This window comes from Acartia tonsa, chromosome 6 (genome assembly GCF_053477335.1).
Source record: "Acartia tonsa isolate MP-2025a chromosome 6, ASM5347733v1, whole genome shotgun sequence".
NCBI lineage: Eukaryota > Metazoa > Arthropoda > Copepoda > Calanoida > Acartiidae > Acartia > Acartia tonsa.
In genome coordinates this window covers 16,923,588-17,045,483 of record NC_137265.1, presented here as the reverse complement: position 1 = coordinate 17,045,483, position 121,896 = coordinate 16,923,588, and the positions used below count along the sequence as shown (strand labels likewise).

General features: G+C 32.1%; 3 protein-coding genes and 1 pseudogene across 3 annotated transcripts; 2 read left to right on the top strand and 2 right to left on the bottom strand.

The window, feature by feature from the left end:
• Nucleotides 1-7,088: 7,088 nt before the first annotated feature.
• Nucleotides 7,089-59,491, bottom strand: LOC145322994 (uncharacterized). Its single transcript, XM_080165381.1, has 28 exons — nucleotides 59,485-59,491; nucleotides 59,192-59,323; nucleotides 48,644-48,746; nucleotides 45,201-45,317; nucleotides 44,146-44,357; nucleotides 42,979-43,659; nucleotides 42,365-42,576; nucleotides 38,988-39,051; nucleotides 38,447-38,546; nucleotides 37,744-37,865; nucleotides 37,261-37,366; nucleotides 36,362-36,443; nucleotides 35,671-35,731; nucleotides 19,638-19,711; nucleotides 18,687-18,824; nucleotides 18,063-18,177; nucleotides 17,581-17,686; nucleotides 17,015-17,103; nucleotides 16,512-16,633; nucleotides 16,196-16,312; nucleotides 15,199-15,300; nucleotides 14,427-14,554; nucleotides 14,059-14,141; nucleotides 12,362-12,420; nucleotides 11,217-11,296; nucleotides 8,351-8,410; nucleotides 7,916-8,003; nucleotides 7,089-7,299 (listed from the first exon to the last, which is right to left on the bottom strand). Exons 1-28 carry the CDS (start codon nucleotides 59,489-59,491, stop codon nucleotides 7,222-7,224), a joined length of 3,438 nt encoding a protein of 1,145 aa, XP_080021507.1. The 3' UTR covers nucleotides 7,089-7,221.
• Nucleotides 28,276-30,301, top strand: LOC145323289 (uncharacterized). Its single transcript, XM_080165717.1, has 3 exons — nucleotides 28,276-28,540; nucleotides 28,611-28,765; nucleotides 29,926-30,301. Exons 1-3 carry the CDS (start codon nucleotides 28,482-28,484, stop codon nucleotides 30,231-30,233), a joined length of 522 nt encoding a protein of 173 aa, XP_080021843.1. The 5' UTR covers nucleotides 28,276-28,481; the 3' UTR covers nucleotides 30,234-30,301.
• Nucleotides 46,398-46,471, top strand: LOC145323514 (small nucleolar RNA U3; annotated as a pseudogene).
• A 233-nt stretch (nucleotides 59,492-59,724) lies between the features above and the next one.
• LOC145322993 (uncharacterized) lies at nucleotides 59,725-75,534 on the bottom strand. Its single transcript, XM_080165380.1, has 5 exons — nucleotides 75,446-75,534; nucleotides 61,352-61,529; nucleotides 60,782-60,887; nucleotides 60,367-60,429; nucleotides 59,725-60,130 (listed from the first exon to the last, which is right to left on the bottom strand). Exons 1-5 carry the CDS (start codon nucleotides 75,458-75,460, stop codon nucleotides 59,725-59,727), a joined length of 768 nt encoding a protein of 255 aa, XP_080021506.1. The 5' UTR covers nucleotides 75,461-75,534.
• Nucleotides 75,535-121,896: the final 46,362 nt, after the last annotated feature.

Here is a 121,896-nt window from a genome sequence, read left to right as displayed (position 1 = left end):
AAAATAGTTATAAACTTTTCCGGGAGCTATGAGTAGCTACCCTGTTAAGCAGAACTCCATCGGTTAAGCGGTTAGCGAGATCCTTCGGTACAAACATACACACAGACATACAAACATACAGAATACACTTTACTAAAATTTCTATTTCATTAATTTAAACCTTTGAATTGCATAAACTTTTTTGCCTAAAAGACAACAATTTCTATTACTTTTTCCTACTAAAACTATCTAGCGTCTGACAAAGCAGCAGAGTATTTTTTTGTAATAAAACAATTTTCTAAAAAGTAAGCTTTGTTTTAATTATGCTAGGTCTATAACTGACAACTCTATTCATTCATACAGGCCTGTTAGAATTGCTCTATAAATGTCAAACTTTGCCAGATTATATCTGCTATGATTAGGCAAAATTGAAAACCGTAGCAATTCTATAAGCATTACCAGAAAGTAGGTATGTCCAAATTTAACAGGTTTACTTTTTAAATATTTAGACTTCAATGTTTTATGTATTTTGTCATTTTTGTTTCTCTGCAATGTTCTACTTCAAACTAATTATCCCTTTATTCCAGAAAATAACTCATCAGGTCTTTTTATCAGTGAAGCTTTTTTACAATTAGGGTCGGTCCGTCCGTCCGTCTGTCACGGTTAGCTAATTTCGTTAACTTAGGCATGTTGGAATTGTCCTGCCATCTTAAACTTTGTATGCTGATTCTTATAACAATTAGGTACAATTTAGAAAGCATTCATTTAAAACATGTTGCTTTATAACCTTACTAACGATTTTTTTATGTGATTTGATTATCCTATTAATCTGATGATACTGATTCCTATTACAACAAGGAACAATTTTATAAGCGAAGCATCTCTATAAAGAAGAATCAAGTCCTATAAATGTAAGTATGTACTTAAACAGTATCCTCTATTTAAGCAGTTTTAATGTTCGTTTGTCCTGATGTTTTAAAGCTTCGCTTTTATGGTTGTTGTCATCCTTGTTAACATAGCACCTTGAATATAGCTATTCTCATTTATGGTAATAAATACGCAAGTTAATCGCCATAAGCTTTTTATTTTTATTCTTTATAATAATTGTTTTAATACTATATCTATAATACAAAGTAGAATGATGTCTGCCCGTCTGAAGCTTAAGATCTCGGTAACCACTGCACTGAATCAATTGGATTCTACTCTTCGGGGAATATTCCTACTGGTCATGTGGTGGTTTTAGGCTATTTTTTGAAGGGGTGGGACACCCCAAACCCCCCAAAAACAAAAAATCCCCCCCTTCATTTTTTCAGATAGATTCTAGAAGATGTAATGATTCCCATACTATTACTCATTAAGAGATATAAGTTTTCCGGAATTGTAATGTAGGGAGTAGATTTAAAATCTGCATCAAATTTTAAGGATTTTTTATAAAATTCGTTTTTTGTATTTTATCCTATTGGTCAAAATTAATTAACTTAAAATGTATTTTCGCTTTTAGATAAAGAATTTTACAAAAAACGAATTTTATAAAAAATCCTTAAAATTTGATGCAGATTTCAAATCTACTCCCTACATTAAAATTCCGGAAAACTTATATCTCTTATTACTTATATCTTAGGCAATTTATATGGAGACATTTGCTAGCTTTAATTACCTCTTGGGGCAAAGCCCTTAGAGGCTAAGGGCGAAGCTGCTAGTTATTTATATGTTATGTATCGCATCAAATATTATCGAAATCTTTCCGTGAAAAATAAAATGAAAAATAATGAAATGATACATTATTTTACACTATGACTCAAAACCGGTTTTATTTCAGAAGATAGTAATAGTTTTATAAGTCATACGGGAAAATACAGTTATTTTACATCCAACTCTTAGAGGCAAGGGGCGAAGCCATTTTTTATCGCATGTATTATAGACAGCTTTCCGCGGATATTAAAATAAAATTATTAGATTAAAACGAGTTTTATTGAACCGGGCTAATAAAATTGATATTAAATTTATTATTCTTATTTTAATATTCGTGGAAAAATTGTCTGTATTTCGTGCTTACAAAATACATGATTTTTCAGTATGGCTGAGCAGTGAGAACCTAATCTACCGATTCTAATCTTTAAATAAGTCATAGTACATAAAGTTGTGTTATATGGATAAAAATGGGGGATATGGGGTTGGGGGGGGGGGGGGGGGTGGGGGGTTAAAGTAGGATTAAATCTCCGAGACTTTAATACTTTTAACTCCGCCCATTTAGATGCTAAAATTATGACAAGTATTAAATAACTTTAAGCCTCTTATTAAAATCTCCGCCTTCCTATAAAGTTTAGAGGTAATATTAATCCTATACGCTTCATTTGTAAAACATGTATAAAAAGATACTTTTCTTGTTTTTCGAATCAGTCTTTCTTGGTCCTTTAATTGGATTACCAGACTCTCCAACAAATTTAAATTTAGGTATGTTTTATTTGTTAAAATTTTGTTGTATATAAAAAATTGCCTTATTTCTACCCCTATAGCTATATCTATCTATAGGATTATCTTTTTACTTCTATAAGAATGCCTTTAAAACTTAATTTTAACTATCAAATGTAGCTAAACTGCTTTTATATCCCATTTAATTTTGTATATTTTTCAAGCAATATATTTCTTTTTTTGTATTTTATCTTGGGCTCATATATTTTTTCTCTTTTTCCAAAGTCTCTGTCACAGGGATTTGCAGCCAGGATTCGAACCAAGAGTTTACTTAGCAATGACAATGATAGAGTCTCCATTTCACAGATTTTAAATCCAATATGTTAAGGAAAAGCTATATTATTTATTTATATTATTTAACTTAATTATTTTAGGATGAGATCTATAACGTGTATATCTTTGTGCCTGATGGTATCAAGCGTCCTTCCCGCTCCACTTGGTATAGGTGGCGGCGCTGGAGGCGGTTTTGGCGGTGGTGCGGGAGGAGGAATAGGTGGCGATGCAGAAGGCGGCTTCGGTGGCGGTGCAGGAGGCGGATTTGGTGGCGGTGCTGGAGGCGGCTTCGGTGGCGGTGCAGGAGGCGGCTTCGGTGGCGGTGCAGGAGGTGGTGCAGGAGGCGGTTTTGGTGGCGGTGCAGGAGGCGGCTTTGGTGGCGGTGCTGGAGGCGGCTTCGGTGGCGGTGCAGGAGGCGGTTTTGGTGGCGGTGCAGGAGGCGGTTTTGGTGGTGGAGCTGGTGGAGGTTTCGGTGGAGGAGCTGGTGGTGGTATTGGAGGCGGTGCAGGAGGCGGCTTTGGCGGTGGAGCTGGAGGAGGAATTGGAAGTGGAGCTGGCGGTGAATTTGGTGGAGGAGCTGGTGGTGGATTTGGTGGCGGTGCTGGAGGCGGCTTTGGCGGTGGCGCTGGAGGCGGAATTGGAGGCGGAGCTGGAGGTGGATTCGGCGGAGGAGCAGGAGGCGGATTCGGTGGAGGAGCAGGAGGCGGATTTGGCGGTGGAGCTGGCGGTGGATTTGGCGGTGGAGCTGGCGGTGGATTTGGAGCCGGTGGTGGTCTAGGAGGCGGCCTTGGGGGCGGTCTGTTAGGTGGTGGAGGACTTTTAGGTGGCCTTGTTGAGGGAGTTGTTGGAAATATTGTGGAAGATGTTGTCAGAGTTGAACAATTAATTGGATAAAATTTATATTATAAACTGTTACATAATAATTATATTTCCTTATTTTGTATTATAAGAATAATAAATTTGCAAAATTATTAATTTGATGATTATTTCATTATCTATAATACAAAGTAGAACGATGTCTGTCTGTCCGTCTGTCTGTCTGTCCCTTAAGATCTCGGTAACCACTGAACCGATCGGATTCTACTCTTCAGGGTATCTAACTATTGGTCCTGTGGTGGTTTTAAGATATTTTATTGGGGGGTGGGACACCCCCAACCCCCCCAAAAACCAAAAAATCCACCCCCAATTTTTTTTGTCCTTTACGAATTTTGCCTTAATTTTTTTTATCACCTCTTGGGGCAAAGCCCCTAGAGGCTAGGGGCGAAGCCGCTAGTAATTGATAACTTAACTAGAAGATACGTTAATGGTCATTGTAAAATTTATCAACTATTAAATAAATCTAAACAAATTCAAATATGACGAACATTAACACTTGTAATATTGGTTACAGGACATATTACATATTAGGGACTTGATTACTGAAATGCCTCGCTTATGATATGTCTAAGTCTGCAAGTGTTAATATTCGTTTGTTATGCCGATTGATTACAGAGCTTCGCTTATATAGATGTTATCATCCTTGTTACACCGAATTAAATGCAACAGCTTATACATAAAACATAGATTTATACATAGCATACTTTATAATTTTGACCTATCCTTCGTATAAAGATAAATTTATGCTGAATTAAAGCCACGACCAAATGAATGGTAACACAAGATATTCAGATGATTATTTTTTAATCAAACAATAAGAGCCAGACCTTTCTGTTTTATCCTCGGCTATATGTAACTCAATTCTTTCTATACTAATGGCCTAGTCTAAAAAAGGGGTGGGGAATCCACACTCACATTACTTTTTGTTTAACATTAACAAGGGTCGACAACATCCATAAAAGCATAGCTCTGAAATAAAACGACAGAACAATAAACAGAACATAAACAATTGTAGAGTTTAAAAAAAACTTTTAAGCAAATATTAATTCATAGTTTTAATCAAAAAATATATGTAAACTTGCTGATAAGTTGAGTAAAAATAGGATTCTGTTACATGCTTATAGCTGGTGCTTCGTTTAAAAAATACCTTTTTCTGCTAAGTGCAATATCTAGAAAGTAAAATATTAAAACTTATGTTTGTTTGTAATTCTCACAAAAACATAGAATCAGCTTTATATTGAGGTAAATTGTTGAGAAAAAGAATGAAATTTCATCTGTTTACAACTCTATTTTCAACTTTAAAAGCTTACACTAGTAAACAACACAAGGATTAAACACAGGGTGTTTTATTTTTAATGGATCAAAAGTGTTGCTTTATATAAACCCACTTACTCTTAACAGAAATCAATCAGTAATATCTCATTGTCTTTATTGGATCATGCAGTTTTATATATTAAACAAGGATGACAACATCCATAAAAGCGAAGCTCTGAAACGGTAAGTCAGACGAACATTATCTCTTATAGAGTGTCAGAACTGAATTTACAAAATAAAAATATAAAAGTTTTGACAAAATTATACGTATATTTGTTGCAAAACTTCTAGAATTTGGTTTATGGACAAACTGACATTTTTAGAACTTGATTATAGATATGCTTCGCGTGTAATCTTGTACTTTATTGTAAAAAGAATCAGTACTCCAAAAATCAGATCAATCGGATGATCATATCACATAAAAAATAGTTGTTAAAAAGTTAAAAATAAATATGTTTAAAATGGACGAACAGACATTCTGGTAACGCTTATAGAGTTGCTACGCTTTCTAAATCGTACCTAACTACTGCAGAAATCATAATAATAATAATAATTAAGTTTGAAATCGATATTACAATTGTAACTTGCTTAAATCAACGAAAAAAGCTATACGTTATTTACGGAAGGACGTTCAGACGGACCGACCATGATAATAGAAAAGCTTCACTTTTAAACAGTTTGAATAAAAGAAGGATAATTTTGTGAAGGGTAAGAAACGTTCTTGTAATATTTAAAAAAAAACACCATGTATTAAGTATTTATAGGCGCGTAAGGGGAATGTAAAACCAATATGCCAAATAAAGAGTGGTTTATACATCCTATTCAATAACAAGTTACTTCTATTGAAATTAAGGTATTATCCTTTTTTGTTCTTCTGGATCCCCCCCCCCCCCATACCATGTTTTTTTTTTATTTTAGTGGGGTTTAAAACTGATGTAAAAACTTTGCCCAATTGGCGAAATATGCGAAATTTGGTACAAATACTGACTTAATAATGAGATGTAATGATATTACCAATTAGAAATGGATGGACACATAAAAAATATGCAAATACGTTCTTTAATCTAAAACAAAAACAAAATTTATTCGTACCATTTTATATTTAACTCTTCTCTATGGCACTACATAAACATTTAAACTTCAACAATTATATAAAAAAAATATTTACATTTTAAAATATGATTACTTAACAATTACATAATAACATATTTGTATTAGAGAACAATATTTACAGCAATGAAGAAAAGTTTTTTTTTTATAATGACTGTATGAAATATGAATAATTGGCTTATTTTTTTCATTAATTTTAATTATAGGACTCAAAAGTTCAAGAAAAAACATAACATAAAAATATATAATATTAATCTAACTTATTTTTATGTAAAAAAATCATCTATATTGATATCTTACCAGTATGATTATAATCTAATAAAAGAATATCAAGAAAATCTTTGTTATTGATAGTGGAACAACCATCCCTTCTCTCCCTCAATTAATTTTAAGGTATGAACTTTTTTTACATAGGTTATATCAAAATGTTATAAGCAATGTTCAGCTAATTTTAGATGAAATGGGAAGGCATTAATATTAAAAAAAAAGGTGAATGTACTAAATATTTCTTAAATTCTTGATACGGAGTCAAAGAATAATCATTATTTTAAGATTTTAAAAAAAATAGGGGATTGGCCGCTTTAAAACAACAATAATGAAGCCTCTATTAATTCTAGTTTATTGCTTAAGATAATTACACAGTTGCTTGGCAGCTGCCGAGCCCTTTTTATATAAATATCTGTAATGGTATTTATCCCAAAAATTACAAAAATGCAATGGAATGTCTTTTTTGATTAGATGAAATAAACAATTGATAATAATAAACAAAAACAAATATCTTTTTATGAAGAAAGATAATCTAAATATATTGCAACGCTCATATCAGGGAAGTCCAAGCTTTTCATTTTTTTTGGGTGGGGGGGAAGGTAATCTAATATGTTTTTTTTAATCTTCATGGGTTTAAAATAAGGAGGTTTCAAAGTTTCGTATTTTAACCCGCCCTTTAGAGTCTATGGCTTATTTTATGATTTTTATAGAAAATGGGCACTTAGAAAAATAGATTTGTAATAATCAATCAAAAGAAAAAAGTACTTTTCGGTATTATATAAAATTTTAAAAATTTTAAGAAAATTTTTTTAAATTTTAAACTTCTGTGTAGGTTTTTATATTCATCACAAAAAAATTACTCTTTCCATTTTCTAGCAACTAATAAATAAATTACATTTTAAATGAATAAATGAAGTAAATGAATGATATTTATTTATAATAAATATTCATGATATCAGTCATCTGTCCTTGAAAGGTTGTCACATTTCTCACCAAACTTTCCGCCAACTAAAATAAAACAAACATACATGAAAACCAAAGTCATATTTAATGCTTTCTGTAACGAAGCTTCTCTATAATTCACTTTGTTTGTCAGTTCGTCTGTCAGTAACTCAGTCAATAAGAGACACTATGGACAATTTTCTAGGCTGCTATTCAAGACAGGTGTTGTTTTAAAGCCAATAAGCCATCAGGGTATAATTTACTTGGTCCGTCAGTCTGTCGGTCATGCTACCAAAAAACTTTCAAGGTTTCGTGATTTTTTAAAGTTGATTTTCTTTATCTACTCATTTTACTTGTTTGACAATTTCACTTTAACCGAAAGTAAACCGCCTATTAATTAATCGAATTAAACAAGTTTATGTAGGGGGAGAAAGTCAATCAAAAATAAGCCACGTGACGTCATGAAATGAGGGATCATCCATATATTTTTTTTCCCACTTCTCCTCTCATCTTCCTGATTTTTATGACGTCAAATGGCTAATTATTGAGTGACTTTCTCCTACTGCATATTTATTAGAGAGTCGAACAGAACAGTCATTCGTAAGATTGATATTTTGAGACAGAGGGACAGACAGACATTCTACCTTTTCTATATTGAAATACAAATCTGTACATTTGTTACCTGTATAATATTATGTGTTGTTTTAAAGAATTTTTCTAAAGGTTTATCCTCTAACACAAACAGAGGAATTGATATTTCATCTCCAAATCTGGAACAAAAAAACATGCATATAAAATTTTATCATCTTTAACAGCAAATCTACCCTTCAATTGGCGCCATAAATAATATTAAGTTATACATTAAGCCAACTTGATGGAAAGAATAGTTATATCCCGCATCGAATTATATGCAGTGTTCCACGGATTGTAAAATAAAGAAATATTGGCACCTAAGAGGCAGAAGGCCACGGTCAGCTTTTATTCTAAAAGTATCTTTCAGTATGGCTTAGAACCGGTTCTATTTCAGCATAAACTAACATGATTCGTGGCTACTCTAAAAAAAACCTTTTTCCTGTTTTTTTTTACAGAAAAATATTATTATGTTTTTTAAGGTTACCTTTTTATGATGGCTCGCTCAACCTGTCTTAATACTCTAGGCGATGAAAAGGGTAAGCTTCTAAAATTAAAAAAGTAATATTAATCATTAAGTATTTGTGATTCTCAGCTTTATTTGGTTGTCTTGGAAAAGATAATTAGTTAAGTGTTCCATCCTGTATAAAAAAAAGGGTTATTTCTGACCAGAAATATCCAGGTTTGTATTATAACAGGGGTAGGGGGGTAGGGATGGCACGGTTTCAAATACAAGGTTCCACATTTATTTTTCACGAATAAAATAAAACAATTTCATTATTAATTCTAGTTTACACTTATGTAATAGCTGTCTACGGGCACTTTACATGTTTATGTATAGTTGATATTCTATAATCTATTGCCCTGTTATCAAAATTGTGTCGACATAATATCAACAGAGGTATGTTGTATGTAGTAAGTCGATATTAAGATTGCTATGACCATAGAATACCAACAGGGAGGATAATCCACCCCAAGTACATTGGTTATAACCTAACCAAGACAAAATAACAATAACTTTTGGGTTATTGCCATTAAAAACAAGGATGACAACATCCATAAAAGCAAAGCTCTAAAATGGATGGAAAAACGAAGATAAACGCTTGTTGAGTGTCGACAGAACTGAATAAACTGAATATTATTGCATATGTCTATACAAAATTGTAAGTAAATTTGTTTAAAACTGATTAAATACATGTTTCTGTTTAAGGACATATTGACGTTTTTAGGACTTGATTATAGAGATGCTTCGCGTATATAACTATACCCTGTTGTAATAGGAATCAGCATTCAAAAATCAGATGAATAGGATATTTTTAACATTCAAAAATTTGTTGTTAAAAAGTAAAATAATCAGGTTGTTTTAAAAGGACGTACGGACTTTCTGGTAACGATTGTAGAGTTGCTGCGCTTTCTAAGTCGTACCTAACTGTTATAGGAATCAGCATGCAAAGTTTGAAATCGATAGAACAATTCTAACCTGTTTAAATTAATGAAAAGAGCTAACTGTATCGGAAGGACCAACCCTAATTATAGAAAAGCTACGCTTTTAAGAATTAAAGTCTTTTATTCCAAATAAAGAAAAATTTGCGATTTATTACAAAACTTGAAAAAAAAATTTTTCGTCCAAAATAACTTTTTTTTCGCTTTTTTTTGTTCATAAATGTTCTTGCTTTTTAGTGTTTTTATGTTATTGTGCATTAAAATTGATTAATTTTGATACAATGCAATGTTTTGTAAAGGCTAAATTAATTTGTTGTCAACAATTTTACAGAATTAGTTGCTGAAAGAAATTGCTTTAATTAAACTGACAAGCTTTCATAAAAGTGTAATAGAAATCAAAAAGTAATTTGTAAATATTTTTTAGAGTGGAAGCTACTGTATAACAGTTGTCTGGTTCTCCATGATGCTAGGGTTGTCCGATTTTTGGTACTATTCAATTAACATAAACATAAACATATTTATTTGGGCATTAAAATTAAGACATAAAATCAAAAAATTAAAGATACAAATACAAATACAAAAAAACCACTATAACAATAAACAACATAAATCCTAATCAGTTCTGCCCGGGTAACCTTGAATAGATCACTATGGATCTGTCTACTTTGCCCAAAGTACATTTCAATGTTTTAAAAACTACGCGGAATGCCCTATCTACAATGTAAGACTACGTTGATAGAATGTATTTAAACCCTTCACATTTGTTTAAGCCAAAAATATTGTTTATCTTTACCAGGTTGACCACCCAAAGTTTGCTGGCATCTTTTGCCCGCCAGGATGGAGATATTTTTTTTAGATTACAACTCTTAGTTATGTATAATTACCATAATCAATTCTATCTTTCATAGACAAAAAAAATAGATGTAAACAGGACAGGAGTGTTCAACGCCCCTCCTCCCTCCCCTAACGTTTGAGGGTAAAGTGAGACAAATCTAAAGTTTTACGTCTCTATTTCGAAAGGCTATTTCAAGGAGAGTAATATTTTTTTTTTTGCTATTATTATTATTATGTATTTTATTGATAATTAACAACAAAGAAAAATTAAATAATAATATAAAAATTTACAAGGTTTCATACAGTGAAATTATGATTTTTTTTGGAGTTTAAAAGAGGAGTTCGTGGATAGTCCCCTTTGAATAACTTTTAAAATTACAGTTTTAAAATTACAGTTTTAATTTTTAGTCAAAAGACATGTCGAGTGATGCCAATGCTGCAGCTAGGTCTTCTTTGCTTAGCTCCATATCGGAGGTTTCATCGTCCGAAAGCAGCGAAGGATCGGGGAAAGTTGACGGGTGGTGTATATGTGACGCTTGAGATGTTGAATGTGATGAGTCATCTATATTGACGGTACTGGTTGAGGTACCTGTTGTCATGGTGCGTGTTTGATTACTGGGTGATGATGTGCTGCCTGGTGTTGGGATCATAGTTGAGCAGAATGAGGGGGTGTGATACAGGGTTGGTTTTTTTAAGGCTGTAACCCAGCTGTAGAAAGATTCTGATTCCTTCCTGTTGATGACAGGTAGAGAGGTGACCCGCTTGATGCTGATGGTCTTGAGATAGGAGGATAGGGTGTTCGTGGCTGCTACTGTGGGGTGGACCAGGTCATGGGTGAATGGAACAGGAAGGGTGCGGCCAAAAATTGCAGTTGGGGGGATAAATTCAACTTTCTCTATCTTTAACAGGGGATGAAAAGCCATAAATTTAATATTGCATCTGCGGAAAAACTACTAAACTTTGCCACCCACCAAACAAAATTTGTATAGAAATTAGTAGCACAAAAGTTGTGGTGCCCTAAACCTGAAATTATCTACATACCTTTTATCTACCTATCCCTGAGATAATCTACATACCTTTTAGCCGCCTGTCTGGCCTCGTTGTGCAGCAGGCGTTCAATCAGACCACAGTAGGAGAATAATGTTATACCCATTATCTAAACATTACAAACATTTATAATTCATACACAAACTGGTACAGTATGGGATGGATTATTATAAATGGCTATATCATACGTGGATATTTTGACATGGAAATTTTTTCTTTGTTAATATAGTCCTCAGATATTGGTCAATACGTTCCTCCATGGTCAGGGGAGGCGATGGGGAAAAAGTCATAAGAGAGCGGGGGATGGGAGTTTCGTTATAGTAGACTGCTGGGAGAAACATTTTATCAGGTATCCACGTATTCTATATCACTTGAAAGGTTAATACATTGAAATGTGTGACAGGCATTGTAGCCCAGGAATGTACAGAACAAAAGTTAAAAAAAAACATTATCAACTACTCAAAAAATTATGGACGATAATATTCAAAAGATCGGCTTTAATAGAGGCGTTACTACAAAAAAATGAGATTCTTAAAGAAAACTGACATTACTTGGATACAAGTTAGGAACGCTAAGTTTTAAAGAACATGAATTGGGTGTTACTAATAACCAGTAAAATATAAAAAAAATGTTAGCAAAAATTCATCCATTTCCATATTACACAAATATTAATTCAGACCTCCAACTTTTATAAACAGAAATATCATTTTTTACATATTGTGTAGATAAAGGAGAGAAAAAAGTATTATTATGTGTTTATTACATTATATAAAATATTATATAAGCATTTCTACAAAACAATCGATTTTAAATATAAAAAAACATCCACATGCTCACTTTAAGTAGAATCATTCTCCCCCCCCCCATCCCCCTCTTATTTTGAATCTTTTTAAAAATAATGGAGGTTTTCTTTTTTGCTTAATGCCTAATCTCTGCGGGGGCCCTAACCATACCTGCAGTGCCCTAAACCTGCAGGGCTGCCCTTTGAACCAAATAAAACCTTACTTCACCAAAAGTAAAAACACGAAAAATATCCACATCCCGCATTTTATTTTTAATTGATTTTAAAAATGGGGGGGGGGAGAAGTTGAAGTGGTTTCTGGGCTCGACTAGGCCCTTTGATGGAAACAGCCAATTGTCCTCATTTCAATCTATAACACAGAATACAAATTACCTTTAGGTTACAATTTGATATTTTGAGATGGTCCACAGTAACTTTGTAAATTTCTCCAGCTAAATAACAAAATAAAAACATAATTTGATGCTGTGAGTATTGGTGCAAAAAATATGACGTAAGAAAAAAAATTAGCCAATGAGAGTCCACTACCATTGCCGCCATTGGTCAATAACGGCCTCTCATTCGCTAATTTTTTTTGTTACGTCATATTTTTTGCACCAATACTCACAGCATCACAAAATAAAAACATAATTTACAAAATTATCTCATAAATTTTTAATATTTTCATTTTCTAAGAAAACTATAATATAAATTTTTAAAATCTTAAGACATTAAAATAGAGTGCTTTTTGTTTGTCTGTTGAAATTTTTCTAATACTTGGACTAATTGTAAGTTTTAGAGAAGATTTTTATGAAGGGGCGAGTAATCTATATACACATTACCTGGACATATTTGATATTCTAAATTTGATGATAATATGTGGCACTATAAAACTATACATTACCTACATGTATTCTAAAGAAGGTGTATCAACTTTTTTTATATAGCTAGCCGGTTCTTGTAGTAAGTAGTAGATGTAAACTTTTTCATAGAATTCAGATATGCAATCGGTTTTTTTGTAGACCTCTTATTTTTTAAGTAATTTAAGCTTTAAAAAAAAAAAGATTAAGTCGATTTTAAGGTACTAAAACGCAACAAAAAAAAGGAAGAAAATGTCCATTATGTACAAAAATAGTAAGATCTTTAATTTGACACCTTACTTCTTGAATTTTGTCAGGTAATTATTGAAAAAATTGATTTTTTTAAACCCACGAGAATAAAAACTTTGAACTTAATTTTATCATTTCATAGGTAAAAAAATATGGGTTAATATATACCTTTAGAATCAGAAAAATATTAAGAATCCATTGTAAGCAAAATTGAAAAAAAGTAAAAAAATAAAAAATAAACAAATGGCCAAATATATTTTTTGTTCAGGCAACACTATCGTCTTTCCTTTTTTACCCCATCTTTACCCCCTCTTTACCCCCTTCCCATTTTTATACTCAATTCAAGAATTAAGACGTTGCCTGTATAATATAATATGATATTTTCATATAATTCCTTTTATTGTAGTTTATATACTATATTGTAAACTTTTTATTTCAATTTTGCTTACAATGGATTCGTAATATTTTTCTGATTCTAAAGGTATATATTAACCCATATTTTTTAACCTGTGAAATGAAAAAATTAAGTTCAAAGTTTTTATTCTCGTGGGTTTAAAAAAATCGATTTTTTCAATAATTACCTGACATAATTGAAAAAGTAAGGTGTCAAATTAAAGATCTTACTATTTTTGTTCATAATGGCCATTTTCTTTCTTTTTTTTTGTTGCATTTTAGTACCTTAAAATCGATTTAATTTTTTTTTTAAACTTAAATTACATAAAAAATAAGAGGTCTACAAAAAAAACGATTGCATATCTGAATTCTATGAAAAATTTTACATCTACTACTTACTAAAAGAACCGGCTAGCTATAAAAAAAAAAGTTGATACAGCTTCTTTGATGATAATATGTGGCACTAGTAAACTATACATTACCTAGATGTATTCTAAATTTGATGACAATATGTGGCACTAGTAAACTATAGATACTTAGATGTGTTCTAAATTTGATGATTATATGTGGCACTAATAAAATATACACTACCTAGATGTATTCTGAATTTGATGACAATATGTGGCACTAGTAAACCGTACATTGAAGGGTCTGTCGATCTTCGAGTCTCAACCCTAAATAAAATGTAAAACTATTATTTTTCTAAGAAAAACATTCTGGATTTGATCTTGTAAGGCAACAAATCAAAGGATCCACTTATTGATTAAAATATGAAAAGGGTCTCGATGGTTTCCCTTAAAGAATAGAATCCCCAGATTAAAAGAAGTTGAAAATCAGGGGGAGGGGTTTAGTTTTTTTACTTTTGGTCTGGTTAGAAAAGGTTATATTAGGTATAAAGTATACCCTGCAGGGTCAATGCATCAAAAAATACTTTGAAGGAAACCGCCATTATTTCTTACTTTAGCTTTATGATAGAGAACTTGAGTGAGAAGTAGCTCTTGGCTCTGGCCGCCACGTACATGTTGACCAGCTTCGCAAACTTTGTTATACAGTTGCCAAATACGCCCTTAGACGCGGTTACAGCCACCTACAATGTACAATAGAGTAAAAATGGTAATAATTGACACATATGGGAAGAAAAGTATATGAAAATGAGTTGATCAATAAACTTTTATTTATACTAGATTATGACCGTTAAACGGTAAGTCAATGAAATATCGTCTAGAAGATGATCACAATCTACTTCTTTGAAAGATTTTTGGGATTAGTCCTTTTCGTGGCAACGCCCCTTAAGGGGCGATTCGTTGTATTTTTAAAATGGCTTTTTATAGGTTATTTTAGGTTAGGTTATATTGGGTTAGGTGATTGCCCCACAGGGTTAGGCAATTGGTCCCACAGGGTTAGAGCCCCCCGCAGGGGCTAGAAATAGGAGAAAACCAACTGTGAAAAATATGAAGAATCACACCTTAAGGTGCGTTGCCACGAAAGGGACTATACCCAGATTTTTTAATATTTATAATAGCAAAAAGGAGTATTTACTGCTATTTTTCTTCTGCATAAAGGTATAATAGCTGAGTTTAAAACTAAATGTGCGAAACTAAGGTGTCAAGAACCCCTTTAGTATTCTAATTTGATTTGACTGTCTTCTCCTTTTCTCAGCCTTCATTGATTCACCCTCCCCTAAAAAATATTCATTTGTACGCCACTAGTTAAAACTGATATTGTTTGTACCTTAGAAGTATAGCTGAGACTGGTATCCAGCCAGGCAGAAGTGACAATATCCAGGGAAGGTGGACGACCATAACCGAAAGCTGGCCCAGCGGTCAAACTCACCTAATAACAAGAACTGTCAGAAAGTTAAGAACCATTATCTCTATATAAAAGTTGTCTATTAGTCTGTCCACATGTTTGTACCAAAAGATCTCGCTAAACATTATTATAGGTCTTTATAAGGTTTATAACAATTTTTGGGGATACTTTCCCAAGGCAATCGCACTAAGAAAAATCGGGTATAGTCCCTTTCGTAACATCGCACCTTATGGGGCGATTCTTCGTATTTTTAACAGTAGCTTTTCTCCTATTTCTAGCCCCTGCGGGGGGCTCTAACCATGCGGGGCCAATTACCTAACTCTGTGGGGCAATCACCTAACCAAATATAGCCTAACCTAACCTAAAATAACCTATAAAAAGCCATTTTACAAATACGACGAATCGCCCCTTATTGGGCGATGTTACGAAAGGGACTATTCCCGAAAAATCTTAACCTTAATTTTTTTTTCTTTTACTTTTTAAAACTAAAATTTAAAGTGGGGGGGTGTCATCCTAAAAGTGCTCCAGAGTCCTCTAGGGGGGTAGCTGCTAGTATGAAACATAAAGAGATCATGCTATTTAATTTAAGATAAATATTCATAGGAATTATAATACTATTCAGGATTTATGCGTTTTACTGATGATTCTTTAAACCATATTAGTTAAACATGGAATAATCTATCTTAACTGACTGGTCCTACCAAGTTTGGTACTGGCTAACCTCCTGGAACTAGAATAAAGACTTGCCATGTATTCCTGCCATACTAGTTCTATTAAAACCTAAAGCAAGGATACCTGGCTGTTTCTACCAATCCTGGCCCTGCCCTTTCCTTCCTGAAACCTGAATCCAATCCTACCTGGCAGTTTCTACCAATCCTGGTCCTGCCCTTAGCTCCCTGGAACCTGAACTTAAGCATACCTGGCTGTTTCTGCCAATCCTGGTCCGTCCCTTAGCTCCCTGGAACCTGAAACCAAGTCCACATCTGTCTCCAAGTTGGAGGGTGGGAGAGTTGGTCTCCAATACTGCTTCTCCATTCTTAATGATTAAAAAGAGTATTTTCAATGCTAAGTAAAAACATTTCTTTTTAAAGAGAATCTTAATTGAAATTTTAAAGCAAGATGTCCTTTTACTTTAACTTTTAATATGACGTATTAAAGGGCAAAAGTTTCCTGTCAGCATAATAATGACAGTGTCTGTTGTTACACTAACACAACCAAATTTTAACTAGCATTACCTTAACCGTGATAGTATAGAAAGTTTCAGTGACCGTATCTGCCAGTCTTTTCATCAACCAGTTATCAATGTAGCTCCGTCTGTCCTTGCTGCTAAACTCATACGGGATTTCTTCATTGTTAGCTACAACATAAAAGAAAGAAGATTAAGTATAGAACTAGCCATTTAGCCGCTAGGGAAATATTAATATTTTCATAATATTTTATTTAATATATATAAATATATGTATGTATTGTCAATATATTTATTTCAGACAGAATTTACATTATTTATAGCTACTATATAACTGGGAAAGGTCTTTACGTCCGAAAAAGTCAACACAAAATTTTAGTGTAGATTCCAATACCTATATGACAATTTTTTCGGTACGGGGATTTTAGCTTATTCATAAAACACAATTATACACAAAATGAAAGAAAGATTCTGCATAATTTAATATAACCAAACCAACGGAACAATAAAGCACATAGAAGCGTAGCTATACAACAATTAAATTTAACTTACCAAACATTTCTTTGACAGGAATACCAATAACTGGCAATTTAGGCTCTCCCATTGCCAATAGGTTCTTTATAATTCGCTCTGTCTCATATCTAAAAGAAGAATAACACTGTCAAAATAATATCAACATTTGATAATTAACTTACTCTTAACTTGAACTTAAACGTTAAGATCAGTGTTCGTTTTGTTTCTAAGAAGCCTAAGAAGATCGATATTAGATCATTTACGTTAAATCTATGTGCAATAACTTTTAAATAAATCGCAACTGTACAGTATTGTGTATCCGCTAATTGACGAGAAGGTGATAGGTTCGAATCTTGACAAAACACAGAGGATAACTAAAGCAGTTACATTTTTTACTTCTGCTGCTATGTCATGTGGCTAGGAGGAGTGCCTTGGCCGAAATACAGGCACAATCTATTACCATGCACATTTAAAACTTCCATACAAAGGTTGTGCAATTAAAAGGTTTGTTGTTTCAAGGACGTTTGACCATATATTTATGCACATTATTAACTAAGATATAAACCAAAATACGAAGAAAAGCAATTATGATGAATTGACTATACCTGCTTAAGAAGTCTCCTTTAAGCCTGATAGGTCCAATATTAATTTTCCTTAGAAGTGATCCTCTTTGAACCGTATCTAGGAGCTCACCAAACGTCAAATTTGTGCCTGAATATTAGTATTGATTTTGTTCGGCTTTACATGAAAGTAACATGATGTATATCACCATGTTCGTCTGTCTTTTTGTCTTTACATAAAGATCTTGCTATCCGCTCAACCGATATGGTTCTTCTTTGCAATATAGCTACTCATAGGTCATAGGAAGGTTTATTACTATTTTTCGGAGGATACCACCACACTTCCAAGAGAAATTACCCCTAATGCTATAAAGCGGTAATGTTTTTTTGTCTGCAGGTAAAGGTCTCTGACCGAATGGGTTGGTCTTTTCAGTGAAGCTTTATAATTGTCTATGGGTGGTCATAAGCTAATCTTCCGATCTGCCCCGTCCTTCAATTCAAAATAAAAATTCAATGAAAAAATATACCTAAAATCTGTCTGACTTCCTTCATTTTATCCTGTCCATAGTTAATAATAGATTCTGCTACTCTGTATTTAGTTTCTAGCAGGCTGTTTGCATTCTTCACTATCTCTCCAAACGCCTGAAAAATGATTTATAGATGATATCTATTGCTGCTATATTATGTGTGTAAAGTATATAGTAAATTTATGGATAATTCCTTGGCTATTAAACAGGCACACTGTTCATCTGATTACATAAAATTAAACTTCACTGTATTCAAAGCGAAAATCACATTATTATAGGAAACTGCTTCTTAATCATCTTGCAAATAATTAAATTTTTAATGCTTTTCTCTAAAAATATAATTTTGTACAAATTTTCTTAATTTCTTTTTTAACAACTTCTTTTTTTAAATTTTATCAAATACAGCCAATAAATTTTGTGTATTTGAATTAAATGCTTTGCTAATGTCATGAAAAAGAAACTTGAATTAGAAAACATATTTCAGATTTTAGGGATAAATATAAAAAGAACCTTCGATTCCAAGACGTGCTTTATTTGACTATCGATTTACAATAACATTAAACAACACTATTTTTTTGGAGCAAATCTAGATAAATATTATGCAACGGAAAAAAAACTACATACCCTTGCAATCTCCTCACTATGATTGTAAGCATTCAGTATTATTTTAACTTTGTAAGGAATAAGTTCAGCCACTGTGAAGTTCTGAGCCTTCTTTAGGAACTCTTCGCTTCCATCTCCGGTCACAAATGAGTTTATAAACTAAAAAAAAATTAATTTTAAATCAATACCCTTTACAAAAGTAACAGATTGTCTCTCTCTATGCGTGCCAAAGGATCTCACAAACCGCTGAATATGTTTTTCCATCACAGTGTAGCTTCTAAAATGTTCTTAGAAGATTTGTAAATATTTTGGTGGAGGCAACTCTTACCATTAGAGGAAAAATTGCCCCTATGAATAAAATATCCTCCCATTTTTTATGTAATGTAACTAATTAAAAAGAATTTACAACAAAAAAAATGCAGTGCGTGGAAATATTTTCGACAAAACATAAAATTAAATGTCTTCCAATTAATTGGCAAATGTTTTGTAAAAGTCAAAAAGTCACAAATTACGCATCTAAATGAAGATCTATGTTGAATTATACTCAGAAAGAACCCAGAAGATTGATAAAAAATAGATCTTAAAAAATTTTAAACAATTTTCTGCCTTTGGCAGCTTAAAATTGCTGCGGAAATGTTGTAAGAGAACATTCAAATTTAAAAAAACGGTCCTACGACAAACGCAGGAGTCCCAAACGTCGGAGTGAACACTTAACCTAACCTAACCTATTTTTAGACCATCTTATAGGTTTTTTATATGCTTAACCCCTGCGGGGGGCTTATTTGTTCATTCATATATTAACCTAACCTTATCTGTATAGAAATACTTAATAAAATTAATATTTTGACACTCCTGCGTTTGTCCACTCCGACGTTTGGGACTCCTGCATTTGTCCTGGAACCAAAAAAACTAATTACACTATATAAATCATATTTGAGACATATCCCTTTGTAGTTTAAATATTTAACTTACTTGAGCTTTAACAGCTGTAATGGATTCGACAGCAGTAAAGAATTGTTCTGTCAGCTGCAGAGTTGTGGCAAATCCTAAATTAAAACAAAACAATGAAAAAAAACTCTGCATCCATATTTAAGTAGGCATACATATTACATATACACTAATCTATGTGGTTAGTAAGTGTAACTATTTAATTGATAGGTACACCTATATAAACTTCCACTCTAAAATGATTTTGTACTATAGATGTATATTTCTTAATTTTTATATTATATTGATTTCTTAATTAACAAAGAAGTGCATAAAAAACATGCAACCCTAGCATTACCGTCAAACATATGTACATAATGACTGATAAGACAGACAGATGGTGCGACAGAAAAAGGATAAGGAATACGATGCCTGGCAGACAGAATGACAAAAAGACAAAAGGACAGACAAACAGGAGGGAAAAGGGCCAAAAGGACACACAACCAGAATGACAGACAGACAGAAGGATTGACAACAGACACAAGGACAAAGAGACAGCAATAAAAAACAGACAGACAAACAGACAAAAAAACTTAATGAGTATGTTTGATACTAGAAAATAGGCACTAACGCGTAAAGGACGGCTTACTGGTAATATAAAGGATTTTTCAAAAAGATTCTCTAGATGTTAAATGTGTCCTTCCATGTGTCCAGTCCAACTAATTCTAAATCTTAGATTAGTATAGATCTATTATCAGGTACTATAATGTTGTTTATAAGAATTAAATTAAAAGTGACATGAATTATGAAGTATATATTAATGTAAATTAAAGAAAATTTTGTCCCAAGTATATTTTTAGCTAAAAATATATAAGCCTTATTTTTAAACTCTAAACCAGTCCTAACTAACCATTTTTACAACTATGTTCTGAAATTTCACGAACCTTTTTTGATTGGCGAAAAAGTTGCAGGAAAGATATTCTTTAAAGGTATTTTCCTTATATAAATGTAACAAGATAACTGTCTTTCTGTACTGAAGATCTTTCTAACCGCTGAACCAATATGGTTTCCTTTACAATGTAGCTTCTCCTAGGTCCTCTAGGATAGGGGGTAGGGAGACTTCCCCTTCCCCCTTACCCTCAAGTGCCCCTATTAGCCTTCAGGGGCGTAGCTGTTAGTTATAAGAATTAAGTTCTATAATATATTTTCTATGTATAAACTACAGTGTTAAATTAAATTGTCCCCAACAGAAGTTGAGATAAACTTTTTGCAAAAATGCAAAGAAAAAGAGATAAAAGTATAGAAAAGGAAAAAAAGATAGAGAAGAAAAAGAAATAGGGATAAAAACTTACAATCATTTTTGGCCAGAGTAAAAGTGTCTGACTATGACGTCAGAAAAAATTAACAACTAACCAATGAAATGGCGCTATATATTTTACCATTGTGAATACTGGCTTCTCATTGGTTAATTGTTAATTTTTTCTGACGTCATAGTCAGACACTTTTACTGTGGCCTCATTTTTGAACAAATATTGTATTCTTATTTTTAAAATTTATGCCCTCACTCAAGAGAAGAATCTTAAGGGACAATATAATGGGCGATTTTTTTTATGTAAACCCCCAATTATGTCAGACAAAACTATTGGAAAAAAAATGTGTACACATCTAGCGTGTACCAACTAATCAAGATTTGATATTTGGGGGACAGTAATTATTCCTATGCAGCAATTCACCAGAAGGGCTGGTGTGAATCCGGTAGGGGATAAAAAGGGGAACAGACCTTCCAAATCTCAAATTTAAGGTGGTGTTGACACTCCCCTACGGATTTATATATTTCTTTGGTTGGTATTAGACTATTTTTCTGCACCTTTCAATGAATAAATCAAATTCTTAAAGACTAAAGGTAAAGCTGCTAACTTATGATATGATAACTTTGCAATCCAGGTTAAAAAATACATTAATGGGATTGAAATATTTTTCCATGGCAAGAAAAATGACCAGAATTGATCTAGTACCTTAATAGAAGGAAGTAAGAGAAGATGACAATTCTAGAGTAGCTTCGCAATAGAGAAACTGAGGGCAAAAAAGAGGGGGGGGGGGGAGATTCTGATAAGAAAGTTTGATACATCAAAAAGAAGAGAAAATTGGTAAAAGTATTATAAAAACAAGGACGATAACGTCCAATCACAGTAGGTTTAACAACAATAATAATCCAGTATATGATTTACCATTGGCCAATTACAATGTATACTGGCCTATTATTGGTTATTTGTATTGTATGACGTCATTTTTATTTGACACTATACGCTATTTCAATTTGTAAGAGTAACTAATAAAATAAAACAATTTTCTTTGGACAAATGTTTTAACAAATCTATTATCCTTATGAAAAGTAACATGATCTGTGTCTGTCTGTCTGTACCACAGGATCTTAAGCAAACCGCTGAACCGTTACGGGTTACCTTTACAGTGAATCTTTCATAACTTTTCACAATTTTAGGTGAGGGTACTTGCAACCTCACATGAACAATTGCCCATGGCCATAGAGGCCTCTAGAAGCATAAACACTAGTTTTGATAAAGCTGCCAGTTTCTAAATATTTTTTTTATCCGATGAAACTGCTCTACAAATCTACATGTTGGTTGATAGATCTGACGGTCAGTTGATCAATTTATGACTTTCTTAAACCTTTCCCTAAATCCAGTATCTTTCTGTGCATATGAGAGTGACAGTCTAGAAATATTTTTACTTTTCTGATTAAAAAATATTACAATATCTATCCAACATAATAATACCCTCCTCCCCCGGCCTCCCCCATAAAAAAAAAAACAATTACTATATAGAACCAGTAAAAGTACTATGAAGAACAGTAAAAAACAATTCCTGGTTATTTTAATCTTTTTTTCAGGAATGCTCCTTGAAATCCTTAAAGGGTAGTTTTTTAACCACACTACTGTCTGGAAACCTTAAGAGATTTCCAAACAAACTGATGTTGTATGAGTATGACGCTATTTTTTATAGGTACTATAAAGTACTTCAGTTACCAGGTACTTCTGGAGACAGGTAAACCTGACAACGGCATTCCAGAAGTCGAAATGTGGCATAAGTAATCATTAGTACTCTTATATTAGGTTAGGTAGGTTTAAAATAACACAATGTAAAATACTAAAGTCCTTAATTGTGTTTTGTACTATATTATTATTAATATATTTTGACAAAACATTTTGATTATATTGTTGTATTTTTCCATTGGCTTGATTGATTATTACTTATTATATAATAACTTTGAATATTATTAATCAGTCTTTCTGTACTAAAATAAGGAACCTCCAACTAGAGGCGTGTACAAGGGGTGTAGGAGAGTGAATCCACTCACTTCCCTGATAAGATTATACGGGTATAGTCCTTTCCACGACATATCTCCATAAGGAGCGATTCTTCGTATTTTTCACAGTAGCTTTTCTCCTATTTCTAGCCCCTGCGGGGGGCTCTAACCCTGCGGGGCCATTTACCTAACCCTGTGGGGCAATCACCTAACACAATATAACCTAACCTAACCTAAAATAACCTTTAAAAAGCCATTTTAAAATTACGAAGAATCGCTCCTTATGGAGATATGTCGTGGAAAGGACTATACCCGATTATACTTACCCTGAAAGGGGTCTACAATACATGTGGGATGTTAAGTAAAAAATTCAACCACCCCCCCCCCCCCTCTTGAAATTAAGGGGGTGAATAAAAAAATTTGTGCGTATTGCGCGCAAATCACTCCAATTCTGAAAAATTAGTTATTTTATTATTTGTTTGAAATTTTTTTCTGAACACCATAAGATTTACCCCCCCCCCCCCCACCCCCCCCCCACCCCCCACCTTAAAATTACACTCCATTTGTGATCTCTAATACACTCGCAATCCCCTAACCCCTTTCGATTTAGATTCAAAGGGATTATCCAAAATCAATGGTTTGTCAAATTTTTCAGGTGTGCTTCGCGCTTTCCCCCTTAAAAAATCCTAGGTACACTACTGTATCCAACACATATGTACACATATGTATTTTATCTTCTTTGTTATATTATGACATTCAATGAATGAGCTTATTAAATTTTTTCTTTTTACTTGATTAATAACGAAAAATTATTACTCCTTATGTACCAATTTTGAATAGTAATAATTAGTCTTTCTTTACTAAAAAAAGGAACCTCTATAACATATTTTTTTTTCTTTATTATGATAAAGAATTTTTCATAATGTATTTTCAGAAGGGTTTTATAACCTCCCATCCCCCTCCATTTCTTATTTTAACTTTTCTTAATACAGTAATTCAAGGTGTTTGGTTAAGGGCTAAGGTCGCAGCCAAAAGTGAGGTTAGTAAAGACCTTTGCCAATGTGAGGCTCCATCTTTTTTTTTTTTTTATAAATTTAGAATGCATTTGGATAAAAAATTGCTTCTGACTTAATTGCTTGATTAATTTTTCAATAACTGTTGGCGAATCGAGTGTTTATAATAGTTCTTAGCGACCAAGGAGGTAGATCTACATCCAGACGACACTAGACGAGGAAAAAATTGGTATTGATTTATGATTTTTATTTTATTATTTATTGAAAAATACGATGCTTTACATGAATTTTCAGTATAGCTGAGAACTGTTTCTAATCCAGCTAATATTAATCGGTCATACTGAAACTCTAGATTTCTAGAAAATCTTAAATGTAAAAATGTAAAATCTTCAAAATAATTTTAATAACATCATAGAAAATTGCATTGAAGAGCAGTAATGTTAGACCGACAGACAAGATTTTTAGAGAATACGTGAATTGATCAAAAAAACTTTTTACTACAAACTTAGCAATCTATCTTAATCTAATCTAATCCATCTAAGTAAATAATTTTTTCCAAAATAAATCGAATGATCATTATGAGAAACCTTACATAGCCACCACTATTACTTTAATTAGAAATGTTTATAACAGATGATTACAATTTAGTTTACCATTACTACCAATTTTGTAACAATTATTTCTCAAAACTTTTAACACCACTTTTATGGCGGCTCCACATCTCTGTTTGCAACAGTAAAAATAACAATACCAAATTACTCAAATAACATGTTTACGAACATTAATTGTTGTCAGTTAAAGCTTTCCATTATTTTTCTTGTCTATCATTTTAGTTTTAATGTACAGTTCAAGATGTATGCATCAGGGTTTATATTTGTTGCAATGTTTTCATGGTAAATAGGGAAATCTATAAATGTTTATAAATCACTTTTCAACATTCTAGGGTCATTTCAATCTGCACACACACACAAGTTTTCCTCATTTCGCATATGATTCACAATAAAAACTTTTTTAAAGCGAAGCTTTTCTATAATTAGGGTCGGTCCGTCCGTCCGTCCGTCCGAGATAGATAGCTTTTTTTGTTAATTTAGGCATGTTAGAATTGTCCTATCGATTTCAAACTTTGCATGGTGATTCCATTAGTAGTTAGGTACGATTTAGAAAGCGAAGCAACTCTAATCATTACAAGAATGTTCCTACGTCCGTTTTAAACATGTTGATTTTTCTACTTTTTTAACAACAAATTTTTATGTGATCTAATTATCCGTTTGATCTGATTTTTGGTATATTGATTCCTGGGACAACAAAAAACAATATTATAAGCGAAGCAACTCTATAGTCAAGTCCTAAAAATGTAAGTATGTTCATAAACATTATCCTGTATCAAGCAGTTTTCAACAAATTTATTTACAATTTTGCTTCGACTCTTATACTTTTATATTCTGATTATTCAGTTCAGACACTATACACGTGTTAATGTCCGTTTGTCCTACAGTTTCAGTGCTTCGCATTTATGTGTGTTGTCATCCTTGTTTAAAGCACATTTTGACATGGAGGTGGTGGACATTGAACTGTAAATTAAGTTGGTACCCAAACTTACATAGACGTTGATTGTTGCTTTTATGGTTATTTTTACTTTCGTACGTTGTTCAGCTAACTGGACCTTGTCACCCAAAATTACAAAAACTTTTTAATCCAAAGATCAAATGTTGCTGTTATAAACTTTTGTCCGATATTTATTAGAGGATTTTGGAAAAAAAATAACTTGGTTTTTTAATGCATCTCCTTAACATTTCCATCACAATACTTCTGATTTATTTTAATAAATTTATTATTAGGTCCACTGTACTTGGAGTTAAAGTAGTGATCAACCAAGGCACTGGTTATGCTTTGATTCAACCACAAACTGACAAAGAAACAAGATCATGGACAATTTGTTTCAGAACAAGGTTTGAACTTTATAGAGTTTGTTAAATAAAGCTTTTCTGTGTGCAGCAAGTGATGGGATGTTGGACTGTATTTTGTACTGATATTAAAAGTTTATAAATATTTCACTTATTCATTGAATTAAAAATATGGTTACTTTCATAAAATATTTGTTGTTTAATTCAATCTAGCAGTGTCCATACTTTTAAACCAATATTTTAAATCTACAGAAGAGTTTATCATAATTCAAGGTGTTTCACTTAAGATCAAAAGCATGTCCCTTTTTCAGAGAAAATTGTATTATATTCTGCACAATAATTGTTAGGGCAAGAATTTTAAATATTGTAATCTACATTGTGTAGGCAAATAAATAAAATAATCTAAATTCTGAGTAAATGTAAACTATGCATATGGCCCTTGCCCTCTCTATTAGTCCAATTATCTAAAATATCACTTCATAGGAATCTAATGTTTTTTTTTCAATGCGAAATATTGTGAGCTACCTCTTTTCTGTTTTAGACCAGAAAGATTCAACAATGGGTATATACTGGGTTTACCATTTGATATATACAACTTTAAACTGCTTGATCCTGCCTATACTTTCTTCAGAGTACAAAATGCAGGTTACATGGTTAAAGCAAAGTAAGTCTTGGTTTAATATTTTTTAATTTTGCTGATTTAAATTGAAGATGACTCTTCCATTTATTGTGTTATAATTTTAAACATACATTATTCAACTCATTAGACATTGATCTTTATCTTGAATTTCAGTTTCAAATTGTTTCAATGGAATTCCGTCTGCGCCATGTATGATTATAGATCAATGAAAATAAACATACATGTGAATGGAGCATTGTCACAGTATACTGTTTCAGCACTAGATGGACACAAACCTTTAACACCAATCTTAATCATAAATATGACACTAGCTGCAGTTCATTTAGGTGAAAGACCAATGATAGGCAGGCTAGGAGATGTCCATATATGGGATAATGTAATAAGTACACAGAGTATTAGAAACTATGAAAGTTGTGTTCCATCTGTACAGGGAAATATACTTGATTGGAACAAGGCTAGTTTGACATTATATGATACAGTTGTTGAAGAGGTAGATCTGCCACTACTCTGTACACCAAATATTCCAGGTTTAACATTACTACCTGAGAGGCTCAACTATGACAATGCAATGAATCTTTGTGAAAGATTGGGTGGCGAGTTTCCTGCTTTTAAAAAATCAAACGATAAGCAGAATGTTATCCAGCAGTATAATGAAACTGATTCTTGTAAATCAACTGCTTATATATGGTCAGCTTTTACAGATCTTAAGACTGAAGGAAAGTTTGTAGACAAAACTGGCGATATCTTAGATAAAAATGACTATAATCGAGGTGAACCAAATGGGGGAGAGTTTGAAAATTGTGGAAGTATCCATTATACTAATGGTAAACATGTTGATATTGGCTGTTGGGAGGCACTTTGTGGAGCTTGTAATTTAGATCATCTTCCACAATTTAAATTGCGGGGGTTGCTGCCAGTTCAATATGATTATGACAGGACATACTACTGGACAAGAGCATTGCAGAATGGAAAATATGTATTTGAAGGAATAATAAAGAACAAATTAGTAGCTAACAAAGATGGACATTGGACTATTATTGATGTAAACAATGGTACAGTTCTCTTGGAGCTTCAAAATCATAATTATCCAATGGGAAGATACTCCTGGCAAGATAAGGTTAAAAATAATACCTTTATTCTATCATTTGATGGATGTAATGATAACCAGTTTAACTGTGGAACTGGTAATTGTATTATGATGACTCAACGTTGTAATGAAAAGAAGGATTGCCCTGATAATAGTGATGAAGAAAATTGTGCTTCAATCAAACTACCACCAGACTATAATCTTGGTGTTCCACCTTTAGGCTCTGCAGACAATGGAGAGTTAACTATTCAAATTTCAAAGTTTTCACTAGATATTGATGATATTCTTGATGTTGACGGCCTCATGGATACACAGTTTGGAATTGTTTCTATTTGGAAAGATTCTCGTTTGACCTACATAAATCTTAATAACAATGGACCAAGTGTAATCACAGAAAAAGAAAAGAAATTAATTTGGCTACCTTCATATACTATTTGGAAAGCTGATAGTAAAGGTCTACAAGAAGAATTCGGGTTTCAAACACTGTCTGCTTATGCCTTGCAAAATGGAACCATTTCGGATAAAAACAATGATGTAGCTTACTCTGGATATCCAGGTGATTATGAATTATATCTTTAATTCATTATTCAAGAAAGGTATTTACAAAGTAAATCAAATTTGAAAAAAAAGTTATTTTATGAACAGAGCTCTTAGTTACTTAGAACTAAACCTCATAATTCTTGTATAGCTAAATAATTGAATTTTTAGGAGATAATACAAGCTTGGAATATAGACAATGGTTCAAAACGAAAGTTATTTGTAAAAATGCACACTTGCATTTATTTCCATTTGATGAAAATACGTGTGACTTTAAAGTTTCCTTGTATGGAACTTTGCAGTCATGGGATATCAAAACAAATAAACCTAATATCAAGTTTAATATTTCATTTGAACTAAAAAAGCCAAATGAGACAATAAAAATGTATGTTGTTGATGAAATGACTTCTGAAATTAGTGATTTTGGACAAATACAAATAAGGTATTTTGAATGAAAATCACTATATCTTATGAGATTTTAAAGATAAAATTTATTTCAAATGTTTGTTTAGTGTATTCCTGAGACGAACATTTGTTGGAATATTTCTACAGAATGCCCTACCCAATATGCTACTCAGTATAGTTGTTTTTAGCTCAAATCTCTATTACAATGAGAGATTTGAAGCAGCTATAGCAGTAAATGTTACTTGCTTACTTGCAATGTCAGGTAAAATTTACAGCAGTATAGCAGTAAATGTCAATTTTTAAAGAAAAGGGATAGTTTCATGAAGTGCATTTAAAAAAAAATACTGAACTGTAAGTTTTTTCTATTTTAAATAACGTAGTAGTGCATAATATAAAGTTATTGATTAAAATTAAAAGATTTGACCAGGGATTTTCCTTAAAAAATGAGTTTTTCATTTTTATTTTCAACTTCGTTGCATGTTATATATGGCAAAAACTTTTTTGTCATAAATACAACATTAGATAGCATTCACTAGTTAATAGAACTTCAAACTTTTTATACAACAAAATACACATAACAACAAAGAAAGATCAATAAAATATTTAGTATAGTACTTAGAGTAGTGATCTTTTTATATGTCTTAGTAGAATATATTAGGCATTGGATAGATATGATTGTGATAAATAATTTTAACATTGACCTGACCGAACTTTTTTTGACAATATCTAAAAAAGTTAGTGATTTGCAACATAAATTACATGAGAATGGTCTTTATATATATATATACATATATATATGTTGTATGGTTAGTTGGTATTTCCGCGTGAGATAATGTGTATATTGTAAGTAAACCGGACGGTTTTCTTTATTTTTTTTAAAAGAATCTCTAGAAAACCTGTCCTATAATGAACCGGATATTATTTTTTATGTTTTTAAGTAACTTGTCCCAAGGGGAACCCCTGTTAAATTTTTTTATAACTCTTGTGAAATATGTGAAAAAAGCTTCTCAGATATTGGTGTTTTGGCTATACATATTTGGAAAAAAATAGACCATTCTCATGTAATTTATGTGGCAAATCACTTTAACTTTTTTAGATATTGTCAAATAAAAAAAGTTTGGTCTGGTCAATGTTAAAAATTCTTTAACATATAATCATATCTATCCAATGCCTAATATATTCTACTAAGACATATAAAAGTTCACTACTCTAAGTACCTTAACTCTTTAAATACACTTCGTAGAACTTTCCCTTTTACTTATTCAATACTTAGTTAAAAAGTAAATTGTTAAAATTACAATCAAGGAAAGAATAAAAAATTAATTACATGTTTTGAAATATAATTCAATATTTCTATTAATGCTATTTTTATATGAATAGAAGAATATTTTTATTAAATTGAAATACACAACATTAATTCAGGATTTTTCATTGCCATATTTCAATCCTTACCAAAGACACCAAGAATCAAGATAATAGATATGCTTCAGATAAAATCTATATCATTGGCAACAGCTACAACTCTTCTACAAACCTTTGATGTCCAAAACAGTTTTTGGAGACCTAACAAAAGACTTGAAAATATTAATAACTGGATAAACTATATTTTGGATCTGCTAATTTTTTGGATTATACCCATCTCCGGAATAGCTCTTGATGTGCTTTTTGTGGTTGTTGGAGTAATGTATGATTTCAAGATATTTTCTACTAAAGATGGATTCAATTTTTAAGCTATATTTGCTGTTAACCTTTTGAGTTGTATAATAACTTGTATTCAATAAATGAATTTTGAAAAGCATTTACTTCTAAACCTTATCCTTATAAAAAGGTAACAGGACGTCTCTCTGTCTGTTTGTTTGTTTGTCTCTACCAAAGGATCTTGCTAATGGCTGAACCAATATGGTTCTCCTTTACAGGTTAGCTTCTCATAGTTCCTTGGAAGGTTTATATCATTTTTGGGGAAGGGTACCAACAACCCCGCCAAGAGAAGTCAGGCATAGCCGCCAATGTAATATATAGTGATTGTTGAAGAGTAGCACAATCTTAACTAAACATAAAGACTTTCAACTAATATTGGCCAATATATTTTATTAATGTTTGAAAGGAATATTATTGGTAATGTGATGATTAAATTCTTAATAATTTACTAATATTTTTGTAATTTATTCTGAAAAGGAAAAATATTAGACATACAATAATTAGTTTTTAATCATTACCAATATTTTTTAATTCCTAATTATGGGTCTCATTGAAAATTTGGACTAAAAATGAACACTAAGACATAAGAGTTAAAGAATTATTAAACTATATGTAGTTTTTACTATATGAATAAACTAGTTTAATTATTTAGTGTTAAACCATATCATTTAATAATTCAGAATGAAAAGTATATTATATTAAAGAATTTGCCTTATAAAAACTATTAAGCTTACAATAGAAAATAATTTTTTAACACCAATTTTTATTCAGTAAGTATCATTATTATACACACAAAATGGTATATTTCTATGAATTACATTTGACAATATAGATTAATTTGATTAAATTTTCATGATAAACAGGAGCTGCTATTCAGCTAATAAATTCCAATTGAAAATGCCGCAAAATTTAATATTTTGTTGGTGTAAAGTTGGAGTAAAACTTGTTTTTTCACGTTACTGAGAAAAAAAGAAGGGGGTTGCAGGGAAATTATCCTTAGGTATTGTTTGTCAGAATCACATTCTCTTTTCCCTGATGATAAAGAATTTCTTTCAATACCTTTGTGAATAAAATGTATTCAAATTATAGTAAAAATGAAGTGTGAGCTCTTTGCCTTGTTAAAATACAGGGTTATGTTTGACCAGCATTAAATACTTTTGTTTATATCCTTTAAAGTAGCTTACTCTTCCCACTTAAATTAAGTTTCTTGTTATTGTGATATGTTTATCCGTATGTGCTTTTTTAGCATAGTATATGGAAGTTGATAATATAATTATTTTACTTTTAAAAAATGTTTATTAATCTTCTACATTTGAACATTATGTATATATGTGACAAACATATCAAAGAATATCTAACACTCGATAGAGTATTCATAAAAAATCTATATTAATTTAATTCTATAACAATTTAGAATATTGAATTTAGTTTATTGCATATGCCAATAACACGAACATGAAGTTATTGAAACTTATGATATTGTTGCCCATATATACAGGGTAAATTTGTTAAATTTTAAAATATATAATTTGTAGATACTATAATTAGATACAAATACAATTTTTTTTATGTTTAAAGGTTGTCTGAAAGGGTAATAACAAATAAAAATGGTTATATCACTACTAATGCCATCAATGGCATCCAAGCAGAATCCTGGACAATTTGTTTCAAATTCAGGTAAAAATAACCTTTCCTTAAAGATTAAAATCTTATAATTGTAATAGACACAAATAGGACAAAATATATCAGTAACAATGAAAAGATACACAAAGACTAAAACAATAAGTTGAAAATTAGATTATCATTTGTTCAAATATTCATTGCAAGAAAATCAATCCTTGATTGCAGCAGGAGTTTTATCAAACTATATTATAGGCCAGAAAAAATTAACTTGACTGTTGTGTTTGACATACCTGCCAGTAATAGTGCTAAATCAATCTTCAGCTTTTTGCTACTTCACCATGATTACACATTTATATGGGTACAACAAATTTCTTACATGCTACCCCACAGGTAAAGACAAATAATACTTTCACAAACAGTATTACTCAGTATCTACAATAAAACTGCACCTAATACAAAACACTAAAAATCTAATATGAAATGTATGGCTTATAAGATGAATAGTTGATAATATATGAATAACAAAGTTTTGAATTTTTAAACTCAGATATGAATTTAGGAAGCCAAAATTTTATTATGTTTTAGCTTCAAGATGTTTCAATGGAATTCAGTATGTACTCAATACAGCCCACTTGCCAAAAAATTAACTGTCACTTGTGACAACATAGAATATAATTTGAATATCACAATTGGGGATGCACATGAAAACATTACTTCAACGTCTATTTCAAATATGAAAATAGGTGCCAACAAAATTGGGGAAAGGTCAACTAATGGAAAGTATGGTAAAATTCAAGTATGGGATTCATATGTTAATGATGATGTGATTGAGATGTACATGAAATGCAAAGACCCAAGCCCTGGAAACATATTTGATAGCAATGTAGATGACCTAGTGCTAGTAAATTCAGTAGTTGAGGAAATAAGTGCTGAAAAGCTGTGTGAGCCCAATGTACCTGGTCTTGCATTTCTTTCTGTAACGACAAACTTTGATAACACAGAAACTATATGCAAGAGATTAGGGGGAGACATCAAAGCATTTGAAAAGAATACTGATAAGATAACTATGATTGGAGAGTACAACAAAACGCTTTCTTGTCATGTGAGCAATGCAATATGGTCAGGCTATAGTGACAGGGATAAAGAGGGAACTTTTAAGAGTGAAGGTGTAGAACCTGTTGTTCTTGACTATTCTGACTTTGACTTTGGGGAGCCAAATGGAGGTAAGATTGAAAATTGTGCAGCTTTTAGAGTTTCCAACTACAAACATTTGGATGTTGGATGTACAGAAAAACGTTGTGGTGCTTGTGATTTGCCAATTTTACCTATTTTTCATCTTCGTGGTACAATCCCAGAAAATGTAAAGATTGATCAAAAGTATTTCTGGACAAGAGAAATATCCAATGAAAGATATATTTTTGAAGGCTTGCAACACAGCAAATTGATAGCTCTCAATTCAAATACCTGGGAAATACTTGACAGTAATACTGGAGAAAGTATCTTTCAATTATCAGAACATTTATATCCCATGGGAATCTATGAGTGGTTAGACTTAAAATCCAATGAATCATTAGTAATGTCCTTTGATGTTTGTAATGCTACTCACTTCAATTGCAACAATGGAATGTGTATTGGTATGGCTCTCAGATGTAATGAAGTAAACGATTGTGATGATAACAGTGATGAACTGGACTGCAATTTAGTTGAACTTCCGGATGATTACAACATGGACAATGCTCCTCAAAATCTGGATAAATCAGGACTACTGGATATAGAGATATCCAAATTTAAAGTGTCAATAGAAGACATTGTTGACACAACAAATATTATTGAAATTCAGTTTGGAATGACGTCTGTGTGGTTTGATTCAAGGTTGACTTTCCTAAATTTGGATATGAAAAGATTAAACCAAGTATCAGAAGCTGAAAAGTTATCAATATGGAGACCAAAGTACACTATTTGGAAAGCAGATAGTGAAGGACTGCAAGAAGACAAGAGTTTTGAGGTTTTAACTGTTAAACCACTTGAAGAAGGTCAACCTTCGGATTATAGGGACACTGTTGCAAGTATTAAATTTTCTGGAGAGAAAACCCAACTCATACTTAAACAATGGTTTAAAGCTAGAGTTGTTTGTCAGAACACACAGGTTGGATATTTCCCATTTGATGAAAATGTGTGTTCTTTTAAAATTATGCCATTTGCATCTCCTCAATCATGGTATGACAATAATGAACAGAAAATACTTTTTAACAAAACTTTCACTCTGGAATATGTCAAAGATAATATTAAAATGTATAGTCTAGAAGAAATAGCTTCTGAAATAACACTTAAAGGAAACATCAAAATAAAGTAAGAACTGTTTAATTATCCACATAATGAACGATTAATAATTACCCAATTATCTTAAAGTTAACTTAATGAAACTTTCAATGAATAATATTTAGAATATATCTGCGAAGATCTTTTCTTGGTATATTTATGCAAAATGCTCTGCCCAATATGCTTTTGAGCATTGTTGTCTTTAGCACAAACATCTACTACCGTGATAGCTTTGAAGCTGGTATTGCAGTAAATGTTACCTGTCTCTTGGCAATGTCAGGTAATTTGGAAAAATTATGCTGTAACAACTTTGATTGTACATTTCTGAACTTTTCTGGAAGTATTTAACTGTGTATTTTGTTATGATTATTGAATAGACTAAGGAACTAATATTAATTTTAATAATTCTACTAAGCACCTGATGCAAAAGAACCAACTTAAGGATCTCTATCTGCTTGTTCAGGTTTCTTCATTGCTATCCTACAGAACCTACCCCAGACCCCTGGAATCAAGATTATTGACTTGCTCCAGATCAAATATATTGTGCTGGCTATAGGAACTACACTGTTACAGACACTGGATGTCAACCAAACTATTTGGAACCATGATAAGGTAGGAAGGCATACTATTATGGTTATCAAAAAGGACTAGTAGCACTCTAGGAAATTTAACATCTTTAGTTTCTTTTGTAAAAAGCAATGGTTATTTAGAAGTGTTATTTTGCTTTCTAAAGTGCACAGACATGCAAAGATTTACTAGCATTGGCTAAACAAGTTGTCATATTTTATACATTAGTTTTGTTTTTCAGGAGAGAATGGAAACAGTCTACAAGAGAATTCTGAGCACAACTATTTTTTGGTTACTTCCTTTGGTTGGTTTCACTCTTGATGTTGTATTTATGATAGCTGGAATTTTATATGAATTTAAACAAATTTAAAAAAACATAGCCCAGTATATTTGTATTAAAGTCTAAGATTGGTTTCATGTTTTTTCCCGTTGATTTCAGGGTGTTTGAGGTTTAAATCACATTTGTTCATGTATAGCATCGTATTAAAGACAATTTTTAACGAATAATAAAACCAAATCATTAACTTAATAGAAATTTTGTTAGCCCGGGCCCTCGGCCTATTAGAGCTAACAAAACTGGTTATAATCTTAAAACTTGTAATTTTAATATTGGCGGAAAGTTGTCTATTATACGATGCGACAATTAACTTTTATAGTATTTGTATTATGTACTCTTTCATTAAAGTCTAAATGTTTAAAATATAGATAAAACAGTGACATAAAATATTAAATTCCATTGACATTAACTTAATATTAAATTGTATCCCTATCTTCAACTGTCGGTCATAGAATCTTTTGTTTCTAATTAAGAATGCAATGATAGAATTTTCAAGTTTTTTTACTAGCCCTGCTTTAAAGAGATGTATATTTCTTTTCTTTCAAAGATAAGAAATTAAAATTCTAATTTTAACCTTCATTAACCTAAAGTCTAATTAAAAAAAACTATATGTCCTACTATACCTGTGTGTAAAATATAGGAAACAGATGAAAATTCTCCAAATAAAATTGTTCCTTGTTCCTCCTGAAAGTAGAAAAATTAATTAATCTAATTAAACCTTATTTTATTTGAGTACTAGCGGCTACGCCCCTAGAAGCCTCTAGGGGCACTGGTAGGAGGAGGAAAAGTCGACCTTATCCCATTTTAAATTTGAGTTTCAAAAGAGTTTTAAAAAATATTTTTTTTTGTGGGGAGGAGGGGGGTTGAAGACACCCTCTCCAAAAATGGTTTGAAACCTTCTCAGGACCCATAAGAAGCTTCATTGTAATGGAGAACAATATCGGTTCAGCGATTAGCGAGATCCTTCGGGACAGACAAAAAACGCTTACTACTTTATATAATAGGATGGTATATGATCTCCGAAAATACTGGAATGTATGCCTTTCAGAACAGTATAATCCACATGAAATATAGAAGCCTGACGTTAATTTTAGTGTATCCAAAGTAAATTGCATAAGAATAGTGTTATATATAAACAGCTCTCCGCGGATAATAAGATTAAAAATTTAACCAGTTTTTAAGCCCCGAGGGTCGACTTATTTATTACTATTAATTATTATTTGCTATCAATTTCAAAATGGGGGGGGGGGATATTTTTGCTCAATGTGTGAAAGTTTACAATTTTCTATCAAAATGAATCCAGTCCAGACTAACCTTGTAGCTTAGAGTTTGTCTGGCAATTCTGAGCCATTCTCTCATCAGTCCAACATTGGTCTGCACTGTCGACACTATTTCCCTGGAAAACAAGAATATTTATATCTATATTATATACTAGCGGCTACGCCCCCTAGAGGCCTCCAGGGGCACTTGAGGAGGGGAGAGTCGAATTCGATAACCCAATTTATAATTTTAGATTTGAAAAGAAAAAGCAAAATATGGGGGGGGGAATTTTTTTTTTTGGGGGGGGGATAATTTTTTTTCTAGGGGCGATTTTTCTTGGAAGGGTGGTGGTACCTTCCCCCAAAATAGTTATAAACCTTCCCTGGACCTATGAGAAACTACCCTGTTAAGGAGAACCCGATCGATTTAGTGGTTAGCGAGATCATTCGGTACAAACACACAGACACACAAACACACAGACGAGCCAACCAAATTTGAGAACATTGAAGAAAGTAAAATAAAACACAAAGTATTATAAATATAAGCAGGGTTCAATTATACTGCTGCTTTATTCAAATTTTACGGCTGCACTCACGTGCCTTAGCATGACTGTGGTTAAGGCTAACTTAGCCTGAGTAAGACATAGACGATCATTGCTTAGACTGAGTAAGGCTGCGGCTTGAGTCGCTGATTCTTCCTTGAAGCTGCGTAAGTTGTCACAGCTGCTGCATAAAACAAAGCTGCGTTAATTAATACAGATGCGGCTTCTAACTAGTTGCATTGCCTAGTCTAGCTAATTCTTTAAACATGAATGTCTTATGCTTAGTGAGGCTTATGGTGACTGCATCTGAATAAAGCTAAGGCTACGACCGTGGCTGAGACTTGGTTAAATAGTACAAAAGTGCATTCTCTAAAAAGATTCCATGGTTATAGTAAAAATGTAGAAAAAATACCTTAGCGAATCTTCTCTCTCCCTGAGAACTTGGATAAGTCTTTTCTGTAAGATATCAAACACATGAATTTCCATCACATGCACGTTCGTTATGTCTGTAGCTTTTTCTAAATAAAAAAAAAATTTCTATAGATTCACCTATTAGTAAAAAAACATTTAAATTGGAATTTGAAATGGCTAACAGCCTTCTTTACAAAAGAAAGCAAAAATTAATCAATTTTAAAGTCAAAAGTAAATAATTATAAGTAGTTATTTCATATATTTGTAAGCTTAATTATTAAAATGTTTATAATAGGATCAGTGATTATTTCAGTAATGAAAGGACAGTTCAACTTAAAAATCTTATAGTATTTGTAATTAATTACTTAATTTTAAAATTGTTGATGTTAGTTTGTCCGACTGTCCTATTTAAAAATGGACAGTTTCATTCTTGTAAATATAGGCAAAACATAATTAAATTAAAATAAGATTTATCATTGTATACCTGTAACTTGAGCAACAAGTTGTTTAAATAAATGTTGTTGTTCCGGATCCTCTATAATTTCCATCCTTTTTTCCAGACTATCAAGTCGACTCTCTATTTCTCGCTCCATCTTCTGCTTTTCCCTATTGTAAAAATAGGTATATTAGTCTAGATGATAAATCAAACAAAATAATTAGACCAATTTAGTATTGCATGAGTACCGTTTGAATAATTTTGTGTGCATAACATAGATTCAAACCCATTACACGAGCCACAAATTTTTTAACGATATATTTTCCCCAAGCAAATCTTTATCTTAAGAAATAAACTTTTTTGTCACTGACTTATAACTATGGATAAAACGAAAAGCCTTTCCGTATAAATTTCTAAGCAATGTGGTCGAATGTTTAATTCAGGTAATGTTCATTTAGACTTTCTATAATCAATAGTGTATTTTGCAATATGCCTTGGAAACCGATTTATATCCGCTGAATTATGATCAGTTGTCAGCCATACAGAAAAGTTATGTATAACATCATATTACAGACAATTTTTCACGAATATTTAAATAAAAATCTTAAAATTAATTCCAGTTTTGTTAGCAAGGTTCTTTGGCCCAATGGGTCTAACAAAATTGGTTGAAATTTTCCATTTTAATCCGCGAAAAGCTTGTAAGGAATCAATGGTATGGTGGAAGACAGTTAATGTATAGGAGGAACAGTACCTATACAGTTTTCTAAGACTGTCCATTTCTCTGGTGACTGTGTAGCCCAATTCTTTACATTCTTCTGATACAGTATCAGTGTTGGCTGGACAACTCAAATCTAAAATAATATTTTTAAATTCAATATTTATCTGTCATATTATGTCATAGCAAGAAATAAAGATTCTCTCTTATGCTATAAATAAATATCGGTAAATGAAACTTCTTGTGAAAAATTGACAGACCATTATCGTCTATGTAACTCACTTCGGATGCCAGTAATCCCTCTCTAAAACATATTCCTTTAGCTGATATATGAGATAGAGGAAGCAGCTTATAATGTCTCCAAAAAAGTGGACAAATGTTACAACGCTTGGCTCAAATATCCCGATTGATGTCACATTAGAAAAGAATGTGTCGTCAATCAGCATAATTTGGCAAAATATTGTAAAAATTGTGCATAAAATTATATGGAAAAATCAGGTTAGCATACATCAAATAAAAATATTCTGAATTTGAAACCTAAAAAATAGGTATATCAGGTATTTTATCCTCCAATCACCTGAAGGGAAATGATGAGAATTCCTGTCCTCTCTTCCAAGTTCTTCTAGGCTAAAACTTTCATCCTAAAGCAGACGACATTTATTGAAAGTTTCAGGTATACAACAATAGGGTTAATTAGGAAATATACAAAAAGGACTATCATCAATTAGTTTGTAGGCTGCTGATAACAAATACTAAAGACTACCGATATCATAGTTTAAAGAAATTTAAAATATAAGGACTATCTTTTGCGCAGCGCACATAAATGCGCGAAAATAATGCTTATATCCTTGGTAATTCTAATTTGATGTTAAATCATTTTAGAAATTTTTAGTAAAGACAATACTGCAGTTGGTAGTGTCTTTACAAAATATTCCCAAAATAATCAAAAAATGCTAAAATAAGGGGAGGGGGGGGGGAGTTCTGACACATTTGCGTAAACGGTGAGTACAGGCTTTATTTTTGGACTGAGAGGATAGGTTATTAGGGATAAAATCATTCTTATATGATGGATTTCCCCCAGATTTAAGATTTTTTGGATAGGCCTCCAGGTTCCTGAGCTCCAGGCCTCCAGGTGGTCTCTGTACAGGTAAAAATGAAAAAAAAAATTTCTTTTAAAGTTACAGGTCAACCCATAAGACAAAATATGCATCTTTTTTAATATTATTCACATATTTGAAGAAAAAACATGCATATTTTGTTTTATAAGTTGATTTTTAACTTTAAAATTTTTTTTTTTCATTTTTACCTGTACAGAGGACACCTGGAGGCCTGGAGCTCCGGAACCTGGAGGCCTATCCAAAAAATCTTAAATCTGGGGGAAATTCATCATATAAGAATGATTTTATCCCAATTAACCTATCCTCTCAGTCCAAAGATAAAGCCTATACTCACCGTTTACGCAAATGTGTCAGAACTTCCCTCCCCCCCCCCCTTAATTTATCATCTGAGCAATACTCAAAATAATAATAGTTTTACTTGTACTTTAATTTTTTATAATGCACCCTAAACTATGTATATTAAGATTTATCATGTGTTGACAAGGACATATCAGAACATGAGCACAGCTGGATACTAACAATTATTACAACTTCCAACAATCTATTCAAAGATTTGTACAGTTTGTACAGTCGATGAAACTTATAGCTTTGTATATTTAAACTTCTAAATGATTCAGCTTGTTATTGCAATTGAATTTGCATTTTAGGGTATTATTTTTTTTCTTCTTAATTTAATTTAAAGTAAGTGTGGGGGGGGGGTAATTAAACACAAACCCAAGATCGATAAAATGTACGTGCTGTTTATATCTTTAAAGTAATTGTTTGAACCATTTATTATTTCTTTAAACAATGATTTGTTTACAAGGCACTTTGTTCAAATCAAAAGCATGTCCATTAAACGCAGAGCGTAAATTGTAAAGCTTTGATTCCCATACTGTATGTTGGTCTATTTGAAGGCAGTACAATTATTTATTATAAATTTTTCTCTGATTTTTAATAACGAAATATAATTATTTTAAATGTAATTAAATAGTGCAAATTCTGTTTACTGCACCATAGCTTTTTATAAATCATTATAAGTAATACCCAAGAAACAGCTCGCCTAATGCATCTCAACCCTCAAGGTAAGACTTGAGTATTTGTTAGTGGTTTTGGCTATTTTAACCTAATGTAGCATAAAAAGTATATATGTATTGTATTTGTATATATATTTTATTATAGTACACCTTTTTTATCAAAATTCCCAGTCAATTAATCACAGAATTTCTTTATATTTACTGAAGAAATGTACACACAGCTGATAAGAACTTTAGGTTTCACAAATCGGTTATACTACTTCATTTTAAAGTGAACAATCATAAAAAAATTATAAAAAGGATAGAGGAGCTACGCATGGAGTGCCCCGTGGGGTTAAAGATGTACAAAGTGCATGAAATCGCGAATGGGTTTATTTGCACTTAGCTGGTCTAACATTAAATAAAGATAAATATAATTTTATTAAAATAAGAGTGAGGTATGGTATATGTTTTCCATTAGTGTTTAATTTTACGGATATAGCCTCGCTAATGGATATATAATACTTGGATGTTATACCAGATTTTCATGTTCTTTAATAAAGTAAAACTCGTAGCGGGCTAAAATATCGATAATCTCATCAACCACCTGTTCCCCATCCCCTTCACTCATACTGGATAAACGAAATGACCAATAAATGAGTTCCTTGTTAGCAACATAATTTTTTCCCCTGTCATAATATCCACGTATACTGTATCCATTGTCTCACTACAACTATTTAAACAAGACATCAACAACAAAAAACAAAAGACAACAAAAAAGCAAGGACTTTCTTTTAATGTCAAAACAAACCATGTCCAAAAATATTTGACAGATAAATAATTGTTTGTAAAAGATGTTTAGAATTGCAATCAACAATTGAGAGAATTGTAAATAGAACAATATAAATAGGAATGCAATTGTTTAAATCAACATAAAGACTTTAAAAATATCTCAAGGAAGTTTTCAGTGACGTAGCTACTCTGTAACTAAGGTTTGCCTGGTCGTTTAGTCTGAGACCACTGCGTAAAGTAAAGCATATTTTTTTATGGTTTGGCTGATTTCCAAGTTTAAAATGCTAAAATTTAAATATGCGAACGAAAATAACTTTAAGTGAATACTGAATATATATTAACCAATTACGTATTTAAATAAAGAAAATTATATTGCTACGCTAATTATGACCAATCCTTTCCATAGTTTCATTAAAGCTTAAAATAATGTTTTTTTAAGGATTTTATTGTTATTCAGTGTGAAGCAACAAAATAATAACTTTTCTCGTATTCATTTGAATCCGGTGGACAGGAACCGGTTCTCATCAATACGAAAAAACTATGTCTAGCATCGTATTATATCCAGCTTTCTACGAATATAAGAATGTACAATCATAAGATTAAAACCAGTTTTTTTAGCCGGTGTCTTCGGCACCTCGGGGCTAAAAATAACTAGTTTTAATCTTATAATTGTACATTCTATATCCGCGGAAAGCCGTTTATAATACGATGCGAGAAATACCTATTAAGTCATTTTAAGGAGCCAAGTTATACTATTTAACTAATTGTTAGTTTTTCTTGTTTAGTTAAAGACGTCAGTATATCTTTTACGAGGATAATTGTATGAAAAAGTAGCACAGCTTTGAACATTGAAACAATATTTTGGATGTAAAAAATTTTTTTAGGAAAACTAAATAAAAATTTTGAAAATTCACAAAATGCAATTTACTTATGTGACATACAGACAGACGTACGGACAACCCCTAGTTATAGAGTAGCCTCGCTGCTAATTATTTAGAAATATTTTTGGGGGGGCTAAAAAGGTATGCATTTTACTTTATAAAACTGACCTCTTGGCAATTATCTATATCAGTGCAGACATCCTTTTCTTCCTGCTCATTCTCATCTTGGTTTTCTGATTCTGTTACAGTATCAATATCATTACTATCAGTGGTAGTTTCTTCAGATGACTCATTATCCAATTCAGTATTAGGATCATTTTCAGTTGAATTGTCTTGTGTCTTATCTATTCTCTCTGTAGCATCTCGTTCTTCAGTTCCTTCTAAAAATGTAAATTTATATGAACAATATTTTTGAAGCTTTTTTTGAGAATTTTTGACTGATTTGAAAGATTATTAGATGGAGTCATTTCCTTACCAGAAGACCCCCTTTCACATTATTTTAAAAATCAGTTTAACTAAAAGCTTTCAATAAAGTTAAAAAAAACCGGATTTTAGCAAACTAAATTTTTATTTAAAAAGAAAGTATGAATATTCGTCTACATGTTATTTAAATATCTCACTAAGCTATTGGCCGATATGATTCTCACGATAACCGTAAAGCTTTAAATAGGATAATCCTCCCCCCCCCCAAAAAAAAAAAAAATTGCTCAATGAGGATTGTATTTGAAATAATAGCAAATGGATTATAAGTATTCCAATTGATAAATGGGGGAATTGTTTACCTTCGTCAAGAGTATTATTTTCTGTTAAAGCCTCCTTCTGTTCTAGTTGAGCAATCTTCAGGTTTTCCTGAAAAGAACTTGCATATGTGGATTTGGTTATTTCTCCAGAATTTATTTCATTTATTGAAACTTCATTTGCTGGATTTTTCTCACTTGTAGACGTTGCTAGAGTTGGCCAGGTGACTGTTGGACTCAAACCTGGTGGCGTTACGCCTGTGAATGGAACTAATATATTTGGAATAGGTGTTGATTTCTTAATCCTTCCAAATTCATTCTTGCTATGACTATCATCTTCAAAGGTAAACTTGTCATTGGATATTTTGTCACCAAATGTTGGGTAAAGAGGTGCTATGTCATCAAAAGCATCACTAAGATAGTCAGCAGAATCTATATAGTTGTTATCTAATTGGGATAAAGAATAGATTGATCCAAAATTAGGGGACTCCTCGTGAAAAGGTTCTTCATATTTATCCCCACTGAAAGGATCTGGAAGCTGATCCACGTTGAAAGGATCATGAAAGTGCAGATGGTCAGTGAAGTAATGTTCATCATCCTCAAAATCAGGGTTGCTATAAAGAACTTCTCTCTTGAAGTTGTCATTTTGTTTGATGATGTTTGATTGTGTTGGAGGTGGATAGCTGGAGGATGGAGGGAAGGTATGATATGGCTCTGTTACTACATCTAAAAAAGAGAAAATAATTATTTCTTTACCTTATTTTTTTTGTTAAAAACAAAGAGTAAACTTGATCTTAGGATAAAAATAGATTTATTTTTAAATGAAGGGTCAAAAGCAGGACTCAGCAGCCGCCTCAAATTTAAACCCCTTTGGGCCATTGGAAATTTAAAAATAAAAGGTATTCCCACATTTGGATAAGGTTAAAACATCCAGTTGGTTATTAGAAATTTAAACGGTTGTTTCCCTGAATCTTACGGGCGGATGATGCGCGGCCGCTGAGCTCTGGTCTAAAGAAATAAGGAGTTCTTGTTAAGTTTTATATGAAGGAACATTTTAAATGAATATCAACTATATTCGCCTAGTCATTTTAAAATTATGCTTTGTCGATAATAATAATTATAGATGCAGTGTAATATTAAAAAAAAACACTTTCAACTTAAAGAATAAAGACATTTTTTTCTTTAAATAGAAGTCAATCTTTAAAAATTTACCTAAAGAAATAGTTTCAGCTTTTTCAAAGTTTTTAACAGGATTCTCTTCAAGAAGCACCAAATACTCTGTGATATTCAGAATAGTGTTGTCAATCTTGAATGTTTCCTTGTCTTTATTAAATTTCTTTATATTTTCATTAGATTTTGTTTGTAATGAATTCAGATTTTGAAGTGATTTTGGGTTGGTTGATGTAGGAGATTCTAAAAATTCTATAGCAGTCAATACTTAAATATTTATAGTTTTAAAAAATAGATTATTTGCATAAGTAGCCAGCAATAACATATCAGCACCTGCGACCTGCTCATTGTCTTGCGTCTTCAAAGAGTATAGAGAATGCCTTCACCGAAATACAGGTGAAATACATTAATATGCTATATTATGACTTGTATACAAAGTTTGGGATCTACTGCAGTTAACGGTAAAATATTTCCAAAGATCTATGAATTTTAAAGGCTGCTAGCTGCCAAACGGCTGAACGTACAGATCATGCCCGCACACTGTTTTAAGCGGCATAAGAAGGCCTACAAATAATCAGAAATAGCCATAAATCAATAATGCATAATTATCTCGCAGTGCAGAGAAATGCGCGAAAAAGACCTATTTTACGCGTTTTTTCTTCAGTGAAGCTTTCACTGTGCATAATTGGATCTTGGCTATTCTAGATTATTTGTAGGCCTTCTTATGCCGCTTAAAATGGTGTGTGGGTATGATCTGTACGTTCAGCCGTTTGGCAGCTAGTAGCCTTTAAAATTTATAATTTTTACCGTGAACTGCAGTAGATTCAAAGTTTGTTTCATTAATAAGAGGACTCAATTTCTCCTTTTCTGTAAAAACACAAGAGGTTTTGTTTATTAACAGACAACTGACTATTTGATTACTTGAACTTTGTCTGTAAGTCCTAATTGTACATGGTCATTAGTTATGCCTGTTTTGGAAAGAGGCATTAATCCAAACCAATTAGAGCCGGTTCTCGTCCATACCGAAAAATCATAAATCATCTGCGGAAACCTGTCTATAAAACGTTGTGATAAATAACTATTAAGTATCAATTCCTGAAGGGGGTGTAAATATTTGTGGGCGTGGTGTAAACAACTCCGGGGGAGCAGACACGGTTACAATAGTCAGGGAAGAACCACTCTCCTCGTGGGGGTCCAACTCGTAAATCTCATTTCTGAAAAATAATATATTTGTATATATAAAAGTAACAGGATGTGTGTCTGTCTGTTTGTTAAGACCGATAGACATCTTACAGACGCCTCATAAAAAAAATACATATAAATTTGAAGTAATTTTACAGAAAAACTGTAAATATTAGCTGGATTATAAGTTTTCAAACGTTTGAAATTCACGAAATCTCTTTCATTATTCAATTCAACATTGACAGTATTTCAATGCAATTCAATTTAAAAAATCTAAATCTTATAGTTTTAGACAAAAATGATTTTTAAAAAAAGGTTGAGATTAAATTTGTTTAAAACTGACTTTAAGGTTCTCAAATCCTTACAAATAAAATTACATTATACATATAAAAATTTAATTGTTCGGGAAATATAAAAACACTATGTATGTCTTTTTAAAAGCATAAACAAATCAAAAAGGTGTGATTAATTGGCAACAATTTGGCAAATTTGTTTGCGTGCACACACGCCTTTGTATATCAGGGAGGGATGGTTCAATGGACTGTAAATTATATTTGTGCCCAAAGTTTTACAAACAAGTTTTCCCATTCATTAGCTGCTTAAAAACTTGATTGGGTAGAAAAAACTAGCAGTATCCATACTTTTCATTTAGTAATAAAAACTAGCACAGTATCCGAACTTTTCTAATAATAATTCAAGTGTTTACACAGAATTGTTAGTTTCTTATATCATAATTGGGGGTATGTGTAGTTGTACAATCATAGACATTCAAAAGGTAAATTGGTGATTACCACCCTCAAACTTTAAACCCTTATTTCACCCCATTAAAATTTCATAAACTGCATTAGATTTCCCCCCTCAAACCTTTGAAACCCCTAAATTTACATTACTAAAAAAAGCTTCACTGTTCTTTTGTACAATGTACATTGTACATATAATTTTACTTCCATTACCTTATCCCTTAAGATCCCTGGAGTGTATAGAAACATGAAATGAAAAGTTCCATATTAACCATCGAAGCATATAATATTTGTGGTAAGAACAAAATTAATATAAAATCATGCAATTATAAATGATCAATTCTTATCATACAAATTTAAGCATTTTTTATAAAGATTATACTTCACAGAATCATTTCTGTAGTATACATCCTTTGTTTCTTTTCGAAACTTAAAAAAAAATAAAGATTATAATATCCATTTCTTACATCTAAAATCTAAATCTTAGAAGCATGATGTCTTTCTGTCTGTCTCTTTGTCTGACTTTGTTAAAAAATTTCAGGGAAAATTAAAATTACCTAAGGGAATGTTTTCCTGGGGGGGGGGGTTGGAAGGGGGATATAAGAGCCCGAGAAATAATTTGTCCCCCACCCCCGTTTTTTTTTTTTAATAACATTGCACAAGAGAGTAGTATCAACCCCCTCTTGGGGACAAGCCCCTATAGAAATTAGAGGCGAAAAAACTAATATAAAATTATTTTGTGCAAAGCAAATATGGACTTTTATGAATTTTATCATCCTTGTTAAACAAGAATATTTTAGCTTTGAGTGAGTATGATAATAGACAGTACACGCGACATTTACGAGCAGGGTAATAAAATGTTCACTGAATACAAAAAAGGCCCCGAGAATTGATGACAAAAACCATAAAATCTCCAGTTGATCATTACCAGCTCCTCTCTGCCCTCTTGTTCTGATATTTATTTTAGTTTATTAGAAAAATTTAGAGCCTGATACCTAAAATAGATTTTAAAAAAGAAAAAATATTTTTTTGTTGTAAATTTTGTTAGTTACTATTTTTCAGGTTAGGTTAGGAGGTAACATTAGGAAATAGGTATTTAAAATAGAATAAAAATTATCAGGGCTCTACAGGCACTTCGTTTGAGAGCACTAAAAGTTTAAAGTAAAGTGTAATATTTGGTAAACTAGTGCATTAAAGGAATTCTACCTGTTTTTTATGGTACTTTTACACTAAAATCACTTTAGAATAAGTATGAGTTAAAGCCTAGTTCTGTGCTGTAATATATTATAGCAAAAGACGTTAAAAACATCTTTACAAGTCAATCACGGAAGGTGTCATACAAAGCAGGAATCTAAATGAATAAGACAATTGCCGATAATTTATTTACAATCATTGGATGTTTGGACACTTAATGAACAATCTTAATCAAAATTCAATAAAAGTCCCCAAAGTTGTCAAGCCAACGAATAAGGAAATGTTATTATAAACTTTGGGGACTAGTGTAAAAAACTATTCATTGTCTCCTTCCTCCCTATTCTCATTCAAGTCAACAAAAGAACCAATTTTTGTTATAAACAAAACATAAGTACATAAAATCTAATATGGTAAAACGTTATAGAAAATAGTATAGAAAATCATTATTTATTACTAATGTAAATCATTAAAGGGCGTCATCATTGCAGCTCCAATACTGCGTTAATTTGAATAGACAGTGTAATAAAAACTGTGAACAAAGAAAAAAGTTACCACATACGTTGAACAGGGATTAGGGTAAATTGGGCTGTTCATTACACTAGCACCAAAACTTTTATTTATCGGCCATTGTCTTTTCCCTTTAGATCCATGCACGTCAATACTAATAAATGGTAGACTTATATGGTTAAAATGACTAAAGGCATCCAGATGCTATTTTATAGAAATACTAGCGCCCCTAGCCTCAAGGGGCTTTGCCCCAGGAGGTATAATTACATCTTATATTACCTACCCAGCCGAAAAAAAATTGAATGGATCGCAAGTTTTCGCGAAAAAATGACGAATTTGCAAAATTCGTAAAAATTAGGTACTTCTTGAGATGCCCCCACTCCACCACTATTTAAAATAATTTCTAAAAAAATGGTGGGGGGAATTTTGGTTTTTGGGGAGGTTGGGGGTGTCCCACCCCCGAAGAAAATAGCCTAAAACCACCACAGGACCAGTAGGTATGTTCCCTGAAGAGTAGAATCCGATCGGTTCAGTGGTTACCGAGATCTTAAGAGACAGACAGACGGAAGAACATACATCATTCTACTTTTTATTATAGATAAATAATGAAGGAAAGTTAATTTTTTTCTTCCATTTTCGTATCGTCACATCCCTGAAAAATTACTTAAAATAATTTTCAGTGAGGGAGGGGACAATAGACTGTAAATTACATTTGTACCCAAAGTTTAATTACCACCTATTCGTTGGCTCAAAAACTTTGGGAACTTTTCTTGAATTTTGATTTGTTAATTTCAAACTTTGTTGATGTCCAAATTTTCTATCAATCCTTTAAATAACAAAAGGGGTAATCTTGTTTATCATTATTGAGTATTTTTACTATTTATCGTCCTTAAGATTCCTAACTAAATATTTCATACCTGGATTTGTCTGTGTTGAAAGTATCTGAATCTGTGATTGAGTTTAGTGTCCAAGCTTTTTCTATGTGATCATAGGCACGGTAGGTCCTCACTCCAGACCATTCTGAAATAATGGATAAATTATTGCTTGGATGTTGTGCCATATTTTTATGTACTAACTTGACGACCAATTTTGCCCTGTAGTGTAAGTACATATTCACGTATATCCTACTAGCGGCTTCGCCCCTAGCCTCTAGGGGCTTTGCCCCAAGAGGTAATTAAATAAAAATAAATATAAATACCTCTAAAGATGCCCCCACAAATTCTAAATAATTTTTTTTTTAATTAAGTACCTGATGAAAAGCCTCCGCTACACCACTAATTTTAAATAATTATTTAAACAAAATTGAGGGGGTGATTTTTTTCATTTTTTGGGGGGTTGGGGGTGTCCCACCCCCCCCCCCCCCCCCCAAGAAAATAGCCTAAAACCACCACAGAACCAGTAGATATATTCCCTGAAGAGTAGAATCCGATCGGTTCAGTGGTTACCGAGATCTTAAGGGACGGACAGACATCATTCTACTTTGTATTATAGATATCCATTTCTAAAATAACATAAACAAGAAAGAATATAGGTCTAGATGGATAGTCTCTTAATTTGACCATAAGAAACACAGTGTACAAACAATCCTACCACTTTAGTAGAAGAGGCTGTGGCTTCAGTTGCCATTAGACTGTAATGTTTATAAACATGTTCACCCATTCGTTAATTTTAAACTTTAAGTATTTTTATTAGATTTGTTGGTTCAAACTAGAAGTGAACAAATAATTAAACCAATAACTTTAGTCTAATTTTTATTGTATTTACATTAATTTTCCACCATTGTCTTATCCATTAAAATTCGAGCCTGCAAGTTACAGAACAGACAGAAACAGGCAAACCTTTGGGGATTCTCCGTTATAAATTATCATTTTTTACAATAACACAGATTTATACCTAACTTTTTAGCCCAAAGTACAATTGTATATTTAAACAGAATTAAAGCTTTTAATTGCTTGTTTTAAAATCTAATTTGATAATAATTTAGAATTCTAGATATATCTGCATAAACCGTTAAAGTTAAGTAAAAATGACTAATTATATTATGAATATAGGATATACATGGATATATTGACAGGGGGAAAATTTAGGTTGCTAACATGGACCTCATTTATTGGCCAGTTCGTTCATCCAAGGGAGGGGATTGGGTAAAGGGGGTTAATGGAGGGTATCGTTATTTTAGCCAGCTACGAGTTACACTTTTTTAGATTACATAAAAATCTGGTGCAACATCCAAGTAATAATGTATTGATTATTATTATTATACAATCAATTAAATTCAGTTACATGTAATTTACTGTAAAGGTCCTTTTCAAATAAACAAATGAAAAGATTAATTATGAAATTATTATGAAAATTTATAACTTTGCATAAAAATGTATGAAATAAGTTTAATTACATAGGAATAATATTATGTTTTAATAAAAGTTGAGAATTCCCTTTATTTTTTAATGTTATTTGATTAGAACTATTGAAACCTTTTTTTTTCAAAATTCTAAAATATGTATATAACTAAATTGAATGGTTGAATCTTTTTGAGGGTTTAATTTTTCCTGTAATTTATTATTTGATTCTTTTAAACAAGAGAAGGGGAGGAGATTTGGTAAAGGGGATTGAGGGAGGGTGATAGGTATTTTAGCCCGCTGCGCGTTTAACTTTGTTAGAGAACATGAGAATCTGGATACAAGTAATAATAAACCTAGAACTAATACAAATTTTAGAACTATTAGTAAAATAGTTTCCGAGATCTTATTGATCACTGCAGACTACACGAAAAAATGGATTTGTTACATCATCACACGTTATGCAAAATGGTATTATATAGAGGAGCGAGTTAGATGTTGCTATTTATTATCAAGTTCCATTTGATTGAACCCAATGATATCTGCGCAACTATTGATCATTTTAATAGATATAAAATGTCTAGACGATCAAAATTTTAGTAGGACCAATAGGAAAACTGTGTAGGGATAATCTGACCACATTATTGGTGTGCAAGTTTTTATAGTTTGGTGTCATATGTTACTAAAAATAAATAAAATCTTCGTCTGCTAAAGCTGCCAAACGGCTTGATGTACAGATCATGCCCACACACTGTTTTAAGCGGCATAAGAAGGCCTACAAATAATCTGGAATAGCCATAAATCTATAATGCATAATTATCTCGCTGTGTAGAGAAATGCGCGAAAAAGGCCTAGTTTACGCGTTTTTTTTCAGTGAAGCTTTCCCTATGTATCATTAAATCTTGGGTATTCCAGATTATTTGTAGGCCTTCTTATAGCGCTTAAAATGATGTGCGGGTATGATCTGTGCGTTCAGCCGTTTGGCAGCTAGCAGCCTTTAAAATTCATAGGTTTTTGGCAATATTCATTATCAGCAATGTTTTACTGCAGAAGATCCCATAAATGTATTTTTGAATTCCTTATTTGTAATGTTAGTACACCAACTGTATCTAACCAGCTATATTTATGCAAATTCAATCAATGTTTTTCTACATTTTGTAATGTATTCTGTTAGATTTGCCACTTAATTTCCTCTAAGTCACTCTACACTTATCCTTTGCCTTTTTTCCTTTTGTATCCATTTTTAAAAGCGAAGCTTTTCTATAATTAGGGTCGGTCCGTCCGTACGTCCGTCCGAGATAGATAGCTTTTATTTGTTAATTTAGGCATGTTAGAATTGTCCTATCAATTTCAAACTTTGCATGATGATTCCTGTAGTAGTTAGGTACTATTTAGAAAGCGTAGCAACTCTATAATCGTTACCAGAATGTCCGTACGTCCATTTTAAACATGTTGATTTTTCTACTTTTTTAACAACAAATTTTTATGTGATCTAATTATCCGAATGATCTGATTTTTGGTAAATTGATTCCTGGGACAACAAATAACAATATTATAAGCGAAGCAACTCTTTAATCAAGTCCTAAACATGTAAGTATGTCCATAAACATTATTCTGTATCAAGCAGTTTTTCAACAAATTTACTTACAATTTTGCTTCGATTCTTATACTTTTATATTCTGATTATTCAGTTCAGACACTATACAAGTGTTAATGTCCGTTTGTCCTACCGTTTCAGTGCTTCGCTTTTATGGATGTTGTCATCCTGGTTCTAACAATGCAGATATTCTAGGGGTTATGTGTGTATGTCGTCTGGTGCTCATTTAAAGCCTCCATGCAATCAAAATAATGTTTCCAATCACAGAGTTTAAAACCATAGTAAGATATTTCTTATAGTACGGTGTTTTCAAGCAAGAATAGTTATTTAGCGCATCGTATTATAGACAGCTTTCCGCGGATAATGAAATAAAAAAATTGCAAGATGAGTTCAAGCTTTGCTAGTCCCGAGGGGCCGAAAGCCCGGACAAACAAAACTTGTATTAATATTATGAATTTTTATTTTGTTTTTGTAGAAAATGTCTATAATACGATATTATTCAATATACATGATTTTTCAGTTCACGCAAAGAACCAGTTCTAATCCAGCGGATATTAATCGGCTTTAAAGATTATTTTTTTCTCTTTTTTTCCGTCGACCAATCCTATAAATGCTTTAATTAAAAGGTTTATAAATGGCCAAGAATATATTCAATTATGGTTGATTTTTTATTTGGCAAAACTTCTAGGAAGCCTAACACCATCTCACTTATTAGACAAAGTTTATAGACTGTTTAATTATTAAAGAGTAACATGCTAACAATAATTAGATGTAATAGTTTTCAATATATTTATACAGAAAAAAACATTAAATTGATTAGATGATTAATGTAATTGGGCGTTGCTAATAAAGACCTACTCTACAAAAGACCTACCCCTACAAAAGACCTGCCCCTTTATAAGACAAACTCTACAAAAGACCTACACCTACATAAGACATACCTTACAAAAGACCTTTACATACAAAGAACCTACACCTACAAAAGACCTACACCTACAAAAGGTCTACCTCAACAAAAGATCCATTGATACAACTATATTGTTATATAAACAGCAAATTGATTCAAGTAATACATAATTAATTTATGTACTTATTAATACAAGCACATTATATAATACACCATCTCACATATTAGACAAAGTGTTTATAGACTTTTCAATTTTCATAGAGTAGCTTTAAATATATTTATACAGAGTTGGATCTTTAAATCATTTTAGCGGTTAGCCAGATCTGGGTGAGCCAACTTTCCACCAATGAGAGCACAGCATTTTATGAAATGCCGCGCTTTGATTGGCTGAAATTCGGCTCACCCCGACCTGGCTAACCACTAAAATAATTTAAAGATCCAGCTCTGTATAATTAAATAATATATACATTGTACCAAAATAGATCCTTGGAAGGTTTATAGCTAATTTAGGGTAGGGGATCATGCTTTTCCAATAATTTTTTTACACTTTCTTTTGACAACTAAAATCGAAAATGAAGGTTGGTCTACTTAGACTACTTATTTGCCATGCCTCTCCTCTTTAGGATATAGTATCACTTGAAACTAGTTGGGCAGCCGCTAGTAACTTTAATTATATTTGTTTTTAAGGCCATTTTGTGTCCTTGAGATTTAAAGAAAACATTTTGAACACTTGAACTAAATTTTTATGTCTAATCATTGTATATCCAATATTATTTATAACAAACATATTATATATCAGGGATAAAGGTAGAAATAATATAGACTTAAACTTTGGTGAATTTGTTATAAGTCTATAGTTATCCTGGATCTTGGACAAAGTAGCTTCAGACAAAGTAGCTTCGGACAAAGTAGCTTCAGGACAAAGTAGCTTCAGGACAAAGTAGCTTCAGGACAAAGTAGCTTCGGACAAAGTAGCTTCGGACAAAGTAGCCTCCACTGATAATAAAGGTCATGGCCGCAGCGCTCGGCCCCCTGGCCTGCCTAGCCGCGGGCGCTCGGCCCCCTAGCCTATAACCTAACCTAAAAATTGTAAAAACATCATTTTAAAAATTGTAAAAACATCATTTTAAAAATTGTAACAACTATTTGTAAAATCCACGAAATTCCAAACCACCTATGTATTATCAGTTGAGGATATTTTACTTAAATAAATGTCCTGATGCTAACATAGGTTAGGTTAGGTTATAGGCCAGGGGGCCGAGCGCCCGCGGCTAGGCAGGCCAGGGGGCCGAGCGCTGCGGCCATGACCTTTATTACTATTAGAGACTACTTTTTTCTTAGGAAGCTACTTTTCTTAAGTAAATGTCCAGAAGCTACTTTGTCCTGAAGCTACTTTGTCCTGAAGCTACTTTGTCCTGAAGCTACTTTGTCCGAAGCTACTTTGTCTGAAGCTACTTTGTCCGAAGCTACTTTGTCCAAGATCCGTTATCCTTGCTAGATGGAATAAAATAAAAACAAGGATGACAACATCCATAAGTAGCGAAGTGCAAAAATCATTTGAATGGACAATCTGGCAAAACAAGCAGATATTAAGTTTTCATAACAAAGAAAGGAAAGAGAGAATATGCAAAAAAAATCAAAGAAAATTAAAAACATAATGTTTATGTCTTTTAACATGACTGACAGACACACAAAACAATGCATAGAACAGATCCGCATATGTCATGGGAATCTTCATTGAAAATTTTAGTTTTCATCTTCATTAGCAGCCGAGAAAATCACATTTCGCATAGCGTTACAGACTGTTTCAATGACGGTGAAACAAAGTAAATTACAGACTGATCAAAGGACGGTGAAACAAAGTGAATTTTAGAGTACCTTCTCTACTAAAATTGGAATTGTTATTCAGCTTTCCCAAAAAAATTATGCACTTTTTAAAGAAATCTTTAATATTTATAGTAATGAAGCATAATGCAAACACAAAAACAGTAGAAATATATTAAAAATATAAAATAACAGCAATGCCAAGGACTCAATCGGTTCACAAGTTTTCGAAATCTTAAGGTACAGACAAAAAAAACTTTACTGCAATATGTATTAGAATAGTATACATTTACTAATACCTATAACCCAGAAATAAAACTACAACAAACACTTGTTATTTCAAATTGTTATTTTAAAATACCCAACGTCATCTCTACCAATCAAAAAAAATATTTCATTTTGACTTTTTGAAGGTTTATTTGAAAATGTTGTAGAAAGAGATATTTGATCCTAATCAATATTGAAACCAGAAATATTACGATTAGCGAAGCCTTTTGAACTTATACGGTCAAATATAGGGTTAGAAAGTGAAAATAAAGAAAGAGAAAAAAACACAAAAAAACTCATATTACAGTGAAGGGGGGAGGGAGTTATGAAAAGTGACGGGGAAGGGAAGGGTAAGGAAAGAGAAAATTAAGGGAAATGGGAGAGACCACGCATTGTGGCTCCAAAAAAATGACTTCATAAAATAAAGTTGTTCAATGAGAGGCCAGTATACATTGTAATTGACCAATGGTAAAATTTATGCTCGCCTCTCATTGGTTATTTTATCGTATGACGTTATTTTTGGTGCCATTTTGCGCTGTCTCTTAATTATACCTTTAGAGTAGCTTCTTCTAAATTTCTTTTTAAAAAAACAAACTAAAACGAGCAGAATTATGGTATAATAATGAATATTTTTACTGTCGTTTATAAATGAAGGTATATGTTTATGCAATTAATATTTGAATTAAATTTTAAACAAAAAGACAAAAATCCTTTTAGTAATTTAATTTCTTTTCAAAATTAACAAAACAAAGTTTAATTTACGGTTAATTAATTTTACTTTTAACATTTAATGCTCCAATTTCTCAATTAAATATAAAGACTTTAATAAAAACAAACATGATAACATGCAAAGAAGTGAGGCGTTACAGACAGGCGTCATTTAGACTCGCAGGATAATGACTATAAGTCAATTGATTGCTTAAATTTAAGGTAATTTGAGGCATTACCTTAAATAGAAAAACATCAACATTTATTTATCGCAGCATACTATGGACAACTATCCACGGGTATTAAAATGAATTAATATTAGAACCAGTTTTGTTAGCCTTGAGGATTTAAAGGACCAGGTATTGTATTCCGATTTTAAGTTATACATATATCCGTAAAGAAAACTGGCTATAGTACGAAATTATACATGATTTTTCAGTATGGCTTAGAACCATAGTTATATTATCCTAACTACATCTAGTATAGATGAGCTTCTAAACAAGGATGACTTCAACCATAAGAAGCAAAGCACAAAAATATTAAGATAAATCAAGAATGAAACATATAGATGCTTATTAATCTGGAAATTTAATTTTAATATCGGTCCACAAACACCAAAAATGTGGAAAATCAGTTGTGAAGACAAAATCAGCTAAAAAGCTGCCTAAAACTGCTATGGTTGTTTTATACTCGGTAATGCTGGAAATTATGACAAAATTCAACCTTTTGTCTTTAAAAGGAGCCGAGAAAAATAAAATAACGTTTCTCTCTAATCAATTAAGACGAACATACAGACAATAATTTCAAATTGTAGAGTTCCTTTGCTACAAAAGAAATGTGTGTGTATCTGTTTGAAATCAAAACAGTGAGTTCAGGGACATTATGAGGAAGTAACACAGGCGTTTTCAGGGTACATAATAAAACTGGATATAGAATACGTGGATATTGGGCCAGGGTAATTTTTGTCGTCAATTTAGGTTGCTAATATAGTCCTCTGATATTGGTCAATGATTTCCTAAAAGATCAGGGGAGGGAATAGGGGTTTCGTTACTTAAGCCAGCTGGGAGAAATATTTAATTAGGGTGTACGAGAATCTTTCACAATATCCATGTATTTTATATCCATTATAATAAAGCAGACGCACACAAAAAAATAAATGAAATTGAACTTAAAATTCAAAAAGGTACCTAATGCCTTACATGAAAGTAATTGAATGTCTATTAGTATCGACGGATCACGCCAACTGCTAAAACCAATATGGTTCTTCTTTACAGTGAAGTTTCTCATGGGTACTGGAAAGACTATACCTAACAATTTAATTTTGAAAGACGAAATCGCCCTTAGAAAAATTTACCCCTCTCAAAATTTTGTTTACTTTATATTTTTAAAACTAAAATTGAAACCAACTTGGAATGGGGGGGGGGGTTGCTGACTTCTAATCCCAGCCCCACCCCCTCCCATTAGTATAAATTAAAGAAATAAAATTGAGAAATTAAGTATATGAAAAGCGGCAAAAAGCTAACAGTTATGAAAAAAGTCAGTTGAAGACAGTAATTTGAAATTTGAGTCATTTTTAACTATTGTCGTTCTTGTTTTACAACGAGTCGGAACAGACATGCAAACTCACTATAAACAAGGACTATACATATTCATGACAAATCAGGGCGAAAAATATTATTGTAGGTTCTTTCAAAGATTATAAAAATAAAGTGAGGGTTACATTTTGTAAGCTCCAGTGCAGTGGCGAAATATGGACTGTTTATTACACTAGTCTCCAAGGTTTTATAAAAAGTCTTCTCATTCGTTGGCTTTACAACTTTCGAGATTTTATTAAACTCTGATTGGTTATTTCCCAAACGTTTCAACCACTAATTATAATCTACAGAAGGGGTAATGTTTTGAAACATTATAAGGGATATACACATCAATTTATCGGCCAATGTCTTATCCATTACGATCCATGGATTGTACCCCATATTTGAAAGACCAAATGATTGCGTGCATTGTTTACATAATCAAATTTGAATGCATTTGTCAATGTATTCAGGGATCTTAAGGGATAAGACAATGGACGATATAATGATGTACATCTCTAATGATGATAAACATCCCTTTTGTAGATGACAATAAGTGGTTGAAACGTTTAGAAACTCAATTTACTGAAACAACTAATTAAAATTCAATAAAAGTCCCCAAAGTTGTTAAACCAACGAAAAAGAAAATGTTGTTATAAAACTTTGGGGACGGGAGTATTGAACAGCATAATGTTCTCTCTCTCCCTGCAATGTATTTGTCAATGTATTGGAATTGCATTAAAAGATTTCCTTGACGCAATTCTACGCAAAAATAAGGGAAATTGCGATTAAATAAAATTCAAATAGCTTGCTTGAATCTTCGGGGAGGGAGGGTACATTAGACTATATATTATACCTGAATCCATGTTTTATAAATATGTTGTTTTGTTGGCTTAAAACTTTAGAGACTTTCATTAATTTGTTGATCATAATTGGGCTTTCCATATTTTCTCATCCCCTTACTAAATGTAAGTCAAAGAAGGTGTTCATTAATTGACAATTGATACTATGTTACCTAGATTCTTTTATGTAAAGTAGTAAGGAATTCGTTAGAATCTTAGGATCTCAATTACTACTGAACCTAATGGGTTATCTATTTTAGGTAAGCTTTACATATGTAGATCTTTTAGGCTATTTAATTTTAGATTTACATCTTTAAAAAGATTTAATCTATTTTTCTATCCTCTCTCTGCCCCGTCAATTACAGAGCCCTAGATGCTTGGGGTGTAGCCGTTAGTTTGATTTAAGTTGGCTGATATTCACATCAACATAGGTACCACTGCCTTATGTTGATAAAATAACAGCACTGCATTAACGTAGCTCGTTGGTGAAGAAATTTTGAATAGAATTGTTAGGATATGATACAACAGTTTGAGTAATGCGTGTATTATTTCTTGCTTAAGCGCAAATTCTTTATCACATTTTATGTTGGAGAAATTTGCTCCATGGGTTTCATCGTTTTGTATGTCTTTACAATTTTTAAAATCAATTTTGATGCTATTTTAGGTTAGTTTAGGTTAAGAAAAGGAGATCCTTGCTTAGCTATTACCCCGAATGGATAGGGCCCAGTGGATTAAAGCTCCACGCAAGAGATAAATAGAAACTAAATTTAATGTTTGTATAAATAAAATTAGTTATTGCAGGTGCATAAATGTTCTTTTTACATGTTATTTTTCTAGCTTAATACCAACATTTTTTAAATTACTAAATCATTTTTAATATCTGCCTTAAATCTTAATAGTCTACCCAAATTCCCCACTTTACAATGTCGCGTGCAAAATCTTTACTTTTTTTCATAATTTTGAAGAAATACAGACTTTTTGTTTTGTGGATCAAATGTGACAGATCATTTCCTGGCCTTGGCCGCGCGGACCAGACGCAAATTTTCACAATTTTGAGTAAGAAAATGGGAAATATTGAGGGTTAATAACTATATTCTGCATCCTATTACAGACAGCTTTCCATGGATAATAAAGAGAAAAGCTATAAGATTAATCCCAGTTTAGATGACTCCACGGATTTTTATTGAATTATTCGTGAAAATTGTTTGTAATACGATACGATACATGATTTTTCAACTTTTTAAAGAACTGGTTCTAATCCAAGGGGTATTCATCGGATTCGAAGCAATAGTGAAAAAAAGTTAATTTTATAAATGCCAAAAAAACTAATTGTCTTTTTATAGTCTTATCCCTTAAATCCAAGCAAGTAATTGAATTGAAATTATTATAAACCATATAGAACCTCACCTTGACTTTTAGTAAATGATGTAGGGTCATTATTTTCAGGACTTAAACTGTAAGCTCTATCTTGTCTCAAGTTACTATCAGCCTCGCCCTTACCATTGCTGAGAAGTTCTTCCCCCAAGTTCCCGCCATTTTCTAGGGTTTCAGGGATTCATGTAAGAAAGGTATGAATAAAATACCAATCTAGTTTAAAAGTTTTCTGCATGTTTAAATCTTGCTGTAATCTTTAAGTAAACCAAAAGAGGGCTAAGGGGTTAAATAACTGGTTGTCCCAACTCGGTGGATCCTGTGCCGACTTTCCATTGGGCCTTTGAATATCAGCTAATAGCGTCCTAAATATTAATACAACCAAGTTGCTACAAAAGACCAGAAAGCATTTTGCTAGCAGGTCCCCTACACTGGATCCAGGTAGTTATCTGGACTATGTATCTATATTTATAGATTTATTGCTTTAATTTTTTAAGTAATTTTTTTCACCTTCCTTTTTTTATAAAAAAAAATTTTTCAAGTGTTTGGAAAAATCCAATTTTATTCTTTTAAATCTTTATTTGATGAATCCTGTTTCCTGTGTGGCCATCAACAATATGAACAAGAATACTTGCAACAGATTCGGCACCTTCTATAGAATCATCATTTGTATCACTGTCTTCTGGCTCATGAGTTTCCTTATGAGTATCATCACTTACTGGCTCTGGAGAATCTTTATGAATAAGATCATCATTATGATCAGTATTTGTTATCACATGTTTGTATGAAAGACTAGAATGAATTGCACTACTACTACTGATACTGTTTGAATCTTCTCCTACACCCTCCTCATCATTATCATGGTTGATATGATCATTATTGGCACTTTTATCACTGTTGGTTGTATGTTCATTGTTTATATTGTTTTTAGAAATTGATTCATCTTCAATTGATGGGGTTGAATAAGTAAACAACCTAAAACAAAAAATAATTATTTTATAAAAGTATCAGGATATGTGTGTCTGTACCGAAAGATCTCAAAGATCCTTGGAAGGTTTATGACTCATTGACTATTGTTATTTTTTGGGGGGGGAGGAGGTGTTCTGCCACCCTTCCAAGAGAAATCACCCCTAGAAAAAAAACAAAATATTTTAAAGTGCCGCTAGAGACCGCCACGGTTGTAGAAAACATTTTATACCAAAAATAAATACCTTTTTTTGCTTGATGAAAAATTAGGCAACTTGACAGTATTTTTTCCATCTGAACTCTCAACCCTAAAAAAATAATTCTTCATGGTGGATTACCTATAAATGCCTAGCCGAGCACATACAAACACGCCCCCATTGAAGTCCAGAGGGTAAGGGTAAAGGTGTGTTTAGCCCCCTCAAACTTCAAACCCCTAATTTTAACTACCTCAAAATGGAAAAAGCTCGGATGTCTCCATATATAATTATATATTTTTTCCTTTATTTTTTTATGTTGAATGAGGATTTATTTAATGAAGAATTCTTATTATTATTTGGAAAAAACATTCAAGTAAAAGAAATGAACGTTTTCATTAGTGGTAAAGTTAGAGAGTAAATACGTTTTTTCTTCCAACCATGAAAATAATCAGGTTATTTTTACCTGTGTATTCTAGGGTTTAAAACTGGAGGTTCCAAGTTGGAGCTGTCATATTTAGTTACTCTTGGATAACTTGATACATCTCGCTCTGGAGATAGGCTTTCTGAACCTGAATTTCAATTAATTATTAAAATTTTTCGAGGATTTTCTCTAATATATTTGGAAGATTTTGAAAGTTAGGCAGATTAAACTTTATTCAGAATTTACTTCGAAGTGGACTTTCTTTTTGACTTTTAGACCATTAATTTAAATAATCAGGGGGGGGGGTAGTTTTTCTCTATGCCTAATCTCTGTGGGGGGCCAAACAATCAGGGCTACCCAGTACATGGAGAAAGTCAATTAAAAATAAAACATGTGATGTCATAAAAATGAGTAATTATCCATCTCTTATAAGGGGGTTTCTTTCCCACTTCTTAACTCACACCCCTCATTTTTATGACGTCCCATGTCTGTATTTTGAGTGACTTTCTCCATTTACGGCTACCCAGTACCCAATATAACCTAACCTTACCCAATTGAAAGTATTTAAAAAACTCCCCACTTGTGTTTAACAAGGCAATTTGAGGAATTTACCTATTATATGAATACCATCTCTGTCCTTAGCTCTATCTTCTGATGTTGTAACAAATGCGGTTGATGTTGATGTTGTTGTGGGGATTATGTTATCCAATGATGTTGTGGTTGTTGTTGTAGCGATGTTTGATGTCAATGTTATACAGAAGGCTGTTAGTATTGGGAACAGGGACCAGACCTAAAAATAATTTTTATTATGATACAATTTTGTTAAAAATTTATTCTAAATGTCATTATACATTTCTAAAAGTAACAGGATGTCTATATATCTTTCTATTTGTTTGTATCGATGGATATCGCTAATCGCTAAACTGATATTTTTCTCCATTACTATGAAGATTCTCATAGGTACTAGAAAGGTTTGAAACTATTTGTGAGGAGGAAATCGCCCCTAGCATAAAAATAACCCAATCAAACGAAATGTAAAAAATAACTGCCATTTCCGCGCACCAATTATTATGGAATTGAATTCCTATAATCGATATTGGATGTAGCACCAGATTTTCATGTACTCTGATAAAGTCAAGCTAGCAGCTGGCTAAAATAACGATACTAATCAGCATTTTACCCCATCGCCTCCTTTTCTACCGGATTTACGATTTGACCAATAAATGAGATCCAGATTAGCAAGTTAAATTTACGATAAATTTTCCCCGGTCAATATATCCACATATATCCTATATCCATTTTTCCTATGAAATTTAAGTAATGAATGAAAGAATCTAATCAGCAAATATGTGACCAGTTTAAATGTACCAATTGATAAGAATGAACAACAACTTTTTAGATTAGGATAAATAATTGTTTTTAGTGGTCATATAAACTTGCAAACAAATATAGAAATGTAACTGAATATGTTAAATATGTTGTCATAATAAATGTAAAAGTATATAATCCAGAAACCTATTTGGTCCAAGTAGTGGAGAGTGAAATCCTTTTCGTCTGCTAGCAAATTGCTTTTGTAGCGACTTGGCTGTGTTTATATTTCCGACATTATTAGCTGATTTTAAAGACCTAATACAAAATATTAAAATCTAAGAAATAAAGATTATCTAGATGATCAATCTCTTAAATCAACCACTAGGAAAACAATGAGGAACAGTCAGACTACATTATTAGTTAAAATTGTAGACATATTGGAAAAAAGAGCAGATATTTTTCATTTCATCCATTTAATAAGTCATCTTTAAGAAGTTGTTATATTATAGATTTTGTATCTGATTGTCTGTCTAGGGTAAAAAATCTAATCAAATATATATTTAAAATATCATTATTTCTTAAAATAAAAAAAAATAAGTAATAAGCCTGTATTTTGCAAAACTATAATCTGCATTTAAATTTGGAGACTTCAACCAAGAATAGAAAGACGTCTAAATGTGTCTTAGAGTTGTTATCAATTAAAACTCATCTGGTGAACTTTATTGATAATTTAAAAAAAAGGATGTATCACATTTAGTCATAACTCTGGAAATTAAAGATTTAAAAAAATATCTTTTGCCAGTAATTATTCTACTATAAAAAAATTATTGTCATTTATTTGCTTTAGTTAATTAAAGTGCTGTTATTCTTATGTGTTAGAATTCAGTGGTGTTCACAGGGTTTTACCAGAAAGGGTGCACGATGCACACTTGTAAATTTTGCCCGCCCCTCCTCCTTGAACCCACATCAGTGGGGGGTATTACAGACAACAAGAGGGGTGTTACTTAAATGCCCTACGTGTCCAACCCTCTACACAACCTCCTCCAGATACAACCCCCTAGCAAAAGGGGATGTCAAGGTAAAAAAGTCACACCCCTTATTTGACTTTTTAGTATGTTGAAAATGTAGATGGGTAGACACCTAGGGGGGTGTATATACACCTCATTTCTGCACGCCTCTGTGTTAGATTCAGCTTCTGCCTTCCTTGAAAAATTACACTTCTTTCGGATCTAGTGCAGTGCACAGTAAAATGTTCCTAGTAACGATTATCTCCAAATATCTGTGAACTTTACAGGTTGCTAAAAGCCAAACGGTGGAACATATAGATTATGCTCGCACGAAATTAAAACCGACAACAGAAGCCCTACAAATAATGCAAATAATGGCATGTATGTTTAACCATTTGGCTGCTAAATGCCTTTAAAGTTTATAGATTTTGAAGATATTCGTTACCAGGAACATTTTACCGTGAACTGCACTAGATCCCTTCATTCTTTTATGAAGCCATTTGTTTGATGCCCAAAGATTATTTTCATATATATGTTTCAATTGTTCATTTTATCTGAGCAATAAAAGTTAAATTGTTTTGTTTTGTTTATGGTTGTACTCAAGGGTTGTACTGGTAATAAACCACATTTTTTTATCAATGGGATTTCCCAGTTGACATACAAATCAGTAAAAGAATAGTTATTTCTCGCATCGTATTATAAACGGCTTTCAGTGGATATAAAATGTACAATTATAAGATTAAAACCAGTTTTTTAGCCCCGAGATGCCGAAGGCACGGGCTAAAAAAACTGGTTTTAATCTTATGATTGTACATTTTTATATTCGTAGAAAGCTGGATATAATACGATGCTAGACATAGTTTTTTCGTATGGATGAGAACCGGTTCCTATCCACCGGATTCGAATAAATACGAGAAAAAAGATTAAATTATTAAAAACTACCCTCTACGCCCTAGAGAGATCTAGAGGTACTTGAGGGGAGAAAAGGGAAGTCAGTTATCCTTAAGTTTATTTTCAGTTCTTAACGGAGGAGTGATAAAAATGAGGAAAGGGGAGGGGGAAGATTTTTTTATAGGGGCGATATGTCTTGGGGTGGTAAAGGTATCTTCCCCCAAAATAGTTATAAACTTTTTCTGGACCTATACAAAGCTTTATTGTAAAGGATAACCATTTAGGTTTAATCAAGATTCTTTGCTACAAATAAACAAACAGACAGATAAATAAAAATCCTGATCTTTTTGTATAAGAATAAATTATCTAATAAATTTGACTTTTTATAAAAAAAAATGTAAGTATTATCACAAGATAAGTTAAAAAGACAGATTAAACTATTTGATAGATAGGTACACTAACATGGGAATTTTATTTATTTTCAATTCTGGTTTAAAATTGCAAATGGACTTATACTGAAAATATACAACAATCGGCCTAGCAGTTATGGATATCTTAGTGAACATCAATTCAAAACACACATACATACACCATAATACTTTTTGAAAATGGATTAAGCATCTAACTGTACAAAAAATATAAATGTTTATGAGATTATGAAACGTGAGTGTAAGTGTGGTTTCTGTGTGTGTGTGTTTGCAGGGATTTAAAGGGATAAGACAATGGCCGATAAATTTATCTACATCACAAAATGATGATACGCCTTCTGTAGATTACCATAGGTAGTTGAAACGTTTGGATACTTAACTTAATGAACCAACCAATCAAAAGTCGATAAAAGGTACCAAAATTGTCAAGACAACGAATAAGAAACATTATTATAAAACTTTTGGGACTAATGTAATGAACAGTCCAATGTCCCCTCCCTCACTGGTTTTTGTGTGTGTTTCTGTCAGTGTGTGTGTGTGTGTGTGTGTGTGTTTCTGTGTGACGATTTTAAATGTTTTTTTTCTTGTTTATATTATGAAAGAATTAAAAAAAGTCTCACATGAAATAACTTCCTAGAACACAATTTGCAGAGTATAAAGATAATAAAGGGAGCAATTTCCCATGGTTTCAAAATAAAGCCCCCATTCCAACCCCCTCACTAGGGTTTTTTTCAGAAAGGGAATAAGATTAAAGTAGAATCTTTAGGGATCTTAGGGGATAAGACAAAATAAGATTAATTGATGTACATACACCCCCAAGACATGATAAGATAAATCCAACCTTTAAATTGAATAGTTTAGATCTGTCAGTTTGTACCATCCAATCAAGTTTGTCCCCAAAAATTTTAAAGCCATTGAATGAGTGAATGTGTCCTTAAAACTTTAGAGGCCAGTATAATTTACAGTCCAATGTCCCCTCCCTCCCTGGCCAAACTGCCAAAAAAAAATAATTGCTAATAATTTTTAACGAGGGAGGGGGGGGGGTCGGTCAACCAACATTGATTTTTGGGATATTACCTAAAGATTTTATCAAAAAAATGTTGCTGCATTTATGCATTGTGTATCAAATCATGGACAAGGAAACCGCAGTTGATAAATTTACCCATTAAACAATACGTAGAGATGTTGCAGATTTATTCACAGTATGGTTTCGAAACCGATTAATATCCGCCGGTTTATAATCGGTTCTCAGGCAAACTAAAAATTCATCTATATCATCGTATTACAAATAATTTTTCGCGAATATTAAATCAAACATAATAAAATTTACACTAGTTTTGTTTGCTAACAAAACTGGTTTTAATCTTATAAATTTTTAATTTTAATATCCACGGAAAGCTGTCTATAATACGATGCGATAAATAACTTTCAAAATTGCCAAAAAAAACTGCATTTGAAAATTTTCCATTTTTTCAGAAGTTAATCCGCCTAACAGCAAGTTATAGAATAGCTAGGCAACTTTAGATATTAACATTGGAATTAGAATACGTTGATATAGTGAGATATTTTAGCATACCCTGATAAATATTTTTTTTCAGCTGGCTAATATAACGATAACCCCCCAACTCTACTTAAGACGTTACCCCATCCCCTCCTTGTCTAGGGAGGAACGTATTGACCAATAACTGAAACTATATTAGACGACAAAAATTTGCCTGTCACAATATCCCAGTGTTCTATTCATGTATACAGTATACTAATTAAGATCATGTGTTCTTTTGTGTTGCTCTTTAAAAGACAATTTTCTTAATTTTGTCTTCACATTGAATCGAGACGTTTACATGAAACCACGAAGATTTTTTGTGAGTTAGCTAAATATATAGTAAACAAGGATGACAACATCCATAAAAGCAAAGCTCTAAAATCATAATGAATGTATTTTGTCCAATATACGTAAATATTATGGCATGGGAAAAATTGTCGTCAATTTAGCTTGCTAACATGGAACTAATGTATTGGTCAGATCGTTTATCCAGTAGGATTTGAGAAGATGGGGTGAAGATGGGTAAGGAGTAACCGTTATGTTAGCCCGCTGAGTGTTTCACTTTATTAGAGAACATGAAAATCTAGTGTGAGATCCAAGAAAAAATATATCCATTAAAATCAGACTGTAGGACAAACGAATATTTTTATTGTGTCAAAACTTAGTGTTTTCTATTTGATATTGACGTAAAACCTAGGTCGAAATGCTGTCTTTTAGATATTAATGGAAAAATAACAAGAAAGTGATAAACTTAAGCTAAGACATAAAATATTGTTGCTTATTTGTTAGTTAATTTTGTTAATGATTGAAATGATGTCCTTCAATTAAATAGGAAACATAATTATCTTTACTTCACATTTAAAGAGAAACTACAGAACTTTCATTTCAAAAAATGTGTTACTGTCTGTATCTTTTTATCTTAGAAACTGCTTTATTTTTTACTACATATAAAATATCATATTGTTTTCTTTGATCATTAAGTATTTAGTGTTCTGACATGGAACAAAATTTGTTTGATGAACTTATAATGACAAAAGTAGTTGGCAAATATATTTTTCAGGTTAAACATGAAGATGCTTTCCCTCCTTGCTAGCACAGAAATCACCCCTCCCCCTCCCCTATTTATTTTGAAGGGCGTTTTTTTTCTTTCTGTTTAAACCTAGCGGAGCCTATACAAGGTACTTAATATAACCTAACCTTAAGTAAAACACTAAAAACTATATCTCATTTATTTTCAATGTATGTTAAAATAAGAAGGGGGGGGTCTGTGCTCGAGCAGACAATTCGAGGGAAACCCCACTGGTCCTAACTCTTGGTCTGTACTATTTTACTAATAATTTGACATAGATCTTCCTTTAATGTGAAATAATTCAGGGAGGTAGGGGACATTCCCTGTTTATTACACTGGTCCTCACAGTTATATTTTAACGTTTTCTTTTTAGTTATCTTAAAAACTTTGGGGACTTCTTAATAAATTTTGATTGGTCGATTCATTATGTTGGGTGTCCAAACGTTTCAACCCATAATTGTAATTTAAACAAACAGAAGTTTTTTTGTGTCATTATTGGTGATGTACTTGAATTTATCAGCCTTTGGCTTATCCCTTTAGATTCCTGAAAATCTTTTATATTTCCTAGAATAAAATAATCTTCAATTATAGAGTGTCCTTTTGTAAGTTAAGAATGATAACAATTAATAGTGACAATAATAATTATCAACACTGAAAGTACAATTCTTATTTTTATAATTTAGGCCTTCTATAAATTAAAGCTATCTAGATTCGTCTTTACGTGATAGCTTTATTAAAAGTATTTAATTCAAAGTTGACATGATATTTCCTGATACAATAAAATAGTTAATAATTGTATAATCTTTATAGAAAAAATATCCTTAATGCATTTTAATAAAACTACTCCTTTTGCAGATTAAAATTATTAGTTAATAAGGTTTGGCACTCAAAGTACTCAACGGAGCCAACGAATATGATAATGTGGTTATTAAACTTTGGGAACCAGTGTAATTTACAGACCATTATTCTCTCCCTCCTTGGTTTCCACCTTATGTAACTCTGAAAGTTTATTTTATAGTGTGTAAACTTCAAAAATTCTAATTGTAAAGGTTTTTTCATTTATTCGTATGTAATATACTTTATATAATTTAACAAGTTATTTTTAGAATTTGCAAGATAGTTGTAAAATAATTAATAGATACATTATTACCCTAGGTATTTTCCCTTTAATCACAATCAGTTTAGGGAACAAAAAGATAACAACCCAATTTTAATAATAAGCTTCTATGCTTCTTTTGATAAAGGATCTTTTGCTATGAACAAACATACCCAAATTAGGGGAATTTACACTAAAAAAATCAAATCTCTATTTTCCATACCTTCTGAGAAAATCAAAAACCTTATAATTTGCTCGGACATACGAATCGATCAGATTTATAGAGTAGCTCTTGCTATTAAAAATAAATGTATTAGTATAGATGTATAACCCAGACAACTATCTGGCCCATGTTGTTGGGTTTTTTTTCGTCTGTTAGCAATTTCTTTCTGTTTTAATGTAGCGCCTTGGCTGTGTTATATATCTCCAACGCTATTGGCTGATTTTCAATGACCCAATTGAAAGTCGGCGCAGGGTCCCAACCCCGTGGGTAGAATTATATATAGCTCGTGCCTCCTATATTGCTTTACTTTATCTATTAAAATGAAAAGATGAGGGAGTGCGGAGTTACATGTTACCCATTTTAATTTAAAGGATTTAACCTTGTCGTAATCACGTAGATGTAGTAAAGGCAACAAGTAAAAGACATTGTAATTCACAAATGTTTATACATTTCAACTCAAACGAATATTGCACAAATAGCAAAACTGTTCTAGTATTACACGTGTTTGTAAGTTCAATAAAGTCTTGAAAACCATTCGTCCATAAGTCTTTTGGATGTAGAGAACTTTGTATCAGTCCGCTAGCAAAGGATAGGTTAATGTTTTCAGGTAACCAAGATAGGAAATATACCCCCGCCCCAAAGACGTCCAAGTAGGGATTCCCCTCCCCCTAAGCAAATTTTACCCCTGGGGTAAAAAAAAAATTTGGGGGGGGTAAAACAAATTTGCAGCGCGCTTTATTACCCCCCCCCCCCAAAAAAAAAAAAAAAAAGCTTGGACGCCCCTGACCCGCCCCCTCCTCTTCGTAATCAAATACATTTATAACGTCTTCATAAGTATATGAGAAAAAAAAATATTTTTTATGTAACAAATTCACGATAGACTTGAATGATTTATGATAGCTGAGCTTACGTAATTAGGAGAAGATTCTCGTTTTACTGCAACAAATCCCCCCCCCCCCCCTATCCTCCTAACATTACTTCTTGTTCTTGCGTATATGTAAAGAACCAAAATTTATGTAAAGCATAATAATAAACCCTACCAAGTTTTACTTATTTGAAATCTAATCTAGCCCAAATCAGGAATAGGGTATAGCCAACAAGCGAAATAGTTCTAAAAAAATTCAGTTGTTGGTTACAGATGAGCCCATATGTAGTATACAATTTCAAATATTAAGCAGAGAAAGGGTGGCATATATTTGTCCACTTTCAATAAAACTAATGCAGTCAATACACTTGCTTTGCTGATGACAAATTTTACGGTGGTGTGCCTTTCTTAATTACCCTCCTGACCAATTAATGTATTAAATTACCAACTTAATGTTTTTTTTCCGGGATCTTTTTGGTGGTAAAGCAACTCACTGACAAAATATACTATGACAGACTGAGAATATACACAAGTTTTAAAAGTACAATGGCACATAAACACTAAAATACTGTTTCCAAAAGTTAAATTAATATTCAAATTTTGTTTTGCACATGTTAGTTAAAAACTTTTCTAAAAATATTTGTAAAACTCCGAAGAAAAAAACATATTTACTGTACAAAATCAGATACTGAGTTTGCCTGTCATCCTCTAAGATCTCTAAAATGATCGACCCGTTTGATCTACTAATGGAAGCTTTAGAAAAGTAATTAATATGTTGTTTTTTAGGCTATTTCACTTGAGGGTATGGCAATATCCAAAAGATAAATATTTTTTTTTCTATCCTTCATTTACTTTTTGTAAAGTAGATGTACATTTTAATGAACTCAAAATAAACATTAAAAATAGATTAAGGTGTTCATTTTTAGATTCTTGACATTTCAATAAAGATATTATTTTTAGTAGCGAAGCTACTCTATAATTCACTTTGTCCGTCCGTCCGTCAGTCAGTCCGTCAGTCAGTCCGTCCGTAACGCTATGGGGGAAATGGGATTTACTCAGCTCCTATAAAAGATAGAATGCTGAAATTTTTTGACAACATTCCCATTATTATGGAGCACAATTGACTATAAAACATCATTTGCGGTCGGACCGATTTTTAGCAGGGTTTAGGCTATTTTATATTTTTCACATTTTTCTCCATATCTTCAGTGTTTATGGTCCGATTTTCAAAATTTTTTCAGTTACAGATATCAAAATTAAATTTCCTATCGTTTAAAGAAACAATCATGAAGGCCAGACTGCCTTTTTAGCAGGTTTTAGGCTATTTTTATATTTTTCACATTTTTCTCCATATCTTCAGTGTATGGTCCGATTTTCAAAATTTTTTCAGATATAGATATCAAAATTAAATTTCCCGTCTTTTAAAGAAGACAACCATGACGGCCAGACTGCCTTTTCAGCAGGTTTTAGGCTGTTTTTTTTTATATTTTTAACATTTTTCTCCATATCTTCAGTGTTTATAGTCCAATTTTCAAAATTTTTTCAGTTGTAGATATCAAAATTAAATTTTCCGTCTTTAAAGGAAATAACCATGACGGCCAGACTGCCTTTTTGGCAGGTTTTAGGCTATTTATAAATATATTTAACACTTTTTTCCATATCTTCAGTGTATATGAACCAAAATTTATGTAAAGCATAATAATAAACCCTACCAAGTTTTACTTATTTGAAATCTAATCTAGCCCAAATCAGGAATAGGGTATAGCCAACAAGCGAAATAGTTCTAAAAAAATTCAGTTGTTGGTTACAGATGAGCCCATATGTAGTATACAATTTCAAATATTAAGCAGAGAAAGGGTGGCATATATTTGTCCACTTTCAATAAAACTAATGCAGTCAATACACTTGCTTTGCTGATGACAAATTTTACGGTGGTGTGCCTTTCTTAATTACCCTCCTGACCAATTAATGTATTAAATTACCAACTTAATGTTTTTTTTCCGGGATCTTTTTGGTGGTAAAGCAACTCACTGACAAAATATACTATGACAGACTGAGAATATACACAAGTTTTAAAAGTACAATGGCACATAAACACTAAAATACTGTTTCCAAAAGTTAAATTAATATTCAAATTTTGTTTTGCACATGTTAGTTAAAAACTTTTCTAAAAATATTTGTAAAACTCCGAAGAAAAAAACATATTTACTGTACAAAATCAGATACTGAGTTTGCCTGTCATCCTCTAAGATCTCTAAAATGATCGACCCGTTTGATCTACTAATGGAAGCTTTAGAAAAGTAATTAATATGTTGTTTTTTAGGCTATTTCACTTGAGGGTATGGCAATATCCAAAAGATAAATATTTTTTTTTCTATCCTTCATTTACTTTTTGTAAAGTAGATGTACATTTTAATGAACTCAAAATAAACATTAAAAATAGATTAAGGTGTTCATTTTTAGATTCTTGACATTTCAATAAAGATATTATTTTTAGTAGCGAAGCTACTCTATAATTCACTTTGTCCGTCCGTCCGTCAGTCAGTCCGTCAGTCAGTCCGTCCGTAACGCTATGGGGGAAATGGGATTTACTCAGCTCCTATAAAAGATAGAATGCTGAAATTTTTTGACAACATTCCCATTATTATGGAGCACAATTGACTATAAAACATCATTTGCGGTCGGACCGATTTTTAGCAGGGTTTAGGCTATTTTATATTTTTCACATTTTTCTCCATATCTTCAGTGTTTATGGTCCGATTTTCAAAATTTTTTCAGTTACAGATATCAAAATTAAATTTCCTATCGTTTAAAGAAACAATCATGAAGGCCAGACTGCCTTTTTAGCAGGTTTTAGGCTATTTTTATATTTTTCACATTTTTCTCCATATCTTCAGTGTATGGTCCGATTTTCAAAATTTTTTCAGATATAGATATCAAAATTAAATTTCCCGTCTTTTAAAGAAGACAACCATGACGGCCAGACTGCCTTTTCAGCAGGTTTTAGGCTGTTTTTTTTATATTTTTAACATTTTTCTCCATATCTTCAGTGTTTATAGTCCAATTTTCAAAATTTTTTCAGTTGTAGATATCAAAATTAAATTTTCCGTCTTTAAAGGAAATAACCATGACGGCCAGACTGCCTTTTTGGCAGGTTTTAGGCTATTTATAAATATATTTAACACTTTTTTCCATATCTTCAGTGTATATGGTCCGATTTTCCAAATTTTTAAAGTTTTTAAGGATTTAAAAATTAAATTTTTTGTCGTTTCAAGAAAACAACCATGGCGGCCAGACTGCCTTTTATCAGGTTTTTGGCTATTTTTATATGTTTTACATATTTCCCAAGATCTTTGTTTATTTTGATCCAATTTTCAAACTTTTATGGGATATCAGTATCAAAATAATTTTTCCCATTGTTATGAGCATCTTTAATATAATTTACTTTGACCATCGTCATCATACAAAATAAAACAAGGTTTCATGTTTATCTTATCCAATAAATCTATTCTTGATTTGAGTAAAAACCTTTTAAATCTACCTGTACGTATTCCCATCTACGATTTTTTGTGCTTCGCTACTTATGGATGTTGTCATCCTTGTTTATAGTTTTGATAATAAACCTGCCAAAACTACAGTTTTAACCCTTAACGGTCGGGGGGGGGGGGGGGCGTTGAACGCCCCCCCATCCGGTTTTTTCTATCTCATTTTCTGTGTGTGAAAGATAAAGAGCCCAAACTGCTTGACTTTTTAAGTATGGGCATGACACATAACTGAGAGTTGGAATTTTTTGAATATCTCCATCCTAGCGGGCACAGAATGCCAGCAAACCTGGCAGGGTCATCCAGGTAAAGAGCAAAAATATTTTTTTGACTAAAACAAAGCATTTTATCATACCAAAATACTAAAAAATCCTCTAGTAGTACATCCTTATATGAAATACAGGTGTTCAAGTCACTTTCAGGTTCCAGGTATGATCCTGCAGGTCCTGATCCTCCAGGTCTCCAGAAATCTTTAAAAGGCTCCTGTGGCCGCAATTTTTGACTTAGAGACTTCAAATTTTAAACTTAAGCTTTTCTTACATGTCTACATAACGTATTAAAATTTCATGAAGATCCGCCGCCGTTTTCCCGCCGACCGCCGACCGCCGACTGCGGCAACTGGCAGCTGCCAAGTACAGCTGCGGCCGCTGAAATTTATATTTTGATATTTCTAATGTAAAATTTACATAAAAATAAACATTTTCTGGGAAAAAAATTTTCTTCTAGCTTCAAAAATAAGAAAATTACAGCCGTTTGAAATTTTTAAATAAAAAAAGACCTAAAAACAAAGGTTGTTAAATAAAAGGGTGAAGGAAGCGAAAATTGACTTAGACTTATTAAAGGTCGGAAATTCATTATCAAACAGGGGACTTGCACAAAAAAATTTAGCCCTCTAGCTCTAATAGGAACTGAGATAATTAGGGGGGTCGTTGAACGCCCCCCCCCCCCCCCCCGACCGATCAAGGTGCGGCAAGGGGCCCGACTGTAAAGGGTTAAATGAAACCCCACAAGCCCACCTACAGACCTCTAGGGGCACAGATACAGGCCTTTTAGAAATTATTATTTTAATGGTTCTTAGGACCATATAAATGACATAATATGGGAGAGAAAAAAACTATAAGCAATGCATAACCGATAATTTTTAAATGGCGGTAATTCTTTGCGTGTAACGTCCCTTCCACAGCAAAATCCGCGGGTAAATCAAATTAAATGCAAATAATTACACTCCATAAACTTAAATGGATATAAAATTTACGTGAATATTATGACATTGGTAAAATTGTCGTCAATTTATGTTGCTAACATGGACATCATTTATTGGTCAGTTCGTTAATCCAGTATAAGAAAAGAGGATCGGTAGATTGGAAGTTTCTTTATTTCAGCCCGCTGCGTATTTCAGCACATGAAAATTTCGGTGTAAGATCTAAGTAATAATATATCCGATAAATCAAATTAAATGCAAATAATTACACTCCATATCAATTATAATATTATAAATAAATTATATTTTATTACTTTTGCACAAAAAATTACTGAATATTTCGTCTGAATAATGTTTATTATATTTAGGAAGTAAAAACTCGATTTAAAAACAAGAAATCAACAAGAACGAATACTTCTAGAATTAGCGAAGCAATAAAAAGGCCGCAGTGTTCAGATTTCACTAACTACTGAACTGAATGAGCTTCTTTTAAAGGGGGCTTAATATAGGCCCGTGGATGGTTTTAGGCTATTTTTACACCTTTTATTACAGAGCCCCTAGCTGAAGAAACTTTCTTGAAAAATAATACAACAAACTATAATGGATATAGAATATACGTGGATATTATGACAGGGGAAAAATTGTCGTCAATTTAGGTTGCTAACATAGACATCAATTATTGGTCAGTTCGTTCATCTAGTAGCAGGGAAGGGGATGGGGTAATATGGGTGGATGGGGGAATCGTAAATTTGCCAGGTACAAATTTAACTATATTAGTGCACATGATAATCTGGTGTAAGATCCATAGAATATTAAATCCAATACCACAATGAATTATCATTACATATTATTATTATGCGTAAAAAATGTCATAAAACCTTGCTTACAAACATTACTCAAAAACATGGTGTAACTCAGAAAAAGTGCTTTGTCTATGCATGCTTTGTTTTGGAAATATAACAAAAACATGTTTTATTTAATTCAATACAAATAATGGGGATAAAACAACCATAGTTAAAATCCATAAAATTATATTTTCTGTTGAAATAATGAAGAAAAAGTAGATAATTAATGGACATTTTAGAGATCTTTCTTACATAGCAGCTAAGTTAATGTCATGTTTTACTGGGCATGATATCCCATTTCTTCATTAGACATCCGAATATACTGTGAATTTTACTTTTGTGTAAACACAGTTTACATTCATTGTCTTTTTGAATCTTGATTGTTTTGTTTAAACTAGCTTTCTGTTACTAACTAATAATTTCAATGAAAAGTATTTTCCAATATGGCTTCAAAACCGATTAATATCTGCTGGATTTAAACCAGCCACACTGGAGAATCATGTATAGCATCGTATTACAAACAACTTTCCAGAAGTAATAAAATGAAAATCAAACAATTAATACCAGTTTTGAAAGCCCGGTCCTTCAACCACTCAGTTCAACAAAACTGGTTTTAATCTTATAATTTTTCATTTTAATAACCACGGAAAGCTGTTTATAATGCGATGTGATAAATAACCATTACCTTGTCCCTTCTCATCTTTGGAGCTTGGTGATCATATCAGTTAATAAAACTTGTTGCAATCATTCTCAACTCTGAATTTTGTCTTTCTGGCAATTAGACAAACAGTCAATTTAGGATAAAAAAGTATTTCAAGTTTTTATAAAGTCTCAAAAAGCTAGCATTTTCTAAATATCTAGCGGATGCGACCCTATAGGCCTTTAGGGGCACTGGATGTGTCGATCTTACACCCTCCCACTTTCAATTCTAGTTTTAAAAACAAAAAGTAAAAAAAATTGGTTTGGTGTTTTTTTTCTAGGGGCGATTTCTCTTAGTATGGTGTCAGTTCCCTCAACCCTAAATAGCTAGTTATTAACCTTCCCAGGACCTATGAAGCTAAATTGTAAAGGGGAACCATATCGGTTCAGGATATAAGGATGATAAGTAACAGGATGTCTTTTTGACTGCACCGTAATATCTAGCAAAACGCTTCCCATAGACCCAGTGAAAATTTATAAAAAAAAAATATCCAATCCACAAAAAAGTTATTTTTAATTGATAGTTTTCCTGAGATGAATAGTGTAGCGTAAAGGGGCATGCACTCCCTACTATACATTATCACGTGACTTGGCTTCTCCACAATCAAATACGTACATACAAGCAATCACAATTCAAGCAACTTTTCTCTCCCTACATGTTCAAAATATGTTTATAATCTTTTTTTGAGTATAGATTTATTATCCAATTGTGTCTTTAATTAGGTTTATTTTTTTATTCCATAATTTAGGCGTGTTACAACTCTGGATGATGGTTCCTGTAACAATATGGTGTAATAATATGGACAGCGTTGCAAAATCTTTATATGAAGTAATTTTAAATACCTTGATATTGTAAACAGAATCCTTGATTAGGAATTATTCTATTTTATATGCGTTCAAGTTCATTAATCAAAGTCTCATTACTGTTTAATTTTCAAAATATGTTCGTCCTTCTGTCTTATTTGTTGAGCTTAGTTTTGTGGATGTTATCATTCTTTTATTCTAATATTAAGCAGGGATATAAAGGGATAAGACAATGACTGATAAATTGATGTACATCCCCAAAGATGAAACACAAAAATTACCCCTTCTGTAGATTACAATTGGTGGTTGAATCATTTGGAATCACATTTTAATAAACCAACCAATCAAAATTCAATAAAAGTCCCAGTAGCCGACTAATAAGAAAATAAAACTTTGGGGACGGGAGGGGACAGTGGGCTGTTTATTACACTAGTGACTAGTCCCCAAAGTCACTAATGTAATCAACAGCCCATTGTCCCCTCCCTTCCTCGATATTAAGCCAACTCCAACCCCCCCCCCCCCCCCCTCTTTTTTTATTGTTTTAACGTGATAATATTTTCGATGGCCATTATGTACACAAAAATTGTTGTTTTAACTTTATTAATATTGTGGTCAACCCTAATGGACAGACGGAGGTTTTAACTTAACTAAAAATATGTAATATGCATTTATCGATATATTATGTTCCACCAGTTTTTCATGTAATCTAATAAAATGATACTCGCAGTTGGCAGCTCCATCACCTTTACCCCATCCCTTCACCTTTTACTAGATAAACGAACTGATCAATAAATGAGTTCAATATTAGCAACATAAATTGACGACAAATTTATCCCTGTCAATATTTCCACGCATTATATATCCATCTATGTATATGTATCAATAATTTAAATGAATTTAATCATTTTATCCAAGAACTTTATTAATTAAAATATCCTGTTAGGACTAGAAATAAATCACTTAAAATGACATATTAATCTAAATTGTAACAAAACAAGGCTTCTAACATCCATTAGCAAAGCACAAAAAGTCTTGGCACAGGTCTCCTTAGTAAAACCTTAGATTTAAAAAAATCTCGAAAGAAGCGGACAACAGGGCCTTCAAATAGGGTACAGTGGTGGTCAGAATCCGTTGGAGATTAAATCTTAGCTGCTCCTTCTTGCCAGATATTGCAATTTGAAGTTTTGTGGTAAAAATGCCTAAAATTACAAGAATTCCAAGGTTATATTCATAAGTGAATGCCCTAATTCATCAAGTAAAAAGGGTGAGTTTAACATTTGAGGAGTTTAGATATCTTTTCATATGTAAACTACAAACTTTATCCTCATTTGGAACAATTTTTACTACTTTAAGTGATGTTTTTAACTTCAATAAGAGTAATAAAGAGGTTTGTCCAATTTACAACTTTATCCTAAAGGCTGTTACCCTGGAACCAGTAGAAAAAAACTTCAGTTTAAGTTTACATATGGCCCTAGTTACTTTTATTAATTCTGCTCCCTAACCCCCATACTCTCACAACCTACAAACTTTAGGGTGGAGGGGGGGGGGGAGCATAGTAATACTATTATATGTTTCTCAAAAACTAATTGACGTATAGAGGGAAAAAAGTTTATGTAAGGTCTTTAGGCCAAAATTTTGTAGAAATTATGTTGACCACCTTCTCTAACCCTCCCCCTTATCCTAACCTAAATGGGGGGGGGGGTGGCAGAAGATTATTCCAATGTATATCAAAAAACTATTGGAGATGTATATAAGCTTTTGGATTTGTATTGTTGTAGGACCCAAAGCACTTTTACATATATTGCTGACCTCTTCCCCTCCTCTCATAAATAAAAACATTTTGTAAAGAGAGAAAGGGGAGGGATGGGTTACAGTTGAAAGGTACTGCTATAGTGTGTTACTAAGAAACTACTAGAATTATAGCAGCAAAGCAAACCTTTAAGATATGCTTTGTTAGGTCAAAAGTAACTTTTACAAATTTAGCTGAAACTTTCCTCCAGACCCCCTTTCCCTTCCTATTGCTTTACAATCTCCCCCCCCCCCCTCCCTCAAATTAAGTAATAGAAGGGAGTATAACAATACCCTTGTGATTTACTTTGAGAATACTCAAGATGTATAGGGCTTTTGGATTTAAACTTTAGTAGGTCCATTATTACTTCATACTTAAACAAATATTGCTGACCTTTCCCCAACCTCAACCAACCCCACCCAGAAAAATTATTTTGCTGCACAATTTCCTCCACCCCCATAAAAAAATATTAGAATATTGCTTGCCCTCTCCCTCCCTCTACAGCTATCCTTCATACAACCTCACCACCTGTGTTTTACTCAGAAACCCTAAAGCAATAAGGAGCAAACTTTGGAATAAAGTTTTTAGATTTCCAAATTGCTTTGGGGAAGTAGCAATGGGTTGACAATATTTCTTTTATAAGTCCAAAAGTTTGGAGGAGATTATAAAGCAAAATAATTGTACTAGATTGAGAGGGTTGTAGTTGGAATAGATATTTATAAAAGTAAATATGGGCCTACATTACTTAAAATATTAACCCTGAATATCTCTAGAGGTTTCTAAATGATATACAATATTATTAACCTATGCCACTAGCCAATATTTCTAGCAGATGGAGGCGGGGGGGGGGGATTCAGCAATATTTGTAAAACTAACTAATATCCTAAAAAAGCTGAAATCCAAAGTTTGCTTAATATAATTCAATGATTTCAAAGTAACATAAGAGTATTTTCCACATCCACTGCCACCTCCTAATAATTTTTGGTCTAAGAAGGGGGAGGGGGTTTGTTGCAGCAATATTTGTAAGAGATTTTGATGCCTACTAAAGTTTAAGTACTAAAGCTTATATATTTCTTTATTGATATCTAAAGAACTCTTCATGTAATTTCTTCTCACAATACTTCAAGAGTAAAACATAATACTGTTGCTTTTCCCAAACCCTCCCCCCTAAAATGTATCTGTTGCTAGGGGGGGTTGAAGGGAGGGGGGAGAGTATTTTTAAAATTAACTTTAGCTATATGTAAACTTGAACTGAGGTTTTTTCTACTGGTTACAGGGTACAGCCTCTAGCTTAAAGTTGTAAACTGGAAAATGTACCTTTTCCATTGAAAAATTTCTTTCAAGTATTAAAATTTTCTAAACGGGGAGGGACTGTGTATTTTACATATGCAGAGACATATAAACTCCTCAAATGTTAAACTCATCCTTTTTATTTGATGAATTAAGGTGTTCACTTATGCATATATCCTTGGAATTCTTGTAATTTTAGGCATTTTTACCACAAAACTTCAAATTGCAATATCTGGCAAGAAGGAGCAGCTAAGATTTAATCTCCAATGGATTCTGACCACCACTGTACCCTATTTGAAGGCCCTGTTGTCCGTTTCTTTCGAGATTTTTTTTAATCTAAGGTTTTGCTAAGGAGACCTGTGTTGGATAGACAAACGAGCAAAGTGAGTTATATATCAGATGTTCTCTTGTCAAAAAAAAGAAATTAAGAAAAAGAAAGAGACATGGGTTTTTTAAAAAGACTATAGAAGAATTACAGAAAATTACAAAATAAATTTTATTAAAAAATATGTCTGTAATATAGCATGACCAATGAGCCAAAGGGCAGAGTAAGTTGTATGCTGTGTTCCCATTGGAAAAGTGTATCTTTACAAATTTTACCAGAATTCTCTCTTAAATAGCAGCCGAGAAAATCAAGTTTTCCTATAGTGTTACAGACGGACAAATAGTTATCATAGAGTAGCTTAGCAACTAAAAATGAATGCTAATAATAAGATCATAATTTAATTTTAAAAGAGAATTTCTCTACGAGTGAGACATATTTAAAGGAATATTTAGGGATAAGACAATGGCAACTAATTCATTTACATCCCTAATAATGATAAACAAATTTCCCTTTTGAAGTTTTAATTATTGGTTGAAAAGTTTAAACACAACATGTTTGGAACTAACCAATCAAATTTCCATAAAAGTACCCAAAGTTTTTAAGCTTACGAATAATATACCTTGATAATATAACTTGGGTACTCGTGTAATTTATTAATTAATAGTTATTTCTCGTATCGTATTATAAACGGCTTTCCGCGGATATAGAATGTACAATTATAAGATGAAAACTAGTTTTTTTAGCCCCGAGGTGCTGAGGGCACCGGCTAAAAAAACTAGTTTTAATCTTATGATTGTACATTTCTATATTCGTAGAAAACTGGATATAATACGATGCTAGACATAGTTTTTTCGTATGGTTGAGAACCGGTTCCTATCCACCGGATTCGAATGAATACGAGAAAAAGAATGAACATTTCACACAGAACATTACTTTTTACTTTTTATGGAAACTAAGGAGGGGTTCTTCTGACGGATTTTCCTATTAAGGAAATCCTAAATCATAAAAATCCCTTCAAACTATCCTCCAAAATAAACTTATAACCATAAAATAGTTGGTTGCAGACATCCTGTAGACCAATAATGTACGCGAATTTATAAAGTACATAGAAATAGATTTATAAAAAAAAATTGCTTTTAGAAAAAGGTAATGCATACGTTATATATGATTTATAAAAATTTAGTGTTTGTACATTTTAGTAATTAATTTAAAACTTAAAATTTCAAATGTACACTACCGAACTGTACAAATTCCGGCGTTGATTTGGCTTGTTATAAAAAATATAGTGTGTTAAGGATTGATTACTGTTTTACCAAAAAAGTAGTTGCAACTCATAAAATAAGTCAAGGATGTTAAACTTATGGTAAACATAGCTTTTCCTCCTTCAATTCCCTTACTTAATTAACGAAGCTTTTCAACAATAAGTGTCGATCCGTTTTCTGTATGTCCATAACGCACCATTAGTCATTCCGTATTCAAACTGAAATAAAGTTGAATATGAAATCCGTTTTACTCCATATTTGTTCATTTGTATGACTGTCTGACTTTTTAAAAGCGAAGCTTTTCTATAATTAGGGTCGGTCCGTCCGTACGTCCGAAACGGATAGCATTTTTCGTTAATTTAGGCATGTTGGCATTGTCCTATCGATTTCAAACTTTGCATGGTGATTCCTTTAGTAGTTAGGTACGATTTAGAAAACGTAGCAACTCTATAATCATAACAAGAATGTCCGTACGTCCATTTTAAACATGTTGATTTTTTACTTTTTTAACAACAAATTTTTATGTGATCTAATCATCCGATTGATCTGAATTTTGGTATATTAATTCCTGGGACAACAAAGTATAATGTTATCAGCGAATCAACTCTATAATCAAGTCCTAAAAATGTAAGTATGTCCATAAACATTGTCCTGTATCAAGCAGTTTTTTAACAAATTTTCTTAGAATTTTACTTTGACTCTTATACATTTATATTCTGATTATTCAGTTCTGACACTATACAAGTATTAATGTCCGTTTGTCCTACCGTTTCAGTGCTTCGCTTTTATGGATGTTGTCATCCTTGTTTAGTCAAGCTTTTGTAAATGTCGTACAACAGCTACCCAGAATTTATTCGTCTGTATGTCATCAATTACTAGATTATATTTTTAAAGCAATATATAAAAATGAGAAATTGGTCTGGTCTAAATAATTCTATCTAAATCCATAGGGCTAGTACATACGACTAAGGCATATAGCCACAGCAGGTGAACTTAACCCTTTCATATGCTTGAACAATAATGGGGACTGACTTTGATAACCAATACAACAAGAAAAAACTTTCTTAGAGACAGAAATTGAAAACTAGAAGACTAGAAGATTAATCTAACTCAACCCCCCCCCCCCCCTAGAAAAGGGGACAAAGGGCTTTTAATTACACAGGTCCCCAAAGTGCAATAAAAAATTTTCTTATTCGTTGGCTTTACAACTTTGGGGACTTGTGTGAATTTCGATTGGTTGACTCATTAAGTTGAGTGTTTAAACGTTTCAACCACTAATTTAAATCTAAATAAAAGATGTAATTTTGAGTAACTTCATTGGGATCAACATCAATGTATCGGCCTTTGTCTTTTCCCTTAAGATCTATGTACAAATTTATCTTTTCCCTGTATCCCAGTAAATGTTAAGCTTTAAAAATGGATATAGTATACTTGGATATATTGACAAGGTAATATTAGACGTCATTTTAGGTAGCTAATATGGACCTCATTTATTGGTCAATTTATTCGACCATTTAGGGGAGGGGATCGGGTAAAGAGGGTGGATGTTATCATTATCCTAGCAAGCTGTGAGTATCCTTTTGTTAAAGTACATGAAAACCTGGTGCAACATCCAAGTAATAAAATATCGATTTAAACTTTAAAGTTGGCATGTTTACACATTTTCTTAATCAAAAAATAATTTGTCATTCATTACATTCATTGTGCACAACTTGGCATTGCAGTCCAAGTTTTTAATTTTTAGGGGTAACATGAGGAATTCCAAATGGTTTAGGGGGGTAATCTAACGAGTTTTTAGATTTTTTTTATGTAATAAGCCCCACTCCCCCTTGGTCAATGGTCATCCTTGCATTGGTGACAGATAAATTAAACTCTTTAATAGTTATTTCTCGCATCATATTATAAACAGCTTTCTGCGGATATAAAATGTACAATTATAGATTAAAACCAGTTTTTTAGCCCCGAGATACCGAAAGCAAAGTGGTTTTAATCTTATGATTGTACATTTTTATAATCGTAGAAAACTGGTTATAATACGGTGCTATACAAAGTTTTTTCTCATGGATGAGAACCGGTTCCTATCCACCGGATTAGAATGAATACGAGAATAGTTATTTCTCGTATCGTATTATAAACGGCTTTCCGCGGATATAGAATGTACAATTATAAGATTAAAAATAGTTTTTTTAGCCCCGTGGTGCCGAAGGCACCGGCTAAAAAACTAGTTTTAATCTTGTGGTTGTACATTTCTATATTCGTAGAAAACTGGATATAATACGATGCTAGAAATAGTTTTTTCGTATGGATGAGAACCGGTTCCTATCCACCGGATTCGAATGAATACGAGAATAGTTATTTCTCGTATCGTATTATAAACGGCTTTCCGCGGATATAGAATGTACAATTATAAGATTAAAACTAGTTTATTTAGCCCCGTGGTGCCGAAGGCACCGGCTAAAAAAACTAGTTTTAATCTTATGATTGTACATTTCTATATTCGTAGAAAACTGGATATAATACGATGCTAGACATAGTTTTTTCGTATTCATGAGAACCGGTTCCTATCCGCCGGATTCAAATGAATACGAGAAAACTATTTATAAAATTCCATTAAAACCCAATAATTAATAAAAGAACTGTACAAAATGGACCTTTTCATCGAACAATATCATATAGTACCACTAACAAGCATGGCTAGACATGTCTTTACAATAGAGAAGCTGCGCTGCATATAAATAAAAATTAGAACTGGTAGGGTTCCCTTGAAGACTCGCTGATTATAGTTCTCTCCGAAATTTGAATCACTTAATCACAGACTGTATAATAACTGTTTATCACATATTTTAATCACTTATAACTTTATATAGTTTAATCACAGCTTGATAACATATTCTTATTTGGTCTGATTCTGAAAAACAGAAAATTTTGTTAATAAAATACTCAACAACAAAAATTATTTAAACAGAACAGTAAAAGAAAATTTTCTCACCAATTTTCAATTTTCGTTTTAAAATTTTTTTTAATTTGGGGGTGGAATAATACTTTTTTTTCTGGGGGCGATTTGTCTTGGGAGGGTGGTGGTACCCTCCACCAAAATAGTTATGAATCTTCCAATGACCTGTGAGAAGCTACACTGTAAAGGAGAACCATATCGGTTTAGCAGTTAGCGAGATCATTCGGTACTTTATTATAAGGATAATCAAACATACTATTCAAAACATAATATTGGTGCATTTTCCTCGTAAGGTAATAGATATATGATATAAGTGGATTTATCGACAGGGGAAAATTTATCGTCAAGTCAAAGTGCTAAAATTAATCTTATTTATTATTGAGTTCGTTCATTAATTTGTGGTTGAGGGGATGGAGGTAACGTTACTTTAGCCAGCTGCAAGTATCACTTTTAAAGAGTACATGAGAATCTGGTACAACACCCAATTAATATTATATCGATTATCCTAAGGTAGGGCAATGAAAAATGAGCAAAATAACCATTAGGGCCATATAATGAAAAATTAAATGTTTAGTATCAACAATTTAGTATAGGAAACCCGCAATCAAAGTGCTGGTGCCGCATTCGTAGACTTACATAGCCGCTATTTTAATTAGAAAGCCGCCTTTTCCCCTAAAATTTTTGCTCTCAGCCAGCCGCCAAAAAGAATGAAAATTTGCAGCCGAAAGTTATTTAAACTTTTTGGGCGGACATGAAGTTTACATGACAATAAAAAAAATGATAATCTAACCGCAGACGCATCTATTTATCAACTAGCTGTTTTAATGCCTCCGTAAATATGCGGCTGTCGCACCCAAAGTAACAATTTTTTCATCATTTTATCATCATTAGGATAAATTGTCACGGATATTTATTTAGAAGTATTTCTAATTATTTTGTGATATCGCCGCCAGGGATGAGATAATGGACGATAAATTAATGTGTATACCCTATGATGACAAACAAAACTGCACATGCTATGAGGAAAATTTATTGGTTAAACTGCTAGAAATAGGTATACCAAATAGCATTGAAATCATTAACCTTTTTTCTTTTCTTTTTTCTTCTTCAAAATTTCATTTTACATTTTTATTTCTGAAAAATAATAATTTTTATTATCTTTTATACATAGATTACTAAACAGAAAAGGGCCCCTGGATAAAACATGAGCACGCCTCTGAATAATGGATATAGGATATACGTGGGTATATTGAATTGATAGGGGAAAATTTGTCGTCAATTTAGCTTGCTAATATGAACCTTTTTATATGCCCCTTCATTTATCCTGTAGGAGGGGAGGGAATGGGTTAAAGGGGGTGGATGAGGGGTATCGTTATTTTATCCAGCTGCGAGCCTCACTTTATCAGAGTATATGAAAATATGGTACAACATCCAAGTAATAATATATCGATTCTCTGAATTGCTTTTAAGAATGTTGTCAAGTAGACTTTTATGTATTTTTATGAATAAATTTAAATTCCTAGACAATGTCTTATTTGTAGCTTGTCAGGGGGTGGATAGTTCATCCAAAGAAAAATTAATTAACCCTCAATTTGAAGAAAAAATATTATATGCTACAGTAAAAATTACAACTTAGGGGCTTAGTATCAGATAAAAAAGGATGTAGGAGACAAGAAAATAGCCTAAAACTATCCATATCATTAAATTTAAATTAATAAAGTAGTCTAAAACCATTCTTGAACGTATGAGAGGCTTGCCTAAATTGGAGAACTACTTCAGTTCAGAGATTAGGATGATCTAAGGGAACAAACAAACATCGGCAAAAAGGAAAAAATATAAGTTTTTCTTGAGATTAAAAATATCCTTCCCTTGAACGTTGTATGACAATATGAGAATTGTCCTAAGGCACTTTTAAGAACTTAAAAACATTCCATATATACAATTGAACGATTTCGTAGTCTTCTAAAGAATCAGTGGTGTGCACAGCAATTCACCAAGGGGGGGGGGGGCGTTAAACCATTAGGAGGCGAAAAGGGAAATTCTAATCATCTGCTTATCTACGTTTGATTATTGGATTAAATTCTTTATAAAGTGTTTAGAGTTTCTAAAGAAATAGTAACTTAAAAAAAGCAGGAAAAACTTACATTAAAATACTTACATAAAAAAAAAACATTTTAAGCCATATAGGAGATTTAAATTTTGATTCGTCGAGCACCCTTAATTGTCAACTTTCATTATAGCAAGCATGCGTATAAAAAAAAACTATGAATATTAAAAATAATGATGGGCAGGTCCTATATTTACGATTTATTTTTCTTTTAAGTTTTTGTTTATAAAAATGTAACAACAAGAAGTCTAGAGAAGGTCTAGGCCAAAATCTACATTTTACAAGCATATTATGTTTTTTTGGGAGTGGGGGGGGGGGGGTGGTAAACAAACATTATAACTATCCCAATCACGCTTGGTTTTTTATTAAATGAATAAGTTAGGGTACAATGTTTGGCACTTTCGATATAAGTAAATGATAATAAAAAACCCATAGAATGCGATAATAACTTCAGAAAAATCGAAGAAAATAGTTTTAATACTTAATTATCGTTTTTAAGTTTTTCTTCAAAAAGTTTAGATAAGATGCCTTTAAAAGTCGTCTATGATTTTGTCAGGGATAAAAATGTAACTTTAAAATAAGAATTACAACATATTTTTTCAATTAGTACAAAGTAAAATTTTGAACATTTTATTGATCAGTATATTTTTTAAAATGTGAAGTAGAAACCTGAATATTTTATCATGAAAATTGTGTTATGATTTGTTTGTCTGCTAGATTACAAGAAAAAAGATACTGACAGTACTTGTTGGTTCTTTAAAAATAATTAGGTAGATTACTTTCAGAACCCCTCTTTTTGCAACGTTATTTCAATAGAACAGAGCCGTAGTCTTAGTGTACTCAATATCTAGACAGCCAACCATTGTTTTAGAATTGTTCAATTTTTTTAACTTCTGATAAAACCAGAATTAATGGTATTTTTGTAAATATTATACCTCCAAGAAATGGCTATACTTCCCAATCATATGTTCTGTGATATTTAAGAGGAATTATTTTGATATAATGTCATTAAAATATTCGTTGAAAAAAGTGCTATTCTAGCTTATACTTTACATTTTAATGTGTATGATAATTCAAATAAAAGATAATGAAGATTTATATTATATTTAATTGTTATAATTATAAAGAAAAACCTGGAAACAGTAAAAAACTGACTTTATTTTATTGACGTAGGGAAAATTTTGTCAAATATTTGAATAAAAAAACAATACAAAACAAAATAAATTATTTTTAATATAGTCACAAAAAGGCTTAATGAGTTTAGGAAATATTTCATTCAATAATCATGTCATTTAAACTCTATCACACAGAATACAGTGTAAAAAGATGTTCTCGTTTTAATTTTAAGTAATTTCAAATGCATTTTAATACCTTTTAATGATTTATTTTTTTAAACATCTTTTTATAAAATGTTATTGATTTTTGAAGTTATATGTTAAAATGTTTTTAAATTTTGTTAACATTTTGTTTTAAATGTAGAAAATTGGTAATTCTAAACATTCAAAAAATGATTTTATTAAATTTTCATCACTTAAATTGCATGTTTGATGAAATTTTCAACTGATAATTCAAGAAAAATCGTTTAAGTTTTATTATATTTTACTTTGAAATGTTAAAAAAATATAATTATTGTCAAAAATGTGGAAGTTATACTTTCCTCAAAAAAAGACCTAAAACATGCAAATTAACACGTGTAATGAGATTTTTTTTCTTTCAGGTTTAATTTTAAGTAATTATTGATATTTTTTGTAAAAAGGATTTTATATAAAAAGTTTTAAAACTCGAGTATGTAGTGGTTCTAAAAAAGGTTGCGAATTTATGCAATTTTCTTGCAAAAAAAATTTTCTAGGATTTTAAAAATAGCAAAGGGTGTTATTAGACGTACTTACAGATACAATTGCAAAGTCATTTTGGCCAAACACTAAAATAAAGTTTTGACATCTGAGGGTCCAACCGTGCAATGTAAATATTTTGTAAAATTTCAACCATAACGATAGTTTTTTACAAAATTTTCTTACTGTTTTCTTAGGGAAGGCAGTTGATGGGGTAGTATCCCCTCAACAATTTTATGTGGACATTACCACTATGCGGGTATTATTGTTTGGGAGAGAAAATTAGAAAAAAATAATGATTTATGTTGATGTCAGGAAAACAGCGAATATACATACACTCGGAGATCTAAAGGGATAAGACAATGGACGATAAATTTAGGTACATCTCCAATGATGATAAACAAAATAACTCCTTCTGTAGATTCAAACACTGAAACGAGTGGACACTCAACGTAATGACCCAACGAATGAAAATTTAATAAAAGTGTAAAACTTTGGGTACTAGAGTAATTAACAGTCCAATGTCCCTGCCACCCTGAAAACACTAGACATATACAGAGACATAATTAATGGGTACATACATTTTAGCATACAGGGGAGGATACACCCTACCCAGGCGTGTAGGGAAAGGTAAATGGAAATAAGTTTAATTGAATGGGATCATGGAAAGAAAACGAAGCAGCGGGTTTCGTCGTATTTTCATAGTAGTTTTTGTTAGGTTAGGTTAGGTGGGGTAAAATTGCCCCGCAGGGGCTACAAATAGGAGAAGAGCTAATGTGAAAATGCGACGAAACCTGCTACTTCGTTTTCTTTCAATGATCCATTGAATGTTATTTATTGCTTATTTTAAGGAAGGTTATGTTTAATTAAAGGTTAGTAGAGCTCTGCAAGGATAGGCTGCTGTTGGGATATGACCATACAAGAACCTATTTTAATAGAATTTTTCAACAATCAAAATAAGGGGGGGGGGGATTTGATGATGAAGAAAATGGCTTGAGTGAAAGCTCTAACATTTAAATTACTTATTAATTAGTAATATAAATCAGAGATCTTAAAAGATAACACAATGAATGATAAATTGAAGTGCATTCCCAATAATATTATACAAAACTACCCCCCGTGTTTTAATAGTTTACCTAGCTACCATTTATCCCTGTTTATTTTTTTACAGACGTTAAGCAATTTCTTATGACAACATACACAATTTCATGATTGCTATGCAAATATTTTTTTGTATAATGATTGGTTTGCCTCAGGGAGGGAGGGGGCATTGGCTTGCATAGACGTCCAAGGGGGGGGGGGTAATGGGGTGATTACCCCCCCCCCCCAAATAATAAAAAAAGCTTGGACGCCCCTGTTGGCTTGTAAATGACACTAGTACCCAAAGCTTCGTTGGCTTAATTACTTTGGGTACTTGTATTAAACCTTAATTGTTTGGTTCAAACTAACAGTGTCAAAATAATTAAATTAATAGTTTTAATTCATAGATGGGGTAGTTTGGTTTATTATCATTTGGGATATCCTTATACTAAAGTAACAGGATGTCTGTGTGTTTGTTGGTACCGAAGGATCTCGCTAACCGCTGAACCGATCGGGTTCTCCTTAACAGGGTAGCTTCTCATAGGTCCCGGGAAGGTTTATAACTATTTTGGGGGAGGGTACCACCCTCCAAAGAGAAATAATAATAAATCAAAATTTTTATTTTAAGTATAGAGACTCCTACGTAACATATCGAGGTATCGTACAAGGAGACTCTTACGCAACATATCGTAGAAACTTGAACGCAACAAAAAAAAAAAACATTTAAAGTGCCATTAGAGGCTTCTAGGGGGCGTAGCTGCTAGTAATACATACTTTACCGCCCATTTTCGCATTACTTCAACCAATAATTTAATTCTAGAGAAGGGGAATTTTGTTTATCAATTTTCATCATCTAATTAAATTTTATTGCATATTTCAATACAAGTAAAAATATACGGACATTTTTTCAAATAATTTCAAGAAACGGAAAAAATGTTTGAAAAATCCAAATGGAATTTATGAAAGTAAATGGTATTAAATAGGCCTGTTTTTTTGTGAGGGGGGGGATTGGGGGGGGGGGGGGGGCAGAGTATTTGTAATTAGGTTCAGCTAAACAATTGATGGACACTAGGATTTAGGATGTACATACATGGATATATTAACAGGGGAAAATTTAGCTTGCTATTATGAGAATCATTTATTGGTCAGTTGGTTGAGCCAGTTAAAGGGTAGATGAAGGGGTAAAGAGGGTGGATGGGAGGTACTTTATTTAGCCAGCTGCGAGCATCACTTAATCAGAGTACAAGAAAATTTGGTGCAACATCCATATAATAATACATCGATTGATATTAATGTACCTAATTTAAATTTCATCGGTCCTTTATTGGCATTTTGTTGACTTCCATTAATACTTTTAATTTTCATGCGCAAAAGATAAAGCAGTAATGATTATTAGAATAGAGTTAATAGAAAATAAAAACAAAGATTTATTTAGTCACAATGTCGAAGGAAATGTCAGAAAATAAATTCACTAAAAGCCAAGAAAACTTATAAAGACAACATAAAGCAAACGCACAAAACCTTCCTTTTAATTCTTTACGGTAAACTTAAAAAAATGCTGTAGAACCTTCTTTTATTGAAATTCTAAAATATAATTGATAACAAGGTTAACAACGTATTCAAACAGCGTAGCTTCATACGAGCAAATTTATTGTTTTAATATAAACAAGTTCCAAAATTGCGCGGTTTTAAAGATGTTTTTGTCTGTTATAAATTACTAGCGGCTACGCCCCCTAGAGGCCTCTAGGGGCACTTGAGGAGGAGAAAGTTGAATTTAATAACCAAATTTCTTATTTTAATTTTAGTTAAAAGCATTTTTTTTAAAAACATTTTTTGGGGGGGGATTTTACATTTTTTTTTTTGGGGGGGGGGTATCCAACCCCCCAAGAAAATAGTTATAAACCTTCCCGGGACCTATTAGAAGCTACACTGTTAAGGAGAACCCGATCGGTTTAGCGGTCAGCGAGATCCTTCGGTACAAACACACAGACAGACACACAAACACACAAACAGACATCCTGTTACTTTAGTTAAAGGATTAGTATTTTTTAACTAACAAAATTAAAGAGTTGCTTTGCTACTATTCATATCCAAGTCATTGTGTTTCTAAGAATTCAAATATTTTTGATGAAATATAATTTCGCGGCCTGATTTTGTACAGTACATAATCTGTACATTGTACAAAGTTTTTTTTCTCGTATTCAACAAAGTTTTCTTATTCAAGTTTATTTACTGAAATATAAAATATTTTTTAGACCACTTAAAAATTCAAAGCAGTATTATAGTTGCTATTTGCTCCTGTACTTTTAGAACTTACGTACATTCTCTACCTACTGAGTATCTGTCACTATATTTTTTGCTTCCTTCCGTGTTTTGAGCGATACTTTGGCGCAATCATTAACACACAGAAATAATCAATATCATTTATAGAAGGGTTTTTTATAACTCACTTCTCAGCTCACTAGTGTTTTAGTGAACATTAACAATTTAACAACCCCTCCTAAAAATCCAATTTTAGTTTAAAATAAAATAAAGTAGGCTTGTCTTAGGTAATAAAAGCCATATTTATTCTGGAGTCATTTTTCTTAGATTCATTAGGATGATTTTGGACTTCACTCTTCAAATTATAAGAAACTCTAATCCAGAATAATATATGTGGCTGTTATTGAGATTCTAAGTTACAAACAGACAGACAAAAAAATTATTCATGCTTTTATTAATCTCTTATTCATAAGAAGTGCAGACGCACTAATAACAAGCCAACAACCTTATTAATGTAAAGTATAAATATACTGTAAATGAACTTTTAACAACTACAGTATGATTTCAAATTGCAATGTTTTTATTTAGGAATATTGAAGGATTTTTTTAAAATTTGTCGTTAAATAAGGGAAAAACATACAGTTGACTTATCTAACTTAAATTTTTTTTTAAATGCACTTAAATTCTAATAATCCCAATAATTTTAAAATCCCAAATTCTTTAAATTTGTATGACCTTATAATTAAACAATGTTTGTGGACAAAACAAGGATTACAACATTCATTAGTAGTAGGGTTTGGCCGGATATCTGGCCAACGTTCAATATCCGGCAATTTACCGGATATCCGGCCGGTTAACCAGATATCCGGCGTCAAAAATCAGCCGGATATCATGTAACCGGATAGTTTTAATATCCGGTATCCGGCCAGATATTGAAAATGGCCGGATATCCGGCCCAACCCTAATTAGTAGTGAACAGAAAAGTAACGAAATGAACAAACGGACAAAGTATGTTATAGTGCAGCAGATGTTCATTTTTAATAACAAAGAAAATAAAGAGATAGAATATGCAAAAAAAAAAACAATTAAAGAATATCACGAAACCTTTAAAAAATAAGTGTTCATGTCTTTTGAGGCTTGACCGACAGACAGACGGACAACACAATGTATAGACTAGATGCGTATATCTCTTGGGAATTTTCACCTCAATTGCAGCAGCGAAATTCAAATTCCTCCATGGCGTTACGGGTTGACTAACTGAGAAACTCACGGACGGACAGGCAAAGTTAATTTTATAATAGATTAGCTACTAAAAAAAGACAAATGGTCACTTTTAAAGTTGTTTTCATATGGTTTAATCTTTTTTCAAGTGTCAAAATATTTTTCTCACATTATCCAACTATTAAGATAAATGTTCAAGTGGTCAAAAAATGAAAAAAATTATACAAACAAGCGAAAAAAAGCTAAATCTATTAGCCAGTAATTTTATTGGAACTTTGTGAAATATGAATAATTAGTGCCTACGACCCTACAGGCCTTAAAGGGAGTGGGAAAGTGGGAAGGGGAGTCGACACCCTCACTTCCAATTTTAGTTTAAAAAGAAAAAGCATAAAAATTATTTGGGTAGGGGGAGAAAAGACTAGTTTCTTAAATTTGGATAGCAAATGTCAATAAATTCCATTATATGACATATGACTTTTTCCTTAAAAAATATTCTATTCTTTAAAAAAAATCATCAAATGTTCAAAAATATGACAATTATTGCAACTCTGAAAATTAAATCCGCGAATGCCTTAAAAAATCTACAAGAATTGTGGAAACATTTTTAAAAAATACTTCCGATACCATGATAAAATAATATCATGATTAAACAAAAATAAATGATTTTACAACTTTTTACCACAACTTCTGGGATTCTATTTTAATTTGTTTTAATTTTAAGGGGAAAGAAATATGAACTTGTCGAAATTTGAAATATGCTACCATGTTAGCCCTTGATGTGTTTTGTTGACTAAAGATTCAATGCTTTACGTCGTCGACATTTTGACTGATATTTATAAGAAATATTGTGCTTATAATTATATGTCTAATAATAAGGATAAATCAAAGTGAACAAGGCACTACCCTTTAAAGTAACAAGAGAGATTTGTGTCTGTCTTTTTGTCTGCATCAAAGATTCTCGCAAATTGTAGATCCGCACGGACTCTCCTTTACAGAGTAGCTTTTCATAGGCCATTTGGAGAAATTGCTCCTGATAATTGTAGAATTTAACATATTCTGTACTAGCAACTGCGCCTAACATATAATGATTCTTCAGAGAGGAAGGGGGCAGAAAAATGGTTTTAAACCATCCTAGGAATTAAATTTAGAAATATACAACTTTAAATCATTCTGGAACCTATGTAAAGCTTCTCTACAATGGAAAACTCTATCATTTTAGATCTTTAAAAAACTTGCTGTCTAAATAAAAACATTATTAAGCCTGATGTGGGGCATTTATAACCATTGTAGGTGGAATATCTTAGCCCAAATCAGACTAAGGATTGGTTATTTCAAGTTATTTCTAATCATTGATATGCTCAAGACAAGGCCCTAGGCTTAAACATCAGGGAGGAAGGGAACATTGGGATGTTTATTACACTAGCCCCTACAGTTTTATTACAACGTTTTCTTATTCCTTCTCCTATCAACTTTGGGGACTTTTATTGAAATTGGATATGTTAGTTTATTAAGTTGAGTGTCCAAACGGTTCAACCACTTATCATAATCTACAGAAGAGGTAATTTTGTGTATCATCATTGTGAATGTACATTGATTTATCGGCCATTGTTTTAACTTTTGATACCCTTGCTCATACATGCTTAAATTAATATTCCTATCAGCTTAAAAAATCTGCTTTAAACATTAATGAAAATCGGTATTCTTACAATATATTTCCTTTTTTCATGTACACGAACACGCGAACAAAATTTGACAAGGATGATTATATTTAAAGCATCTTTGAATAATACAATCATAGAAATGAATAGGATTCGGATATTCTTCTGGTTACTATTAGTTTTCTAATCAGTTTATGCAAAGTTTTATATTCATATAATCTTATTCGTTGGTTGGTTACAAACTAGTTGAGTTCAAACTTTTCAACATCATTATATTGTGTATATCAATTTCTCATTCATTGTCTTATCCCTAAGGATCTGCTCATAGTATGCAAAAAAAATAAACAGTAAGAGCAAACAGACAGAGATCATTAACAGAGTAGATGGACTGTTATAAAAAAAAGGCTTGGCTGCCACTGGCCTACGGATGGCAGAAAACCCGTAGATCGATAATATATGCATGTTTTAAAAGTATAAAGGCAAATGATCATTGAAATACTTTTTTGGAAAATGTAGTTATTATTTGGTTTTAAAAATCTTATTTTTTGCATGAATAAACCTTTAGAAATAGTTATAAAACTCGAAAAAAAACTTTTGTACAAAATCGGAACCTGAATTAACCCGCCATCGACCTACCATTGTCTGTATTCATCATTTTATGTTTAGCACCTTCAGGGATCTCGAGGGATAAGACAATGGCAGATAAAGTGTTGTACATCCCCAATAATGAAACCAAAATTACCACTTCTGTAGTTGAAACGTTTGGCCACTCAAATAAATAAACTAATCTATCAAAATTCAATATAAGCCCCCAAAGTTGTTAAACCAACATACAAGAAAACAATATTATAAAAATTTGGGGACTAATCTAATGAACAGTCCAATCTCTCCTCCCTGCCCCCATTAGATTTCCTACAACAAGGGTGCAACTGTCCGTCTGTCAGATTATCGTGATTATTTATCGACTATCAAGCTCTACTGTTTTACATGTTACCATGCTTGTTAAGTTTTTTTATCCTATTATATAAAGTAGTAAGCTTTTTTGTTTGTAGGAAAGGATCTCGCTAACCGCTGAACCAATGTGGTCCTCCTTTATATGGAAGCTTCTTATAGGTCCCTAGATGGCTTTAGGCTATTACATTTTTATAGAGTCCGGGTTTTAGGCTATTTTTATGCCCTCCAAATTCCTTCCAATATAGAGCCTCTAGATGCTAGGGGAGGAGTAAAGATAAAAAGAATCTATACATCCGTTAATACCTGATAAGTAAATTTCTACTTTCATAAATAAATAAAAACATAAAGAAGCGCAAGGTATATTTGTTTGTCCGTTATGATCTCGCTAACAACTAAACCATTTGACATATCCATTTAAGGAATCTTATAAGGGTCATTCGATGATTTTTAGATTAAAGTCTTTGCTTGGTTCTAAGCTATTTTTCTACCCACTCCTTTTCCCTTTTTGTTGAGTTATTGAGTTTAAAAAGAAGAGCTGAAAACTCACCGACTAAGCAATTCAGATATTCTTTGAACTTAAAAACTTAACAAATAAAAGAATTTTTTTAAAGATAATTCTGAAAGAATTTTTCTCAAAGAGAAGTTTGATGATTTGGGCATTCTAAAGAATTAACAGAAAGATAACCATCCTTTAACTAAATAATTTGTGTATGTATGGAGTAAAAAATGTTATTAAGAATGATAAATGAATGTTGAAAAACTCCGCGCCCAGTGAGGCATAAGAATGGATATATTCTTCTTGGATCGTAAGCAAGATTTTCATATTCTGTAATAAAGTAAAATATGCAGCAGGCTACAATAATGATTCCCCCTTCCATTCCCCTACTGCTGGATGAACGAACTGACCATTAAACGAGTCCAATCATAGCAAGCTAAATTGGCGACAATTTCCCCCCTGTCATAATATCCACGTATATTTCATATCCAATAGTACAAGAATTCAAAAATAGAATAAGTAAAAATAACTTTGGTAAACAATACTCGAGCTAAAATAAGGGAAATCTACGTTGAAGTAATGTCCAGCATATTCATAACAAAGATAAAAAAAACTTTTAAGGGCCCTACATAAAGCTTTTCTGACATGGATGACTTAATCGACTATTTAGCTGTTGATTTCTTAACAGACAGACCAAAAACCTTACTACTTTGAATCATAAATAATTGGTCTAATGTCCAATACAATATACGTTCATTTGTTCTATTAAAAGCACAAAATAAGTCAATCTGATTTTTTGTTTGTGATATTATTTTCCTTGCTACTGTATTATCCCTGTCATCGCCAGGGATTTTCAAGGAAAAGACAATAAATACAATTAAATTTACTCCGCTAATTACAATAAACACAACCTCCTTTCTTGTACATGAAAATTGTTGGTGGAAAAGTTTGGATACTGAAGGATTGATATCACAATCGAAATATCCCAAAATTATTTTAACCAAACAAATGGAAGATCTCATTGTTAACTTTGGGTACGGAATAATTTTATCTCCAATGTCCCCTCCCTCCCTCCCTGGCCCACACCTAGTTTTTAAATGCCTTAAATTACGGATGTAATATGTACAGGGGTTGAACGATGAACGATAAAGCAAACTTCCCCGATGAAATGTGAAATTCTAGCCATGGTAACTTGGGTAATCAAGTCCTCAAGGACAAAACAAATACATTTCAGCATATAACTAAAAATATATTACATGTTAAATTTCCTAAAAATTAAACAAGTTTAAGTAGACATCTGACTTTTTGATTCTTATTATAGAGTTCCACACTTTTTACATTGTACCTCAATGTTTTAGGAATCATCATACCGAGTTTCAAATCTATAGGACAATTCTAGCATGCCTAAGTTAATAATGAAAATATCCGTCATGAGCGGACGAACATAAAGACAAACAGTTATTTTGGAAAATCTTTGCTTTTTAAAAAGTAAAGTAAATTTTGTTAGGCATTATCAATAAAAACACTGAATATTAACTATTCGTTAGAGAGCTCATTTTTATTTGAAGCAAGATCAAGTCCAAACCCATTGTTAATTGACCAGGATAAAATTTGTTATAAACTTATAACTAATAAATCTGTTCAGTTGTAAATATAGGTTTGTATGTATGTAAGTCACTTATCATTATAGTGTTCTCGCGTTTTCGCAAAATATGATTCTTTTGGGTAGGTGTCTACTTCTTGAGGGGGTAACCACTTTATGACCCGTGCTAAAAACCTTCCCAGGACTATATGAACTCAATCGGTTCAGTGGTTAGTAAGATCTTAACCTGTCAGCCAAGGACGTCAAAGGTTTTAACTTTAGGTTTTAAGGGGGGGGGGGGTAGGGTTTTATGTATTTTTTTTAATTTTGGGGTTTTTAAAGTTCGAGGGGGGTTTTAAAAAAACCTTACCCCCCTCATCCTTGGACGATTATGTTGCCAGTATGTTGTTTTTGCGGACACGAAGGAACACTCTTATCATCAAGCACTTACAAATTGTAATGAAATTCTTGACCTTAGGCTAATTTTATATGATTTAGATCCAATTCCCTTTACATTTGAATTGGTCCATTTCAGTATCAAACAACATATGTAATAAAAAATATCACAACTTTTAGGTGAAATAAAAGTGTATAGTTATAATGTCAGCCTAAATATGTATTCATATATTAATGTCATTATTATAGCGGCACTTTTTATTAAAGCGATGCAGCTAACAAACCTTTTTTTGAGATACACTTCAAAGTTTTTGGGTAAATCTATGATACAAAGTAGAATGTCTATCCTACCGTCGGTCTGTCCGTCTTTCTGAAGCCCTTGACCGACATGGTTGTGCTTCTCAGGGAATAAATTTACTGGTCCTGCGTAGGAGGGGGTGGTAAAGACTCCCCATTTCCTTTAAAAGCCCCTAGAGGCAAGGAGAGAAGCCACTAGTTCTCTTTAAAACATTTTACTAAATATTTTCCTTTTGAATTAAATTACTGAATAAGGGGTCAAAATGTACATTAGGTATTGTATGTTAATTTTAGAGAAAAAAAAGCTAGAGATCTAGATTGAATTACTTTGAGACGGGAGGGGGGGGGGGGGGGTTCTTAATTTATTTTTAAGGATACTGCAATATAGATGCAGCAGAAGGGGCTATGCTTATGATTTATTAAGCTCTCAATAATAATAATACAAATATTTAGTTACCATAGACAAATTAGTTTCATCTTAATAAAATTCAGTAAAGGCTTCTAAATCAACTTTAAATATAAGTTATAACTTAAAGATGTTTTTAAAGGGTGTGGTATTTTTCCAAGGAATATTTCTCTTTGGAGGGCGATGGTACCCTTCCCTAAAATGGTTATAAACATTTCCTATACCTATAAAAAGCTTCATAATTAAAGAAGAACCATGTCGGTTCAGCGGTTATCTTTTTGATATAGCGAAGCCCTTTTTAGTTCGTGAAAGGGATGATAAACTTTTCTCTTTTATTGCTTTAAAAAAACTATATAAGATAAAAAAAAATACGTAATATAAATAATCTGTGTATCGTAAATGTACAGTAAAAATGTTCTAAAAATGCTTCAAATAGAAATATTGTTTCAATAATTAACTTATCTATGTACAATGATTATGATATCTTGTTCCAATTTCAAATTATAACAATTATAAATTATATAATTTATGGAGATATTTGGTAAAAGAGGGGTTTTAATTTTTAAAGAAAAGTTTTGAATTTAAAGATTGAATAAGAATGCCTTGAATTAATGAATTTCTCGAGTATTGCCTTATTAGGAAGGAGGCTCTAATTACATTTGCCCCCCCCCCCCCCCTAGACAAAAGTACCCCTATTTTAGATAAAAATTATTCGTGGAAACGTTTGGATACTAAATCTAATGAACCAACCAATTGAAAGTATCCAAAGTGATAAAGCCAACGAGTAAGAAAGGGTCATTATAAAACTTTGGGGACTATTGTACTAAATAGCCCAATGTCCCCTCCTTCCCTGATTGTTATGAGCCCTAAGCATAGCAGTGATATGCAGATTTTGTTTAGCGACACCACAGATTCGCAAATTAGCAATGACAGGTTGCAAGAATAAATAATATATTATGTTTCTATGCAGGGTAGGCGGGGGGCAATTTTGGACGTTCACTCATTTAAATTTGGTATTTTTTTGGTATTATCCTCTTAGAATTTTTTTTTTCAATATTGAAAATTTGAGTACCCCCCCCCCCCCCCCCCCCCCCGACAGCGAACTATGAACTCTGGCCGCAGCGCTCGGCTCCCTAGCCTGCCTAGCCGCAGCGCTCGCCCCCCTGGCCTAAAACCTAACCTAACCTAAAATAGTTGTTCGTCCTAAGTCGGGGGGGAGGGGGGAGGGTACAAAATTTTAAAAAATTGAAAAAAAAATTCTAAGAGGATAACGCCTTTTTTTTGACATACAATTTCAATTTATACAATATAACATTTATAATAAGTGGTAATAGCTGATGTTTTTCCAACATGTTATTTTAACTAAATTTTGATTAAACAAGACCGAAAACGGTTTTAAGAAGCTTAGATAATTTATTTGATACTAGCGGCTACGCCTCTAGAAGCCTTTAGGGGCACTGGTAGGAGGGGGAAATGTCGACCTCCTCCCAATTTATATTTTAGTTTTAAAAGAGTTTTTAAAAATATTTTTTAGGGGGGAGGGGGGTGAAGACACCCTCTCCAAAAATAGTTTAAAACCTGTCCAGGACCTATAAGAAGCTTCACTGTAAAGAGAACTATATCGGTTCAGCGGTTAGCGAGATCCTTCGGGACAGACAAAAAACGCTTACTACTTTATATAATAGGATGGCATAGAATTTTTATCATATAATACATCTACAGAGAGACAACGATTTAATTTTCGTTAGCCTTTCTTTCCTGGGGAATAAAATGAAACAAAAATTATATATGGGCTTTAGAAAGTGTTCAAACTAATAAAAAATAGGAACTTGATTCTGTCACTATTAAAAAAAGGAAATATAGAAAAAATTATCAATTAAAGGAAATAAAAGTGTGTTAAAATAGCTTTAACTCTAAGGGGAACTTTAGTACAATATACTCTAATACCGTACTCACATTTTCTATTGGAATGAGTGAGTGACTCAGCCAGTAAGGGAAAAGGATACCTATTACTTATAGAGATACTAACTATCTAAAAGGGTTAACAAATTATCCCCTGTCTACCCTATTAGAGTATAAATAGCCTAAAGTTTATGTATAGAAAGACTTTGTGCTAATCATTGTGGGCAAAAATGTTAGGCAAAATACCTTAATTTTCTAGGGGACCTTCAACACCCCTAACCCTATAAATTTTATGAAATATATATTTATATTGGGTCTTCGGTGCAGTTTCCATTCCCGAGGAAGGTAGGGGACATCGGACTGCAAGTTACACTTTGTACCCAGGGTTTTATAAACATGGTTTCTCATTGGTGCTTATATATTGAATTTGATTGGCTGGTTCCAGACTAGTAGTGTCCAGACTTTTAAACCAATAATTTCATTATTGAGGATGTGAGTCAATTATCACCCAATGTTTTATCCATTAAAATCCCTGCAAGAACCTAACCTAATGTAATCTACAATATAAAAATAACATTTTTTCAACAAAAATAGAAGAGGGGTATAAGTAGTCCACCGGGAATAGAAGGGGGGGGGGGATAAGTAGTCCACCGAGAATTTGCGTAGTTTTGTCAAATGTTCCTTTCATACAATTGTTTATCTAAAATTTGAAAGGAATTTGAAAATTACTTCCGAGTCATAGCTATTTTATTATTTTATTCTTGTCAACGAATGAGAAAATGTGCTTGTGAAACTATGGGAACTAGTATAATATACTGATTGTTGTTCCCTTAGTTAATACATATGAATTAATTAATCCTTATATAAGAGTAAAATATATCTTTGTGTACCGAAAGATCAAACCGATATGATTCTCCTTTACACTGTAGCTTCTAAATGGTTAAAGAAAGGTTAAAGGTTCATTTTTATTTTTTAATGAAAAGTGGATGGTCGACTTAATCTCCCCCACACCACTTACACAAGGCACTTAGGGGCGTAGCCGCCGATTTTATATAAAACTTTAATAGAATATTCTCGTATTTATTCAAATCCGGTGGATAGGAACCGGTTCTCATCCATACAAAAAAACCATATCTAGCATCGTATTATATCCAGCTTTCTACGAATATGAAAATGTACAATCATAAGATTAAATCCAGTTTTTTTAAGCCCGTGCCTTTGGCACCTCGGGGCTAAAAAACTGGTTTTAATCTTACAATTGTACATTCTATATCCGCGGAAAGCTGTTTATAATACGATGAAAGTAATAACTTTTCTAAATTTTAACAGAGATATGCTAGAATCTAGAATGGTGTCTGTCTGTTTGTTTATTCTTAAAGATTTTTTGACCGCCGTATCGAATTTGTTTTGCTTTCTAATGTATTAATATGAATCGGTTAATGTAAAAGTAAATTAATGAATGAAAAAAAATTATTTAGAGCAAGTTTTCCGCAAATATTTGCTAGCATTTTTAGATTTTGATTTAGTTTTTAATTGTCTTATTATTTTGATGATGAATTTTCAATATTCTTTAAACTTGTATTTCATATTTTTTGCTTAGTAACCCTCTTTATATATATGTGTGTGTGCGTGTGTGTGTGTGTGAGTGTGTGTGTGTGTGTGTGTGTGTGTGTGTGTAAGGACTTGTTTTCCTCTCCTCTAGCATTTTACATTCCTTTAATACCATGATTTGCAGAAAAAATTTAAGTAATGTTACAAAATATCCATACATTATTAGATCTAGTAAACTCCATGGATTAAAAAAACTGTTTATTTATTTCATTTACTTTAAATTATTTAGAAAAAAATTGATATTAGGCTAGGTTAATTAAAGACAAATAGAGTTCTACTGTGTTAGAATTAGAGCTTTCAAAGATAACTAGAAAATTTGGTTTTGAATTTAGGGTTGGATAATTTTAAGATTAACTAAATATGTATTTTTGTATCAACACTAATCTATATATTCTTTACTTCTCTGGCTATATTACAGATATTTATTATATATATATATATAAAGGGTGAGCAAAAAAAAATGCGTAGATTTTTAAAATTCAAATTGCACGGCTTGTGTTAATAGTAGAAAAATGTTACACATACCATTAGAACCGATAAGAAGTCTATGTTTTGGAAATATAAGAACGATTCCTCTACTACGTATAGTTAGGGAGCTATATGTTAAAATGTCCCAACTGACTTAAAACTTGACTTACGAGTAAATTTTGGGACATTTTACCACCTACCTCCTAGATTATTTGTAGCACAGAAACCGTTCTTATATTTCCAAATAATACAGTTCATAGCGGTTCTAACGGTATGCGTAACATTTTTCTACCATTAACACAAGCCGCGCAATTTGAATTTTTAAAATCTACGCACGTCTTTTTGCAAGAATTATTGTCTAATTTTTACTAATATACTCGCAAGTCAAGTTTTAAGTCAGTTGGGACATTTTAACACGTAGCTCCCTAACTATACATAGCAGAGGAATCGTTCTTATATTTCTAAAAAATTGACTTATTATCGGTTCTAATGGTATGCGTAACATTTTTCTACTATTAACACAAGCCGCGCAATTTGAATTTTAAAAATCTACGCATTTTTTTTTGCTCACCCTTTATTATGTTTGTTTGTATCAACACTAATCTATATATTCTTTACTTCTCTGGCTATATTACAGATATATATATATATATATATATTATGTTTGTTTGTATCAACACTAATCTATATATTCTTTACTTCTCTGGCTATATTATATATATACTATGTTTGTTTGTATCAACACTAATCTATATATTCTTTACTTCTCTGGCTATATTACAGATAAGATATATATATATATATCATGTTTGTTTGTATCAACACTAATCTATATATTCTTTACTTCTCTGGCTATATTACAGATATATATATATATATATATATATATTATGTTTGTTTGTATCAACACTAATCTATATATTCTTTATTTCCCAGGCAATTTTTTAAAATAAAAAAGTTGGGGTTTTTTTGAAAGGGGGGGAGGATTTTTTGGCAGATTTCTCTTGAGAGGACCTTTTAGAAGCTACACTGTAAAGGAGAACCATATCGGTCCAGTGGTTAGCGAGATCCATTGGTACTGACAAACAGACAGGCACAAATCATGTTACTTTTCTGTAGGGACTTATAGATAGCCAGGTTCAAATTAAAAAGTAGCTACGCTACTTAAAGTAGACAGTAAAGATAAAAAGTAAAAAAAGATTTAGACAAAAGAGTGCACTATAAAAAAATGATAATAAGTTTAATCTTTTTGCATGACAAAATAAAAACAATACAATCTAAAAATCTTAATCTTTTATTACGCAAACGAGGAAGGATTGTTAGCGTTGGGCTATTTGATGGTACGATTTTGTACAGTGCATATTTTATGTATAAAATCTTTAAAAAATATTCTTCAACTAAAATGTACAAAATAAAGAGATATTTATTATTTAACATATTAATTCAACTTTTATGAAGCAGTTTAAAAGTGGTTATTTGCCCTTTTTAGGTTTAAAACCTGCGTATACTTTCGGCCTATTTGGTGTCTGACATCGGATTGTTTTATAACAGAATTAAACGAATAAGTAAAAATTTTGAAATGCTGCAATTGGAAGTCCAAACCTTTATGAGTATGAAAACATTGAGATGATATAATGGTTAATTATGTCATCGTATTATACCTGCTTTCCGCAGATATTTAAATGAAAAACTAGCTAGCCCGATAGACTGAAGGTACGGACTAACAAAAATTGTATTAAATTCATGATTTTTATTTTAATGTTTGTGAAAAATTGTCTGAAATACGATGGTATACATGATTTCTAAGTATGACTGAAAACTAATTCCAATCCAGCAAAAATTAATCAGTTTTGAAGCCATACTGGAAATTAGTTTATAATATTTTCTAATAAGTTGCTTATCTTTTTTTCTGAAATCACCGCAATATAATATAGCATGATAATATTATATTATTGCAGGAATTTTTAATAATTATTTATCAAACCTATAGAAGAGTAATAAATTAAATAATTATTAACAATGCATGCAAAGTTGGATGTTTGAAAGATTGATTTTTATAACAAATGATAGCCTAAAACCTGGCCAGCAACAATACAAAGCTACTCTTAAAATTTAGACAAATACTCTTTTGGTTTTCGAGATCTCAAAAAGATCAACTCAAGGATCTTAAGGGATAAGAATAAAAAAAAAAAGAAAAAAAAAATAATCCCTGTAACTCTGAAGTAAAAAATTATTGGTTAAAAAATTTGAACATTGCAAGTTTAAGCCAACCAATCAAACAAATGTATAAACTGGTTCTTAAAACTATGGGTACCAATATAATTTACAGAGGAAAAATAGTTTTCTTTAAATGAAATAACTGAACTGTAATCTTGGGTCGCGGCCCAAATGGCCTATTAAGTAAGTATATCCTGGATAAGTGTTAGGGAATTTCCTCAAAGTGTCTTACAAGCAAAGATCCCCCCCCCCCTCACAAACATTATTTTTAATAAATGGAAAAAATGGGGTAATAGTTTTTTTTATTTCAAATAAATTGAAAACAAGGGGGGTGATAGTTTTTTGTGTGTTTGTTTTTACCTAAGGTTAGGTCATAATAGGCACATTGTCGCCAAGAAGGGTTAGGGAACTGCGGGTATAAACCCTGCAGGGGATAAGAAATAGAGAGAAAAAAATAACCTCTTACCCCCTTTATTTTTTTATTTAATTGCACATAAATGAGTGAGTGGGGGGTTTGTTTGTCTAGGCACTTTTGGAGGAAATAACCTAAAAATGTTATAAAGAATGGGGTATTTATTCTTTTGCATTAATTAGGGGCCTTATGTTTTCTTTATAGACCTACTTACCTCGTAACTTCTCATCAACTTTACAATAACGGATATGAAATATACATGGATATTATGACAGAGGGAAAATTGTCGTCAATTTAGGTTGCTTACATGTAACTCAATTATTGGTTAGTTTGCTCATCCATTATTAGAGTAGGTATGGGGTAAAGGGGATGGTTGGGGGTATGGTTATTTTAGCCTGCTGAGATTTTCCTTCACATTAGAGAACATGAAAATCTGGTGTAACATCCAGGTTATAATAAATCCATCTTTGCAGTGCAGGACAAATAAATAGGCGATGTCAAATTCTAAAAATCGTCGATCCTTTTTTATTATTTTTGTTGAATATTGTCAATAAATCAATAAGATGACATTTTTCAAGAAAATATGATAAATTTAAAACAAAAAAATATAATTAACCTACATAAGTGATCTTTTGGTAAAGAGGGGCTTACATTCACACAGAATAATTGAAGCGCTTTGCTTCTAAAAAAGTAAATAATATTGATTCTCCACCTTAAATTTATTTGAAAAACTTAAAGAAAAAATATTGATTCTCCACCTTAAATTTATTTGAAAAACTTAAAGAAAAAAATATTGTTTCTCTCTCCACCTTAAATTATATCAAAAACTAAAAGAAAAATATATTTTTTTTACTGGGGGGAGGGGGTCTTATTTCGAAGGAGCAATTATTCTTGACAAGGAGGAGATACCTTCCTCTAAATAAACTATAGACTAGACAAACACACAGACATGTAGCTAAACATCATATTACTTTTATATTAATCTTTAAATTGTATTTTAAATTGAATTGTATGTGTTGTCAACAGTGACATATTTTTATTTTCTTAATTTACCCAATTTCAAGGATACGAGCCTTATCTTCTGGCAAAAAGAGCAACTTGATTTTCAGGTATTTACCGCATCGCATTATAGACAGCTTTCCGTGGATATTTACTAGGACCTTTTAAGTAATGCAGGGATCCTAGACAATTGACGAAAAATTTATATACATCCCAATTATAATAAACCAAATTATCCCCTTTGAAGAATTTAAAAATTATAGGTTGAAGCAGAAACTGAACTTAATGAATAAAATTTAATAAAAGGTACCCAAATTTAATAAAACAACGAATAGGAAATCGTATCATAAAACTTTGGGTACTTCCCCTCCCTCCCTGGAAGTAATGACAAAATAAAGAAGGCTGAAGTGGTAAGCCTGAAGGAATGCTAAGTATCCTATTAATTATGAACTATAGAGTTGCTAATTACATATTAAATGTGACATTGCTATGAGGATGTATACAGGGATAAAGGAATATAGAGTTGCTAATTACATATTATATGTGACATTGCTATGAGGATGTATACAGGGATAAAGGAATATAGAGTTGCTAATTACATATTATATGTGACATTGCTATGAGGATGTATACAGGGATAAAGGAATATAGAGTTGCTAATTACATATTATATGTGACATTGCTATGAGGATGTATTCACGGATAAAGGAATATATAGTTGCTAATTACATATTATATGTGACATTGCTATGAGGATGTATTCACGGATAAAGGAATATAGAGTTGCTAATTACATATTATATGTGACATTGCTATGAGGATGTATTCAGGAATAAAGGAATATAGAGTTGCTAATTACATATTATATGTGACATTGCTATGAGGATGTATTCACGGATAAAGGAATATAGAGTTGCTAATTACATATTATATGTGACATTGCTATGAGGATGTATTCACGGATAAAGGAATATAGAGTTGCTAATTACATATTATATGTGACATTGCTATGAGGATGTATTCACGGATAAAGGAATATAGAGTTGCTCATTAAATATTGTATGTGACATTGCTATGAGGATCAATGCAGGGATAAAGGAATATAGAGGATATATTTTGAAAAGAAAATCATATCTTTATTTCTTTCTGTTTTTTTTTAATATTTAAATTAGATTATTAATTTTATGTTTCAAACAAAGTTTAATTAAAATATAAAAAAGAAAATATTTAAAAGGTCTATTAAATTTTTGTGAATAAAAATTAAATTAAATGCACAAAAAGGGCGTTTCTTGACTATTTTCATATTATTATTTAAATTTCTTTTAAAATACCTATAAAAAAAAGTCTGAGAAACTTCTTTTGCATGGATAATTACACCCTACCTACACAAAAGAAACATTTTTAATATAAAATTTAAATCCTAATATATAAAGTAGTTAACTTTTTTGTCTGTAGCGAAGGATCTCGCTAACCGCTGAAACGATATGGTTCTCCTTTATAGAGAGGGTTCCTATAGGTTCTTAGATGGTTTTAGGCTATTTTTCCGCTTTTTCATATACATTCGAATACAAAGCCCCTAGATGCTAGGGACACAGCCGCTAGTATATAAAAATTAAGTACCGTATAATATATTTCTTTAAGAATTTTTTCAGCGAAGCTACTCTATAATTTAGAGTATATATCTGTAAGTACATCAAGTTTTAAAATCAAATTAACCCCTTATATATGAAATATAAAAGTGTATTGCTTGTCCATAAAAATCTTGATAACTACCTAAGCAATATAGATCTTCATTTTGGGGAAGCTTCACAAAGGTCCCAGGATGGCGTTACACTATTTAATTTCTTCTAAATGTTAGAGTAGTTTCAATTGGGACGCAGGTGCAGGTTGATTAATGACGATTTTTCAATAGTCACACTTCGTAATTTCTTGTCAATACCTTTGACATATAAATACTTCAAGTCTGTCTTAGCAATATCAAACTTAAATTTTATTCTTTTATTGCAGTAAAACACTTTACAATTTTTTTAAGTGTACGCAAATTTTGTTACTTAATTTAAGATCTATTTTTAATGACTTTTAATGACGCTCTCTTAGGAGCTTTAAAACCAATAAAAATACTTGACCTAGAAACAATGTACATACATACTAAAATAAATATACCTAGAATATAGATACAAGTATGACAACATCCATGCAAGCGGAGTCTGAATATAATGACTTTAACCTAAATGGTTTCTTATCAAAATGCACGTATTGTTAAATTAAATTAACCTAATTCAAATCGTAAATGATATTTATCATAAATGATAGAATTATGATAAATAATTGGTGGTGTCATAGGCAAAACCTCAAAAACCCACCAAAACTTTTAGGTTGCCCTGTACTACAGTTCACTTACACTACACACTTTTCCTCAACAGTTTAGCGGATTTTTGACCAACACGCAACAAGCGGTCAATGGATCCTATAAATAGACATATTTGCAAAATCAAAACTGGTTTTAGCTAAATTGTATCTGCTCCTTCTTCCGGATTATAGAATTTTTAAGAATTAGACTAAAAATGTGTGCTAATTTGACTTTAAAATAGCCTTTGATGTAAAATGTATATTATCTCTAACACATGAAAGCAGTAGTTGTTTTAAAACTTTTTTTTGTAGATTAATTATAACTCATGAAATTGTCGACGGGGGTACCTTCTGGTTTTAATTAATGCTTTTTTTCTTCAATTTACCTTGAAATCTTAAACTTAGAAAGTAAAAACAGTAATGAAAAATCAACATATTATTTAACTAAACAATTATGACAACATCCATAAAAGCGAAGCACTGAAACGGTAGGACAAACGGACATTAACACTTATATAGTGTCAGAACTGAATAATCAGAATATAAATGTATAAGAGTCGAAGCAAAATTGTAAGTAAATTTGTTGAAAACTGCTTGATTCAGGATAATGTTTATGGACATGCTTACATTTTTAGGACTTTATTATAGAGTTGCTTCGCTTTTAACATTATACTTTGTTGTCCCAGGAATCAGCATACCAAAAATCAGATCAATCGGATGATTAGATCACATAAAACTTTGTTGTTGAAAAAGTAAAAAAATCAATATGTTTAAAATGGATGTACGGACATTCTTGTAATGATTATAGAGTTGCTATGCTTTCTAAATCGTACCTAATTACTAAAGGAATCACCATGCAAAGTTTGAAATCGATATGACATATCTAACATGCCTAAATTAACGAAAAAAGCTATCCGTTTGTGAAGGACGTACGGACGGACCGACCCTAATTATAGAAAAGCTTCGCTTTTAAAAATACTGACAGTATTGATTTACAACATATTTACTGTTATTAAAAGCGAAGCTTTTCTATAATTAGGGTCGGTACGTCTGTCTGTCCGTCAGTAAAAGTTAGATTTGAAGGTGGAAATGTTAGCTTTTTTAGTGGAACGGTTAGCTTTTTCCGTTAATTTAGAATTTTCCTATCGATTTCAAACTTTGCAAGGTTATTCCTGTAGTATTTAGGTACGACTTAGAAAGTGTAGTTACTCTAAAATCGTTACCAGAATTTCCGAACGCCCAATTTAAACTGTTCATTTTTAAAAAATTTAAAACAACATATTTTTATGTGATAAAATTATCCAATTGAACTGAATTTTGGGATACTGATTCCTAGGACAACAAAGTACAATGTTATAAGCGATGCATCTCTTTATCAAGTCCTAAAAATGTAATTATGTCCTTAAACATTAACTTGTATTTAAACAGTTTTTAAACAATAAGCAATTTAACACTCGAATTTTGTATGAAAGACACAATAGTATAAGTTATCAAACACATAAACATTAGATTGTTGAAGAAATTAGGCATTTAATTGATTATATCAAAGGAAAGTTATTAATAAGTATAGTCTAATTAGTTAAAAACTGAATAGTTCATTATTCATTAAATAGTTTTACTATTAAGTAAATTTGTTGCAAAATACAACATACTGTTTAAGGACATTCCTACATTTTTAGGACTTTATTATATATGTGCCTCATTTATAACGTTGTACCTTGTTGTAGTATTTATTACAAAAAGGTTTAAAACTTTTTGTCGAATTGCTATGCTTTCTAAATCGTACCTTACTACTAAAGGAATAACCAACCAAGTATGAAATCAATAGGATAATTATAAAAGGCCTAAATTAATGATAAGAGCTATCCGTTGCGGACAGACAGACCAACCCTTAATAAAGAAAAGCTTTACTATTAAAATCAAACATCAGAAAAAGTCTTGTTTTTTTAAATTACAATTATAGATTCACAACGACCAAAATCTTTGACCTATGTAGATTATGATCACATTTAAAAAAAGGTTTTGCCATGTCCTAAATAAGATACAAAATTAAATAAAAATTGTTTTCAATTGCTAAATAATCTTTAATACACCAGACATTAATTTGATGTTAAATTAAAATATACTATATATATCTCTATATAAAAAAATAGCGATTGTGCCCCTAGCATCTAGTTGGTCTGTTTTCTGGCGTAAGGCATAACAGACTTAAGACTTAAATCTAAAAATCAAATAACCTGAACCCATCCTGGATCCTATGTACGTGAAGCTTTCCTAGAGTGTAGAACTAAATCAGCTATCGAAATCTTAAGCTACAGATAAAATACATACTGTTTACATACAAAACATATCTGATGATCATTATCAAATTTTTGTCAACTTTAATGCAATTAAAATTAAAAAACATTTACTTTACCTAGTAACTATTAAGTAATAAAATGGTAAATGAAGTGTATTCAAGTATATCTTTTAAAATAATGTTTTTAAATGAACCTTTCGTGTCATATATTATCCCACTTACTGTTTCATTATATCAAAATTTTATCCATATAAAATTTAAAATGGTTTAGAACAGAAAAGATAGACTTTTGTGTAATAAACGGCTAAGTATCTAATCAATTAGGATTAGTGCTTTTTACATGACTTTTTATATCACTAATAATGCATAAAATAACCACTGTTATACATCCTAAATATGCAGTGTTGAATTGTCTATAAAAATATTTTTTTAAAGCCTCAACAAATATGACAAAATTTTTACAATCTTTAAACTATAAGATGATTTTTGATTAAAGGTTATTTTAAAGTCAAATAATCACATATTTTTATCAAAAATCTTTGAAATACTATAGACACGAAGAAGGAGCAGATACAATTTAGGTAAAACCAGTTTTGATTCAGCAAATGTGTATATTTATAGGCTCCATTGACCGCTTGATGCGTGTTGGTTTTAAATCCGCTAAACTGTTGAGGAAAAGCGTGACTACGTAAACAATATATTTTTTGGGGGTGCCATTCCCTCCCCCCACACTGTTGCATTATGTCCCTTAAGACCCCCCCTCCCCCCCCCCCAAAAAAAAAAGAAGCTTGGACGTCCACGGTAATAACAGCCATAATCATAGAGCTGCTTTGCTTCTGACAAGTATGCAAATTAGTTCTCTATTCAACTTTACAATTAAAAAGGCATTTTCTCTGTTAATTCAGATGACCCATTATTTTGCCCCACTATATCTAGAGAAATTTATATTGCACAGTTAAGTCTGTAATAAAATAATAGGGGCACCTCGGGGCTAAAAAAAATGGTTTTAATCTTATAATTGTACATTCTATATCCGCGGAAAGCTGGAAGTAATACGATGCTAGACATAGTTTTTTCGTATGGATGAGAACCGGTTCTTATGTGATGTATAGTCCCTTCCTCCCTGCCTTGAGAGCATTGTATGTATTTTATATATTAACTTTTAGTTCTTGTGTCACCCGTTTCGGAGCAAGTCTTTGCTCTGCAACTCGGCACGAACCTAAAAGTGAATACTTGCTATTATATTTAATATTATTATTGTATGTTTAACTTGTCTTGAATTAATACACTTTATTAGAATATTTAGCTGTTTATTCTTACTATTGCTACACGTCATTTTGGCGCAGTCGGTAGGATAATCTATAGCTCAGATTTTCTTTTAATTGTATTATTTCTTTGCTTTTGGTTTTTGTTCAGGATATCTGCAGTGACCATGATGGACATTGCTGAGTTCAGGAAGATGTGGAGGAAGATGTCTCGTGAGGAGAAGGACAACATGTGGGTGTCTCTGTTTAATTCTTTGAATAATAGAATTGATAATGTGGCGGCGGGGATGGCTGGGCGTGTATCGCCGCTGGAGAAGCATGTTAAGGAGTTGGCGGATAATGTTGATACCAACAGTGCTGCGGTTACAGGATTAGCTATTAGTATGGACGATTTCGAAGCTCCAACTGCTAATGAAAAATTTTGTTTCCTTGAACAAGAAAGTTTGGTGGTGTTGCCAACACTTTCTATGGACAATTTCAAAGCTCCAATTGCTAATGAAAAATTGTGTTTCCTTGAACAAGAAAGTTTGGTGGTGTTGCCAAACAGGTTAGGGGGGGGAGAGTGTATAGGTGGAGAGGACCAGGTAACAGTCAAGGAGATGGTGAACCAGGTCGAACCTCTGGAGGAGGAGAGACATGTGATGCTGGACCAGTTATGCTTGAAGAATGGAGAGATGGTGAACCAGGTAGAACCCCTGGAGGAGGAGAGATGTGAGATGGTGAACCAGGTCGAACCTCTGATGGAGGAGGGACATGTGATGCTGGACCAGGTCGAATTCCTGGACCAGGAGAAGGATGGAGAGATGGTGGACCAAAAGAAGGATGGAGAGATGGTGAACCAGGTCGAACCCCTGGTGAAGGAGAGATATGTGATGGTTAAGAACACCATGTCACCATCCTGTCCATTGAAGGACACCACGACACCATCCTGTCTAGTGAAGGACAACATGTGGGTGGAGGACACCAACATAATGTCCTGGACATGTACTATGTTGGTGGAGGACACCATGAAAGGGGAAAAGGTGCCGCCCTGGACATTGCAGGACAACATGTGGGTGGAGGACACCAACATAATGTCCAGGGAAAGATATGTGCCGCCCTGGACATGTACTATGTTGGTGGAGGACACCATGAAAGGGGAAAAGGTGCCGCCCTGGACATGTATCAGCAGGGAGAGAAGGATAGACATGTGTTGTTAAAAATATATCCTTTTACAGTTTATTTCAGGGAGACGAGGACAGTTGAGTATTGTTAAATATGTATTCTCTCTACAGTTTATTTCAGGGAGACGAGGAAAGACGAGTATTGTTAAAAATGTATTCTCTCTACAGTTTATTCCTTTCTACAATTTGCAGGGAAGCAAGGATTACATGTATCGTAAACAAGGACAGACGTGTATTGATTAAACGAGTATTTTTTTTGTACAATTTGCAGTTCTGGATTGTATCAGCAGGATATACATGTACTACGGCGATTTGACGGCGGTGTGGCGGCGATCGATTTTTGTAGTTTTGAAATTAAGATATCTATAATTGAATAAGTTTTGTATCTGATAGATTTGACATGACGGTTTATAAAAATGTATAGAAGTTGTGCCTCTGGAAGTATTTTTATTTAGGATGAAAAACTCGGAGATGTTATGTTGACATACAAATCATATCAATTATTTGTGGAGCAACTTTTTCTAGAATGAACGAAAATTTATTTGCTATTGTTATATCCATGTATATTACTGATCTTACTCGATTTTTTGGGAATGAACGTCAATTTATTTGCCATTGTCGTATCCATTGCTAATCAATGTAGATCTCTGTTATTATTCGAATTAGTGGGATAAATGTTAATTTATCTGTCATTGATGTGTCCATGCATAAGGTTAGAAGTTATAACATGTATAATTTGAAAAGTGCTAACATTGTTTAAATAATAAGGAGAGAAACGAAGCAACTCTATAAAGTTTGTGATGGAAAATATTTTGATTTATGATAATTATTTGAATTCTGGAAATATAACATTTTGTTAACTGTTGAATACGAGTTTATGAGATTATGTTATTATGAAAATCAAAATATATGCATTTAGTTTTTTGTTTTGTTACACTGGAATTGGATATTTGGATATATTTATTTTTGTTTCAGACTATTGTGGAGTCTAACAGAGATAAGAATAATAAAGAATTGAAGATGGATTAATTTCAACGAAAATAGGAATACAATTTTGTAAAAATTGTTAATGGAAGAAAATTGATTTTATTAAATGTTAATATCGTGATTTTATGAAAATTGGATAAAAATTTGAAATTGGATATTTTAAAAAGTATTAGAATTTTGATAAAAGGCTGTAAATTGTTTTAAAAGTTGAGTCAGTTATTATGGTTCTAAGTATTTAATTTTAAAAACAATTATATTGCGGTTTATGTATAAAAAAAAAGAGTAGAGCTACTCTTAAGTTTATATGTATGGAAACAAAATATTTTGAATATGGTTAAAATGTGCTATGAATAATAACGATTGTACTTGCGTGAAAATAGATATGTGATCTTTGATCTGTGATATATTATTCATAGTACGAAATTTCTATTATAGATAGAACAGAAATTTTGTTTGTTTTGTGTTTGAATTTACGTTGATTTGGATTGATACATACTTGTCATCATGATCAGTAGAATGTGATATTTGATTGGTGGGCGGAATTTTTGTGGATTTAACTAGATTTATTTTAAACAATTAAATGGCGATTTAAGATTGGAATGCATAACTCAGCAAAAATTTTTAATGAAGCAAAAATTGTTATTCAGTATTTGATTATGATGTGAGATAGAGAGAGAGAGAGAGAGAGAGAGAGAGAGAGAGAGTGAGAGAGAGATATGTGTGTAGAATTGGATTGTACAATGGACATATTATATGGATGAATTATAATATGTGTGCAGAATTGAAATGTATAATGGACATATTATATATATATGAATGAATTATCGGAAATATTTGTATGGTACGGAAATGAATGTTATTGGAAATATTTGTATGGAGAGAAGAGAAAACTTGTTGATGTGTGTACAATGGATATATTATTTATATAATATATATATAGATTAATACTAAATGTGTTGTTTAGACTTGGTGGTTAAATGTTGCAAGTTTAGTTTGATATTAATATTCATAAAAATGGAGCATTAACACTCGTATAGTAAATGTTGATATATGATTTATATGATATATGATTTTTATTGTAATGAGGATATGATGTATAAAAACAAAGATGACAGCATCCGTAAAAACGAAGCAATGGAATGGCAGGACAAACGGACATCAACACTTGTATAGTGTCAAAATTAAATAATCAGAATATACGCGTATAAGATTCAATGCAAAATTGTAAGCAAATTTGTTTGTAATAAACAAGGAAGACAACATTAATAAAAGCGAAGTATTGAATGGTAGGACAAACGAACATCAACACTTGCATAGTGTCAGAACTGAATAATATTTGTAAAAAACAAGGAAGACAACATTAACAAAAGCGAAGCATTGAATGGTAGGACAAACGAACATCAACACTTGTATAGTGTCAAAACTGAATAATCAGAAAATAAGTGCATAAGAGTCGATGTAAAATTGTAAGTAAATTTGTTAAAAAAGAACTGATTGATACAGATTGATGTTTTACTTACATTTTATGAACTTGCTTATAGAGTGGCTTTGCTTGTAAACCGCTTAACACGTAGCACATCTACTTGTCGTTGGGTAGGTGATAGGTTTGAATCGCGGTCTGATACTGAGTCATAACTAACAAAGTTAAAAATGGTTCCTACTGCTACTATGTGAGATGTGTGACGTAAAAGTTAGAGTGGGGGAAATGTTTTGGTCAAAACCGGTGAAACTCGTTACCATGCACAGATGTTAAAGTTTGTTCACTGCTACTGTGTCAGATGATTAGTTAGAGTGGGGGAATGCCTTGGGCTAAAACAGGCGCAATTCAATACCATGCACAGTTAAGATTTCTCGAAAAAGGTTGTGCATCTCAGAGTGTTGGTTGTCTGAAGGGTGATTGGATGCTTGACACTGTAATCATAAAGTATTGTACTTTGTTATCCCAGGAATCAATATACATCAAATCAATCGGATAATTAGATCATATGAAATTATTGACACCGCAATCATAAAGTATTGTGCTTTGTTGTCCCAGGAATCAATATACATCGAATCAATCGGATAATTAGAGCATATAAAATTATTGGATAATTAGATATTTTAACTGCTTCGATTATAATGTTGAATTTTGTTGTTCCCGGAATTAGTATACAATCGGATAATTAGATCATATAGAAATTTGTGGTCAAATCAACATGTTTACAAATGGAAGTACGGACGTCATAGAAATGATTATAGTGTTGCTACGTTTTCTAAATTGTACCTACCTGCTGCAGAAATCACCATGTAAAGTTCGAAATACAAAAAGTAGATAGATGTAAAGTTTGGAAGCGATAGGACAATGCTGACATGTATTAATTAACGAAAAAAGCTAAAAGGATTGACGTACAGAGTGATGGGCGGACCGAATCTAATTATAGAAAAAACAAATATATCAATATGGAATCAAAATGGTCGTATGGATGGGCGGACCAAACCTAATTATAGGAGAAGCAATTATATAAATAACACAGGGTGGTGAATCAAATTGCACTCAAACTTGAAATTGAGACATTATGTGTTGCTAAATTTTGGATGAATCAAAATAAAGTGAATAGATGTGGGCGGATTTCAATCTATTTAAAAACTTGGAATATAATGAACGTATTGCAAAAGTTTTGGTGGATCAGAATAAAATGGAAGAATATTGAGGGGCGGATTGAAATCTACTAAAACTTGTAATTATAATGGATTATTAAGAAAAATGTTCAGACACTTATTTTAAGCTTTTGTCTAAGCTAAAATTTTATTAAGGACACTCGATATAGAATAGTATATATTGCGATTTAGTGATGTTGATTCAGCAAAATTATTTATGAAGCTTAGAATTTCATGAAGCAAAATTGTTATAATGCATTAGATATTTGTGTGGAGCTGTCTCTCTTCATGGAGAAGGGGGGTGGGCAAAAATTTGGCAAGGAAAGTTTGCACTGTCTCTCGGAGTTGGTATGCTCAAGATGGGGTGGTGCAGAGAGGTAGCTGCAATGATGAGCAGGAGTTGGGCGTTGTATGCGCAAAAGTTGAGCTGCGCAAGAAAGTGCTCTCAGGTATAGAGAAAAATAGTTAGTTGTGCTTCAACTTTCAAGATTCTAATACATAAAAATAGTTGTGGATGATATAAGTTATTATTCAGATATTTCATAGAATAATTAGGTAAATTTTTTACTGTATTAGACTAATATATTGTATTAAGAATTATTTTTATGTTGCTCGATTATTGACAAACATTTGATTAATATTATATTTCTTAATACATTTTTAAGTAGACATGTTGAAATTTTATTTGTTAAGTGATAACATTTAAGTATGGCATCTAAAATACTTGTATTATGTTTTAGATTGGTCGAAAAGAGGAGTAGTTGTGGTGGTTGAGATACAGTATTACCTGTTGGTGAGTTTTAGTTTGTTAAGATTTTATTTTTAATGATGTTCAATATTGATATACATTTGATTAATGTTATATATACTAATACATGTTGAAGAAATTATTTTATTTTGTTGAGTGAAAATAAAATATGTATTAAATAAGTTTTGGCATCTAAAATGATTGTATTTTGTTTTAGATCGGCCGCAAGAGAAGTAGTTGGTGGTGACTGAAATCTAGTTTTGAATTTGGCCATTGTTTTGTGTTGACATTGATATTATTTGTAGGTGAGTGATTTGTTTTGTTTATGATATAGTTAAAAGGTGTGAGAGAGAGTGGAGGCACATGATACACTTTGCTCTGACCGATTATATGTTGAATTGTTGGTGGAGAGAGAGTGGAGGCTGGTATATGATACACTATGGTACATGACCGATTATATGTTGAATTTTATCGATATTAAAGGAGCGTTATTTATGATTGTTTAGTAATTGGGTCAGTAATGTTGTGAAACATGCTATTGCTGCTGGAGAATCTGTTTATAGATTAGATGTGAAGTCTGTTGAAGTTCAGAATGCTAAACAGGAAGCTAAACAGGAAGCTAAACAGGATGCTAAAACTGCTCTCAATAATGCGGTCAAGAAGCTTGGAGTATCACCAGGAAGGTAGATATCAAGTTCAAGGTTCCTGTATTCTCTGGCTGGATTGGCAACATATTTGGAATGTATGGAGCTGCTGGAGTTTATGGATGTTTATGGATTTACTGATATTCTGTCTATTGTGCAACAGAATATGTTTTCTCATGATGTACTAGAGCTGAAGAAGAGAGTTGAAAGTAAAAGGAGAGCTGATGATGTTACAGATTAAATACTTGCAAACAATGATTGATGAAGCTATCTTTGAGCTTGAATATGATATCTCTATATATGGGAAGACTATTACTGATCTTGGCAAAGAGTCTTAAATCAACCAGTAGTGGCAAATCATATGCAGCTAATGATAGTACTGGTGATAGTGATGATCATAATCCTACTGAAGCAAGTCAATCTGTTGGTACTGTTGTTGCAACCCTTTCTCAACCTGTTACAAGTACTCCAATCAACAGTCCAACTGCTGCCAAGGAGAAGAAAAGTAATTTAGATTTATAGATTGCTAGATTTATAATAACTGTTGAAAAGTTTTGAAGACTTGGAGGTGTTAAATTTAAGCATTTAAGCAACAGTTGTGGATAATAAGACGTCGGAGAGTAGTTTTGAAGCTTAATTTGAAAATTGAGGATTCGTATGTCAAGGATAATGTTCGGCTGCAGTTTTCTCTGTGTTTGTTGTTTCTGTTCATTGTTTTCAACGTTATCATTGGTTGGAGTGTCGACAGTAGCATCATTGTTATAACGAAAATCATTGGCAGTTTCTGTATTTTGAATGACATGTCGATTTTTGGATTCTAACAGAGATGTTAATAGCAGTTATTGTGGTTGTCATTATTAGGCTTAAGTCATGCCTGACTATGCAATAGATATAATCTCCTGGATGATAAATGTGAACAGCAGTTCTGATTTTTGACCTGAGCAGGATCAGCAACGTATTTTGAATCAGGAAAGGGTGAATTTTGGGAAGTAGCTAGAGTCGATGCTAGAAAGGATTCGATCCTAATTTTTTGAAGAGATTGGAGGCTTCTTGTGGTGGAGGTGAATGGCTGTTGTGTTGTTTGAGAAAATCACAGTTGCTAAGTTGAAACCAGTTTATAACTAAGTTTATAACTAAGCTAAGGTCAACTGGTATGGTTATATCGTTTGTGGTGTTGTAGCATTGGTATGGTTATGTCATTTGTGAGATGTTGACGGATTGATGGATAATGATGGATTGATGGATATGAATGATACTACTATGGTTGGTATGGTTATATCATTTGTGAGATGTTGATGGATTGATGGATAATGATGGATTGATGGATATGAATGATACTACTATTATCAAGAAAAATCTGGCAAAAGAAAATGAATATTATGATCAAGAATAATTTAGTTTTATAGTTTTATGTGTGTTAATTCATAGTTTTATTTTATGTGTTAATGTTTAAGTATTTGTCGAGGCAGTAATAGTCTCTGATGAATATATGTTAATCAATGTTTTTTATAACAATGCATCTCTAATGATATGTGTTAATCAATGCATTTCTGATGGTTATATGTTAATCAATGTTTTTATATCAATGCATTTCTGATGATTATATGTTAATCAATGTTTTATAAAAAATATATAAAAGAAAAAAAAAACACATAAAGAGTAAAAAAGGAACATAAAAAAACATAAAAGAGTTTTAAAAAAAACCAAATAAAAAAAAATATATATATATGAAATGTTAAAAGATCTGGAGAGAAAATAAAAAAGAAAAAAAGAAAAATTTATGACAGGTGTCATACCAGATAAATCATTATTTAATTGATAAGCATTTAATGCTACCTATACCATTTGATAAATAACATGTAATAAACATATTGTTATATTCAACATGTAATGTTACAGTTTCGAAATTTATGTTCATATTAAAGCCGGGGAGAAATGTGATGTATAGTCCCTTCCTCCCTGCCTTGAGAGCATTGTATGTATTTTATATATTAACTTTTAGTTCTTGTGTCACCCGTTTCGGAGCAAGTCTTTGCTCTGCAACTCGGCACGAACCTAAAAGTGAATACTTGCTATTATATTTAATATTATTATTGTATGTTTAACTTGTCTTGAATTAATACACTTTATTAGAATATTTAGCTGTTTATTCTTACTATTGCTACACGTCACTTACTTACCGGATTCGAATGAATACGAGAAAGAGCTTATTTTACTAATATTTACATAAAAATGAAACAATACGTCTTAATTATCGATATATTATTACTTGGATGTCGCACCAGATTTTCATGTAAGTTGATAAATTGATACTCGCAGCTGGCTAAAATAACAATAACTCCATCCACCCCATCATCTTCCCACTCCTACTGGATCAACGAACTGATCAATATATGAGGTTCATGTTAACAACCCAAATTGACGACAAATTTTATCCTGTCAAAATATCCACGAGTATTCTATATCCACTTTTGTAAGCTAAAAAGAATAATACCATCCATACATGTAGACAAAAAAGGAGGTTAATATTTTGTTTTTATTACTCATAATGTGAAATGGTTACATTTTCCTGCATACATCAAAAAACATGTACATTAGGACAATACAATATTTGGCAAAAAGTTGCAATGACATATCTAAAAGAAAGGGACCCTTAAGAAAAATTAAATTGGAAGTAAATAGCTACTAGAACTGCTATCATGTGATAGAACACCCCCAAAGGTGTCCACCCCACTTCACCCACCTTGACAAGGTTATAAAAACCCTGATGAAATCCCCCTCAAATAGCCAAGGGAGGTGTCACACTAACAAGGATGACAACATCCATAAAAGCGAAGCACTGAAACGGTAGGACAATCGGACATTAAAACTTGTATAGTGTCAGAACTAAATAATCAGAATATAAATGTATAAGAGTCGAAGCAAAATTGTAAGTAAATTTGTTGAAAAACTGCTTGATACAGGATAATGTTTATGGACATACTTACATTTTTAGGACTTGATTATAGAATTTCTTCGATTATAACATTATACTTTGTTGCCCAGGAATCAATATACCAAAAATCAGACCTTTCGGATAATTAGATCACATAAAAATTTGTTGTTAAAAAAGTAGAAAAATCAACATGTTTGAAATGGACGTACGGATATTCTGGTAATGATTATAAAGTTGCTACGCTTTCTAAATCGTACCTAACTACTACAGGAATCACCATGCAAAGTTTGAAATCGATAGGACAATTCTAACATGCCTAAATTAAAGAAAAAAGCTATCTGTCCCAGACGTACGGACGGACGGACCGACCACAATTATAGAAAAGCTTAGCTTTTAAAAAGTCACACCCAATTAAATTTAAGGGGGGTGTGATAAAAAAAATTGCGCACTTTGCAAGTCAATTTACCATTCAAAGGACGATTTTTTTTTACTTTTGAATATGTTGATTATGTGAAGGACGTCTACACCTTTCTTACTAAAAATAACCCCACTCGATTTGAGATATGGTGATATCAAAATATTTGGGTGTGCTTCGTGACCCCCCTTGACAAAACCCTGTGAACCCCACTTTAGAAAATCATCAAATTACCTCTGAATTGTCCATTTTTACCCGCTCCACAGTCTTAATTAAAAAAATTAAAAGCTGTTAAAAAACTATTAAATGGTAAAACTGTCGTAAATTTTATGAAGGGCAGCAAAAAAGCATTGGATTTTTCACTATTAAAATTCAAATTTTATTGTAGTTAAATAAGCAGTAAAGTGTGTTCATTTGTTATATATCCGAGCAACAGATCTATAGTATAGATATATATACAGACAACTACCTCCCTTCCTTTTTCAACGACCTTCTTCGTCTGCTTCTAAATTATTTTCTGCTACTTGGCTGTGTAAATATAAGCGACACCATTGGTTGATTTTCAATGATCCAAGGGAAAGGTTGCACAAGGTGGTTGAGATGGGGAGATACAGTTATTTAACCCTTTCTCCCTCTAGTGTTTTACTCTAATATTCAAACATGTAATTGAAA

Excerpts from the sequence above, each read along its gene's own strand:
- LOC145322993 (XM_080165380.1), bottom strand. Across the intron at positions 60,430-60,781 it reads TTAAACCCTAGAATACACAG|GGTTGAGAGTTCAGATGGAA; the intron begins GTAAAAATAACC and ends TTATTTTTTTAG. Across the intron at positions 60,131-60,366 it reads TTTTCATCAAGCAAAAAAAG|GTTGTTTACTTATTCAACCC; the intron begins GTATTTATTTTT and ends TTTTTGTTTTAG.
- LOC145323289 (XM_080165717.1), top strand. The coding sequence starts at position 28,482 with ATGTATGTTGTTGATGAAATGACTTCTGAAATTAGTGATTTTGGACAA. Across the intron at positions 28,541-28,610 it reads TTTGGACAAATACAAATAAG|TGTATTCCTGAGACGAACAT; the intron begins GTATTTTGAATG and ends ATGTTTGTTTAG. Across the intron at positions 28,766-29,925 it reads TTGCTTACTTGCAATGTCAG|GATTTTTCATTGCCATATTT; the intron begins GTAAAATTTACA and ends ACATTAATTCAG.
- LOC145322994 (XM_080165381.1), bottom strand. Across the intron at positions 35,732-36,361 it reads GACAAACTCTAAGCTACAAG|GAGGAACAAGGAACAATTTT; the intron begins GTTAGTCTGGAC and ends TTCTACTTTCAG. Across the intron at positions 8,411-11,216 it reads GCCAGACAGGCGGCTAAAAG|AAGCTTACCCTTTTCATCGC; the intron begins GTATGTAGATTA and ends TTTTAATTTTAG.